Source organism: Phodopus roborovskii, unplaced genomic scaffold (assembly GCF_943737965.1).
Source record: "Phodopus roborovskii unplaced genomic scaffold, PHOROB, whole genome shotgun sequence".
Taxonomy (NCBI): Eukaryota; Metazoa; Chordata; class Mammalia; order Rodentia; family Cricetidae; genus Phodopus; species Phodopus roborovskii.
Window position 1 is genome coordinate 75,527,184 of NW_026126418.1, and position 131,742 is coordinate 75,658,925.

At 42.5% G+C, this 131,742-nt stretch overlaps 3 protein-coding genes and 2 pseudogenes across 12 annotated transcripts; 1 reads left to right on the forward strand and 4 right to left on the reverse strand.

Moving 5' to 3' along the window:
* Positions 1-11,251: 11,251 nt before the first annotated feature.
* Positions 11,252-85,198, reverse strand: Gapvd1 (GTPase activating protein and VPS9 domains 1). 7 transcript variants are annotated; one of them, XM_051185262.1, is made up of 27 exons: positions 85,049-85,198; positions 68,321-68,538; positions 65,108-65,951; positions 62,417-62,503; positions 60,483-60,617; positions 60,170-60,359; positions 57,680-57,760; positions 55,323-55,483; positions 52,014-52,080; positions 49,688-49,813; positions 46,612-46,785; positions 43,603-43,743; positions 37,460-37,594; positions 36,812-36,931; positions 35,518-35,595; positions 35,030-35,394; positions 31,969-32,056; positions 31,081-31,161; positions 26,613-26,735; positions 25,563-25,692; positions 23,165-23,274; positions 22,536-22,695; positions 21,183-21,370; positions 17,190-17,403; positions 15,210-15,282; positions 13,668-13,865; positions 11,252-13,450 (listed from the first exon to the last, which is right to left on the reverse strand). In XM_051185262.1, the coding sequence occupies exons 2-27, from the start codon at positions 68,503-68,505 to the stop codon at positions 13,310-13,312; spliced, it is 4,395 nt and encodes a 1,464-aa protein (XP_051041219.1). In that variant the 5' UTR covers positions 68,506-68,538; positions 85,049-85,198; the 3' UTR covers positions 11,252-13,309. The 7 variants fall into 7 exon arrangements, with proteins under 7 accessions (XP_051041219.1, XP_051041218.1, XP_051041224.1 ...); XM_051185261.1 differs by having other exon boundaries at positions 51,951-52,080; XM_051185267.1 differs by lacking the exon at positions 57,680-57,760.
* LOC127222807 (non-POU domain-containing octamer-binding protein-like) lies at positions 41,170-42,514 on the reverse strand (annotated as a pseudogene).
* A 14,001-nt stretch (positions 85,199-99,199) lies between the features above and the next one.
* Hspa5 (heat shock protein family A (Hsp70) member 5) lies at positions 99,200-103,450 on the forward strand. Its single transcript, XM_051185270.1, has 9 exons — positions 99,200-99,317; positions 99,402-99,615; positions 99,720-99,951; positions 100,324-100,461; positions 100,771-100,883; positions 100,977-101,367; positions 101,488-101,725; positions 102,000-102,167; positions 102,546-103,450. Exons 2-9 carry the CDS (start codon positions 99,494-99,496, stop codon positions 103,106-103,108), a joined length of 1,965 nt encoding a protein of 654 aa, XP_051041227.1. The 5' UTR covers positions 99,200-99,317; positions 99,402-99,493; the 3' UTR covers positions 103,109-103,450.
* Positions 103,451-105,723: 2,273 nt separating this feature from the next.
* Positions 105,724-105,823, reverse strand: LOC127222878 (uncharacterized; annotated as a pseudogene).
* Positions 105,824-106,548: 725 nt separating this feature from the next.
* Positions 106,549-125,493, reverse strand: Rabepk (Rab9 effector protein with kelch motifs). 4 transcript variants are annotated; one of them, XM_051185271.1, is made up of 8 exons: positions 125,214-125,493; positions 123,412-123,470; positions 120,370-120,527; positions 117,159-117,311; positions 112,291-112,452; positions 111,087-111,236; positions 107,309-107,458; positions 106,549-106,880 (listed from the first exon to the last, which is right to left on the reverse strand). In XM_051185271.1, exons 2-8 carry the CDS (start codon positions 123,462-123,464, stop codon positions 106,588-106,590), a joined length of 1,119 nt encoding a protein of 372 aa, XP_051041228.1. In that variant the 5' UTR covers positions 123,465-123,470; positions 125,214-125,493; the 3' UTR covers positions 106,549-106,587. The 4 variants fall into 4 exon arrangements, with proteins under 4 accessions (XP_051041228.1, XP_051041231.1, XP_051041230.1 ...); XM_051185274.1 differs by having other exon boundaries at positions 123,408-123,470; XM_051185273.1 differs by lacking the exon at positions 112,291-112,452.
* Positions 125,494-131,742: the final 6,249 nt, after the last annotated feature.

The window sequence follows — 131,742 nt, forward strand, 5'->3', positions numbered from 1 at the left end:
AATTTTTTAGTTTGGTTTTATTTTACTAATTTATTAATTTTTTGCAACAGGGTCTATGTGGTCCTGACTGGTCTTGAACTAGATCTATAGAACAGGATGGCCTTGAATTCACAGAGATCAACCTGCCTCTGCCTCCCAAGTGCTGAAATTAAAAGTGTGTGCACCACTCCCAGCTAAAAAAGAAAAATTTAAAAATACCAGCTAGGTATGGTGGCTCATACCTGTAATCCTACCACTAGGGAGGCTGAGGCAGGAAGATTGCCATGAATTTAGGCCAACCACTGAAAATAGACCAGGGGTGTAGGCATCATGTCTAAAGTAGTTTCCCATCCACACACACTCTCTCCAGTTAGGCCCAGGTGCCAGCACCTGAGATGCCTATTGATGAGCTCTGCCAGGTGTGATAGTCTTCATCTAATAATGTCTTTGTGGTGTGGTGGCATTTATTTGGGGGACTTTTTGTTGTGGTTCTGGGGTTTTGGTTGTTGTGGGATATTTGTTTGTTTGTTTTGTTTTGAGGCAGGGTCTCACTATGTAGCCCTAGCTGACCTAGAACTCACAATGTAGCCTGGGCCAGCCTCAAACAGAGATGCCTCTGCCTCCGCCTCTACCCCCTAAGTGCTGTGATTAAAGCCCTGTGCCACCATGCCTAGCCTTGTCCTGTGCTTTAATTAGATGGGTGTACTTTGGAAGATTTTAAGAGTTAACATGCCCTTTCATCCCCAGTGGAGACAGAGGGTGACATTGCTGACACACCTCCATTTGTGACTTGGCCTCCACAGCTGTGAGAGGACAGGACATTGCCATTAAGTCATCTATAACTTTGTCACAGCCCAGGCATAGCCCCAGGTCACCAGAGAAGAACCACATTGTCCTAGAGGCCTTTGAAACCTACACTGGGTGCCTCTTACCACCCCAAGCCCCTGCTCAGAGTGACGCCACCCTGCCCTGCAGAAGTGCTGTCAGCTCTAGCTTTCCAGTCTTGACACCAGAGGACAAGAGTCTCTCTACCCACTATTTCCCTAAGCCACACAAACCTGCTGTGACAGTTTTCCGGATGCTTTCAAACCATTGCAGGCTTAGAAAATGCTCTCAGGCTAAGTAGTCCCTGTGAGCTTGGGACCCAGGAGAGGCATGATGAGGGCTGGCGGCCTGGGTCTCCTACAGGCTAAGCTACCCCACTGTAGGAATGTCCTGGCCACAGGTTCCTTCAAAGTCTGTGGACCCTGAGCCTGACGGGGGTGGTGCCCTTGGTCACAGAATCACTTCAGTGGAACCCCCAACAGCTGGAGGGACCCCACATGTGGTAGACAACCGTGTGGGGTCCAGAGATGCACAGGGATCATGGCATAGGCCACCACGGAAGAGGCCTCTTCCTATTTCCTCTTTTCCTCTTTCCACTCTTGACCATATAAAGTCTCTAAGCCTGTCACAGCCTGGAAGGCAGGTTCAGGGGTTGCTCCTGAACCAGGAATGTTCTAGAAGGGCAACCAGGTCAGTGGGAAAACAGCAGAAAATCCAAAGGCTGGGCTCCCTTTGCCAGTGTGTGGCAGGCACGTGTGAACCAGTGTGCCCCTGGGTTTCACCCAAGGAAGCCCACTTTCACTATTGCACCCTTCGGGCCCAATCACCAGTGACCTGGAATCCAGTCTCTACCCCTCCAGTGGGAGGGGCTGCTCCAGCCAGCCCTGGCTTATGAACAACTTCCAGGTAGAGAGGAAGAATTAAATGGAAGGCGCAATAAGAGTGAAACAATTAGAATTTCTGCCTCATTATCATGGTAATCTTATCAGTGGGATAATGAGGTATTAATGGAGACTTAATGTGCATCTCATAACAGAATCCCTTGGAGAAAACACACAGGGAAATTGCTGTAAACCCACTTAATGATGGAGAAGTCCCCAAACACCATATTCCAAAGGATGAAAAATGCAGGGTGCAAATGAGAGAGAGCCAAGGTCAATCACACCGCGGGGACGGCCCTAACGGCAGATTTGGAGATATATGTAATAAAAATTGCATGTTGCTTTTAGACCTCACCCTCTGTTGTTTTCAAATGTGCATTCCTAGTAATGACACAGAAGCACAGACTGATCTGTATGTTTTAGAAGCCATGGGGGGGATAGCAACATGTCTAGAAACCCATCAGGCCCCCCACAGCGAGCCCTGGAAATGGGTGTTTTAGGGAGAGGCCTTTAAGGGGGGAGTCCCCTAGTTGGGGGTAGAGAGGGAAAGCAGATCCAGGGTCAAGGTCATTTGGGAAACACTCGCCACTTGGCTGGGAAGACAGGAGAGCAGGGCAGCAGAAGCTCAAGCTCTCCTGGTCAGACACCTAGTAAGAGGCCGGTTCTGCAGCAATATCCAGTCAGGATGAGCAGACCAAGCAGGGGGTGTGCCCCTGAAATCCCAGCCCCTCCCTGTGAGATAAACAGGGGGGTCAGGAATTCAAAGCTAGCCTTGGCTGTGTAGCAAATTCAGGGCCAGCCTAGGCAACATAGTGAATTCAAGGCCAACCTTGGCTACAGAGGAAGCCCCTTTCTCACAAAAGGAAAGGGGGGAGGGGGACCTTGAGTTCTGTAGTATCCTAGGTAGCTTTAACTGTGACCTTGACACCACCTATAGTCACCTGAGAAGGGAGTCTCAATTGCCTGCCAGCATGTCTGTGGGGGACTGTCTTAATTTCTGATTGACTAGGGGGCCAGCCCACTGTGGGCATCACCATCCCCTGGCAGGTGGGCCTGAGCTATGCAAAAAAGTTTGCTAAGCCAGCAAGCAATGTTCCTCCAAAACTTCTGCTTCAAGTTCCTACTTGAGTCCCTACACTGGTTTCTCTCCATGACCTGGAAGCTAAAACAAACTCTTTTCTACCCTAAGTTGCTTTGTCCAGAATATGTTATCATAGCAATAGAATGAAATTAGAATATAGGGATCTAGCTCACCTGATGGAGTGCTGGCCTAGAATGGAGATGCAACCCATTGCCAGGACCACATACCACAGGGGAGGTGGCAAATGCCTGTAATCCCAACACTTGGAAGGCAGAAGCAGGAGGATCATAAGTTCAAGGTCATCCTCTACTTCATAACAATTTCTAGGCTAGCTTGGGCTACGTGAGACTTGGTGGTGGTGTTATGATGATGACAACACCACCACCAGCAGCAAAGGGCTGGAGAGATGCCTCTGTGGGTAAGGGAGCTTGCTGCCGAAGGCCTAAGTTTCATCGCTGGGACACACATGGTGGAAGGAAAGAGCTGACTCAAGTTTTCCTCTGAACACAAAAGAATGTAATAATAATAACACGAAGAAGAGAGAGCCACAGAATCCAGAGCCCTCAGAATCACAGAAGACAAAGGACCTGTGCCCTGCTGTGGCCCTGACCTCACACTTCCTGTGTTGGCACTGAGGGTTCAGTCAAGGGCTACAGAGAAATAGAAAAGACCCATCTGTACACAAAACACGTTCTACTGATAACAGAAGTGTCATGCTCTGCTTTTCACCATAGCCCTATGCCTCCCTCTCTGTGGCTTATTTTAGGAGGCATTAGTTAAGGACATCAAGACCCACTGTTCTGACTTCCTGGAACTGGTCCTAAACAATGTCACCTCTAGAGAAATCCTCAGTCCTGGGCAAATGGGATGGTTGGTCACCCTGCCAGTGAGCAGGGCCTGGAGGTTCAGTGCTGAGTCTGGGACAGCCATTGTGCAAAAGGTCAGAGAATACCAAAGAAGTCACCACACAGCAAACGGGATAGCCGGAGGGCAGGCCTCCTTCCATTTGACCTCTCAGGGCCTAATCCACCCACATCACAGATGAGGAAACTGAGGTGTTGACTGCTGACAGGAGCCCACAGGTAGCTGAAGAAAGAAGATAAGACCCTGTTTGAGGACAGATATGACCCCTAGCAAAAGGGTCCTCCTGATGCCAAGGAAAGGCGGGAACGGAGCAGACAGCCAGCCGAGCCTTGCAGCTGTGTTCCGTTTAATCACAGACTGCAAATTGAATGAAGTGAAGACGGTGCTGCCTCTTTGAATTTCCCCCAGGCCCTGTTTAATGAATAAATAGGCATGATTTGTAATTAGCTTCTCCATTGTGCGAGGCTTCTGGAGCACCTGAAGTGAGTTAAGCACACCCCTGCAATCTCGTTGACAGTTAGCCGGTGTGGACCGCAGCCTTCCCTGCCTTGGTCCACAGTGCGTGTGACCAGGGTGATCAGCTGTGTCTCTGCAGTTGAGAAAAATTGGGATTGGGGGCTGGAAAGATGAAGACACAGTGTCCTAGTCAGTTGTGCTTCCCGTTGTGGAATCTGGACTCTTCGAGTCCTGTTTATTTTCCTCAGCCAACACACAAAGCAATACCCCATCTCCTCCCTCATCCACCCATTAGGCCCCCACTACTGAAGCTCAGGGAAAGGTTCTAGACATTCAGGCCACTTCACTGAGGGGTTCAGGCTGGGCCAGGGGGTCTTCACCCATTTAGGCCACCTCAGTTTTGAGCAAGCTGTCATCTGCTGGCTTGTTCTTGCCAAGCTTCTGGCATCACTATCCTATAATCAAGGCTGCTGGTCTGTCTTTGCCTAGTTTCTGTGCTAACCATGTGGCAAGGGCTACAATTTCAAACCCTAATGTTTTCCTGCTCAGGGCTGCTGGGAGGGATCCTGGGCAAAGGTAGCCAGTTTGATTGCTGCCACGTTTTCTAACCAAGAAGGTTCTATTCATCTTCATCATGGACTCAATCTGTGCAGAGAGAGGAGGCCACTGCCCTGTGGGGCTGCTCCACCCCGCCACCTGGAGCCTTCCTTATCTGGATTCCATCATCTTCCTTCTTTCCTCAGGGTCTCCAGGGGACCCCACTCCACAAGCAGGCCCTCTCCCCCAGGACCTGTGGGAAGTCCAGTGCCAGCTAGAGCTGCAGCATAGAGGAGGTGAAGGTCACCTGCTTGTTACCTTTTGCTGTGTCATTGACACTGCTGATGTATGTGGGCCATGAGCAGAGACACAGGTCTTCCCTCCAATGGGGACTACATCTGGTATGGCTTTTGGATTCCTGCTGGATGTCAAACCCTAACAATGTGACACTAGGAGTGTCTACTCCTGTGCCAAGGAACTCATACAGAAGGAGAGACAATGATGAGACCACGAAACCCTGACATGGGAACCTCCTCTACAATTGCTCTCGTGATCCTCCATAGTCCTCTGAGGCTGGTTTTGCAGAAGGCAGACAGGGTCACATCCCTAGAAACTAAATTACAGACTTGGGAATTCTTGAGATCCGAATTCAAATCCTGTTTCTGCCTCTTTCTTTCTTTTCTTTGGTTATTTTGTTGTTTTAAGACAGAAATCACTATGGAGACAATGCTGGCCTCAAACTCACAGATCCACCTGCCTCTGTCCCCAGAGTGCTAGAACTAAAAGGCATCTGCCACCATGCTTAGGGTCTCAAGGAGCCCAGGCCATTCAAGAACACGCTGGATAGCTGAGAATGACCATGAACTTCTTCTGAATCATCCTGCCTCTGATCCCCAAGTGCAGGGATTATGGATTTGTACCAGCACACTTGGGACTCTCCCCTCACCTTTTAAAAATAGTCATCAGAGCTGGGCATGGTGGTGCACATCTTTGATCCCAGCACTCAGGAAGCAGAAGCAGGTGGATCTCTATGTGTTGGAGGCCATTGTAGTCTACAGAGTGAGGCCTAGGACAGCCAGTACTACATAACGTGACCTTGTCTCTAATAACAACAAAGCCATCAGTGGGGCCGGAGAGATGGCCTAATAGATAGAGCAATGGCTGCTCTTCCAGAGGGCCTGGGTTTAATTCCCAGAACCCACATAGTGGCTCACAACCACCTACAACTATTTTCAGGGATCCAACACCCTCTTCTTGCCTCTGTGGGCAAATGCACAAACGATGCACAAACATGTACACATATACACACAAAATTTAAATCACAAATAATTTTAGATAGTCATCAGTAAGTAAATAGACAAATTATATTTACTTATAATATGAAGTAGTACACACCATATAAAATTGAGGTTAGAGTTGTAGTAGGATTAATTCATAGTGAAAGGATTTGCTTGAGGACCCATTAAACAGATTCTTCTCTGAAAATTATAACCCCTGGTGAGCTAAGGAATCTGCCGCTTGCTTTCTGTAGGGCTTTGAGAAGACACCTCACTTCTCTGAGCCACTGGGATGTCGTGATTTAATTGTCAACTCAACACAATGTACCATCATCAACTGGGGAGATCTGGAGAATGGATGGTGGAGTTTGGCTGGCAGGTGGAATTGCCTGTGTGTGTGGTGTTCTTAATTAGGTTAATTGCTTGGATATGGGTAGCAACATTTCCAGGGTCAAGACAGGATTTCTCTGTGTAGTCCTGGCTGTCCTGGAACTCACTCTGTAGACCAGGCTGGCCTTGAACTCACAGAGATCCGCCTGCCTCTGCCTCCTGAGAGCTGGGATTAAAGGCCACCAAGCCTTTCTCTTTCAAACGTGTTTTTTTTTTTGGGGGGGTCGTCAGGTTGTTTTATAGTAATGAAAGGGAAACCAGGACAACGGGGCCCACGGTGACACCCTGCTTTGGGAGGGACATATAGATAGATAGTACTGGGCACTATTCTTGCCATATGAAAAGGAGGAGGCAGCACCTCTGTGACTAAGGACACAATAGAGCCCCCTGTAGAGTGAGGCACTAAGGCTCCCGGTGTCAGGACAGCCCTGCAAGGTCTTCATGATGGGAGCCTTTGAGCAAAGGACTTGAGGCACTACTTTGACAATGAGTTGTCATTGATAAGTGTCATGTACTGGGAATGGTGACCGTCTCACACGACGCGTGTGTAACATGGGGACCTGCACACATTCTGTGGTCTGTCTAGAGCTGTCCTGGTCCAGGGCTCCTGCAAGGTGGTGAAACTAAGTTCCAGCCCAGATTCCACAGGGCCGCCTCACAGCCAGTGCTTTGTACCTGTCCTTGGCCACAAGATGTCACCCAAGGAGCGGAAAAGCGGGTACCTGGGAGGAAGCTGCCAGACCGGAATCAACCAGGGGACACGGCTCTCAGTAGATAGCCCACAACAGACGCCACCTAACCTGAACAGGGGGTGCTGTGACTGCGTTCTTCCCGGGCAGATGCGTCAGTGCCCTAGGCATGCCTGCAAACATGCTCGCGGAGGACACGGATGCCCCACGGGCGCTCGGCAGGTCCTGCGTGGGTTGCTCGTGGACACAGAAGGCGCAGAGAATTGCCTCAGCCCCATGACTTCCCACCTGCAGGCATACAACGTTTCTTCGCGTGGCAGTCAAGGGCTTTGCGACCCTGCAGGGGAGCAGAGGGAGGGTCGGTCAGCGCATGCGCAACCTGCAACCCTATCCCCCTACCCACACCCCCACCTCCATCCCAGAGCAGCTGTGGAAGATTCTTGGAGCTTGGATAAGGATGTGGCCCAGCGGTGCAGGCCCTCTGAACTTTACCGCATAGGTAAAAGTGCCAGGAAGCAAACGCACCTTCAATCCACCTGTAACCCAGCTACAGCCCACTTCTACACACCTGCAGACCAATCACAGCCCATCTGTACCCACCCACAGCCCAGAAAGCCCACCTGTGCACACCTGCAGCCCAGGACAGCCCATCTCTACACACCTGCAGACTGACTACAGCCCACCTGTACCCTCCTGCAGCCCAGCAACAGCCTACTGGTGCAATACACACCTTACTACAGCCCACCTTTACATACCTGCAACCCAGTTGGAGAAGATATGGACATGATCTTCTCACAAAGTGGGGACTACAGAACCATAGACCAGAGTTTGGGGAGGTGGCTGTGTGACAGGTCTTGCCTGAATACAGAAAGAAAAGACAGTTCCTGCTATCTCCTCCCATTAGCAAATATCTGGGATATTTCACCGTGACTGTGCAGGCAAACAGGAAGGAACACTTAGGAAGTCACCTCTGCCCTGAGGGACTAAGTGGGAGTGAGGCCTTATTGGAGAGGGAAGGAGTCATTGGGTCTTCCAAAAGGGTATTTGCAGGAGACAGAGCTAACATTGGCGGAAGGAACAATTCTGAGGGGGCTGGAGAGAAGCTGTAGGAAGATGGGCCTGTCTGGCAAAGAAAAAAAAAACAGCTTGGGGCAGCCACAGACTTGGCTATTACTTTTGTTACGATTGTCTTGTTGGTGTCTGTTTCGTGGGTGCATGGGGAAGTCAAGAGAGGGCATCAGGTGTCCACTGCTCTCCAGTGCCCTCCAGTGCTCCTTTAGAGGAAGGGTCTAGGGTCTCTCCCTGAATCTGGGGTTCTGGTTTTCTCACTAGACCAGAAGCCGCAGGTCCCAGTTACCCTCCCTCGAACCAGGACGCCTCTGCCTTCATCCCTCTCAGAGCTGAGGCTACAGAGGTGTAAGGACACTATAACTGTTACTGAGTGCTGGGACTTGAATGGATGGATACCCTTGGTAGCTTCCTCATAAAGCACTTAGAAATGTCCCAATTTGGTCTTTAATCCCAGCACTCTGGAGGTAGAGGCAGGAGTATCTCTGTGAGTTTGAGGTCAGCCTGGTCCACATAGCAAGTCCAGGCCAGTAAAGGATACATAGAGAGACCCTGTCTCAAAGACAAAAGAAAAGCAATTCCAGTCCACCCCCAAATATGACAATTTGGTCGTGTAGGTCACACCAGTTCCTTTGGCTGAGTTAGTCAGGAACCAATAGAAGACACACTGTCAACAAACCTAAGTCACAGAAATTTTGTCACAACTATGAATTAGGAGGGTAGAGGGAAACTAAAGTGAAAACTTATTTGGCCACTCGAGTGCGGCATAAATTACCAGGCATTAGTCAGCCTGTGGGCTTCCCAGACAACAGAAGTAAGATCGCTGCATTTTAAGTTTGTTGTTTACATGCCAAAAGCCATCTTGTAGCCAAGTGTATTTTTGTTTGTTTTTTGGATCTCCTTGGCCAGACATTGCCAGGTATGATCACATGATGATTATAAGCCTGTGGACTACCCTAAGCGGATTGGACGCGATGCCCAGAGCATTCAATCTTCCATGTTTATGTGGGAAGAGGCAGGCACACATAGAGAGCCAAGGGCTTCAGACTGGGTCCCATGTCCCAGGGTTACTTTAGCAGTGCAGGCTGAGTATCAGAAACTCCATGAACACTGAGTCAGAGGAGGTTGGGTGCACACAAACCAGAGTACAAGAGACACATGTACCTCCAACTTAGCAAGCAATGATGGTGTCTCCTAATTTTAGGCAACTCAGAGCTATGCATTAACTGACCACCATGAAGGAAAACTGAGCCAGCTTTCAGATGTCTCCTTCCTAATTGGAAACATGTCCAGAAAGCAGATTCCATCAGCCAGCAGCACTGCCTTACAGGTAGGCCAGCCTCTCAATTGCTTGCCTGATTGAGGTTAATAGAGGTGTTTCATAAACACAGCAGCTGAAGGGCAACAAAGCCAGTGACTACCTAGTATGGGATCAAGTGGAAAGTGTGCTCAACAGTAGCTGGGAAGCGCAGGAACTGCGGGGTCATTCTAGTTCTTTCTAGCACTACACGAACAAGGCTTTTGTTAGGGGAAGTATTTTATCTACCCAAGGCTGGCCTTGATTTTGCAATCTTCCATATGGACAAGTATCTATAGCTATTTTCTAAGTAAAACTGAGGGAGGCTATCAATCAGCAACATTCTGGAGGTGAAGGACATTTTCAGCAATGCACTGAACACAGAATACACAGCACAGTGGTGAAGGACACATCCCTGTTAATAGGGTTCACAGACTGATATCCTAGAGCAGTAATGGGCCTGGTAGGCAGGGTGACTGCAGGCTCAGGGATCCTGTCTCACACAGAGGAGATGCTCGCTGGAGGAAAGCTAGCACACAGCTCTGTGAATATAGGGATGCACAGAACACAGCAGGTGAGGCAAGCGTCATCTCTGCAGAAATGACTTGGCCCACAGCTCAAATGGGGAACCTTCTTACCCAAAATGCCCTCTGTTCATCTGGCTCTCAGCACAGCAGGCCGTACCTCCCTTTGTCCAAGTGTTCTTCCCAGAAAAAAGCTACTCCCAGCCACCTGTTCTTGGAACATTCACCAACAACAATCTGGCAAAGCTCTCAAGCATTTTTACTTTTTATTTACCTGAGATAGGCTCTCAGTCTCCATGGCTAGGCTCACAGCCATGAGCCACACCTCTCAGGCATTCAAATTTCCAACAGTCCACCACTGTGTGAAAGTGCATTAGCTTCAAGAAAATGGTTCCTGACCCCCACCCTCACATCACAGCAAATACAGAATCAACTAGCTGGATCTCACAGCACTGAGAAGAATGTAATTTCCTTTAGGAGACAGAGTGGAAGGAACAGGCTACCCTACTGACACCACGCTCCCAGGGTCACATTTCCATGACTTCCTTGATGTGCAACCCTCTGAGTCTGATGGGTATGTGTCGCCCCCCCCCCCCCCGCGCAACCAGTCACCAGGAGAGATGCCACACACCTGAGACTCCTAGTTGGCCTTACTTAGTGAAGATGTAACTACACCATTAGCAGTATGCAGATGGTAGCGGCTCAGCTTGAGGGTGAATGCAAGTTCTTAGGCAGGAACACAGCCCTCCTATCAGACTGGGGCAGGAACAAGAATCTACCAAGTCCAATTTTAATGACGAAGTTTAGGACACAACAGGAAGGGGATAACCAATGTCATCTCTACTGCCAATGCTCCAAAGGCCCAAGACCCCTTTGACGGTTGTCCACCTATACCAATGGCTCTTAGAAGCACTTTTTTTTTTTTTTGGAGACAGGGTTTCTCTGCGTAGCTTTGGAGCCTGTCCTGGAACTTGCTCTGTAGACCAGGCTGGCCTCGAACTCCCAAAGTTTGGCCTGGGATTAAAGGCATGCCCTACCAATGCCCGGCTCAGAAGCACATTTTTACAAATAAACACACACACACACACACACACACACACACACACACACACACCAAAAAAAAATTACTGTCCCCATATTTTACCTAACATGGGGAGGGGGGGGGAAGCAAAATGTTTCCTAGTTTTAATGAAGTCTAAAGCTGGAAAGACAGCTCAGCAGTTAAAAGCACTGGCTGCTTTTCCAAAGGCCCTGGGTTCAATTCCCAGAACCCACATGGCAGCTCACAACTGTCTGTAACTCCTTTTCCAGAGATCCTACATCTTTACACAGACATACACACAGGCAAAATGCACATAAAATAATAATACATTATCAGATCTTAAAGTTTTTTAAAGTTTATGTGAGAGATGGTCTGCAATCTATTTCTATTACATTAAAAAAACAGGACATTAAAGGAAAATACAAATGGATTCTTCTTTTTCTTTAATTCTGCAGAACTTTCATGAGGTGAGCCACTGGCTCCCCATTTAATATTCATTAATTTTGTAAATTCTACATAATAATTTTAGGTGCCTGAACATTTCCCAAGGTGACTTGTACACTGCACTCAGCCTTCATGTAGAACCACCTTCATTCCACAGAAAAGAGCCTTTGTGCAACATCCACATCTTCATATTTATTTCCACAGTGATAACATGGAATATATTTAGCTACCATTACAGAGAGAAAAATCTCTCATTGATTTACAAGTTAAGTCCCATTAACAATGAATTCCAACTATTCAAAATCTGTTGACTTAACATTTATTGATCGATGCTGAAGTAGATGTTAGACTCCCATCTGGTTGCAGAGCCATGTCAGCTTGGCTTGCAGTGTACTTAACAATGGGATGTAACGTCTGACACCAAGGCAAGGTTGACAACGACAGTCATGAAGTACATAGATTTCCTGACCCAACATTTGAAAGGATATTTTGTGGTAGTTGTGGTCTCTCCCTGAAAGGCAGAGACCACACCCACACTCCTGTGTAAATTCCTATTTGAGCTTTAAGGGGATGACAAGAGGTGGAGCATGAAGGGAACTAGCTTTTTTTTTTTTTTTTTTTTTTTTTTTTTGGCACAGTGTGGCCGAGTTCAGAGAGGGGGCAGATGGCCTCTTTATCCATCTGCTCGCAGCTGGTTGTCACAGGTCCCTTAGAAGACCCCTGCATTGCTGCCAGCAACAAAGGACTTGAAAGTATGGGATTGCAGCATTTGTCATAAAAGCTAAGCATGTTCAGGAAACATACAAGGTGGAGCCCGTCAGTGACGGCCTATGTACAAGACTTGTGCTTGAAGCTTTGGTGGGCCTTTTTGGCCAGCTCCTCAGGCACCAAAGCCCATTCCTGATTAAGTACTGGTATACAATGCAAACCAAACTACACAAACACTTTTTTTTCCAGAAGAGGGCAATAAAGGCACAGAAACCTGCCAAAATAGATTCCCCCCCCCTAAGAATAGTGCGGCTGATCAAAATAGTTTAACACTAGTAAAACCTGGATCAGTACAGCAGACAATAGAAATTAGTTTTAAAAAATGACATTCACTGAATCCCTGGTCTGTGCATTCAATGTGAACAGTCATCAGACAGATGACAATTAAGGGTCTGGAAGGAGCCCTGTCTGTGGCTTCTACTCAGGGTGAGGGTGCAGAGGACACCTGGCCACAGACTGCTCGTCCTATGTGATGCATGGTGGAGTCTGTCCCAAGGTGCAGGCTCAACATATGCCCATGTGACACGTGCCTACATGACTTCCCCATCAAACTCCACACGTGGAGAATAATAAACTGAATTATACACTAATAAATATTTATGGTTTTGCTTTTAAGCTCAGCTTAAATTTTGTCATGGAAACCATTTCACAAGAGGGAATGTCACAGCCTACTCTCAGCAACCGCCCTCGTTTGTTAGAGTCTGGAGATAGCCATATCACATCAAATATAAATATATATTATATTTACATGTCCTCCTTAGCGTCTCAACTCAGGAGAGTGTGTCTATAGGAAGGCTGTGGCACACTGCTCCCAAAACCCACTGTGCAGCTGTGACACAGGGTCTTACAGGACGCACTGTTCTTTCTAAAATGAAAGGGACAAACTGGGAATCCAAAAACAGAGATCTGGATGTTTCCTAAATGATTCTGTTCTGTATTTTAGTATTTTAAAACATATGGAAAAACATGGTCCCTTTTGCAGCACTACTCTCTACATGGACACAAGAAATAAAATATGCAACTCAGAACGGCTGAAAGGAAAAAGAACCAGCATGTTAGCTTGTTAATCTGCTTAGGAAGAGCCATGTGGAAACGTCTGGAAGCTGTACATATTAGACAATCTTCAGCAGTGTCATAGAGCTCTATTTCCTGGCTACAGTCTGATGCCTTGGTGGGCCTGGTCGTGGTCACTTTCTGTCATCGATGGTTTTAATAAACTCTACTGCTGCTGTGAACTGCATCCACCAGTAGGATTCCTCTCCAGACAGACAGCTGGCATAGAAGCTGCTAATGTACTGCACGGTGGACAACAGGCAGGGTGGGTTTGCCTAAAGGTGAAAAAGAAGCAAGAGCCCATTACTTGTGTGCTCCGCTCTGCCAGAGCCATCTTAGCACCTGTGCTCCCAATATCTTACAGAATGCCACACCAGGACCTGCATAATGGTCCCTAAATGGTTTTGGAAATAAGCACCTTCAAGACTTAAAGGAACCCAGGCACCTGCTTAAGAGGCCTCATAAAGTATCAGTCAATAGTAAGAAACGCACCTTTATCAACACAAACACCAACACAGGGACGAAGTCGTCTGCCCCAGGGACAGAGTCCTCATTGGCCAGGCTTAGTAGGTTCATGATGGTGGAGCACATTCTCAGGATGCACTGTACTTTGTCCCGGGGGGTTTTGTAAGCACTTATTGTCCTGATTTCTGACTGTGCAGATGGCCACGGGGCCTCACGAAGATAGACCTAAGCCAGATGGCAGACAACACAGAGATCACAAATCCAACAGCAGCCTGCATTGCAGCCACAGTGCCTGCCCCATCAAGCTGAGGACAAGGGACTGTTTTCTTCCCTCCCACCCAAGACATTGGGCACAGAGATGGCACACAGAGCCTGGAGCTCAGAACCCTCCCATGTTTCTTAAGAAACTGGGGTGAGACTTTCCATTTAGCTGATTCCAAAATCACAGACAAGCCAGCAGAAGGAGGCAATGTAAACATCACTATGGATCTTTGTTGCAGTGGTTCTAGGAAAAAAAAAAACATACTCAAAGCCCAGGATGGTGGCATATGCTTGTGATCCCAGCACTTGGGGGAATCAAGGCAGGAGGATCAGCCAGTCTCAGCAACACAGCAGGCTTGAAGCCAGATTGGACTACGTAAGAACCTGTTTCTATTTGGGAGGTAGAGGCAAGTGGATCACTGACAGTTCAAGGCCACCCTGATCTACATAGTAAGATCCTCTCTCAGAAAACAACAACAAAGAGAACCTGCTTCAGACAGATGGTGGTGGCACACACCTTTAATCCCAGCACTGGGGAGACAGAGGCAGGAGGATCTCTGTGAGTTAGAGACCAGCCTGCCTGGTCTACAAGAGCTAGTTGTAGGATAGGCTCCAAAGCCACAGAGAAACCCTGTCTCAAAAAACTTAAAAAAAAAAAAAAAAAAAAAAACTGCTTCAGATAGATAGATAGACAACAGACAGACAGACAGAAAGACAGACAAGAAACAACAAAAAACCCACACCAAAGAAAATGTTAAAACTTTATGGTACTCTGTTTATTATAAAGAACTTTTGTTGTTTTTGTTTTGTTTTCCTCGACAGGGTTTCTCTGTGTAACATCCTGGCTGTACTATAAATCACTCTGTGTGGCATTAAAGGCGTGAGCCACGACGACCACCAGCTTACTTATAAGTAAGTTTTAACAACAACCAGAAACCTTAAGCAGGAGAAAGAGCAGTATGATACTCCTGAGGCCAGGCCGACCCATGTATTTCTTCTGGGACAGTCTCTACCTGGCAGCTGTGTGAAGCCCATCGGAAGGTGTATGTGGGCGGCACACCAGCCAGCCCAGGGGTGGAGCAGGGACAGAAGCTATGCTGGCTGCAGGGTGGAGACAAACTCTCCTGTGGACTCTCCATCCCCAATCTTTCCACACTAGGGATGCTAAGCCCCTCAAGTACCCTCGGGCAGTGACAAATAAATGGAAGACCACTTGGAAATGTTGCCTTCTATTTTGGGGTACTTGGATGCCTTGCCAAAGTGGTGACTCTCCACCTACCACCCACACTACACACAAGCCCATATTACCTCTGGTATCTGCAGAGCTCTGTGGTTTGCAGTCACTACTTTAGATAATCTCTGGATATGTTCATGCAGAACCCTGAAAATCACCCAAAATTCATTTGTGAATGCACATTTCTGAAAATAAAATATACAAATAGCCATAATTGTATTTTATCAAAACATCTTAGGCTTACTTATAGATAGATTACATAATGGCTGAAATTCTCTTCGTCAGAGGTATACTTCATTTAAAACGGTCTTTTTCCTAGCTCAGTTTGTGCTACAAGGTAAGTCAGAGGCTAGCCTGAACTATGTAGAAAACAATGTCTCAAAAAACAAGAACAACAAAAAGGTCATATTACAGTTCAAGCAAGGCAGTGGAGGTGTGTAACACCAGCCAGAGGTTAAGGAGGGATCAGGGAGTCAAGGCCAGTACCAACTAGGACTATACAGGAAGTATCTCTATGTAAGAGTCACTCAGAAACAAATGTTAAAGGGCTGGAGAGATGACTACTCAGCAGTGAAGCTCTCCAGAGAACCCAGGTTCTCAGTGCCCAGGCTGGGCAGTTCACACTGCCTGGAACTCTAGCTGCCTCCAGTGCACCACCCCTCACACACACATGTACACACTTACACAGACATACACACAAAAATAAAAATAAGCATTTTTAAAAAGAGATGAAGAATTGCTGAGTAAGCTGGGGGATGCGGGAGTGGGGGGATGTGGGACTGTGAAGCCCAGGCAGAGAAAACGGACTTGAGCTTGGATACACTGTTCAGTGAAAGAAAGGGTAGTGAGAAAACAGAAGGAAGTGACAAGCAGGAGGGACCACAGGACAGAAAGCAAGGACCATAGCTGTCAGGTGGAGACAAGACTCTACTACCTGCTTGCCCTTCATTTTGATGACCATATTAGGATATTAAAAGTTAAGGGTCTGCCTCACCAGCAAGGACTAAAATCCAGCTTCATGGCTTCTGATCCATTCTAGACACATGTTTGCTGTTCCCACCGTAACACCCACAGTGGATGGTACACGTAGCTTCAAACCCACCTCCATCTCTCATACCTGATTCACAGATAGGTGCTGAAAGTAGGAATGGGCCCAGGGTGAGCAGGCATCCTGAGGCTAAGAGCACTTAGATGGGGAGGCTGGGGCAACCCTAATGTCCACTTCACAGCAAACTATAATCTCTCAAACACGCATCTGCACGGTTGGGTGTAGCTCAGTGGTAGAGCAAGCGTGAAACCCAGTGTGTGCACGTTTGCATACACACAAAAACTGTAAAAAGCAGAAACTACTAACAGTCTTCCTTGAGGTCCTACCACATGGACTCCAGAGGGTCCCTGGGCACCAAAGTTGTTGCTAGAAAACAGTGATGTCAGTATGCTTGGGGGCAGACACAGGATTGTGAAGTACTACTCAGGGAAACAAGAAAAACACAAAAGCTAAATAAATTCTCTACACTCTGGTACTCTTCTATCCCATCTTGACCCCAAAGGATTATTCTTTTTTTGGAGGGGGGGTGTCCCTGCCTGATTCTGCATTCTTTTTCACTTATTATAATACTGAGATCAAATTCAGGGCCTTTCAAAGCCTACCACAGACCACAGAGCTACATCCCTTTTTAAAATTTATTTATTTATTATGTATACAGTGTTCTGCATACATGTATGTGCAAACTAGAAAAGGACACCAGATTTCATTACAGATGGTTGAGAGCCACCATGTGGTTGCTGGGAATTGAGCTCAGGACCTTTGGAAGAGTTGGCAGTGCTCTTAACCACTGAGCAGCAAGAATCCACCCACAGAGAAGACACAGAAGGACATGTGAGGCAGGTCCACGGCCTCAGAAACCACACTAATTCATACTATTCTGTTCCTACTCAACAAACCCCTGCAAACTGGGTGTTCTCATCTACTTGGACAGCACAACCCTGAGGAGTGAATGGTAACTGACACAGCTCCCTTTACTAAAGGAGGAGTCCAGCACGGACACACTTACTGGTCACGGAGGATGTCCCCATCCTGGTTAGGGTAGAAAGCAAGCTTAAAGATGCGATTCATCACGCTCCGTTCGATGGCCAGCTGTGCATCCTGCAGCTGCTCCTCACTGGCATTCTGCCATATGACATCCTGGGCCATTGCACCATACAGGAACTGGAGGAAATCCTCCACTTGAGCAGTTTTATCATCAGCAGCAGTAAGTTTCTGAAAGTCTCCAAGGAAAAACAGTCATCTTTAAATTACAGTGGACCCCCAACATCCTCAGCTTTGTTCTGTCCTCATCCTTATCAAAAAGTGTTAAATGCAAAAATTAGAAATAAACATTTATAAGATTTATTTTTATCTCTTATTCTTTTTTTTACACTTACTTATTTATGGGGGGTTAGGGAGGAAGGGATGTGCACCTGGCATACATGTGGAGGTCAAAGGCCACTTGTAGGAGTTGGTTTTCTCCACCATATGAATTCCAGGAATCAAACTCAGGTCATTAGGCTTGGTGGCAAATGCCTTTAATCCATCCCTGAGCCATCTTCTCCACCCCATTCCTAAGTTTTAAAGCACATACTGTTCTGAATAGAGTGAGGAAATCTAGAAACTCCCCTTGTATCTAGCTGGACGTGAACTATCCCTTTGGTCAGAGTGGCCACACCTTGTACACAACCTGCTCATTAGTCACTTCATTTATAGCTCAATTATTCAGTATTCAGTCATATGCACAGTTTAAGGGTTCCACTGGGCACAACAGTAGCCTTAGAATGTTACTCTCACGGAAAAGAGAGCAACAACAACCTTTAGAAATCATCCTAATTAACTAATGATACAATACCCTAATCTAAAGTCAAAAGTGTGTGAATGAGACTTTAGAATTTGCAGACAAAAGGTAAAGCAGAAAAAGAAAAGAAATAAATATGTAAACATTTAAGGTTTGTTATAAAATATACACAGGTATGGTTTGGGTTTTTATTTGTGTGTTTGTTTTTGTTTTGTTGTTGAATATACAGTTTTAAAAAGTTGTATGGATATAATTTGGGCATGGTAACAGATGCCTATACTCTTATCATCTGGAAGGCTGTGGTAGGAGTGTTACAAGCTGGAGACTCTGTTACCAATAAGCAATGCTGGACATGGCCACACATGCCTTTAATGCTAACATTTGGGGGTTAGTGGGAAGAGGATCAATATAGTTCATGACTAGCCATGAGACTTTGAATCAAAAATAATAATGAAAAAGTAGAACTAAAATTTTAACATCTCTGATTTTCTTTTAAATGCATATGAGTGTTTTGCCTGCATGTATGCAGGGTATCATGTTCCCTAGAACTAGAGTTAAAGATATCTGTTGTGAGCTGCCATGTGGGCCAAGGAACCCAGTTCCTCTGGAAAAGCAGCAAGTGCTCTTAACTCCTGAGCCATCTCTGCAGCCCCTGTACAAGTCTTAATACACAGATACTCAATCTCAGAGACAAATAATGCAACTTAGAAACTTGATGTCAATGCTTGCTACTTTTATTTTTTGTTTATTTATTTATTTATTTATTTATTTATTTATTTATTTTTTGAAGCACTAGGGATTGAACCCAGGGCCTCACATATGCCAGGATATGGTTACCACTGAACTTACATCCTTACCTACTTTTGCTTGAGTCAGGGCATGTCAATAAGTTGCCCAGGCTAGCCTACTTGTCCTCCCTGGTCTTAATCTCACCTAGTATCCCAGGAAACCCTTGAATGTGTATCTTCCTGCTTCAGCCCCTTGCACAATTTACAGAACTATACCACCATGCCCAAAGTTTTTTTTTGTCTTTGACACAGTGTCTCACTTTATAGCCAAGACTGAGTCCTTCTCTCCAGCTTCCCAAGTGCTAGGTTACAGGTATGGCGCTTCAAAAGTTATTAAAAGCTGGGCATGATAGCACACAACCCAAATTCCAGGATAATGATTGCTGTGACTTCAAAGATAATCAGGCATACACAGTGAGACCTTGTCCAACCCCCTCCCCCCACCAAAAAAAAAAAAAAAAAAAAAAAAAAAAAAAACTAACAAAAGTGAAGCTGCTGTTTGACCTGTACATTAGTGCAAATTCCTGCTTTGTCAGTGGCCTGCACTTTTAGCACCTGGCTATGTTGAATTAGCACTCCATCCAGTGTGATAATGCCTCCTCCCTAGGCAGGAGGCACATCCTAGAGACAGTGTTGCTAAGATCTGCTGCCACCTACCCATTCTGAGCAGAGGTTGCCCAGGACATGGAGTTCATCTTTCAAACCTTCAGTTTTCACTCCAGTAGGTAAGCAGCAGATACGTGTGTGGCATTTCCTACCCAGCCTGACATAGATACTTTATTTGTACAGCAGAGCAGTACCGTGAAGCAGACCAGTAAAATCTGGCATCCACAGAGGATAATGACTGGTCCTCCCTCCAGAGTGTGCCTGAGAACCAGCCCCACCATTGGGAAGTCTATGAGTTCTTGATGAATCCCTGCAAGTGGCAGCCCTGAATCTTCATACCGAGCCCATCTGGACTATGCTGATGCTAACAGCTATTTCAGGTAGCCCATCTGTGGTACAGAGTTCCTTCATCACAGTTCTGGGAGTCATTTTGGTTTGTTTCCCTCCCTCCTTCCATCCCTCCCCGTTCCCTCTCTTTCTGTCTTGGTTTATTTATGATTGATTGATAAATCTTTTATTCTTTACTTAATAAAGATTTATTTTTTCTATGCATGAGTGTTTTGTTTACATGTATGTCTGTATGTCTGTACACAACATGCATGCTTGGTGTCCTCTGATGACAAAAGAGGGTGTCGGATCCCCTGGAACTGGAGCCAACCTGAAAACCCAAGTCAGATCCTGTGATGGCAGTTCTTGGGTGTCAACCTGATCACAACTGGGATTAAAACCCAAGTGACTAAACACACCTGGGAGGGAAAAATCATTTGAAGTAGGAAGATCACTTTTAATCTGGATCTTTTGAGGTGGGAAGATCCACCTTTAATCTGGCCACACCTTCTACTGGCAGCCCATATAAAGACATAGAAGAAAGAAGCTTTTGCTCTCTGCCTGCTTGCCCTATTCTTGCTGGCAAGTCTGTTCTTTCACTAGCATTAGAGCCTACTTCTTCAGGATTCAAGTGTATGCTGAGACAACCACCCTCATGGAATGAACAACTACTCGATTCCTGGACCTTCCATTTAAGGGTGGCCATTGTTGGACTAGCTGGACCATAGTCTGTAAGTCATTCTAATAAACCCCATAGAGAGATAGATAGATAGATAGATAGATAGATAGATAGATAGATAGATAGACAGACAGACAGACAGTTAGTTAGTTAGTTCTATCAGTTATGTTCCTGTAGAGAAACCTGACTAATCCAGATCCCATGGAGCCACACACAGGGGAGAGAAACAACTCCTGAAAGTTGCTTTATACTTCTATCACATGCTGTGGTATAAAAATATATCTTAAAAGAAGTTGGAAGTGGCTTAGCAGTTAAGAGCAACTTGCTACTCTTCCAGAGGATGGGAGTTTGGTTCCCAGCACCCACGTGCAACTTACAACTACCCGCAACTTGAGTACCAGGAGAGTGATCCCTCTTTTACACACACGCACGCAAGTGCACACACACACAATATGTATACATAAATACTAAAAATCTTCTAATTATTATTATTGTTATTTTTAGTGTGCATAGGTGTTTTACCTACACACGTCTGTGCACCAAGTATGTGCCTGGTCCCTGCACATGCTAGAAGAGAGCAAATCCCCTGGAACCAGAGTTATAGATGATTCTGAATTGCTGCTATGTGGGGACTGGGGATTGAACCCTGGTCCTCAGGAAAAGCAGCCAGTACCCATCTCACCAGTCCCCAAAATTAGGAAGGGAGGGAGGGAAGGAAGTGAATGGGTACTGAAGTAATGCATGTCCATAAACAGCAAATCAAAAGAATTCTCCTACTTCACATGGCTGAGGAGACATCTGTGTGAATGATTTAGTTACCTTGAATGAACTCCCTGATCTTCTTTTCTTTGCTCTCAAGCAGCAACCGCACACAGACGGTGGTAAAGTACCGATTGGCTACCTCTTTGTCTCGCAAAACTCTTTGCAACAGCCTTTCCAAGTGAGCCTGTGTGGTCTGCAGTCCTTGTCGACAGCGGGTGAGATAAGCAATATATGGGGCTCTTTTCCTAAAAGAAAAAAAGTGCTGCTGAACATCAGATGTGTACAGCATATACTTACATACTTTCTTCAGCAACTAAGAGTGCTAATTTTTTAAAACAAAGTACTTCATAGACTATGGCTATTGCAAGTTGGCACAAGAGACTATAGACAAGCATCTTGGGAACTACCCACACTGGCAGCTCAAGAGGAAAGCCCATATGAATGTTTCTGTGGCACACATCATCAGTACCTAACTCACTACATGTCTCTAAGGTCCTCTGCAGGCTCATTCCATTTGTTATGGAAGGAAGCACAGTCTCCATGGTTATAGGACCCCATACTTAACAGAAAATTGGCTGCTGGACAAAATACAAATTATATACACTAGATCATTAAATAACCACTATCACATTTGCTTATACTGTTAGTGTAGCAAGATCCCCTGATGCTAGGAGCTTCCATTCTGCCTAAGTAGGGCACTCACATTTCCCCCATACTAGCTAGGGCTTGGCAGCAAAACCAATTTCTAAGATTATCTCTGCTTCCCTGGACCTCTATAGTCTTTACACACACACACACACACACACACACACACACACACACACACACACACTCGAGTGTGCCACACAATGCATGTGGAGGTCACAGGACATGTTTTGGGAAGTCAGTTCTCTCCTTCCACCTTTTTATGAATTCTGGAGATCTAACTTAGGTTAAGCGTCTATGGCATGTGCCTATATCCAGTGACATCCTACAGCCCCATCTACCCTTCTTTTGGAGACAGGATCTCTCACTGAACCTGGAATCTCTAGCTCTGGCTAGTCAGCAAATCCCCAGGATCCATGTGCATGTGCTCTCCCCTCTCCAGATGGGTTACAGATATATTCATATCACCCGGCTTTTGCCTGGGTATTAGATCCTCATGGTTGTACTTTACTCACTGAGCTGTTTCCCCAATCTCTTCTTTACCTCCTTTTATGCAAAGCTGAAGTAAATTATACTTCTTTATTAACAAGATCTGTTGGTAACAACATTTCTAAATTATGTTGCTTAAAAAGCTCTATCCAAATAAACATTTCTTCAATAAAGAACAATTAAAAAAAAAAAAAAAAACAAGAAAAAGCCTCTCGCAAAACAAAGAAACAAACAACACTGAATACTGCCAGCTTGCAGCGAGATTGGGAACAGTACCTGTAGTCTTCAGCAATGGATGCCAGCAGCTTCCTACAAGTCCTATTGTCAAAGCGGCAAACACAACGCATTGTTTCTTGAAGTTGTGCCATTAAGTTCTTATCTTGTAAATTAATTGCTTCAGCTATTTGAACTTTTAAGAAGCATACAATTTCATTGTCTAAAAAAAAAAAAAAAGAGTTCTGCTAGGACATCCACACACATTCAGCATCTGTGATACTAATCCTGATGCACGAATAACTATTAGAGCCAAACAATACTGCCATTCTTGTTAAGAAAATAATCAGAAATCAAAGTACCGTGAGCTGGAGAGGCAGCTAGGGGTTATGAGCCTGTGTTGCTCTTTCAGGGGACCAGAGCTTAGATACCAGCATCCACCCTAGGCAGCTCACAACTGTCTGGATTCCAGATCCAGGGGCTCTGCCGCCCCCTTCTGGCCTCTGTGGGCACCCAAACACACATACATGGCAGACACAGAGATGCAAATATAATTTTTTAAAAAAGATGTCAAAGTACCCTTAAATGTCCTGGACCACACAGAATTTCTGTCAGCTGACAGGTGAGAGATGGCAGCTGCTATTGTTCAAGCTGTGTGTATGGGAGAGAGTAAAGAGTATGGAGTGACTTGCCTTCTGGGTCTGTGTGGTCGGGCAATCCATTCCTTGTTGAGTGGGTTAGTACTGGGAAGGCCACCGAGTCCGCAGAGCAAAGCGCAAGCCTCAGCTTCTTTTTAACATCTCTGAAGAGTAAGTGCAGGGCACATTAATTTACTTACACAGAAATGATGACATCCTTTTTTGTATGCCTGGAGCTAGGACACAGGACTCCCAGCTAAGTACATTGTCAGCCAGAAATGGTAATAGTTTACAAATATGTACACATAAATGTTAATATATTAGCTCAGAACACAAATGATTCAGTTTCAACTGAGTGACACCTCACTGACAAGCACAAGCCTCTAGTTTCGGAGTAAGAGGACTGGAAGCTCAGCTGGGTCAACATGTCAGTCAGAAACCCTGTTGTGATCTAGAGCAGACAGGGGAGTGTCACGGTACAGTCTCTTAGGAGCCAAACTGCATGCTTTCAACTAGTCTCTCCACAAATGGCAGCCCTGCTACATACAAGAACATACCTTAGGAAAAAACAAAAAACTAAAAACCACAGTTGCTATGTTCTACTGCTTGGAGGTTTTGTGCTGAGATTAGATTCTATAGCTTCCAACTGGTGACGCACCTATTGCCATTTATTAGCACAGTCTTTTCAGGTAGAGGCTGCCTTCCACAGCAACACAGCTTTTGCCACCTACATGATCATGTGTGCCTCTCCCTCATTAGGACCTATGAACCTTCCTGGTCCTGTGGGGTTGTTCAAAGATGGGAGTTTGATGCCCTGGAGAAAATTGATTGCTTCTTCCATGGGTCACCACATAACCAACTCATGACTTAGCCATGGGCCTTGCCTTAGCAGATTTGTCCCCAACCAAACCAATAACTTAGAAATCAGGTTAATCAAACATAATATTCACCCACTGTCCTGGTTTGCTTCTTATTGCTGTGATAAACACTATGACCAAAAGCAGCTTGGGATGAAAACAGTTTATTGGGCTCATATGCCCAGATCACAGTCCATCAGGGCAGGAACACAAACAGCAGTCATGGAGGAAAGCTGTTTACTGGCTTGCTCAGCCCTCCCCACCAAAGTATTTTTTAATATTTTAAATTATGTGTATGTGTGTGTATTTGTGCACATGAGTGCATTTTCCTATTGAGACCAGAAGTGTCAGATCCCCTGGAGCTGGAGTTGCAGGTAACTATGAACCACCTGAAGTGTGTGCAGGGAACTGAACTTGGATCTTCTGGAAGAGCACCACTGAGCGACCTCTCCAACTCTCAGCTTGCTTTCCTTCAGTCCAGAACCACCTGCCCAGGGATAGGACTGCCTAGAGTGGGTGGGCTGGCCCCTCTCACTCATCAATCATGAAAAAGCCTCAAAGACACTATCACTGGCCAACCCAATGGAGGCAATTCCTCATTTGGAGGCTCCTTCTTCCCAGGTGACTAGCTTGTATTAAGTTGACAAAACTAACCAGTTTGGCCAAGAATTTCATAAACTGTATTATGGTAAAGTCACCTGATTTAGGGAAGTCATAACTCAGTAAAACTGCCATTCTCTCCTTAATTTTACCAAAGAGATAAAAATATGAAGCTTCCAAATATTTATGGATAAAATAATGTTTACAGTTTAAGAGTAAATAAATCATTAAAAAATAATTTAAAATGGAGAGGAAACAATCACACACAAGCTAGGTGAGGGTGCTGTATGGAGTCTTCCTTGTCTGAGAAAGCAGCAGCTCCTTAACAAGCATGGGCAAATGCCAGGCTCCCAAAGCAACTTTCTCAAGCTCTGTGGAAGGAGACTGCAGGGAAAAGAGAGAAAGCCAAGAATGAGCCCCAATTATTAGTGGGGCAATGCTAAAATTATGCCCCATTACTGAGTCCCCCAGTGTGCTGACACAGGCCATTGGGTTTGCACAGATAATAGTGAGTTAGTTACTTGTGTAGCTCCTGGGACACAGATAGAAGTGTTGTGGACTATTATTTTAACTAGTCAAAGATGTGTTATGGCTGTTTATGCTGCATTTGTTTAACCATGTAAAGCTATGTTGCTTTGCCTGCTTAAGGGACCTGACTGGTTTAATAAAAGGCTGACCAGCCGATAGTTGGGCTGTGAGCCCTAGGGTCCCAATGCTAAGATTACAGATGCACATCAGCATGCTCAGCTTTTTCAGGTAGGCACTGGGGTTCAACTGAGGTCCTTACACTTGTGTAGCAAGCACTCATCATCCACTAGTTCTTTATACTTAACAACTGGTTGACTTGAAATGATTAAAATGGTGATAAAAGTCCAAAGCCTGAATAGGAAGCATTGGAAGAAGACAGGGAACGGGAATTATACTTTATTTTCAAAAATATTACAAAAAACAAAAACAAATTCAAACCCCAATCTTACAACTCCTGGAAGAAATACCTGTAAGAGAATGCAGAGTCCTGAGGGTGGGCTGCTTGGCTGGCAGAGTCTGGGAGATCGTCAGCTGAGATGTTCTGCAGCGCTTCATCACGGGGGGAATCATGAGCACTTTCACCATCACCCATGACCTCTAGGCAAAACCAGTCCCCAAGAAAAGGATAACCCAAGTTAATTAATGTAGGCATTTCTGGTACTAGCAAGTATTCAAAAATCCGTCTCAAAAACAGGAATAAAATATTCCTGAATATAATAAATACTGTATAAGAAACTGACAAAACGTTTGTAATTGGCAACTCTAAATATAGGGCTTATTAACCTGCATTGTACTGTTATTTAAAAGCTTTCCAAAAGAAAAAAAAAAAAAAAGATTAGACATGATGGCACATGCCTGTAATTTTAGTGCTTGGGAGGAAGGAGAATTCTGAGTTCAAGGGTAGCCTGACTTACGGAGTGAAACTCTGTATTACCACTCTACAACCCTGAAAAGAAAAAACAAAGAGGTAGAATTGCTCCCTGCCCTCACTTCCTCTTCAGCCTTAGGTATCCTCCTTGGGTAACTGTTTGCTGAAGATTATTCCTGAAAATGCTCTCCATATCTATGCAGGCATAGATAGATTTAGCAAACTATTGCTTATGGTTTTATATGATTTTATTTTCCCTCAATTTATCTTGAGGATTCCATAATTTTACAACAGCTAGTCAGTATTCCTCTATGAAGACAGAGAACCCTATAGAAAAGAAGTACCAAATAACAAGGATGCCTTAGCCTGCATCAACCACCACAGTTCTACTAAAGTCCATAACTACATCAAATCATACTTCTCTAGACATTAAACATGCACTAAGTGCCTCTGGGCTACCACCCCAGACTCATCAGAAAACCCAAAACCATCTGAACATCTGGAGTGGCCAGGTTTAGTGGGAAAGCATAGAGAGGGACATGCTGATCTGACTTGCTCCTCTAGATGGCCTATTTTAAAGGCTACTGCAGTTAGGATTGTCATTATCACCATGGTAAATTGTTACTGTTAGGTCTATCATGATTATCACCTGCACTGTCATCATTTGCCATTGCACCTTCACTGGGGCTGGTCCGTTTAATGGCATTGCGGTATTTGTCCAGGATATCTTCAGCAACCTGAGCCTGTGCACTGAGCCTAGGGCTGGGCTCGTCTGCAGGGGAAAAGAAAGAGAATTATTTCTCTGGGTTTATATCAACCCTACTGTTAGTATGACACCAGTAGCAGAATCCCAAAGGCAGATTAGAAGGTCAGACTAAAAAAGGGCACGTATCTCAGTGTTACGAGGCATCATGCAGCTGCCTACTGTATCCCGCCACTAGGTCTAAGAGCAGAAAAACAGGAAGAGTCACTCTACCTCAGGACTACTGTAACTCTGCATGGCTATGTGAAAGTTCGGTGCAGAAAGGATTCTAAAGAGCTTGCTCAAGTCACAGTAACTGTAAATTCATGTGAACATAACTTCTACCAATGGTTTCATTTTTTAGGATTGGGGAACAAACAGAAGAGAAAAAGCCTTGCTGTATAACCCAGGCTGACCTTTAACTCACTATGTAGCCCAAGGCCTAGCCTTAAGTTTGTGGTTCTCCTATCTAAGCCTGCTGAGTGCTGAAACTTGAGGCATGTACCACCACACTAGCCCTAACAATAAATTTTTATATTCAAACTTAATCAGATATCTCCACACTAAAGGAGAAAAATAATTATTCAAGTTTAGATCTAAATCCTTTTTTAAGTTTGATGGCTTTCTATGTTCTTTCTGTTTGAATCCCTCTTTCCATCACATCTGAAAGCTTCTATGACATTCCATATGTCCTGGACACAGCACTTCTGTGGAATCCCAGGGCTAGGATGGCCTGGGCTGCACAAATGGTAGCTTGTCTCACTGATGGGACCATCATCCTGACAACCAAATCAGGCATCAAAACTGCTGAGCTAGCATGCTGCTGTGGTACATGCATGTAACTCTGACACTTGGGAAGTAGAAGAGAACTGTGAACTCAAAGCCAGCCTAAGCTATAGTGAGACTGTCTCAAAACACCAAGCTAGGGACACAGCTCAGTGGTTGAGACTTGCTCAGCATTTACAAGGCCCTGAGTTTGATACCCAGCACCACACACACAAGTTACCTAACCTACAGTCTCAAATAGTAGTCATTAATCAACTAGTATGGATCTTCGATACAAAATAAAGTTCTATAGTGACACACACCTGAGACTGAGCTAGGCCAATAGGTAACCAAGCTGTCTACATTCTGGTAGAATTCCATTTGTGGGTCTTTTCTTTTGTTGTTGTTGGTGATGGTTTTTTGTTTGTTTGTTTGTTGGTTTTGTTTTTGTTTTTGTTTTTTTTTCTTTTTTAACCTCAAGATAGAGTTTCTCTGTAGCTTTGGAGCCTCTCCTGGAACTTGCTCATTAGACCAGGCTGGTCTCGAACTCAGAGTGAGTATGCACTGCCTCCTGAGTGCTGTGATTAAAGGTGTGTGCCACCACTGCCCAGACAGAATTCCATTTGTAAAAGTTTTGATAAATCACATTAAAATCACTATTCATGTATGTAGGTATGTGTTGCAAAAGTAGCTAATACGTATGGCATGTGTACCACATGGCAGTGAACTGTGCTAAGCACTCGTGTGGACAGTTGCAGAGACGTATTGTCATCACATGTCACAGAAGAGCAAGCATGCAGCCTGGAGACTGAGCAGCATGCTCATGGGGCCTTTAATCTCCACAAAACAAGTATCTACTGTTCCTGTTTCTATAAAACACCTCAAGCCATACAGATGATTCACAAGGTTGTGTTTTGTAGTTTTTCTTTGGGGAGGACAGGTCTCACTCTGTAGCCTACACTGACCTTGAACTTGTAGCAATTTTCATGCCTTAGCCTTGTGAGTGCTGGGATTATCATTGTGAGCATACCTGACTGCCAAAGTCATTTAATATTGTCTACTATAACAATGTGGTCACAACAAGAGATTCAGAATCTCTTGTGAAGTGAACTTTTTCAAAATATAAATGCAACCATTGCAGAACCCTTTTAAGGAGTAATATTTTTGGTGAATGCTCTACAAATACTCTTATTATTTAACATTTTGAGTGTTTTGCCTTATGTACGCACATGCACTAACTACATGCACACCTGGGGCCGGAAGGTTTCAAAGCCCTTGGAAATGCAGTTACAACTGGCTATGAGCCAGCATGTGGGTGATGGGAACTGAACCCATTCTCTACAAGGGCAGCCAGTGCTCCAAACTGCTAAGCATCTATCTCTCCAGCTCCACTGGCTATATTTTGAGAGCTCACAAGGACTGTGAGAAGGGACAGATATAAATTGGATAAACTCATTCAATTAAACTAATATGTTGCTTATTGCCTCTTCCTTTAATAAGCTGCTATGCAGGGCGGGGTACAGTTAGCAGGAGCCTGCCTGACTTGTAGCTATAAGCCTGGGTTCAGTCCCCAGCATTGTTATATAACATAACCACAACTATATGCACAAATGTATTTTCAGAGAAAAATAGTAGGAAACAACCTAAATACTTCAATAGGAAAAGAATAGTTACTACACTATAGTGTAATAGAATCAAATAATTTCACAGCCAGTAAAAATGATTTAAAAACCAACTGTACCCAGTAGAAACTGGGAAGTGTCTGGAACATGGTTAAAGACAAATACAAAGTCACACAGGTCTGATACAGTCACAGAAAGCCACCATGCACAAATACTGAGGAAGCCTGGGATAGACCGTATATCAGTTATAAGAGTGACAGGATTATGGCCAAGCTCATAAGGAACATCTCTTTATAACACTTCAAACTGATTTTACTGTAATTTCCAAGTGAACATTAGTTAGGATTGGGGAGAATTTCTCCAATAAGAAAGCTAAGCTTCTTCAATCAGACCCAAAGAAAACTATTTTATGAAAAGGAAGAAGCAAAAACCACTCAGCTTCTAATCTCATCAAGGAAAAAAATATTGCCCAAAGACCTAACAGCATACAATTTCTTCAAAGTCCTTAATTAAACAATATAATTCAGCTTGCATACATTGCAGTACTCCTTCCTCTCTATCCTATTCTTTTTTAAGGCTCAGACTCCTCTAGCTGGTCTGGAACTCACTATGTAGACCAAGCTGGCCAGCATACTCAGTGACGTTGGTATACTTCTAACAGCAGGAACTAGGACACAGGAAAATACAACTCTTCCATATGTGATTTCACCGAACACCCACAGTACCTAGTACAGCGTCTGGCAAGACTCAGATGACCAACAAATATTTGCTGACTGAACAGGATAGACTGGGCTGCTCTCAACAGGGGACTGCGGCCTGTCTACCTGTCTGTTGTTCATACCCTTTATTATAGGAAAGTTACTGAATCAAATAAAGCAGGGCTATATAAACTGAAATATGGGTACACATAATATGCACAACTACATATTAGAACACAGATCAAAATGGACGCTGAATGTATTGTGATGGTCACTTTTGAGACCATGTTCTTAAAGACATATTCCGCTTTTTTTTTGTTTTGTTTTGTTTTTCAAGACATGGTTTTTCTTTGTAGCCCTGATTATCCTGGAACTCACTCTGTAGACCAGGCTGGCCTCAATCTCACAGACCACCTGCCTCTGCCTTCCAAGTGCTGGAATTAAAGGTGTGCACCACCAATGGCCGGCTGACCTATTACATTTTTAAATTAACAAGCTTCATTATAATTTAGAAGGATAGATGTGAAAATAGCACACCTTAAAATTAAGATAAGAAAAAAAGTGAGAAGTAAACTGCCCTCTACATACTCTACAGCATCTAAGAACCAATGTATATCTATCAAATTCAATGTTGGTCATTTATTATAGCTCTCACACTTGTGAGGTACCAAAGAAGGTGCAGAATGCAGTGCAGGTGTCAGATAAGGAAGATCCCTAAAGCTCTGCCATGGGTTAGACAGCAATTATAATCATTCAAGCTGTAAAAAAAAAAAAAATTAGTGACATCTTTAACTTTTACTACAATGGTTGGTATTTGTAATACTGCTTGAACAAATACTTTAATTATGAAAAAATAAGACAATGAGATAAAACTGCATCTCATTGTGATCCTGAATAAATTAGATCAAACTATAGATGAAAATAAATGTAGCATCCTATAATCAGTGTTAGAGAAAACTATCCAGAGGTATGGCATGCAGAGCACTAGAGGCAGCGCACACGCTCCTACAGTGCTGAGGCATCGTTCCCTGGGTGGTGAGCTGTCAGGCAGGCCTTGTCGGAAATAGGTCATGGTAATGAGGATGGTGATGGTAGTGGTGGTCTGTAGGAAGAGCACACCAAGACCACTGTGGCCCCTAAGGAGAACCACAGAGCCATGAAGAACATACTCCCCACCGTACACACACACACACTCTTCTAAAAAGGCAACGTTCATGGCATCCAAGAAAAAGTGTTATGAAATATGTGCTCTGGGAATGAAGGAGCCAGGAAGCCCATGGGTCTACAAACCTGTGAGTGTTGAGAATCTGTCAGGCCCCAGATCATCTTTGTCTTTTTCTTGTTTTTCTTTCTTTCTAAATGGTATAGGAGCTGGAAATTAAATAAAGTCAGTAGTGTGACATACAACATACTGCACTCCTTGGAAGTTAACTGGTGTGCCAACATTTCTAAGTGCAAGGACGTTGAAAGTTTAAAAGCTAAGAAATCCTAAGCGTCAACTGATAATCATTCTTAAAATTGCATCAAAGCTTCCTTAAAAAGCTTTCAGAGTCTACTGTGGAGTCATTTGACATAGAAAGAATGATTTAATGAGGATCCACTGAGCATGAATCAAAATCATTGCCTCTAACCTTGCCAAAGAACACGTTCAGAGTTCCTGCCTCACTCACTCCTCCCCATTAAGTGGGCTTGAGCACAGGTAGAAGCAGATCTCAGCTCCTAAGCACACAGCCTGGGAAAAGGCTTATGGAAGAGTAATCCCTTCCAGGAAGAGAAATTTTGACCAACTCAATCAACACTAGGCTATTCACTAAAAATAAATGTACACAACTACTTTCCAAAATAGATACCAGCTACATCTGTAGGGCGTTGCACATTTTCAATGCACATTGACATGAAAAGCTTAGATTTGTTCCAGGAACATCAAAGTGTCTATTCAAGATAAAATTAACAGTAACAATAGCATGCTGAGAGTCCTCCATGTTTAACGACAGTGACTGGCATGATTTCCATTTAGGACATACCACTGTCATTTCCCACAAAGAATGGACATTTTAAAGCTCTGCCAGAGCACTTTTTCTCAATGAAAGCATTTCTACACTTCCACACAGCTACAAACAGGCCCAGGAACATCAGAGGTGTGGTGAGACTTGAGGCTCTAAAGTTTTATGAAATTACCTTTAGGCATAGCTGACACGAAGCGCTTCCTCCACCAAGGCCTGCTCCTGTCTGATCGTTCATCATCGCTGTCCTTGCGCTCTTCGGCCTGCAAAGAAAGTCTGATGGTTTACTGTGAGCTGAGCAGCAGGATAAGTTGCTATGAAAAGGATTCCAATAAATCTGGACACCTGTCCTATTTGCCTTAAAAATAAGACTGTTCTTTTTGGGGTGTTAGTGGGAGAGGAGAATAGTGCTAGGAATGGAGCACAGAGCACCCTGCCACTAAGAGACATTCCCAGCACAGAAAGCTACTAACACCTGCCAAACACCCTCTGAAATGTGAAAGGATACCCTTCAGGTGAGGCTGGTGTGTGTGAGGGTAGGCACTGTCTCCATACTGCTACAAAACCAAAGGCCTAACAGAATTCGGTATCACATGTAAAGGAAGTGTTACACTCCCTCCTAGGGAGAGATCAGTGGGAGAAACAAGTGTTTAGAAGGTATATGCTCTAGGTAAGCCCTTAGCACAACAGCAAGAAGCAATAGGAAACCCTACGTAAAGGCAGTGCAGTGAATTCTAATGGGGCAGAGATGGTGTGGTACAGCAATAGGAATGTGTTGTGTCAGAAGCCAGCATGAGAACAGATCTCTCAATCCTCTCAGCTGCCTAAGGCTTCTGTTATTAGGGATCTTTCTTTGTTAGTTATTATTTGGAGACAGAGTCTCAATTGTAGCCCAGGATGCCCTCTTCCTCACTAATTCTCCTCTCTCAATCTCCTAATTACTAGAATTGTAGGCATGAGCTACTGGTCCTTTCTCCCCCTTTTGCTGCATCTCACTCCCTGGCTGTCCTTGAACTCACAGAGATCCTCCTGTCTCTGCCTTTGAGTGCTGAAGGTATGCACCATGCCATGTCATAAGTCCTTTTTCTAGATGAGGGACATGAAGCTAAATGAGGTGGTTTTCCTCAAGGTGCACACAGCTTACATGTGGCACAGTTGCCTGTCAAACCTACACCAGCCCAGCCTCTGATCACGGGTTACAGTCATCATCAACTCTGTTGACATTGAAGGGCAAGGCCAGCAATTCTAGCCTATTTGACCTCAGAAAATTTCTTCACTTCCACTTTTTCATTTACAGAATAGGGACTAAAAATACTTTTTTTTTTTTTTTTTTTTAAAGATTCATTTATTTATTTACTATGTATACAACATTCTAACTCTATGTATGCCTGCAAGCCAGCAGAGGGCACCAGATCTCTTGGTTGTGAGCCACCTTGTGGTTGCTGGGAACTGAACTCAGGACCTCTTAAAGAGCAGCTAGTGATCTTAACCACTGAGCCATCTCTCCAGCCCCTAAAAATACATTCTTGGCTGTTGGAGCAGGCGCCTTTTCTCTGCCCACCAGTCCACTCTTACTCTGACTGCTTAACTGTCTTTTTCTACTTAGAAGGAAATATTTCTTCAGAGACTTCATGGGACTGGAGAAGATAAAATTAGTACTAAAAATACTTACCAATATGAAATTTCTCCAATCAGGGAGATCAGGGTCTATGTGGCAGGAAAGTTAGAAGTGAGGTCGAAATGTTTATCTATATGTTTATATACATGATGAGTAACAAAAGCAGGTTTCTCACCATTAAGGAGTTAAATTATGGGAGAGGTAGTGAAACAGAATAAACTGTTTTTTTCTAGACTCAAAATAAATCCTCAGTGTCCATTCATTGTTCTCTCTATGCCAAGCAAAGCAGAAATAAAGTGAATACAGAGGTAGCTGTACACATACCTACAGATACACAAATATTCCCTAGGCTATCCATTCAGAGGCTCTAAAAGTAACAACAGGCCACAGAATGAGCTCTGACCTACCTCCATTTCTAAGAACTAGTTTTGATCAAAAAGACCTAAATACCCTTAGAGAAAAGAAGCTATCTCCAGGATTAACAGAGAATGCAGCATAGGAACTCAGCAGTTAGGAGTATGGATTGCTTTTTTAGAGGGCCAAGTTCCATTCCTAAAACTCACATGTGCCTCAAAACCACTTGTAATTTCAGTAGTAAGGGACCTGATGCCCTTTTCTGGCATCTGCAGATACTGTGTGTACATGGTACAAAGGAAGACATTCGGGCAAACACTTATACACATAAAATAAACTCAAAAAATTAAAGGGAAAAAATTGATCAAGACAAAACTGAACAACCAACAGAGTGAAAGTGTAAAAAAGCGTGATGACAAGCAACATGCACACTGTTAAGTCCTGCTGCTACAATGCATGTATCAGGCATACTGATTCACTTGCATTCAGAAAGCAAAGGCATAAGAATTATCACAAGTTCAAGACCAGCCTGATCTACATAGTAAATGCCAGATCACCCTGGGCTACATAGTGAGATCCTGTCTCAAAAAACTAGAATAACAACAAACCAACAAAGCAAATGAAAAGGAAGTAATGCTGGTAACTGGGGAGGCAAGGTTGGGGTGAGCATTTCAGAATGATGATGAGTGGGATTACATGTAGGACAATGTGTTATCTGTTGGAAACTTAATACTAACTCAACAAAGGAGAAAAGAACCGGGTTGGAAACTTACTCTTAAATGAGGAAGAAGTATTTTTGTCTTCCCCACTTTGTGAGTCTCAAATTAAAAATTATATACCTCATTTAGCCATCTCAAAAGAATACTGTGAGTCACTCCTAGGTATCCCAGACAAAAAACTGCTGGGAGAAAGGATCTAACTGTTACAAAATGCAAGTTGTATTGTATCCATCCAATGGATTACTAGACTGACATATTTCTTTTTATGAGACTGGGTTTCTCTGTGTGGCCCTGTCTGTCCTAGAACTCACTCTGCAGACCAGGCTGGACTCAAACTCAGAGATCCACCTACTTCTGCCTGCCAGGTACTGGGATTAAAGGAATGCACCACCATGGCCCAGCATAACAGATCATTTTTAATCCATGACCACAGTGTCTCTTAATCTTGAGTTCACAGTCCATGTTCATTTCAGACATAGGAAACCATCAGATAGAACACTGACGTGGCCACAACACGAAAACTCTACATGGCTAGTGTCCCATACCTCTCCTCTTGAAGAGTCCTTACTCGGAGAAGAAGATGATGAGTGAGGTGCAGCCACCAAAGAAGTAGCACCGGTGGCTGCTGCTGGAGGGAGCTCATCATTCCCCGGACGGCGGTTCCAGCTGGGGTCGCTCATGGGCCTCCGCACAGAAGATACTATATCAGAGCTCCTACTGCGAACCAGTCTCTCAGGGTAAGAGTGCCTCTGTCTGAATGCCTCCATTTCAGCTGCAGTTAAGACGTGAGAACCGAAGGTAGGCAGCCTGGCCTCATTTCCTCCCACTGCACCTTCCAGGATTGGAGGATCTGGGGGTGGATGTGAGGGCCGGGCATAGTGAATCTTCGGCCTTACAACAGCAGAGGACCCTGTAACATAGCAAAGAAGCTTTGCAGACAAGGTGTAACTACTCAACACAGGTATCCACCAAAGTTTTACATGTCTCACTTCTGTCTATGACAAGAGTCCAAAGGTTCTTTCCACAAACTTACCATCATGTGAAGACAATGGATCGAACATGGCGAGCAGAGACTCTGACTGAGAGGGAGGAGAGGTCAGATGGTGGGCTCCTACAAGAAGAAGGCAAACCATGAGATCAAGCCAGATGAAGACAATGCTCCCACAAAGAAGAAGGTGCTGGTATTCTTCCACAGCTTTTCTTTTGATTAATTAGAACTTGAGAAGCATACCAGAAATAAGTAAAACAAGTAAGTATCAAATTCTGATTACCCACCGGATAGTAATGGCACATGCCTAGGATACAAAGGTAGTCAGATCTCTTAATTCAAGGCCACCCTAGTCTACAGAGTGTGTTCCAGGACAACCAGGGCTACACAGAGCAACACTGTCTCAAAAACAAACAAACAAACAAAAATATTCTGATTACCCCACATTTTAATTTGCATGTAAGGATTTTCTCTACATTTGAAGGGTACAAAATCCATGTTTAGTAACCTGATAGAGAAATGCAAATGCTATCATGATTAGTGTGAAGAATACAACCGTGAGACTGAAACCTTATTTTTCATAATGGCTCAGGATCTCAGAGACTCACCTTCCCCTACCTATAAAAATAGGTAATACTATCTAAAGAAGAGGTAATTAGAGAACTATAAACTTTGAAAGTATAATAGTTTTCAGCAAGTGACTTGATTTTAAAAAATTGTAACTTCTAAATATACTATTTTAAGCTATAAAACCCCTACTTCCAAAAAGATATCCCTAAGTACATCTGAACACAACAAGAAATATAAAAATACATAAATACACAGACTAAAACTTATTTCCTTATTACAAATTTAGAACTCAAGTACACATAGACAAGTTATGCCTGAGAGCTATACTAATTGATGAAATACCAACAGTGTATGAACTTCGCTGTATTGCTTTATTGATTTTTTGACATTATTTAGTGTATTTTGTGTTTATGTCTGTGTATGCATGCAGTGCCAACGGAGGCCAGAGAGGACGGTGGAACCACTTGAAACTGCAGCTAGAGAGAGTTGTTAGCTGCTATGTGGGTGCTAAGAGTCTAGCTCCTCTGGAAGAGCAATCAGTGCTCTTAACTTTTGAGTCGTCCCAGGCCCACTTTGGTTTTATTTTAAGACAGGTTCTCACTCTGTAGCCCTGACTGACCTGGAACTCATTATGTAGATGAGGCAAGTCTGAAACTCATAGAGATAAACCTGCATCTACCTCCCAAGTGCTGGTATCATAAGGTAAGTGTCACCAAGCAAGGCCGTGATATGTTCATTTTAAAAAGCCATTCTCTCTCCCACTACTTACCATGAGCTATGTCATCCATGTCTGGACTAGTTACAGAATCTTTACCCCCAAAATCAGAGCTGCATTCAGATCTCAGGTCTTCAATCTTATTGGGAATATCTTCTGATGTAGCACTTATACCTTTGAAAATATAGCAAAAATACGTAATAAACAAACTGTAAGAAGAACAGAGTAATTACACAAAATTAAATGAAGTTTAGATAAATTCTTAACCTTTATATATTCCAGTTTTATACATGTCAGTTGCTAAGTACTGTGAATTTATTACTGTTGTTCAAATATACTTGTCTTACTTTTACAACATAATCAGAATTACCTAGTTATACCTAATATTGTAGCAGAAGCTACCATCAATATAAAGAGTTGTTCCAAAAGACTGTAAAGGCCACACATTAAGTTCTCACAGATTATGGAGGCACATTATTAACTTTGATCCCTGGAGACTACTGAGCTGTTAAACATAACTTAGGGATGGAGATGCAGCTCAGTGATAGAGCATCTGACTAACATGCCCCAAGTGCTGGGTTTAAGAGCTAACACCATATCACAAAACAACAATAAAACCCATCATCTCTTTGGTAACACTTTTATGAACAGGGAGTAGGGAATGCCTTCAAATTCCTAGTCCTTAAAACAAGACAGACATACCGGACACAACACTGAGGCCTGGTGTGCTGGGGCGGGAACTGACCTCCCTGACATCCGTATCATCAGATGTGCTGCCCAGTCCAGAACAGCTCTCCAGCTCCTGGAGGCGCTCCTCTTGCTTTAAGTCTGGAGCCTCTGAATACAAGGCAGGAAGAGTCACCTATTAATTCAGCAGGCATGAAAATTCCAACTCTGTGACACAGACAAACAAGCTCTCAGGTTGTAAAGAGATTTCTAAGTCTAAGCTACTTAGCAAAACTGCAGGATTTAAAGAAGGCAAGGTTATAATTTCCCCTGAGATAAGCCAGTTCGTTCAGTACAGGCAACTACTATTTCTAGGCATATTTTTTAAAGTACTTCAAAACGGGCATGATAGCAAACACCACTGATCTTAGCACTCAGGAGGCAGAGACAAGTGGATCTCTGAGGACTTGCAGGAACAGTCTAGGTTATATGGAGATTTCCTGTCTCAAACCATGCCCAAAAAGAAAGAAAAAATAATAATTTCCTCACTTAATTTATCTAATGGCTTTTTGAGAACGGGGGTCTCACTATCTAGCACAAGCTGAAATTACAGGCATGTGCCACCAAATTAAGTATCCTTTAAGAGACCAGAGAGATGGCTCAGCAGTTAAGAGCACTGGCTGCTTTTAAAGAGGACCTCAGTTTAGTTTCCAGCACCAACAGGGCAACTCACAAACAGGATCTGATGCTCCACAGGGCATTGTACACACGCCATATATGCATACAAACACTCAAACATATAGAATAAAAATGAGTAAATGAGGGCTGGAGAAGAGTGTCTGCTGCTCTTCAGAGGATCAAGTTCAACTCCCTACACCCACATTAGACCATTCAGATTTGCCTATAACTCCAGAGTCCAGCTCCAGGAGACCGAATATCCTTTTCTCTCTCTCTCTCTCTCTCTCTCTCTCTCTCTCTCTCTCTCTCTCTCTCTCTCTCTCTCTCTTTTTTTGGTAATTTATTTATTTTTTATTTTACATGTCGATCCCAGTTCCCTCTCCCTCCCTTCCTCCTTTCCTCTTACCCTCTCAGACCCCTCACATGCACCCTGACCACCCTCCCCTCCCACCCCCCCACCCCAATTCCACATGTAGGGCAATGCCATCCAGGTGGGGTCATGTAGATCTGTCAAGTCATTTGAAGTAGGGACTAGGACTTCTCTCCTGTCTCTAGGTTAAGGCAGTTATCCCTCCATGGGGGATATGTCCACAACGTCCTTTTGTGTACCAGAAATACAGCCTGGTTCCACTGTCTGAGGTCGCTTAGACTGCTCAGTCCTTCTGGCTGAGACCTATATTCAGGGGGGCCTGAGTCAGTCCCATGCTGGATTCCCAGCTATCAGCCTGGGGGCCCATTGGCTCCTCCTTGTTCAGGTCAGCTGTCTCTATGTTTCTGCAGCCTGGTCTGGTCCTCTCTGTCTGCATCTGGATTCTAGTTCGACTCAGTGTTTAGGTATAGGTGTTTGCTCCTGTTTCCAACAGGTACTAGATGAGGGCTCCATGATAGTGGATAAGTTAGTTGTTGATCTCACTATCTGAGAAGGGCATTTATAATAGCCTTTCCATTGTTGCTCAAATTGTTAGTTGGCAGCAGTCTTGTAGATCTCTAGACCTTTCTTTAGGTTCAGTTTTCTCTTCAAACCAGTAATGGTTCCCTCTTTTATGTTCTCTCTGTCTCTGTCTCTCTTCTGTCTTCTATTCCTACCCTGACTCAATCTTCCTAGTTGCACATGCTTTCCTCTCCTCCCCTTCTCTTTCTCCTACTTCTCTCTCCATTCACAGTGTCATCGTCGTCGTCACCCCCCCCCCACTTCCCATGTGCTCTGGAGGTCTTGTCCCTTCCTCCTTCTGTGAGGGACTTTATATGAATATCTTAGAATATACCTTGTATCCTAAGGACACAGCAACAAGACCAACTGGCAGCCCACAGACTGGGAAAAGATTTTCACCAATCCTACATCTGACAAAGGGCTGATCTCCAAAATACACAAAGAACACAAAACACCAAATAACCCTATTAAAAAATGGGGTACAGAACTGAAGAAAGAATTCTCAATAGAGGAAATCAAAAAGGCTGAAAGACACTTAAGAAAGTGCTCAACATCTTTAGCTATCAGGGAAATGAAAATCAAAACAACTTGGAGATACCATCTTACTCCTGCCAGAATGGCTAAAATTAAAACACCAATGACAACTTATGCTGGAGAGGATGTGGAGAAAGGGGAACACTTCTCCACTGCTGGTGGGAGTGCAAACTCGTACAGCCATTTTGGAGATCAGTATGGCAATTCCTCAGGAAAATGGGAATTAGTTTACCACAGGACCTGGCAATCCCCCTCTTAGGCAAATGATCCACATCCATGCAACAAAGACATGTGCTCAACTATGTTCATAGCAGCACTATTTGTAATAGCAAAAACCTGGAGGCAACCTAGATAGCCCTCAACTGAAGAATGGATAAAAAAGATGTGGCACATCTACACAATGGAATGCTACTCTGCAGAAAAAAAATAATGGAATCTTGAAATTCGCAGGCAAGTGGATGGAACTTGAAGAAACCATCCTGAATGAGGTAATCCAATCACAAAAAGAGGAACATGATATGTACTCGCTCATACATGGATTTTAGACTAAGAGCTAAGATAACCAGCCTATAATTCACACCCAATATCCTTTTCTTTTTTTTTTTTTAAGGCTTCAATGTATTTTAATAAGGTGATACTGTATTACTGCTCCATTTCTCAGAAAAAATTCAAATTGAAGGTATCAGGAACAAATCAAACATAGTACAACAATAAAAAATGCACAATATAACTACCTAAGATAGGCAAGGCTAAGACCTACTGTCAGACCTTAAACACACAGCAACCCTGTTCCCAAGATTGTACTAGGCCCATCAAGAAAAGCTGTGGACAGCAGTATCATAGACACAAAAGGCCATTCATTCTTGAGTAGTCCTTACTCAAGAAAAAGATGGAGGCAAGTTAACCCAAGACTGTTTTTTTTTTTTTTTTTAAAGATATACTAAAATGAAAACCTCTAGAAAAACAGGCCTTCCTTGGGACATGAAAGGGTTATATATGATATATAATAGAATCTTATGTATGCTGTAACCTCTGTGGACATTTGCCTGAATTTTCACCTGGGAATGAATGGAGGAAATTGGGGCTAGGTCATAGTAGGATGTTTAAGTTTTTTGGTATATACAGCAGAGTCTCTGGAATTGAGGGGAATCAAGATGAAAAAGTACTCAAAACATGATGAAGGAAGGAAGGAAAGAAGGAAGGAAGGAAGAAAGGAAGGAAGGAAGGAAGGAAGGAAGGAAGGAAGGAAGGAAGGCAGGCAGGCAGGGAGGAAGGCAGGGAGGAAGGCAGGGAGGAAGGAAGGAAGGACTGACCAAGATTAGTGGAGCTCTGAGTTCATTTTGTTATGGTTCACCAGGCACTCAACAATCAACACACTTCAGGAATGCACCAGATAGATTTGATAAGCCAATATACCACAGACTTTATTTGTTAAATACCACCCCCTCCCTTGCCCTCTGCCCCCAAGCATACTCCCTAGGTAGTACAGGCAGGGAAAACCTATTAGGAAGAACCCTAACACTTTTCCAGGCAGAACTCTGGCTAGTCCAAAAAAAGGCCTTTCTTTTAAGGGTATTGGGCAAACTAGACAATGCAACTTTATTTAGTATTGGTGGCATTTATTTGAAGCAAATTCAGCTCTAGGAGCTAGAAGGTTGAATGCAGAAGGAGTTCCACCAATTGCTCCAATTCCTTCCATTGTAGCAGCTAGGCCAAAATGTTCAGTTGTTGGTGGTTCCATCTGGCATCATAGTGGCAGGTCCTGGAGGAGCTGGGGTACAAGTTGGCACAGGAACAGGGGGCATGGCACCTCTATTGTTTATGCCCATAGCACCTCCCATAGCCATTTGGCCCATTCATATCTCTTGTTCTCTCACATCAGAGAAGGTTCCCTTGAATCCTTCTTGCTGTCACTGCATCATTTTTTCTTCATGTCGCCTGTTTCTTTCTCACGGCCCTTATGCGTCTCTTCCTGCCTGAACTCTAGCTGCTTTCATTTCTGAACCTCTTGGTTATGCAGTTCCTCCATGCCTTATTAGCATAACCTGGTGCTCATGGCATTCTGCCTCCATCTCCATCTTCTCACGAGCCTCCTGCTGTTGCTTCTCCATCTCAATGAGTGCCTTCCAGCGCATAGTATACTCATACTCAAAGGACCCAGGCTGTGCAGATGTGGGTGGCTGTTCTTGTTCCTTGTGAAATTGTTGGGTTTTTATAATCGGCTTATCTAGAAGTCCCTCTTTATCATGTAACTGGTCCATAGGCTCCACAGTCACAGGCCGAGGAAATGTGGTTAGCAAGAAGAAGCCTTCACTCCATCTGTCCAGAGCTTTTCAAGCAGCTGGCTTCCCTGAGAACTCAACAATGCCTTTTCCTGAGGGCCTTCCTTGGTCGTCCACAATGACCACAGCCCTCTCCACCTGCCCAAACACAGAAAGGCTTCTTCCAGCAGTTTGCTGGACACATACTGAGGAAGGTTTCGAACTGTAATGGATGAACTATGACAGGCAAAGTGCACACGCAGCTGTTTTCCACAGAGTGGCATATTATCCAATTCCACTTTGGCAATTTCCGCCAGGGTTTGTGTTTCCAAGCGAATGAAGCCAAAGCCTTTATCCTTACAAATGAAAACTCCTCCTGCTTTCCCATATTTCTCAAAAAGCTTCTTCATTTCCTCCTCAGTAATGTCAGGGGGAAGATTGCCCACAAAGAGATGACTTTATTGGGTGAAGGTCTTCTGTCCTGGTTTCCTAAAGTTCTTCAGATTACAGTTAAACCATCATTCTGGCAGCTGGGCTGCTGGGCTGCTGGGCTGCTGTCCATTTGCAGGTATTTGGTGGGGGTGGTGGTGATGGTGGCGGCGGCGGCAACAGCCGCCGCCGATGATGATGATGCTTCCTTGGAGTGTGGTTCTACTTCTCCAAGTTAAAGTTTTTATTGCTCTGCATGTTTTAACCCTTGACTTAGATTTGAGCACAGCAAAGTGTCTGTGTCCCAGTCCTCGCTAACCTCGACTTCCTCTGCTCAGAGTCCCCAATATCCTTTTCTACAGCCTGTGGGCATGTGCATTTACATGTGCACATACCCATATACAGACAGACAACCATGTGAACATGTAATTTTAAAAACTGTCTTTATTTGAAAAAGATTACTAAATAAGCAAACAAGCATTTAGACATCCCTTAAAAGTGCATGCATGTGCTTCTCTTGTAGAAACCAGCTCTCTATTCTAAACATTGAACTCTGGTCATCAGGCTTGGATGCAAGCACCATTATTCATTAAGCTATCTCACTGGCCACCCAGGGATAAATGTAAGGATGTTGACTAGGAACTCAAATGTGTAGAGTCTAAATTGGGTTGTTACTCTCTTCCTGGAATGAACTGGAGGGAAGACATTGAATACATAAACACAAAATTCTGATATGTTTCAAACAATTCTTCAAATATAATTTAACAGACTCAGGAAGCACTTGCTTTGTTATTATTTATTTATTATTATTATTTTTGTCATTTTGTTTTTCAAGACAGAGTTTCTCTGTGTAGCCCTGGCTGAACAGAAACTCTATAGACCAAGCTGACCTTGAACTCACAAGCTGCCTGCTTCTGCCTCCCAAACTTGAGGATTAAAGGCATGCGCCACCATACTTGGTAGCACTTACTATGTGAATCAATGCTAACCAACAATAAACTTTTCCTCTTTTCCTTGATGAAAATGTTCTACTTAAAATTTAACAATATGATTTTCTGATATTTGTCTCACACACACACACACACACACACACACACACACACACACACACACACACACACTCTTGAGTCACCAGGTGCTGTGGTAAATGCCTGAAATTCTAGTACTTAAATACTGAAGCAGAAGTTTTTGAATTCAAAGTCAGCCTAGACCCAGACCCTGTCCCAAAAAAACAAGAAAAAAAAAAAAAAGTATATCATTTGGTAAAATACATCTAATATAGAAATTAAGACATCGTACACACTAAAATATGCAAAGGAAAAAGCAAACAGTAACAACATACTAACCTGAGTCACTTGGCAATACCTCTACGCTCCAAGCTTCACTTGTGGTCTCTGATATGGTAGAGCCAGTGCAAGGGTCAAGGAGAACCGACCCTGAGCCTGGGAGGCACAGCAAACTACCTAACACATTCTCTGCTGCTGCACCTGCACAACAGTAGGAGAAAATGTTATAAGGGGGAGAGCAGCACTGGTAAGCAAAATCTTTGCCAACAAAAGTGGCCAAGGAAGAAATTATTTAATTTAAACATGATACTAAAACCACAAAGTTCCCAGTTGAACACAACCTCCTTTTCTTTCATTCATTTTTAGAAGGATACTTACTTTATATGCATATGTGTACCTGAGTTAAATACACCACATGCATGTGCAAACTGGAGCAGATCAGAAGAGACATCAAATGCCTGGAACTGGAGTTACATAGAGCAGTGAGTCACCATGTGGGTGCTGGGAACTGACCCCGGGTCCTCTCCTCAGCAAGAACAGTAAATGTGGTGTTCTTAATTGTTGAGCCATCCCACCAGACCCACAACCTCCTTTTTATTAACTTCCTCACACATACCTGTGACCCTCCACAGGGAAAACATATCTTTAGATTCATGGCAATTTGTTTTCATCATGGTTTTTAAAGCAAATCTTATCTCTGTCCTTAATATCTGTTTTACCTTTATAAAATGTATAGTCTCACGATGACTACAAAAACTCCAGAGAATTTAGCCACAGAAAGTTATATTAGCCAAATATTTTTCTTCTGGCATATCAGCAATAAACTCAGAGCAATAAAATACATTTGCAAGATACTACCCAGTTCCTTCATAGCACTCAGTCAACTGCTTGTAGCCAAGAACAATACTACATTGGCATCTGGAACAAAGTAGTGCAAAACCAGTTGAGAAATCTCTATACACTACTAGAAAACAAAAGTAGAAGGAATGAAGCATTATAGTTATGTCTGTGTTTAATACACTCAAGATAAGGAGAGATAGCTCAGCAGTTAAAATGCTGGCTACTTTTCCAAGAGTTACATTCAGTTCCTAGCATCTACCTGGCAGCTCACAGTCTGTAACTCTCTTCTGGCCTCCGCAGCTATCGCACACATGTGGTGCAGATACACACAAGATGGGAATTCTAGGGGCTGGAGAGATGGCTCAAAGGTTAAGAGCACTGGCTGCTCTTCTAGAAATCCTGAGTTCAATTCCCAGGAACCACATGGTGGCTCACAACCACCCGTAATGAGATCTGGTGCCCTCTTCTGGCACACATGGAGGCAGATACTGTATACACAATAAATAAATAAACCTTTAAGAAAAAAAAAAGATGGGAATTCTATACTACACTGGATTCAATCTAATAAAAGAATAATTCTGGAGCTGGAGAGATGGATCAGTGGTTAAGAACACTGGTTACTTGTACATAGGACCCGGTTCAACTCTAGCATCCACAGGGCAGCTCACCACTGTCAGTTCCAGGGGACCTGATACCCTCACACAGACATGCATGCAAGCAAAACACCAATGTACAGAAAACAGAAATAAAATCATTTATATAAAAAAAGAGACATTTTATTTTGGGTCATGAGAAAGTTTTGGGAACAGTTAAAAAGTAAAAGCAAACTTTTACAGATATAGGCTCACAAATGTCTCTAACTCCAATTCCAGGGGATCCAATGCCCACTTTTGGCCTCTGCAGATATCAGGTACACATACATACATGCGGACACTCATAATATGAAATAGAAAAGAGAATGTCTGGAACTTGCCTAAGCATGTTTTGTTTTGTTTTTTTGTTTTTTTGTTTTTTTTTTTTTTGGGGGGGGGGACGCAGGGGAAGAACAGGAAAAGAAAACTGGCCATGTGTGTCTAATTGCTGAAACTCAAGGCCAGGTACAGTGAGTTCCTACCATTCTCTGTGTTTTTGTTTTGTTTTTGGTTGATTTTTCTATGATTTAAAAAAGAAAATGAAAGTAATAATTAAAAGGCTATATGAATCTTTCAAAAGTCACAAAACGGCTTTCTAAAAAGGGTAGGTTTTGAATCTAACGTAATAAACTGACATTTGAAAAAAGGAAAAACTGAGCCAGGCAGTAGTGGCCCATGGCTTTAGCCCTAGCACTCGGGAGGCAGAGGCAGGCGGATCTCTGTAAGTTTGAGGCCAGCTTGGTCTACAAAGCTACACAGAGAAACCCTGTCTCAAAAAAACAAACAAGAAAGGAAAAACAGGTTAGTTGCCCTTTGGGGCAGAATAATTCCTTCCAGAAATGAGTTAATTTCACTTTTTTCTATGGTTTTGTGGTGCTTGATGATGGTCCCTAGACCAACACACATGATAGGCCAGTATTCCACTGATAGCTACACCTCTAACTCTCCTTTTAGAGAACTTCAGTGTTCTATTAGTCCATATTTTATGACTATAGTCTGTCTATAAAAACCTTCATTTTAAGATAAGGTTTTTATCCTCAAAAAGACAATAGGTTAATCACAAACTAAGAACATATACTGTGCTCCAAAGATAATATTTGACACGTGGTCGTTCCTTCTTTTAAGACAGTTTCTCTGTGTAGCCCTGGTTGCTCTGGAACTCTCTGTAGATTGAGCCAGCCTCAAACTCAGACCCTCTGCCTCCCAAGAATTGGGATTAACCTTACTTTCTTTTGTAGTTTTTAAAAAGTGTGTATTAAAACTGTGTTTAAAAAAAAAAAACAACATGGCACACATGGAGGTCAGAGCACAAATTCTGGGAAACAGTTCTTTCCTTCCCTGTATAGATCCTAGGTCAGCACATAGACTTAGCAGCAAGGGCCTTTACCAGCTCAGCCACTTTACCAGCATGGCAGACATTAACACAGATGGTAGGTAATGCATGACTATTTAGGTTGGGAACTGAAATGCCTTGTTCCATACAGAGACCAGCTCCCCAGGCAGTGCTCAGAGCCCTAACCCTAACCCTTCCATGAAGAACAAATGGATATAACAACTAAACAGCTATTCATTCCTAGAAGCCTTAAACACCAGTTACCTGCAATTTCTTGCAAACGGTCTTCATCAACGTTAGGGTCAAAATCACTTCCCAGGACATCAGTGCTCCAGGTCTCACTCACTGTCTCGGATATGTCCCTATCATCTGTCAGTCCCATCATGTCACGGATCTCAAACTTCCTCAGCTTGTCATCAAGATTGTCTTGTGTTGTAGCTATCAAAAACAAATTTAAGTACTTTAAAAATTATACTTTTTGGTTGACCTGACAGAATTATATCTTTAAACTTCAAGTTATTTATTTTATCATTAATAAGCACACATTCCAGCCTGCTCCCCACTGATCAGTTCAACACAGTTAAGATTAGCAGAGATCCCCACCTAACCACTGCTGACAGGAGATAAAGGAGCCCAGTCTAAATTAAAGAAACTAACCCAGGTGGTAGCAGAGCAAAGGTAAATGTTTCAGAGTAGCTTACTGGATCCAATTAGTGTGTTAATAACTAAGTGGTAAGCCCATATGCAAACTATTTTACTTGGCAATAGCTCAAGTGTATCTTCTAGAGTTTTCATTCTTTCCTAGACAACTTTTCTACATGTTTTGTGTATGTGATGCACACACAGAAGCCAAGTGTGCTTGCTATTGCTTTCACCTTCCAATGAATTGAAAGCTCACCGTCCAGCTAAGCAAGCTCCAAGGACTGTGCTGTCTCTGTGGCCCACTGCTGAGGTTACAGGCACACATGGCTGTGCCTAGCTTTTACATGAGTGCTGGAGACTCAGACCAGATTATCAAGTCTTGCATAGTAAGCACTCTTACTCATAAGCCATCTGACCAGTCGATTCTCTTTCTGTAAAATTGATTTGGTTTTTGGTGATGTTTTTTGTTTTGTTTTAAAACAAAACCTCAAAATGGCATGAAATTATGTTCCTCCCACCTCACCCTTTCTCTCTCTCTCTTTTTTGTTTTGTTTTTTTGAGACAGGGTTTCTCTCTATTGCTTTGGAGCCTGTGCTCGAACTCGCTCTGTAGACCAGGCTGGCCTCAAACTCACAGAGATCCACCTGTCTCTACCTCCTGAGTGCTGGGATTAATGCATGTGCCACCAATGCCCGGCTTCCACCTCACCTTCTCTGAATGATGGGATAACAGGCGTAGGTCACCACATCTAGTTCAATTCACTTTCTTCCTTTTTGTTAAGGTAGGGTCTCTGTGTAGACCAAGCTAGCTTGAAGTCCTCTCCCTCCTGAGTGCTAGGGTTAAAGACATGCACCACCATATCCATATCTAAATTCACTCTCTTTTAAAATTTATTATTTTATGTATATGAATGTTTTGCCTGTACATATATGTATGTGCACCACAAACATGCCTGGTGTTTGCAGAGCCCACATAGGCTATCATGTGGGTGCAGGGAATGGAAGCAGGGCACTGTGCAAGAACAGTAAGTCCTCTTAGCAGTGTTATTTAACAGAGTTCTCTAAAATTGAGACATTCCGTCCTGAAGGAACGCTCTTTAAGCAGGATGTAAACAACTCAGAAGAGCTTCAGAAAATCCCTGAAACTGTCCAGAGTCACTAGGCCCCCTCCTGCCAGAGTAACAATAAAAGCTGGCGGTCCCTCTCAGACAAAGAATCAAGAAAAGACAAACTGCCAAGAAGAATGTGAGACCAGACCAGATGTCAGGAAGAAGCAGAAACCAGCTGAGCTGCCTGGAAGAGGTTTAGACCAACTGAGTCACTTAGATGGGATGCACTCCAACCTGTTGAGCTGTCTGAAGGCTGTGCAGTGTGCTCCTGGTTCCCAGCTTTTCTGAACTATCACTCATGCTTAGGTCTCTGAGTAATTTCTACTCCTGTAAGTAACCCTAATGAAAGTCATGGTTAACCAAGTTTGGACTTTGGTCATGGGCTCCCCATCTGGAGTGAGTAGACTTGTGTAGTGTTTACCCAGGAAATTTGTCATACAACAAATGGCTGAACCATCTCTCCAACCCTTGATTCACTCCCTAAGTTAGAATTTCACATGTGAAAACTGTCAACTCATACAATGGAATCACTCAGAAGGCCTGTAAAAGATGTGTTTTTTTTTTTTTTTTTTTTTTTTCTTTTTTGTTTTGATTTTCTCTGTGTTAACAGCCCTGGCTGTCCTGGAACTCGGTCTGTAGACCAGGCTGGTTTCGAACTCAGAGATCTGCCTGCCTCCTGAATGCTAGGATTAAAGGTGTGTACCACCACCTCCTGGTAAAATTTGATTTTTCATTCAACCTCAAAAATTGGCTAATTTTAGGTTTCTCTGTTATGTGCAATACATTTAATATCAATTGATACACTGAAAACAAATCAACTATGGCAATATTTCTATATAAACCATACACTCCAATGACAACACTGTTTTTCTTTTCAAAAATAAATATCTAGGATGGCTTGGAAAATTCCCTAAGTAATTCAACTAAAGTTGAAGAATCACTACCTCAAACTCAGTTGAGAATATGTGCCCTAACTAGAAGTTTTTGTTTATAAGATTTTATACACAGCTTTCATGTGTATGTAATCAAGAGGTCAGAGAGCTCCAGGGATCTGCCTGCCTCTGCCTCCTCACCTCTCCATCCTTCCATTCCTCCCACTCCATCCCCAAGCTAAGGTTATATGTAGATGCTGGGTATCCAAACTTGGGCCCTCATGTTTGTGTGGTGGGCTTCTCACTGAGCTTTCTTCCCAGCTTCCTTTGTTTCTCTGTGTGTGTATCTGTGTGACTGCCCGTGTGTGTACATGCACTGGTGTCATGGTGCACATGTGGAATGCAGAGGACGACTTACAGGAGTTGATTCTCTCCTACTAAATGGATTCCAAGGATCAAAGTCCATCACTGGGGTTGGGGGCTCTTAGCCATTTGTATACTGTTATTTCCTTAAACTAAATTCCTTGAGCCTTGAGTAGTTACCATTGTACACCATAAATATTAGAATTAAGGACAGTAAATATTACAGAATTTAAAGTAAATTATACTGCTGTAACTAAACCTAAATCATTCACTTCCCAACTAAGCACATTTTTAAAAACTGAAGGAGCTATGAATAAATACAACTTTAATGGTCATTAGTTAACCACTACTTTACCTTGTTCATGTTCTAGCAGCTGGAGTGCTTCAACTCCATTACTCCCAGAAGGTCCTGCCCCAAGCTCAGACACAGACTCTCCTTCCAGGTCGAGAGAGGACACCGAATTGGAGCGATTAGAAGGACCTAGAGAAACATTTGTCCTGTTAGCAATCTTTTTCAGACATTTACAAGTTTCCACGTCACATTTCATGCCACGGAAAGACCTAAATCCTGGTTATTGTTTTGTTCTGTTTTGAAACAAGGTCTCACTACATATCCCAGACTCATCTCACACACTCAAGTCTTCTGCCTCAGCCTTCTGAGCCCTGAGATTACAGATGTGTGCCATCATGCCTGACTTAACATGTTTATGATATATGATTTATTTCCTTAAAAATATAGATGCCTTTGAGCCAACAGCTCTGCTTTAGAAATTTATCTTTTAAAAAATTAATAAAAAAATAAGCTAAGGATACTTGTTATAGAACTACTGTAACATTTAAAAAGTGGAAGTAATTGACTTCTGCACAGGACGTGGAGGGAGCAGGTGACACCTGGACATGCAGAACAACATCAGCAAGTTTGTGGACCTGCATGCTCCACAAACAGCAACATCACTAGTGCCAAGGACCACTCATTCATCTAGATGAATGCAAACAAGGCTGACAAGGTCACAGGCAGGTTTAATGGCCAGTTTAAAACCTATGTCACCTGTAGGGCCATTCATAACATGGGCAAATCAAACAATTCTATTTTCTGATTGGCTAAGGCTAGTGGAATTGTCTCAAAGAACTCTTGACTAGGAGAAATCGAGGAATATTGGTAATAAATAAAAGTGGAAAAGTAAGTAAACAAAGTAAAAAGTAGAAGCATTCTCCCTTTCTACATACAAAAGAATGCTAAAATAAATTGATAAGCATTTTAGATACTAAAAATCCCTTTAAAAGCATGTTATTGCCAGGTGTGGTGACCATGTCTTTAATCCCTTGGGAGTACTTGGGAGACAGAAGTAGGAGCACCTCTGTAAGTTCAAGGCCAGACTGTTCTACATAGTGAATTCTGGGCCAGCCAAGGATACATAGTGACACCTTGTCTCAAAAAGAAAGATGAAAAAACAACATGAAAATAAAATCAAGATAGCTAATAAGAACACAATTTATTGTAATTTAAGAAAAGTAACATGTGAGAGAAAGACACGGGGAGGGCTTACTAGGGAAACGTATCATAAAAAGTAGAAAGGGGAGGGGGAGACCAGCCTCCAGGGACAGGAGCAGCAACTGAGCTGAAAGAGGGGTAGAGGTGGGGGACACAGAAAGATGGAGGGGAAAACGAGAGGAGGGGGAGGGACAGACAGGAGGAAGAGGAGGATGGGAGGTGGCAGGGCTCTGTTAGAAGGGAATATAGTGAATATGCACAGGTAGTGCTCTTAGTGGCCACAGCTGAGGTTGCATCCTGTCAAAACCCCAAGGACAGGCCAGTACAGATGCCTGAATACAAACACAAATTACAAAGGGAATGTTATTGGCACATAAAAGTAAAAAGGTTACAAAACATCATGAGCTTAATTTTGCTATAAATAATCCAATATCAACTGTTAATAGTGAAATTACAGGTGGGTTTATTTCTTTTCCACATTTTCTAGAGTGAACATAAGTTACTCATTTATAACTTCTCTTAAATGTTAGTAAACTGAACTATTTTTCACAAACAAAACACCCTAATATATGAAATGACAAACTCTTACTTCACAATCTGTCTTAGAGTTGCCTTTTTTATTTTTCTCCTACTCCTGAAGATTAAATCTAGGAATACCAGGCAAATGTTCTAGCAACTAAGCTATACTCCTGCCCTCAACTGCTTTTTTCATTCCATGGTGTCCTGATTCATAAAGGCATGTGTGAGTGTATATATAAAGGAACACAGAATAGTAAGAAGTATGCACAACATCCTGAGGTGCTAGAAGTAGTAAGTCCGCCCTCCCCATTTGCACATGCACTAACTATATCCTTCTAAAGGAGCTCTATAAGCTTTGACAGAGATCAAGGCTAAGAATCACGTTAACACTGAATGAAGGCACAGTCTCATTTTGTAGGACCAACAGCCTCTTGCAATCTAAATTTTACTCAGAAAACAATCTTCCAGCCATTTCAAGACTAATTAGAGAAATCAGCATTCTCCTCCTTAGTGAGAGGCATGGGTAGCTTAGGTATACTTTATAAGGCTCCTTTAAAGAACACAGAACAACTGGGATCACACACTCCTAAATGCAGTAGCCCTTCACCTTCAGATATGCCTTCCAGATTATCACTGCAGAGGGAAAAGCGCAAGGTTTTGTCAGGTTTACCGTGGAGTTTGTTTTCATCAACAGGGACATCTCCTTGTCCTCCATCTGAGAGCTGCATGTTTAGGACCTGAAAAAAAATAAACAATAGAAATAGAATAAAATTTCTGGCATATCACAACCGAAAGACTACTAACAATAAACCAAGAATGCATATTCACATTCCTATTTTTAATCTTTATTTTCACTTATTTTACTGTTTTATTTAGTTTTTACATTCCAATACCACTTCCCCTCCCCCTCCCATTTCCCATCTGCTCCTCAGAGAGCATTATTAATTATTTTCAACTAAAAGCCCATTTGTAAGGCCTATCAAGCTTTCACATGAACTCAGAACAAAGTCTTAAAGCTTGAAGTTTAAAGCTTAAAGTTTGAAGCCAACTCAAGCTATATCTTCTCATCCTTCTACCAGGGTCAGCAACTGACAGTCAAACAGGGAGTCAGTAGAGAAGCGCAGGCATCACAAGGCTTCAATGTTCTCTTCTGTCCACTTCAGCTTAGAGTTCACCAAGGAGCTGGCAGATTTTGTTGTGTTTCAGTGTCCCAGACTAGCCCTGAATCCGTGAGCCCCTGCCTCTATGACCTGAGCACTGGAATTACAGGTGTAAGCCACTACATCTGAATTTATGAGCTTTGACTTTCCAAGCTAACAATGAATTTTCTTGAAAATTAAGTCATCATTTATTGAATATAAGTTGTTGTTTCTAAGCCAGTAAGATCAACAGGTAGGAAAGACAATTGCTTCTAAGCTAGATGATCTGAGATCAATCCCCAAGAACCAAAATGTGTGAAGCATTTACATACAGCACACACACAGAGTCTGCAAGACGCTCCCTATAATCAGAGTTAAGATTTCTTCTTCACATTTGCCTTTAACTTTATAATCTTTCAACAAATTCTTAAAACTGATTTTTTTTTCTCTAACATTCATCCCCCCCTTTTTTTTTAATTTGATTTTTGAGACAGGGTCTCTCTCATTGCCCAGACTACCTTGGAAAACCTATGCAGAACAGGCTGACCCTAAGCATGCACTCTTCCTGCCTCTCCCTCCCAAGTACTCGAATTATAGGTGTGTGGCACTATGCCCAGACACTCTTTTATTTTTCATTGAAGATTTTTTTCCTGACTTCTTTTTATTTATTTATTTACTTATTTTTATTGCATATGCAGTGTTCTATCTGCATATTTGCCTACACACCAGAAGAAGGCACCAGATCTCATGACAGATGGTTGTGAGCCACCATGTAGTTGCTAGGAACTGAACTCAGGACCTCTGGAAGAACAGTCAGTGCTCTTAATCTCTGAGCCCTCTCTCCAGCCCCTTCATTGAAGTTTTTAAAAAATTAAATCATGTGTATATGTTGGAAGGAGAGTACGTGTGTGAGGGGAGGTGCCTGCAAAGTCTAGAAGAAGGCATCAGATCTCCTGGAGCTACAGTTATATACAGTTGTGACCCAATGTTTGTGCTTAGTCCTCTATAAGACTAGGATGTGCTCTACAAACTGACTTAGTGGAGCCCATTCCATATGGAGACACCTCGCCCAGCCCAGACACAGGGGTGTGGGGGTGGAGAGGTGTCTTGGTCCTGCCTCAATGAGATGATGGGACAGACTTAGTAGACTTCCTAGGGGAGTCCTTACCCTCTCTGAGGAGCAGATGGGAGGAGCTAGTGGGGGGAAGCAAGAGGTAAGGAGAGAGGGGAAACTGGAATTAGAATGTAAAATAATAAATTAATAAGAAAAAAAATAGGATGTGCTCTTAAACACTATGACACTGTAGTCCCTAATCTCATTTAATTTTTTTTTTTTAACTTTGAGCTAGAGATTGCTCAGCATTTAAGAGTACTTGTTGCTCTTCAGAGGACCTGAGTTTGAGTTCTAACACCTACATGACAGCTCACAACCACCTATAATTCCAGGGTCAGGGGATCTAATGGGCCTCCTGGTCACCAGGTATGCATGTGGTACATACATGTATGCAGGCAAAACACTCATACACATAAAATAATCTTTAAAAAATTTTTATTTTCCTAATCTTTTATTTATTACTTCAATTTTCCCCCTAATCACACAATAGGATGTATGTACTAAGAATTTTGAACTCTAAACAGAAATACTATTGCTCTACCACCAGATGAAAATGAACAAAACATTTCCTACAAATCACTAGAGAAGTCTTACCAAACTTCTATACCACAATGCCATGGCTTTCCTTCCTGTCTTCTATTGCTACTAGAACAACTCCTTTTGTTTTTGGCATGCTCCCCAACTTCAGTGTCATGATGGCTCTCCTCCATAACTGTCCACAGGAGCTTAGCACTTGTAAATGGAGATACAAACCAGTGGTAGAGTGGTTGCCAAGCATATAAAGTCCTGGGTTTAATCCCCAGCACCAATGATCAGGCATGTAAATCCTTAGCACTCAGGTAGACAGAAGGATCACAAGTTCAAAGTCAGATACTAGAGATACGTATATCGAATTTTAGTCTCAGAGAGGAAGGAAAGGGAAGGAGGAAGGGAAGGAGAGGTTTTTTTTTAAAAAAGGAAAGAGAGAGGGAAAGAAAGAAAAGAAGAATTGATATAATCTGAATGTTTGAAGTTTCCAAAGAGTCATTTGGTGATTTAGATGGGGTGACTGGTTTGCAAGGGCAAAACCTCATAGATGGGGTAGTGTTCTTTTAAAATCAACACATGCTCCTTTTTCCACAAGGCACAGGAAGAGGGGACTATAGCAGAGCCTAAGAAGAGGGCTGGAGAGGTGGCTTAGAGGTTAAGAGAACTGGCTGTCCTTCCAGAGGTCCTGAGTTCAATTCCCAGCAATCACATGGGGGCTCAAAACCATCTGTAATGAGATTTGATGCCCTCTTCTGGCATGCAGGCAGACATGCTGACAGGACACTGTATACATAATTTAAAAAAAAGGAAAGGCCCTAAGAAGACATCATACACACCTGGGTCTTGGACTTTTCAGCCTCCATAACAATAAAATAAACTTTTGTTATTTATAAACCACTAGTATTTTTTATATTATTTTATATATTTTCCATTATTTTATACATTATAAACCTCTATGCTGTGTGCAATGGCATATACCTAAACCCCAGCACTTGAGAGTTAGAGGCAGAAGACCAGAGCTCAAGCCAGCAATGGCTACATGAGACTCAGTATCAAAACACAAAATGAAACAAAGCGCTAGGCAGTGGTGCCACTGGCCTTTACTCCCAGTGCACTCAGAAGGCAGAGGCAAAAGAAGGTAAATCTCTGAGAAACCCGGTATTGAAAAACAAAACAAAAAGTAGTAATACATTCATACCTCATTTTCTGACATCATTCCTGGAGTAAGTTGGGGACCTGTCCCTAAGGAAATGACCAGAACCTCTTCTGGTTGGACCTCCTGAATGGTTTCTTGAGATGATCCTTCATGGTCCATATGTAGGTCCATTAACATATTACTTCGGCTTCTGCTTCGAGTTGCTAACAAATATTTAAGAGAAAAAGTCAAAATGAAGAAAATGGCACAAGAATACAAAAATGTATTTTTTCTTAATGTTGAACATTCATGCATGCATAAAAGATGATGGTGTAAACACAGTCAGGAAAAATAAAAAAAAAAAAAAAAAAACAAACACTAGGTCCTGCTAGTCACTCCCTGATGACTAACACAGATTCTCCTTCAAAACTGACCATTAAAGGGCTGGAGAGGTTACTGCTCTTACAGAGGACCTGGATCCAATTCCCAACAACCACATACTTTCTTACAATGGTCTGTAACTCCAGTCCCAAGGAATCTCACACCCTCTTCTGGCCCCCACAGTCACCAAGCATACACTTGGTGCACAAACATGCATGCAGGCAAAACACTCATACACATAATACAAAAAAAGTTTTAAACATCATCAGAAATAGTGTTCCATCTCCACTGAGCAGAAAGGCTACACCTGATCACAGCTGTGGTGCAGGAAATACATACTAGCCAATCAGGATTTCAGGTACAAAAAAGGAATATCGTGTTTCTCATGTTTTTAAGACACTTGAACTATTTTTCTTACAAAATGTTTAACTGTCAGCAGTCTCACATACTAATAAATGTTTAAGTGCTTAAAAATGCCAGGTGAAAACCTAGTACACAATTAAGTAACATGTTTGGTCTTATCTCTGTAAGATAAAGCTGTCCTAAGTAGCTCAGAGAAGCCTGGAACCCACCATCACCACTATTTCAGAAGGTAGAAATCTTCTGGATGCTGAGATGACTCCCAGAAAAGGAATTATACAATCACTGACAAACCCAGGGTCAGTTTCTGAAAGCACATTTCTTTCTTCTGAAATACATCAACCCTTTCCAGAGACACAGAGGATACTGCTTTATGTTAAAGTGAGAAGTGAGGTCCTTTTTGCTTTACTGAAATAGTCTATAGAAGATTCAGACTGACAGGTGTATCAGCAGTAAAAGCACTTTGCTGCCAAGCCTGATGACTCCCCAAAGTTGACCTCTGACCTCCACCTATATATGCTGGAGCACCTGTACACACAGACACACACACACACACACACAGAGAGAGAGAGAGAGAGAGAGAGAGAGAGACACGCGTGAACAACTCTGTGTAGCCCTGGCTGTCCTGGAACTCACTCTGTAGACAAGGAGACAATGCGGGCCTCAAACTCAGGAGGTCCACCTGACTCAATCTCCAAAAAATGTTTCCTTTTAATTCAATTCATTATTTTTTGGTTTTTTTTTTTTTTTTTTTTCCTACCAGTAATATCTTTTCCTCTTTCTTTTGTCCCTTTTCCATTTCTTTAGTGTGGGATATACCACAGCACTCCTGCAGAGGCAAAGGATAGCTTCTGGGAGTCAGTTCTCTTCTTCCACCATGTGAATCCCAGACATCAAACTCACATTGTCAGGTTTGGCATCAAGTTCTCTGATGCCATCTTCCCAGCCTTACAAGTAGTACTTACTTTTTCAACTATTTTGTTATATATTTAAATATCTATCTATCTATCTATCTATCTATCTATCTATCTATCCATCCATCCATCCATCCATCCACCCACCCACCCACCCACCCACCCACCCACCCACCCACCCACCCATCTATCTATCTATCTATCTATCTATGAATGATGCTAGTCAATGCACTCAGGGCCTGTCCATGCTAGACAAGCACTCGACCACTGAGCTATCCTATCCCAGGCTTCACCCTTTTAAGAAATTTTGAACAATGAAACATTCAGTTTTTGTGACAAAGTGACCTAGTCTTTTGTGAGAAGTTTAACCTTTCTCTCACAGAGCAATCAGTACCCTGTACAAAGTGGAAACGCTCTGATGGTACAGTACAGTGAAGACAGACAGAGGCAGGGACAGAGACAATCCTCATTTCACAAAGCTACAGATACACTCATCATCACTTACATTCTGAAGTCACCTCACCCCAACTACCAAAACCTAAGACAGACCCACCACACCTTTCTACCCTCCCCCACATCTTCTACTTAACTGTGAACACAGCATTAACCTCAAGCAAACTTGAAAATTGTAACTCATAAAAATGCCAAGTGATCAAATTTCATGTAGCAACTTATAAAAAGCAAAAGCAGCATGCACACAGAGCACACCTGTGATTATTTCTAAAGTATAATTATGGAAGAAAAGGAGAATGGCCTATTACCCACCAAACGGGGTTACTAGAGGGATATGAGCAGTAAGATTGGTGGCTGAGGAATCCCAGGCAGTGATGGCTGCTAACTGTTGTCCTGGGTTGCAAAAACATTAAATAGAGAGACAATCAACCCTCTGAACATTGGAAACATTGTTTAAAACATGAAATTAAATGCAACAAGTTCACATAACCATACAAAAATGCTGGGCAAACATTCAAAATCTTCTCCCCATTAAACCTATCTCTAATAACATTTTCAAGAACCAGAAAAGGAAAAAAACTAATGTACAACAGTGAATATTGGGGGTGTCCTCTACCAAAAATGTTTTTTTTTTTTTTTCAGGTCATTAAAGTATAAATAATGAAATTGCTAAACATAAAAAATATTTTTTTAATCAAAAGAAAATCAGGGGGTTTTTTGTTTTTTGATATGGGGGGTTACTGTGCAGCTCCAGCTTCCTCTGCCTCCTGAATGCTGGGAGCAAAGGTGTGTGTGTGTGTGCCACCATGCCTGGGTCAGAAATTTATTTTTTGTTTTTTCGAGACAGTTTCTCTGTGTAGCCCTGGCTGTCTTGGAACTTGCTCTGTAGACCAGGCTGACTTCTAATTGAGAGGTCTGCCTGCCTCTGCTTCCTGATTGCTGGTATTACAGGCATGCACTATCACTAACTGGATAGAAATTTATTTTTAAAAGTCTATTCTGTTATCAGTGAGCTGGGTATTCATTTAGCTACATAGGAATGAACTCTATCTTCTTAAATGGATCTCATTCTCAGCTTAAGTTCCTTTATTCCAAATAAGATGTTTGTCTGTCTGTATGAGATATGTTCCCAACCTTGCAGCCAACCATTGCTGGCCTGGAACTTCTCTTGTGAACTAGACTAGCCTTAGGCATGAAGTGATCCTCTGAGGTCTTGGTATTTCAGGTATGAACCACCAACATGACTAAGTAAGACTTATTTTATTTTTCAGGCAGGGTCTCACTATGCAGCACTGGCTGCCCTAGAAGTACTGAGATCAACGGTGTGCACCACTACCACCACATTATTTCTATGTATATGAGTATGAATATATGTAAGCCGTGAGCATAACTGGTGCCCATGGAGGTCAGAAAGTAGCACAAGAACCCATGGAACTATAGTTATGGATGATCCACCACATGGATGCTAGGAATCAAACCCAGGTCCTTTGGAAGAACAAGTGCTCTTAACTACTGAGCCATCTCGCCCTTTTTCCCATTTTTCATCATAAATCTGATATTTTGAGATAGTTAAGAAGTCCAAAGACTTAATAATACCACAGTCCTGTTGATATAAATCCATATTATGTCAGATGAGAAAACATTGATTTTAGAAACTATGTTCATTTAAAAAAAAAAAAATCAGTTAACAGAAGTTAAAATCCACTTCTTTAAAATGTGTAAAGTTGCACACCTTTAATCCCAGCACTTAGGAGGCAGAGACAGGAGGATCTCTGTGAGTCTGAGGCCAGCTTGGTCTACAGAGGAAGTTCCAGGACAGGATTCAAAGCTACAGAGAAACCCTGTCTCAAAAAAAACAAAAACAAAAACAAAAAAAAAAAAAAAAAAAAAAAAAAAAAAAAAAGAACAAAGCCCAAAAAGATATGTGTACGGTTGCGCTTAGTACTTGCCTGGCATGTACAACCCTAGGTCTAATCTTAGACATCCCTGACCCCCAAAAGGAAGACACACAAAGCTTACATAAATTGAATATGTCTGCTGTGCAGCTCATCAGGATGGAGACGCTGGAATACTCTTGCTCCCTATGCTTAATGTTCTCCTTTGCTTCTTTGGTCTACGTCCCACCCATTCCTCAGGAGAGAGAGTAAGTCCCACTCCTCCTACACTTGGCTAATTTATGATCCTGTGACCCACGTGCTTCTCTCCATGGACACTTAGTAGGGAGAGCGCTGGTCTTTCGTTCTCCCTGAATGCCTATGAGTGACTAACCTGACACTATCAGGGCATATGTTTATTTATGGCATCTGATAGAGTGTTCCAAGTGCAACACAGTGGCCATACCATGCCTGGATATTTGTGTGGACTAAATGGAACATCTATAAAAGGCTTACTTAGTGTCCACTACAGGCTACGTGCTTGTAGACAGATAACACAGACTAAGTGAGTAAAGCCTACTTAAATATATATGCGCACACACACACACACACACACACACACACACACACACACACACACACATATATATATATATATATATTCATTCATTCGTTTATTTATTTAAAGCAGGATTTAATAGAACCTGAGCTAGCCAAGGTGTACCCAAAGGTGTCCTTAAGCTTCTTCTAATGCCTCAGACTCCACCTCCTATGCTTGTATTAAGGTGCCATCACACTCAGTCTAATCAATGCTGGAGGCTGAGCCCAGGGCATCATGTAAACTAGGTAAATACCTATTAACCACACCCCTCACTTTAAAGAAATAGTAAATTTAAAGAAAAGCTCTAATATGAAAAGTTCTCATTACCTATAGGCAATCGATTCTTTTTATTGGCTGGAGTGGTTGCTGGAGACATTTGAGGAGTACTGTATGGAGTCATGTCTAGACTGCTACTCTTCCCTGGCTTAGCCTGGGGCAGGTTTGCCAACAAATTGTCAAGAGCCATTCTATCTTCTTTCAGTTGATCTCCAGACATCACACTCTTCATAAAATTCACCTGGTAAAAGGAAACATTACAAAAATAATACATACTTCTTACAGGATGTATTCATCTATGACCTGCCAATGCATGACTAAAAGAATTTCAAAAAACTGAACAGTTAAAGAATGATGCCATTACCAGAGTAATAAGCTGACTGTAACTTATATAAACCACAGTTCTGCTCAAGCCTTCCAGGAGATTAACGGAGGACAGTGGAGGAGTCTCCACTGCACGGCCCCCAATTACAACATCAAGGAAAGCAGCGACACAGCTCTGTTAAAACAGAAGAGATCAATGTGAAAATCTCGTCTAACCAAGGTGGACAAGCATGAAAAAATTTAACTTCAGGAAAACATTTTAAAAACTGCAATTATTTGTGTAGTGATGCAGAATTAGCCCAAGAAAAACAAAGTATATGTGATCCCCAACCTACAATTCTGAAAAGATAGGCAGGCAGGGGTGTGGAGTGGGAGACCTATGAAGAGTTTGCTGATACACACAGACCCCTAGAAGACTGACTCACTGAGACCTTTTTGGAGAGGAAATGAAGGTGAGAGATGAGAATATGGGGAAATGGCACAGAACAAGTTTTTATTTTCCTTTAAATGTTTTCATGTATTTATTTGTGTGTGGAGAGATGTGAGTATCTTCATGATGCATGCATGGAGATCAGAAGACAACCTGAGGGACTCAGTTCTCTCCTCCTGTAGGATCAAGTTCAGGCCACCAGGCTTGGTGTCAAATGCTTTACACACTAAGCCAGTTTGCTGGCCCTATTTTTTCTTGTTTTTTGTTTTTTGGTTTTTTTTTTTTTGGGGGGGGGGTGGTTGGAGGAAGTGGTATTTTGTTTTGTTTTTCCAGGCAGGGTTTCTTTGTGTAGCCCTGGAACTCACTCTATACTCGTCTTGAACTAGAGATCTGACTGCTCTCTCTCCTTCCTGAGTTCTGGGATTACAGGTGTCCACCACCATGTGGCTGTCTATTGGACATTTTGTTGTTATCCTTGCTCCTTTTTGAGGAAAAAAATCCTAGTCTATGGCTTTGGTTGGCCTGGTACTCACCATAGTGTCCAGGCTGTCCTCAAACCAGAATAATTTTCCTGCCTTCACCCCTCAGACACTAGGATTGCAGTATGTACTTCTATACTCAGCACACATAGTATTTGAGTTTTTATGTTTTTTATTCATTTGTTTTTAAGATTTATTTTAATTTTTATTTATGCACATGTGTAGTAAGCATATATTAGCATTTGTGCTGGTGACTGCAAATGTACGATGAGGATGCAGGGTCCCCTGGGAGCTGGGAGGTAGTTGTGAGTGACACAAGGTAGGTGCTAAGAAGCAAGCACCCTTAAACTTCTGAGCCATCTCTCCAGCTCCAACAGTTGAGTTTTAAATCAAGTTGAATGATAATCTACTCAAAATCTAATGAAATACTTATTTTACTCAATTAACAATGCCACAAATGAAGAAGTCTTAAAAGTACTTAGTTACTGATGATTGTTAAATTAGTAACAAATTAGTTAAAAAAAACAAAACTTTTAAAAATAATATAATTGGTCTTGATTCTTATTACAATGACACCACTTCAATAATTATAAAAAAGTTTATTCATTAGAGAAATCTTCCTAAATTTAACTGCTGCTGACTCAATATTAACTAATTCAAAAACAAATTAATGACTGAATTATTTAACTTTCATATTACATAAAGACAAGACTTAGAGGATATTTAAGTTCACTAATACTTTGCCAGAATTTTTATAAATTGAATTTTTATACTGTTTATTCTCAACACAGGACCTTCCTAAATAGCCCTGGATGGCCTGGAACTTCTGTGTGGACCAGGCTGGTGTGAGAATCACAATAATCAGCTGCCCCTGCTTCCTGAGTGCAGGGATTAAAGCTGTGCACTAAGTGAGGGTGTTTGTTCGTGATATGAGGGCTTACACTGCTATCTAAGCTAACTTATGGCAATCCTCCTGAATCAACTGAGATTACAGGTGTGGCTAGCACATCTGGACACCTAACAGTCTACAAACAGTACTGCACATAACACAACATTCATTCCTACTTTGTCAAATTTTCCAAGGCTATTTTTGGTCCGGGGATCTCCTTCTTCAGTGCCAGTCATTGCTAACTGTTGCAAAAGGCGGCCAACCTGTGAACAAAAACAGTAATAAGCATATACAGACTGAACACACCAATACTGGTCTATGAAGCCACTCCATTCTAGTCTAAGTATCTAGTTTCATAATAATACTTACATTCATCTGATCAGGCAAACCAGTAAAATGTGTATCTTATCTATGTCAGCTTTTACTATTTTCATATTAAGTAAAATGTGTATCTTATCTATTAAGAGGTAAGTCAGGCACTGTGTGCACGCCTTTAGTCCTAGCACTCGGGAGGCAGAAGTAGGTGGATCTCTGAGAGTTTGAGGACAGTCAGGGATATTATTCAGAGAAACCCTGTCTCAAAAAAAAAAAAAAAAAGGTAGAGGAAGTAGAAAAATTTGCTGTAATTTTTGTTAGCACATGACAGGAACATTAGGAAATTCAAAGTACAGTATATTGATTTCTGATATTGATGATATACACCTTTAGTCCCAGCACTTGGGAGGCAGGGGCAGGTAGATTTCTGAGTTCAAGGCCAGCCTGGTCTACAGAGCACATTCCAGGACAGCCAGGACTGTTACACACAGAGAAACCCCCATTAGTTAGTTAGTGTGTGTGTGTGTGTGTGTGTGTGTGTGTGTGTGTGTGTGTGTGTGTGTGCGCGCGCATGCGCGCACTCCCGCATGCATTACTGGGGATGGGGGCATGCACGCATGCAGCAGTGCATGTGGAGGGTAGTAGACAACTTTTGGGATTGGCTGTCCTTCTACCCTAAGTTCCAAAGATGGAATTCAAGTTGTTAAGTTTACACATCATTTTCTACCCCCAAAATACCTTGTGGGTCTAATAAATTTTTTTAAATAATTTGCAAAGGCTAACCCATACAATAAGTGACTTCAAGGCTAATATAAAGTGCCTTTCCCCTTTACAGGTTCACAAAGAACTTAAGGTAAAACATTCTCTTTATATGTTTCTATTTGTTTTTGAGACAGAGTCTATGTAGCCCTAGCTGACCTGGAACTCTCTTTGTAGACTCACAGGGATGTACCTGCCTCTGCCTCTTAAGTGACGGGATTAAAGATGTGTGCCACCATGAAAGCAAGTATCATTTTTTTTTTTTTTTTTAATGTGTGTGTGTTTGAGTATAAACCACATGTGTGCCTGCCCCTGGAAGCCAGAGAAGGTGTTGGGTTCCCTGAACTGGTGTTACAGGAGGTGGTAGGCTGCCTGATGTGGGCACTGGGAACTGAACTCAGCTCTTCTAGAAGAAGAAGAAACACTTTTACCCAGAGAGCCTCTATCCAACACCAACCAATGATTTTTTTTTTTAAAGGCTTATTGAGCCAAGCATGTTACCGCACACCTTTAATCCCAGCACTTAGGAGGCAGAGATAGATGGATCTCTGAGAGTTTGAGGCCAGCCTTGCCAACAGAGTTCTAGAACAGCCAGGGCTACACTCAAAGAAACCCTGTTTCATATCCCACCACCACCAAAAAACAAAAACAAAAACAAAACAAAAAAAAAAAAAAAAAAAAAAAACCACTGAGCAGGGTGGTTGGTGAGCTGGCTCTGCAGTTAAGCAATATCAGCCCCTGTTGGCAGGTGAATGGCTGTCTATAATTCAAGTTCCAGGGGATCCAATGTTCTCTTCTGCAGACATTGTGCAGATATACATGCAGGTAAAATCCCCTCTATACACACAAAATAAATAAATAATAAGATTCGGTAAAATACCCATACACACAAAATAAATTAAATAATAGTTAAAGTACTAAGGCTTTATGTAAAACATTCCACACAAAATAAGTTAATAAATAAGACTTCAGTTGTAACTTAGCAGTACAACATATACTTAGCACATGTGAGGCTAGTTCCTCTATGGCATGCATGTGGAGGTCAGAGGGCAACTTCAGTAGCTGGTTCTCTTCTACTAGCATGGGTTTATCAGGTTCCTCTGCAAGGACTTTTACAGGATGAGCCATCTCCTTAGCCCAAATCTCAGATTTTTAGGAGGGTAACTTACTACATATGTGTAACATCTTCATAGAGTGATGTCTAACTGTCAAAACACATGAGCATTTCTGCAGAAAGGCCTAAATGCTCACTAGCACTCCAAGAACACTAACTGTAAGTAGCCTCCTATTCAGCTCCATTTCTGAATTACAAAGGACATTTTCAGTTTCCAATCAGTCTGGACTCTGAAATTCGAGGAAAGCGATGATGGGCTTGCTCTAGAAAACCCAGCTAACTCTATGTCCAAGAGTTCAAGGATTTCACTGAAAACCAATGCAGTGTTTTGTCACTATAATACCTCAAAATCCTAATATAATTGCTTTTGTTTTTTTCATGAGAAGCAAATACTTGAGACAATGAGACGCTAGATGATAGCTGGGTATTGGTTTAATCTCAGCACTCAGTCTACAGAGTGAGTCAGAGTGAGTCCCAGGATAGCCAGGGCTACAGAGAAACCCTGTCTCAAAAAAAAAAAAAAAAAAAAAAAAAAAAAAAAGAAAAAGGAAAAGAAAAAGAAAGAAAAAAATGATAAGAATATATGAACCATGTCATCATTTTGCTTCTGCTCCACTACATAAAGACCAGCTGATTATTAACTAAATTAATAATAGCATTAATAATAGCAAAAGCACACCTGCATCAGGTTAAATCTTGCCACCTCATTGATAGGAGCATCAGATATTATTCCATACTGCTCTGGATTGACAACTGCAGGACAAATGAAGCAAGCCAACAGAAGATCGGTACACATGGCTCTGACCTCCCCAACCTCCAGTCTGTCTACACAAGAGAGAGTTTTGTACATCTGTGACACAATCCACCTCAGACTATGTGGAAAACAGTATGTATTCTGTTTGAGATAGCCAATAAATTTGTTCACCAAAGCCACTAGTTTGGCCTCATTGGAATCTACCATTTCTTGAACTTTTTGCCTGAATCTTTCTGAGCCTTTCTCTCCAAAGAGTTTTTCCTGCTGAGCTGGGGAGAACCTCTCAGTTAGCTTGTTTGGGTCTGTTTCCAGATGGTCCTCATCTTCTACAAGGAGCTGCATGATGGGCTCATGTAAAGTAGCTGTCAGAAACAGTTTGGCAGAAAACAGTCCTTCAGAGAACAGTTTAAATAAGATGCTGAAGGCACAAGTTCCTCTTCTCAAAAGCCGCCTGGGGTTGTCACTTTCTTTCAGTTCGAATTCAATCAAGTATCGTAAAACCTGAAGGAGGTAGCTTTCATCTTCTTGCATAATACAGTTGCCATACAAGGAGGTAAAGACTGTGTAGATGGCGCTTTGTGTGCTCTCCTGATTGAGTTTTTCTCCAGCAACCAAAGAGGAGGCAATAAGTCGAGGATTTTCTCTTAACCGACTCAAGAATTCTCCATAAGCTGTTTCCTGAAATCCCAGTTGCTTATAACCATCAACAAACTGTGTATCTTCCAAAATTTTGGCATGCTGGCAACACTCAGCAGGGGAAGCTTCAGCACTGGAAAACATTAGCACACAGACAAAATAAGATTAATAACAATAACACAGGCACTATACTGGAATGAATAAATTTGAGTTCATTATTATGTCAACAATGTGGGCAAAACAACTCATACACCCCCATCAAAATCCCAGTACAATTTTTCAAAAAACCCAAGATAGCCAAAAACAGTCCTGTACAAGAAAGGATCATCTGGGAGCATCACCATCCCTGACTTCAAGCTCTACTATAGGGCTAATGTAATGAAAACAGCTTGGTACTGTCATAAAAATAGGCAGGTAGACCAATGGGATTGAATCGAAGACCCCAATATCAACCCACACACCCATGAACACCTAATTTTTGACAAAGAAGCAAAAAAATATAAAATGGAAAAAAGAAAATATGTCAACATGTAGAAGAATGCAAATAGATTCATATCTATCACCATGCACAAAACTCAAGTCCAAATGGATCAAAGACCTCAATATAAATCCATTCCACATTGAAACTCATAGAAGAGAAAGTGGGAAATACACTCTAATGCATAGGTACCGGAGACACTTCCTAAATAGAACACCAGTAGCACAGATTCTGAGAGCAACAATTAATAAGTGGAACCTCCTAAAATTGAGAAGCTTCTGTAAGGCAAAGGACACAGTCAACAAGATAAAACGGCAGCTCACAGAGTGGGGAAAGAACTTCACCAATCCTACATCTGACAGAGGGCTGATCTCCAAAGTATACAAAGAACTCAAGAAACTAGAAATCAAACTACCAAATAATCCCCCATTTAAAAATGGGGTACAGATCCAAATAAAGAATTCTCAATATCTCAAATGGCAGAAAGACAAAGAAATATTCAACACCCTTAGTCATCAGGGAAATGCAAATCAAAACCACTTACACCGATCAGAATGGCTAAGATCAAAAACACCAATGACAGCTTATGCTGGAGAGGATGTGCAAAAAGCGGAACACTCCTCCATTGCTGGTGGGAGTACAAATTTGTACAGCCACTGTGGAAATCAGAATGGCGGTTTCTCAGAAAATTAAGGACCCTGCAATACTACTGTTGGGCATATACCCAAAGGAGGCACATTCATACCACAAGGACATTTGCTTATCCATGTTCATAGCAACATTATTTGTAATAGCCAATTCTTGGAAACAACCTTAATGTCCATCAATAGAAGAATGGATAAAGAAAATGTGATATATTTACACAATGGAGACTACTCTGGTAAGAAACAATGACATAATAAAATTTGCAGGCAAATGGACAGAACTAGAAAAAAACCATCCTAAGTGAGGTAACCCAAAACCAGAAAGATAACAGATGCAAAAATCTACAACTAACCAATGGGCCAAATGAAGTAAGGGAGGAGCCAATAATATAAACAAAGGAAAGGAGTCAAGACCATGATGGGAGCCGGTCATTGGTGGCGTATGTCTTTAGTCCCAACACTTGGGAGGGAGAGGCAAGCAGATCTCTGAGTTCGAGGCCAGACTGATCTACAGAGCTACTTCCAGGACAGGCTCCAAAGCAATATAGAGAAACCCTGTCTCAAAACAACAAACAAAACAAAACAAAAAAGACCATGATGGGGAAACCCACAGAATCAGCTGACCCGAGCTAGTGAGAGATCACTGACTCAGGTCTGACAAATGGGAAATCTGCATAAGACTGAACTAGACTCCCTTAATATAGGTGACAATGGTACAGCTGGGACAATATGTGAGGCCACTGGCAGTGGGTCCAAGGTCTAACTCTAATGCACAAACTGACTTAGTGGAGCCCATTCTATATGGAGAGATAGCTTGCCCAGTCTAGACACAGAGGTGTGGAGGGTGGAGAGGTGCCTTGGTCCCGCCTCAACTAGATGATGGGACAGACTTAGTAGACTTCCTAGGGGAGGCCTTACCCTCTCTGTGGAGCAGATGGGGGGGAGGGGATGGAGGGAGCAGGAGGACAGAAGGGAGGTGGCACCAGGATTAGAATGTAAAAAATAAATTAATAAAAAAAAGAAAAAACTCATTCACATAATGTTTAACATAAAAACTTTTTTCTTTAATAAGACATATAATTCCAAACCATAGAAATGTATATAAATACTATCACAAAATTTACTCTAAAACAATAAAATGTTATATATGCAAAGAGACACAAAACTAGTATGGTATAAAATATTAATCCTTAACTTAGAATTTTCTGTATCACTGTTTAAGCTAATTAATAAACAAAATAAACTCCACATATTTTATAAGCAAAGACTTACCTAATATTGATTTAAAACTATACACTTAAGAAAGAGATTTATTTAGCTAGTTAGTAGTATAGACTTTAAGTGTTCACAAAATACATAACCTAAAATTTTTTACTTTACCTGGTTATAATAAGCCGATCCAAATTAATTCTCTGTTGCTTTGCAATCCATGCTGTTCGATACAGCTTTTCAGCTGTCTTCAACACATCTGCATTTAGCCTCTGAATGAGCTGTTTCTCAGAGCTCACGTACAAACGCTCCTGTTTGAGGTGGTGGGCCAGGGTGTGGATATCTAGCTTCACCATCTTTGAATTTGGAAAAGGTACAAAGGCTGATCACTAATTAAAAAAAAAAAAAAAAAAAAAGACAAAATTCAAAAGTTTATGTCACATAAGTTATTTTCTAAAGTCAAAAGGAACAGAATATATTAAATATGGGAGCTAGAGAAATGACTCAGTGGTTAAAAGCACTGGCTGCTCTCTAGAGAACCAGGATTCAATTACCAGCATCCACATGACAGCTCATAACTGTCTGTAACTCAAGTTCCAGGAGATCTTACAGCTTCATACAAACATACATGCAAACAAAACACCAATTTGTCTTTAAATAAGACTTTAAACATAATCCCAGCATTTGAGAGGTTGAGAAAAGAGCACCATTTCAGAAAACCAATAGATTGTGATCGTAATGTGAAGGAGAACAGCCAGGGATGATCCTAGGCTAATGGACAGACACAGGCTTAAAGCATTTAAGAGGTTATCTCTGAATAAAGGCCTTATTAGGAGCTTTAAAAAAAAAAAAAAATCTGTATTTACCAAATTTTCTATACTGTGCCTTAAGAAACAAAATTTTAAAATATTATATTTTATTATTGCGTTTACATATGGGGGGCATGTCACAGCACATGTGTGGAAGTCATAGGACAAATTGTGGGTGTGTAATTTTCTCTTTCCAGTGGGTCTCAGGGATTGAACTCAAGTCCTCAGGGTTGGTAGCAGGTACCTGTATCACCTGGACCATGTTTTTTAAAAATGTGCGTGAACCTGTACACTTACATACACATAAGCCAGACAAGGGCATTGGGTATTCTTCATAACTCTCTGCCTATTTCCCAGGCTACAGTTACAGGGATGAGCCATCATGCCCAGTTTATGTGGTACTAGGGTCAGAACTCATGGTGTGTGCATGCTAGGCAAGTACTTTATCAACTGAGCTATATCCTCAGCCCTTTTGCCGGTTGTTTGAGACTAGCCTCAAATTCACCATGTAGCTGAGAATGAACTGGACCTGATTCTCCTGTCTTAGTATCCCAAGACCTGAAATTATACATATGTACCCGAAAACCCAGCAGATTATTTCTGAATTAACAGAATCCAATACAACCTAAAGGGTACCATCCTTGACTATTTTCACCTATTGATTCTGTCTTTGAAATAATCTGATTACTTTTTGTACTTCTACTGGGAATCTACTATTGCCTCACCTGAAAGAAAGCCTATGACTAGCTGATTTCCTTGCTCCCTATTTTGAATTCCCAAGTCTGTTCTTCTTGTAACATTGAGTGTACCTTTAGGTCACATCATTTGAGTCCTTGACTAAAAACCATCCCAAGACTTTATTTTATACTTAAAATGGAATCTAAAGTTCTACATTAATGCGTGGAAAATAAGATTCTAGGTCACAATATTGGCTAATGGATGTTTATTCAGGGAGAAATCACTTACACCAGAAACAGATGACCTCCACAGGTTCCTGTTCCAAGGATGCCTCCGGATACTCTCTGTCTCCGACCAGGAAATAAGAGAGCAAGCTGGGGCCCAGGACCCTAGACCTAATCCCCAAACCCCAATGGGCATAGTCAGTGCAACAGATGCAGATAGCTCACTACACTATGTGGTCTTCCCTAGCTAAATCTTTGACCCTCCAAGACCCTACCAAGCATTTACTACAGATACCTACTGACTTATTAGCCATCTTTATTGAGTGACTTAACCCTTAACAATGTATGCCAGGACTTGTCTGTTCTGTTCACTGATCTAATCGAGCCTGGCTGAGTGCACAGTAGTAACTGAATAAGTATTTACCAAAGATATGAATGAAATCAAACAATTCTTATTTCAAAGGTATGAATAAAAATCAAACAATTCTTACGTATCTAGTAATTAAACAAACATACAAATAACATTCATATTTTAAATCATTATTAGTTAAGGTATATCTCTGAACTGCCAGACCACAGATTTTTTTATAATAACAATAGAAATACCCATATTTTAGATAACAAAACAAGCCAGGTAGTGGCAGTGCACACCTTTAATCCCAGCAGAGTCTTGTCTACAGAATGAGCTCCAGGACAGCCAGAGTTACACAAAGAAACCCTGTCTCAAAAACAAACAAAAATCTAAAATTTTAAGAACAATTATTGTAAACTAAGGAATACAGCTCAGTGTTAGAGAACTATCTAGCCTGCTTGAGGCACTGGCTTCAATTCCTAGCAATAAAAATAAAAAAGGACAATTAAGGAAATGAGTGAGGCTTTGTTTGTTTGTTTGTTTGTTTGTTTTGGGTTTTTCTGTTTAACAGCTCTGGCTGTCCTGGAACTCACCAAAATCTGCTGAGTGCCAAGATTAAAGGCAAAACGAGAATTGTTGAAGTTGATAAAGTTGTTCTGCTCTTCTAAGACAACACAGCACAAGTTAACAGTAGTGATAAGCTAAGAAACAGCTGACATAAAATTTAGACACAACAGGCATGATGTGGCTTTATTCCTGGTATTCTGAAGGCAGAAGTAGGCAGATCTCTGTAAATTCCAAGTCAGCCAGGGCCATACAGTGAGACTCTTTCCAAAAATAAAAATAATAAAATTTAAAAATAATTCAATATAAATGGAAAATATTTTACCATATGAAGACAAGAAAGTATAGACATTAGAAAATGTGTTTTCTGAAAAGTACTAACAATTTAAACTAGCAATAAAATATTAATATCAAACTTTTTTTGGTTGTTTGTTTTTTATATTTCAAGAGAGGGTTTCTCTGCATAGCCTTGGCTTTCCTAGAACTCCATCTGTAGACCAGGTAGGCCTCAATCTCTTAGCTATCTGCCTTTGTCTCTCAAGTACTGAGATTAAAGATATGTGCCACTATCTCCCAGCTTTGCTGTTGTTATTTAGGCTTTTTTATTGGGGGGGGGGCAGGAGGGATAGGGTTTCTCTGTGTAACAGCCCTGGCTGTCCTGGAACTCACTCTGTAGACAAGGCTGGCCTTGAACTCACAAAGATATGCCTATTTCTGCCTCTCAAGTGTTGGGATTAAAGATAATCATGACCACGGCCAAGCTGTTATTTATGCTTTTTATGACTCTTTGAACCCTCACAAGCTGGTGACAGGTGTGCTCTCATAGACCTTTGACAGCTGGGGAAAGTGTTGAACCCCATGCTATATGATTCAGGTCTGTCTGACACCAAAGAATCACTGCTCTCAACCATCTAATCTAAACATTTTGTCAGTCATGTCTACTCTAGTCATGGTAAGGACTTATTCTGTTGCTGTTTTTTTCTTTTTAATCTGCTGGTTTTACAGAATATTATTTGACTTCTAGCAGCATCTACTTAAATTCACACTGAAATACACATACACTGGGAAGGCTCTAGAGAAAATAATGTTGGTGGAAATTTAATTGTTTCATCACTATGGACAGCAACAATATTTTCTCCAAAATTTAAAAACAGAACTACCTCATGGCCCAGCAGCCCCACTACTGGTTATCTAACCAAAGGAAACAGAATCAGTATGTGAAAAACAGCTGCACTTCCATGTTTATTGCAGCATTTCATAACAGCCACTATCTGGGACCAACCCAACCTAAGGGTCCCATCAATAGATAAGTGAGCAAAAATTATACATACAGAAAATTAGGGAGTTGGTTCTCTCATGTGGGTTCCAGGTATCCAATTCAAGTCATCAGGCCTGGCAGCAGGCAGCTTTACCCTCTGAGCCATCTTTTTAGTCCTAAAGACATAGTTTTAGAGACTTTTTTTTTTTTTTCTTTGAGACAGAGTTTCTCTGTGTAGCTTTAGACTGTCCTGGAACTCACTCTATAGAACAGGCTGGCTTCGAATTCACAAGACCCACCTGCTTCTGCCTCCAAAGTGCACGCCACCACCGCCCAGCGTTAGAGACCTTTAATAAGAGATCATTTAATAATCTTAGGTCACAAGCAAACTTGCTAAGAAGCATTTTACTTTAAGCAGAACTATAAGCTTTCCTTTCTATAATAAACTGATCAGAATGTTATATAAAAAAAAAATCTGACCATGGCTTACCCTGTAAAACAAAATTTTAAGAACTGTTATTGGCCCCTTACCAGCAGGAAGTAGTTTGGAAAGAACGATGCCCAAATTCCTAAATATTGTCTATAAATGTTTGTTTTCATTTAAATGGACTTGGTTATATAAAGTAAATTAAAAAAAAAAAAAACTGTTATTGGGACCAAAGAGTATTGTAAGCATGCACGTGTGTGTCTGTGTATATGTGTGTGTGTGTGTGTGTGTGTGTGTGTGTGTGTGTGTGTGTATTATTTGGCATATATAGAATACATAAGTGGAATATTTTTTATTTGGCCATAAAACGGGGGAGGGGGGAGGAATCCTTACACTTGCAACATGGATGGAACTAAAGATCATTATGTTAAATGAATAAGCCAGGCCCAGAAAGACCAAGTACTGTGTGAGCTCACTCACATGCAGACTCAGAAAGGCTCACCTCACAGAATGGCAGCTTCCAGAGTCCCAGGGACAGGAGGAATTAGGAAATATTACAGTTAGGAGAAAAAATATGAGATTTATTTTATAAGCATAGTAACTACAGTTAATGACAATACATTAAATATATTAACTGTATTCCTTCTCCCCCTCATACAACCACTTTGAGATAGGGTTTCCTATCTCAGACCAGGCTGCCTCAATGCAATCTCAGTATTTAGGTGAAAATAACCACCACACTCACTGACCCAACACCATCACAGTATATTAAAAATGTTCACATTTGTTAATTGGTCTGTATTTTTAGAGCATATTAGCAAACTCCTTAACTCAAAATTCAAAGCCAGTCTTACCTCAGCCCACCTATCCAAGCCTATTTTATTTTATTATTCTTTTTACTTGCTAGTGCATGTACAAGTGTGTGTTCAAATTGACTTTCTCATTTCTATTACCCTGTGTCTTCGTATCTTCTTATCTATATAGTTTAATTTCTATAGCCTGGCTCAATGAACCTTTGCAATCATATGCATTGCCTAATGATAATTTCAACTCTGGTCTAAAGAACTAATTATATCACTTACTTGGAAACACTGACTGTAGAGTTTGCTTTTGCTATATTATCATCTACCTCCTGTCTTTTCAATAAAAAACTAGTCCTTCAAAATCTGAGAGCATCGGATAGGCCCATATACCCCCAGTTCCAGATACCATAGAAAACACAAAATACTTTCAATATCTTTGCTACTATTTGCATTATCACAGATCACTCTGAAAAAAGAGATCAAGTGGCCAGGTGGTGGTGGCACACACCTTTAAATCCCAGTACTAGGGAGGCAGAGGCAGGCAAATCTTTGAGAGTTCTAAGCAGCCTGGTCTACAGAGCAAGTTCCAGATCAGCTAGGGCTACAAAGAGAACCCCTGTCTCAAAAAGCAAAACAAAACAAAACAAAAAAACAAACAAACAAAAAGAAAAAATAAGGAGAAAAAGAAAGAAAAGAACTCAGATGACATCAAAGAACTAGCACCACCTAGGCATGGTATTGTATATCTACAAGTCTAGCACTGGAGTCACAAGTAGGATCACAGCAAGTTCTAGGCCAGCCTGAACTACTGTGAGTTTCAGGCCAGTCAGAGCAACAAAAAGACCCAGTCTCAAATAATAGTAATATAATATTTAACAATATTATAATAGGGTTTAGCCAGGATAAACCATCACAAATATATATATTTTTCCTAAAATTTGCATGCATTTTCTGTATTAGCTAATTTCATTTTTTATTTATTTATTTTTGCTAATTTCATTTTCAAAAGGGTCAAAAACTAAACTCTGACACTTAAACTCAATACCACTTGTCACTTTTCCAACAAAAATATATACATACATATATATACATTACTTACGTATATATGTAATATACTACCCATTCATATTAAATCAGATTTTGAGGATTAAGTTTCTCAATCATAGTTTAAAACATCATTTAGGCCAGCTAGGAATGATAGGCTGTTTTAGCATCATTCCACAATGGTATGTGGTAGTGACAGCCCAACTATGGCTTGCAAATCAAAGTTAGCCAGCTATCTGCCTTTATTCATAAAGGTTTTTGTGATACAAAGTATTATACTATGTTTTTATCTTAGTTTTCTGTAATAAAAAAATAAAGTATAGACATTTCATTATACAAATGTCCAGAGATCTTACATTTTGCACTAATTTCATTTGTGGTGTGTGGTAAATATATTTCCTAGGTAGAACTGTTTAAGAAAAACTAGGTTTTTGTTTTTTGATTTTTGTTTTTGTTTGTTTGTTTTTTATGCAGCTAGGTTAAATTTATGGCCTCCCACATGACAAGCAAACACACTACCACTGAGCAATACATTCAGCCCTGAAAAGCCAGCTTTTTCATTGTTTGGTTTTTTTGGGGTTTTGAGTCAGGATTTCATTGTTTAACAGCCTTGGCTGCCCTGGAACTAGCTCTGTAGACTAGGCACAGAGATCAGCCTGCCTCTGCTTCCCAAGTGCTGGGAAAAGCCAGCTTTTTTGTTAACTTTCACCCAATAGCAAACTTTTATCTTAAGCTACCAGAAGTATTGGTTGAGCCAGCAATTCCAGCATTCAGGTGGCACAAGCCAGCAATTCCAGCATTCAGGAGACTGAAACAGATGAATCCTGAGTTTGAAACCAGCCTGGACTATAAAACCTTATTTGAAATAACCAGATCTTGGCTAGGAATGCACCTTAGTAGTAGAATGCTTGTTTGGGTTCAGTCCCCAGCAATGAACACATATAAAAAGGCTGGAAATGTAGCTCAGCATTTAAAAGCATTTGTTACTCTTGTAGAGGATCCTGGTTTGAGTCCTAGCACCCAAAAGGTAGTATACAGCCATGTAACTCCAATCCCAAGGAATCCAACTCCCTCTTCTGACCTCCACAGGCATGCACACATGGTGCTCATACACACGCAGCACACATTTAAAAAAAAAAAAAAAAAAAAAAAAAAAAGGCAGCAGCCAATGGCTTATACCTGTAATCCTTCCTAGCACTTGGGAGTTGCTACAAGTTCAAGGGCAGCCTGGGCCACACAGTGAGTTAGACCAGATTGGTCAACAATATGACAATATATCTACTTGGTGAGTGACAGAAACATGAAGTAGAATAGTTGAAGTTGGACAGTTTGAACTATTTGTGGTAAGTACATAGGTGCTTAGGAAATACAAATACATTTCACACTTACATTCTGCATCAACTGGGTGCCTAAATACTCCAATATAATAAATATATGAAATACTAAGACTTCAGAGTTGGAGATGGCTCAGAGCTTAAAAGCACTGGCGGCTCTTCCAAAGATCCTGAGTTTAATTTCCAGCAACCGCATGATGGCTTACAACCATCCATAATGAGACCTGTGCCCTCTTCTGGTGTGCAGGTATGCATGCAGGCACAATACTGTACACATAATAGATAAATAAATAAATATTTTAAAAAAATATTGTGATTTGTTTCAGTTTTGGCACTGTAAGCTGAACTTAATGAAATGCATGTTAGTATGTGCTCTACCAACATTTCAATCCAGAAGGTAAGTACTCTTTCTCCTGAATTTGTTATTCATTTATTTACTTGAGTGGGTGAGTGTCAGGGAACACATGTAGAAATCAGAAGTCAGAAAATAGCCTGTGGGATTTTGTGTTCTCCCTATACCATGTGAGTCCTGGGATGGTACTCAAGCTCTCAGTATTGGTAGCAAGCACCTTTACCCACAGAACCATCTATAAGAATTCTTTTATTTTTATTGGAGGGAGTGGACAGAGTCTTTAAAGTCACTATGTAAATCAGACTGGACTGGAACTCACTATGTAGACATCAAGAAATCCACTGCCTTTGTCTCCCAAGTCCTGAAGTTAAAAGTGTACACCACCACACCTGATGAGTAAATATTCTTAATTACAACATAGCTGAGGAAAGTGAAAATAACTTAATTTCCCAAGATCACATTAGTTAACATATAAAGTTAAGAAATGTAAAGAATCCAGTTCTATCCAGTGTTTTAATTCGGTTTGGTTTCCCACTGTAATACATACACAATCAAAGCTAATCTCCCTCTCTCTCTCTCTCTCTCTCTCTCTCTCTCTCTCTGTGTGTGTGTGTGTGTGTGTGTGTGTGTGTGTAACTACTAAAGTCATTCACTGTCTCCCAACTATGAGTGCTCTAATTTATGGTCAAGGTTACCACTTACAGTTGCCCTACTCAGTAGAATTGGTACTTGTTGGGAAAAGGAAGATGGAAGAGGCTAAGGGAGAGCGAAGGGATAAGTGTGACCATAACATAGTAAAGCATGTATGAAATTATCAAAGAATGAGCTAATTAAATGTAAGTAAATTACTGCCTCAGTCTTGAACAAGGTCTCATGTAAATCAGAGTGCAGATATTGCTCAGTTTTCTTGGAAAGCTTACAAGTGTCTAGCAAGGTAAGTTTTAGTTGAACTTCAGGACTAAATAGTCTCAACTCCTTCAAATTCTAAGGAGGAAGTGATAAGAGAGATGAATCAGCAGTTAAGAGCACTGACTGCTCTTCCAAAGGACACACGTGCTGTTCACAATTGTCTGTGACTCCAGTTCCAGGGAGCCTGACACCCTCACACAAACATACATGCAGATAAAAAACACCAATGCATATAAAACACAATAAATAAATTTTTAAATTAGAAAAAATACTAGGAATTAACCCAGAATATTACCAAAAAGCCAGGCATAGTGGTGCATGCTTTTAATCCCAGGCTAATGCTTGCTGTTCTCTTGGAAGGACACTCAGATAAAGTGGCTCACAACTGCCTGGGTACCAGCCCAAGAGGATCTGTTACCCTCTACCAACCTCCTCAAGCTTGCATGTGTGTTCGTGTACATTTAAAAAGTAAATAAGGAGCTGGAGAAATGTTCAGTGGTTAAGAGCACTAGCTGCTCATCCAAAGGACCCAGGTTCTGTTCCCAGCATCCAAATGGAAGCTCACAACTGTCTGTACCTCCAGACCCAGAAAATGTGACACCTTCTCCTGGCCTTCTTGGACAGTACACACATTTTACAGACATATATGTAAGCAAATTACCCATGCACATAAAATAAGAACAAATCTTTAAAAAGAGAAGAAAAACAATAGCCTACAAGGTACAATTTATCACATTTACCACATTTTTCATTCATTTCTTTGTTATTGCTTTAAGGAGTCTCAAGTAGCCTAGGATGGCTTCAAATTCACTATGCAGTCAAGGATTGACCTTGAACTTCTGTCTCTGCCTCTTGAGTATCAGAATTACAAGTGTGCACTACAACATTTGAACATTTTATAAAGTGTTAGAATTAAACACTGGGCTTTGTAGATCTTACACAAGCACTCTAACTACTGAGGCTCAGCTCCAAGCTATAATGTTGATATTATAATAAGTAATCACAAGTATTCATTATAAACTTCATTCAGCATTACTACCACTGACTGTGTTCCTATCAAAAAAGAAGCCTCCTGGCCTTTAAAAAAAAAAAAAAAAAAAAAAAAAAAATCAGTTATCACTGGATGATGGAGGAACAAGTCTCTAATCCCAACCCTGGGGAGGCAGAGACAGGCTGATCTCTGTGAGTTCAGGGCCAGCCTGCTCTATAGAGTAAACTTCAGAACAGCCAAGGGCTGTTACACAGAGAAGGCCTATCTCAGGAAAAAACAAAAAACAAAACAAAAATCAGTTATTATGGAGGTGTGGTGGGGGTGACATAGCATGCTTGACATAGAAGGAATGTGGAGATCAGAGGGCAACTTTTTTCAGTAAGTTCTTTTCTTCCACTTTCACACTGATTCCAGGAACTGAACTCAAGTCCACAGGCTTTCACAACAAGCACTTATTCCTACCAAGTCATCCAGTCAGCCTTGAAATAGCTTTGCAAAAGAAACCAACCATTAAAATGCCCTCATTTAAAAAAAAAAAAAAAAAGTAGCCCTCATTGGGCAAGCAAGAGCACTTGCTGCTTTTGCAGAAGACCTCGGATAAGTTCCCACACAGTGGCTCAAAACTGCCTGTAACTCCAGTTCCAGGGAATCAGATGCACCTCCTCTGATCTCCTAGGGCACTGGGCACTTAGGTGGTGCATAAACACACACACACACAGGCCAATGACCCATACATATAAAATAAAAATAAACCTTTAAAAACAAATTAAAATGCCTTATAGAATGGGAATTCACAACTTCCAATTTATATAACGCCTAAGAAATAGAGCTCACTAAGATAGCTCTTACTATCATTGCTCATTATTATATGTTTTTAAATAATGAACAAAAACTCAGGGGTTGACCTTCTCCTTCCAAAAAATAAATAAAAATGAAAAAGCCTGGCAGTGGTGGCCCACACCTTTAATCCCAGCACTCAGGAGGCAGAGGCTGAGGCAGGTAGATCTCTGAGTGTGAGGCCAGCCCAGTCTACAAAGGGAGTTCTAGGACAGTCAGGGCTGTTACACAGAGAAACCCTGTCTTGAAAAAAAAGCAAAAAACAAAAACAAAAAAATAATAAATAAAAGTGCATCAGATCCACCAGATCTCCTGGAATTGGTTTACAAACAGCTGTGAGCTGCCATATGGGAACTGAATCAGGACCTCTGCAAAAGCAGTAGCTATGAGCTAGCCTACAAACTTCTTACAATGGAAATGTAGCAGGGCCCTGGATTTGAACTGAATGACCACAAAGGAAAAAGAAAAAGAGAAAAAAGCAAGTAGATAGTCCAAATAATTGCTTGGGAGGGTACTATTTAGCTCTGATCCTGAAGTAAATGAAAAGGGCAACTAGCCCTTGGCCCCTTTTTAATAGTTTCAATTTTCTGATTTACTTAATCCTTCAAGAGTCATAAAAAATAATTAATAAAATATACATAAGTAAAAGAAGGAAGAGGAGAAGAAGAACAGGCCATGTTTGACAACATGTTTTCTACTAGTCTCTCTGTGTACCAGCTTTATACAGAAGCTTTATAGTTACAAGAATGTGAGCACAACCTTGTCTAAAAAAAATAAAAAGCTGTATAAACACACACACAGGCTTAAGCAGAACTGCTGTCTAGATTTGACTTGCATACATCACACACACACACACTCATATACAGTGTTTTGTTTATGTTGCTGTTTGGATGGGGTTTTTCGTATCTGTATTTGAAACAGGGTCTCAGGTAGCCTTCAAGCTCACTCACTCAGTAGAAAAGGCTGGCCATGAACACTTGGTCCCCTTGCCTCCAGTGCTGCATGGCTCAAATTACAAGTATATACCACAAACCAGACATAGTGGCACACACCTTTAGCCCCAGCATTTGAGAGGCAGAGATAGGGGGATCTCTGAGTTTGAGGCCAGCCTAATGTACAGATCCATTTCCAGTACATCCAAGGCTACACAGAGAAACCATGTCTGGAAAAACAAACAAAACCCCACAAGTGTACACTACCACACCTGGCTGTAAATTATGTAATATGCATTTCTCTCACATTCTTACCAGATTCAGATTCATCTTCACACTCAAAAAGGCACAAAATGGAGCTGACCTTTAGTCCCAGCACTCGGGAGGCAGAGGCCAGCCTGGTCTATAGAGTGAATTCCAGGACACCCAGGGCTACAAAGAGAAACCCTGTCTCGAAATACCAAAAAATAAAAATCATACTTTACTCTTATGATTCCTAGAACATGTAACCAATTCTCCCCAATATCTTCACTCTTGAGAGAATGTTAAAAAAGGAAAGGATATCTCGGCACCTGCCTATATAATCCCAATACTTGGCAGGAACTCAAATGTGAGACAACTGGGGCTACATTATGAGACTATGTTCAAAGAAAGAATAAAGTAAATGTCCCACTGCCAAGATGTACCTTAGGGAAACTTAAACTTTTCTGCAAATAGAAGGGGTAATTTTTATAATAAACTGAAGTTCATCGTATCTAAAAAGTAGTAAAATTCATAGTTAGCAGCACCAACAAAAAGAATATATCCTCACAATCTCCAAAATACTATTACCAACAGTAAAGTTGCAGGTATGGTATCATCACTGGAAAGCAGCTCAGCATCCTCAGTGGAGCCAGCTGGTACACACAAGAGATGGCAGGTGGGAAAAGAGGCACCAAGAGATCAGGGCTACCCTCCTTCACTCTAGGATGTAAACCAGGCATGGTGGCACCAGCACTTAAGATGATCAGGAATTCAAAGCCAGTCCTGGCTACGTAGTGATTTCTAGGCCAGCCTGTGCTACATGAGATCATTTTCCAAACAAACAAACAAGGCATATACACACACAATAAATGTAATTAATTTTTTTTTGTTTCTAGACCCAGGTTCTCTGTGCAGCTCTGGCTGGAACTTATTCTAGAGTAGGCTGGCCTGGAACTTAAAGATCTGACTGCCTCTACTCCTGAGTGCTGGGATTAAAGACATGTACAACCACACCTCTCTTTAAAATTGCAAATAAATTAATAACCAGGCCATTTATTGCCACTGAATGAGACCATTTTATAAATAAGAAAATAAATAAACATGTAAAACCTGGAATATGACACCAGACCTGGTGGAACAGAACTGTAATCCCAACTATTTGAAAGGATGAGTCAGGGGGATCTCATCTTCAAAGACAGCCTGAACAAATTAGTATACCTCTATCTCAAAATAAAACATAAAAAGAGGGTTAAAGGATATAAAGTACTGAGGAGGCAGAGGCAGAGGGATCTCTGAATTCAAGTCCAGAGATCAAATTCCAGGACAGCCAGGGATACAAAAAAAACTTGTGTCTCAAAAAAAAAAAAAAAAAAAAATCTTCACGGAAGAAGTTGCACTGATGGGAGATGTCATTCTGTAAATATGTTTCTCTTATTGGTTAATGAATAAAGCACTGTTGGCCAATAGGAAAGCAAGATAGGCAGGACTAGGAGACAAGAAGGATTCCGAAAGTAGTAGGGAGGAGTCAGCATGCAGAGACTGGAGAGAGCAGAATGCCGGCCCCTCTCTCCGGTAAGATGAGACCACATGGAAATACTTAGATTTATAGAAATGGGTTAATCGTTAAGACAGAGCTAGCCGATAAGAAACTAGTACCTGGCCAACAGAATTATATCTAATACAGAGTCTCTGTGTATTAATTGGGGCTGGTGTGGCAGTGGGACCAAACCGGCAGGGAAAAACACATAGTCGTAATAGTTGCACCATTTATCTATTTCAATTTGCATTTCTCTAATTCAATAATAACAATATACCTTCTATACCTTCTAGAACTACTTTTTTTTTTTTTTTTTTTTTTTTTTTTTTTTTTTGACAAAACAGATTTATATCCCTCAGGATGGAAAGTGAGAATAATTAAGAAAAAACAACAGGGTTGATGAGCCTGAGAAAGTTCCAGGAAAGCCTGGACCACATAGCAAGACCCTGCCTTCAAAAACAAGCAAAAGAAACCTCATCAGGTCAAGAAAGAGTTTGACCTACCGACCTCGTTCCTCTCATTTCATGATCATGGGAAAGTGAATCTAGCCAAATCCTCTATGACATAGAAAGAGTTTGACCTACCGACCTCGTTCCTCTCATTTCATGATCATGGGAAAGTGAATCTAGCCAAATCCTCTATGGCATCACATGCCCACATAAAAACAAATGCCCACCAAAGAATTGTACAGTGCTTGAGAAATAAATTTCCTAGATGACCCAGGCATGGTGACATATGCTTACAATTCCAACTCAGGTTTAAGAAGGATAAGAAGTTCAAGGTCAGTCTGGTCAGTGAGTTCTAGGCCAGCCAGGGCTATATAGTGAGACCTTATCTTGTTTTGTTTTTCAAGATAGAGTTTCTCTGTAGCTTGGAGGCTGTCCTGAAACTTGCTCAGTAGACCAGGGTGGCCTCGAACTCACAGAGATCCACCTGTCTCTGCTTCTGGAGTGCTGGGATTAAAGGCATGACACCATTTATCTATTTGTTTGTTTGTTTGTTTATATATTTATTTATTTTTCAGGACAGCCCTGGCTGCCCTGAACTTAATCTGTAGGCCAGGCTGGCCTTCAACTCACAGAGATATGTGTCTCTACTGCCTGAGTGCTGGGATCAAAGAAAGATATTCATCAAAAGACAATGTTTTTAAAAAATGACTTACCAACTTCCTGACTCTATAATCTATGGGTTTGTTTTTATTTTTTATTTTTTGTTCTATATGAAAAAAGTAACAACCAAAGACATATTATAGTTGAACCTGCTATTTTCACTTAAGAGAAAAAATAAGGATCTCTTCCTAGTAAAGCTCACACCACATTCATGATTTTGAGAAAAAACATAAAAAGGGTGTTGGCCACATAGGAGTAGATCCATTGTCTAGCATGTGCAAAGCCCTAGGTTCCATCCACAGCAATGCAAAAACAACAAATAAGTAAAGAACATTTATTTTAAGAGGAGGAGGAAGGCTAGGGAGATGGCTCAGTTGGTAGAGGGCTCCCCACACATGCCTGAGGATTTGAGTTTAGATTTGCAGCACCTATACAAAAAGCCAACATAGTGGCCAGTGCCTGTAATTACTACACTAGGAAGCTATTAGGTGGTGGCACATGCCTTTAATCCCAGCACTTGGGGAAGCAGAGGCAAGTGGATCTCTGAGTTCAAGGGCAGCCTGGCCTATAGAGTGAGTTCCAAGATAGCCAGGACTACACAGAGAAACCCTGTCTCAAAAATCCAAAACGTAAAAAATAAGATGAGAGACAGAAGACATTCAACAGGAAACTTTGGCTTCCAAAAACACATGAACATGTATATACTCACACAACATGCACAAGATGGAAAGAGAAAAAGAAAATCAGCAAATACTTAAATTTCCTTTCACAGGCTTGAAGCTTCTACCACTTAAAAGTATGGGAATGCCTCAGCACAAAATCAAAAGGCCAAATGCTCACTTCCCTTTCTTCAGAACAGTATTTTGCTGACTCCCCAATATACTAAGATGAAATATCTACAGTCTGGTCTATCTTTCAAAACCACTGCTCTGCTATGATTCATATGTTAAAAAGAAAAGCCAGGAGTGGTGGCATACACCTATATCCCCAGCACCTGCAAGGCAGAGGTAGAAGAACTACAGCAAGTTTGAGGCCAGCCTGGTATGCATACCCAGTTTTAGGTCAACAGGGCAATTAGGTCCTTGATTATAACATTATTTTGTATGTATATATGGTCTCACTTTGTCTGCTTTCGCCCACCTCTACTCCTCTGCTTTCTTACCATCTCCAAAGTTTATTTTTTCTTTTTTTGTTTGTTTGTTTTTGTTTTGTTTTGTTTTTAATAGCTCTGGCTGTCCTGGAACTTGCTTTGTATACCATGCTAGCCTCCACAGAGATCAGTCTACGTCTGCCTCTCAAGTGCTGGAATTAAAGGCATCTGCCACCACTGCCCAGCTATTTCTGAAATTCTTAATCATTTCGTGCCATGGATCTACCTCTTGGATAGTCTGGTGAATCTTAAAGTCGCTTTTAAACGAAAAGTTCATGAGTATAAAGGAAACCTAGTATACGGACATATTATGAAGTGAAAAACTGACATGTACAACTAAACTATAGCATATTACATAAGATGTAACAGAAACTCACAAACTCAAAGAAATTCATCGATAAACAGACATGATATTTTAAGATAGCTCCAACTGTAAAGATGACATAAAAATATATAATTTCTATTGGAGGCAAACTCACAGGACTTTCTAGTAGTATTGTGGTTTGTTGCCTGCTTTCATAACTGCAGGCAACTGTCGGTTTCAAATACTGATTTGCAAATAAAGGGCCAGTTACATTCTACCTACATTCAATCCAATAAGGAACGGCAGACTAGAAACTCTAGTCCCAAACACTCACCCCTATTGCTCAAACTCAAAAATGTCGCTTTATTAAGCTTGATTTTACTAAACCTTAACGTTAAAACCAGAGCCCTCCTTGTACCTTCCTCTCATCTGACATCTCGCCTTATCTCACTTTATGTAGAATTAATGCATTGAATTCCGTTCGTTTCTGCGGTCTGCCCAACCAGTACCCGCGTCAATTTTGCCCCTCAATAAAAGGCGACACTGAAAGAAGAGAGGTGGAAAGAACCGACACTCTCAGACCACCACTAGCAAGTGTACAGACGCCAAGTCCGGCGCGCGTTTGCCAGTGCACGGCGTCCACAACCCCAAGCGTCCGGCGCGCCACTGGCGGCGCTGCGAAGCCATTCGGTCCGCTCCTGGCTCCGCGGCTCGGCTGCCCACCTGCGCCGGACGCCCACGGAGGCGACCCGTGCCACTGCGCCCCTTCCCGCCGCGTCGCGCTGCCGTCCCATCCCCCACGAGCCCTGTGTCCCCGCCGTCTCAGGCGGCCGCCCGGGCCCACACGCCACCACCTCTCCCGCGGGGCCCGGCCGCGAGGCTTCCCGCCCGAGCGTCGCCCGGCGCGAGGCAGGCCCGGGGCCCGGGTTCGGGGCGGGGCGGGGCGGCCGTCAGGCGCGGGCCGCGGCGCTAGGCCGGACGGCGGGGCTGCCGAGCCGGGAGCGGCGCACGCGGCGCCGGCCGGCCGGGGACGCGCACTCACCGATGAGGTCATGCGGAGGACGGCGCCCAGGTCCCCGCCGGACGGCCACTCGGCCTCGGAGCCGTCGCCCTCGCCGCGAACTGCCACCGCCGCCCAGCGCCGCCACAGATCGCCAGTCGGTTCCCTGCCTCCTGCGGCGGCGCTGCCCCCTCGCCAGTGCGCGTGCGCGGCGCCGCGGGGCCCCCTGGGATCGGTGGTCCGGCCCGCGGCCGCCCTTCCGCTCCCGGTAGAGCCGCTTGCCGAGACCTGTCTGCCCAGGCACGCTGTCACCTCTCTGTGTACCTGGTGCTGGAGATGTGTGGAAAGAAATGACACTCCTCACTTACCCGGAACATCATCCAATAATCTCCCTCCCTCCCTCCCTCCTCCCTCTCTCTCTCTCTCTCTCTCTCTCTCTCTCTCTCTCTGTCTTCACACTCACTCATGCCTCATGCATATACGCACACTCCCTTTCAGTTAAAAGCTATGTCAATTGGGCGGTATCTTCATTTTTAGTATTAAATCTAATTTCCCACTTGTTGTTTGGTCGATTTTTATTGTAAACCATAGAGTTATATTAAATAGGTTTAAAAATGACACGTGACGAGCCGTAAGCAGAAGCGAACAGTCAGAGAAACCTTAGAATTAGAACATATCTTAAAAGTCATAGGTGCAGCTCCCACGTATGCAGGGATGCCAAGCCGCAAGTTCAGCCGCATGGCCTCCCTGTGTCACTTCTGTTCCGTAGGTTCCCATATCAGGCAGCTCACAACCTCCAAAAAGTGCAGCGTGCTCCTCTGTTGGACAGCTCTAAAGGTTAGAAAGACCTGCTCCTGCAGAGCTGAAGTCGCTTCCCTTTTCTTTCCTCTTTGCTAGTAGTTAGGCTTCCGGTAGCAAGGATTGGTTCCCACTATGAAGGCCCTTCAAAACATTGAAGGCAATGAATATATCCTCCAACACTAGGAGTCTCAGGCCAAAGAGGGAAAAAAAGAGAATGAAAACTCATTTTCCCAACTATTTCAAATGTAAATCATATCCCAGATTGCTTTCCATCACTCTTCAGTACACCTTAAAACTCACAGAATTTAACTGGCACCGGGTGTTGGGAGTACATTCCTTTAATCCCAGCAGGTGGATCTCTGTGAGTTCGAGGCCAGCCTGATCTATAGAGCGAGTTCTAGGACAGGCTCCAAAGCTACAGAGGAACCCCGTCTCAGGGAAGAAAAAAAAATTTAACTAGCACGGTAGATCACACTTGTAATCTTAGCATTTGAGAGGCTGAAGCGGAAAATTACCAAGAGTTCAAACCAGCCTGAGCTACACGGCATGTCCAGTCGTATGTCCTTCACTATCCCATGAGACCCTGATACAAAAAAAAAAATTTTTTTTTTGACAGAATTTGCTTTCTATTTGCTACCGCATTACAATAGCATCATGAGTAGCTACCTGGTCAGATGTTATTGGTACCATGTTGCCATTCAACAGAGTCAAGAGGTGAGTTCAATTAAAGATTATCAGTCGAGTATGTTACATTGTACAAAGCACCAAGAAGATGAAAAAGCAAGTGGGTACAATTCACAATCTAAAGTGGAGAAGAACTCCCGTAGATTAAGAATGTAACAATAAACTAAACTACAAAGTGCTGTGAAGAATTACAAAGTATTAAGAGATTCCAGAGGAAAAAACCTCCTTGAATTAACAAATCAGGACTCAGTCTGATTACAACTTTAATCCCAGCTCTCGGTGAGTTCCAGGATAGTCAGGGTTAAATAGAGAGACCCAGCCTCAAAACAAAACAAGAAAGAAGATAGAAGGAGGAGGCTAAGGAAAAGAGAGAGAAGGAAGAGGTGGTGGTGATGGTGGCTAGATTTCAGGATGGAAGATGGAATTTGTAGATTGCATAAGGAAGACCCCAACTTGTCAGTTCTTTATGTTCAAAAGTGTCAGAGCACAGAGGTAAAAGAAGCTTTCAGATAAAGGCATTAGCCACCAAATCTGACCACCAGAATTTGATCCCAAGAACCCTACATGGCTGAAGGAAAAAACGACACCTACAGTGTCTTCCGACCTCCACTGTGGCCAGGACTTGTCCCCCACATGAATAAATAAATAAATAAATGGCATGAAAGTGCAAGTATGTGATAAATAAATATGTAAATACAGAAATAAAAGGAAGGGAGTATTGGGCGGTATGCAAACAACTTTAATCCCAGCACTTGGGAGGCAGAGGCAGGCAGATCTCTGTGAGTTCTAGGCCAGCCTGGTCTACAGAGCTAGTTCCAGTACAGCCAGGACCACTACACAGAGAAATACTGTCTCAATAAATAAATAAATAAATAAATAAATAAATAAATAAATAAAAGGGAAAGGTGCTAAAGGATCTTAAGAGTATTGAAGGAAGTAGATTGTGCATTGTAAGTGAAAAGAGAACAGGAATGTTCAGTTCCTGTTCTGTCAGCTACACATGGAGAGCCTGAACTAGATGGACAGCTTTTCATCTTTCCACTCAGCATTCCTAAAGAATGTAACACTACAACAATGATTCTTACAAGCTATGGAGTAGCTACTACACTCCACACATTTTACATCTGGGAGAGAAAAATATGGTCAAAATTAATAAATTTGAGGGAAATTATCAGAATTTAGTAAATAGTGCTCTGTAAGGCAGATAACCTGTACTTTCTAGAATATGTCATATTGGTCACTTTTTTTCTTCTGTTGTTTGGGTATGGCAGTTTATACCCATAATCCCAGCATTTGGGACTTGGAGAATGGAGGATGTGAAGCTAGCATGGGATATTTGAGGCTGTTTCAAGAATAAATAAGCAAATGACAATGGATTCTATTCAAGGACATTTTCTTCCTGATATACAATTCAGCCAACCATGATATACAGGGATATAAAATTATTTATCCATGGTAACAAATTCTCACTGAATCTTTCTGGGCATGGTGGTACAAATGTGTAATATCAGTGCTCAGGAGGCTGAGGCAGGAGGATCATGAGTTTGACACCAACCTAGACTGTAGGGCAAGACCTTGTCTCAATTGACCTCAACTGTGATGATTCATATTGGATCTTCATTAGTGTTCAGATATTACTACTCCCAATTCCATGCTGTCAATAAAAATACTGTGCCTCATAATCACACAACAGCAACAAACAGAAATTAAACTTTTGAAATCATTGCATTTTTCCCGTGTACTCCTAGCCAGTCTTAGAGAAGACAAAACAAAACAAACAGAAACTGGGTGACCTGTCAAACTTCATTATTAATTAGATATGTTGAACTAAAAAAAATTAATAAGGTAGTGATACATGTGTTTAGTCCCAACACTCCAGAGGCAGAGGCAGATGGATCTTTGTGAGTTTGAGGCCAGCCTGGTCTACAGAGAGTGAGTTCCAGGACATCCAAAGTTACACAGAGAAACCTTGTTTCAAAAAACAAAACATAGCAAAAAAGTTGACTAAAGACATAAGAATTTCTTTTAAAGGTGATTTTGGGCTGGACATGTTATCTCATGCCTTTAATTCCAACATTCTGGAGGCAAAAGCAGGAACACTGTAAATTCAAAGTGAGCTTGGTCTACATAATGGGTTGCTCCAAGCCAGCTAGGGATGAATACATAGTGAGATTTTGTTCTCAAAAAACAAAAACAAAACAAAACAAAAAACTGAAGCAGAAAGGCCTGATGGCATACTCCTTTAATCTTAGCAGCACTCAGGGTGCCAGAGGCAGGCAGGGCTCTGTGAGTCCAAGGCCAGACTGGTCTACAGAGTGAGTTCCAGAATATCCGGAGTTATAAAAATAGAGCTTGTCTCAAAAGGGCCAAAAGAAGTTGTTTTTAGTTATTATTGTGTTTGTTGTGTATATGTATATGGGTCACATATGGAGGCCAGAGGACAACATGGAGGAATTTGGTACATAGTAGGACCTGTGGTTAGAACTGGAGTCATCAGACTTGTCAGCAAATACTTTTGCTTTCTGAGTCATCTCTCTGACACTGCCACCACCCAATGAAGGTCTTTTTATTGTTGATTTACTTATTTATTTGCAGTGCTTGGGGATGGTATCCAGAGAACTCAACCTGAGCCTTACATGGGCTCTGTTGCTGAAGGCCTCACACCAGCCAGACTTCATTAAAATCAATACTTAGTCCCTAAAGTCAGAGAACTTCATACCATTAACCATTGTTAACCTGGAACTCAATTTACTACCTAGAAAGAAATATGCATTTGTTTTTTTAAAGATTTATTTTTATTATTTTTTATTATGTGTGTGCATGTACATCTGTGCACATTAGTGCAGGTGATCAAGGAGGCCAGGGGTATTGATTGTATCCCCTAGAACTGAAGTAATAGCCTGGTGGAGCCAACTCCTGTGGATGCTGGAAACCAAAGTTGGATGCTATAGAAGAGCAATATTCTCTCTTAACTACTGAGCCATCTCTCCAGCCCCGCGTATTTAGCTTTTTCTTTTCTTTTTTCATTTATGCAATTGGTGTGTGTGTGTGTGTGTGTGTGTGTGTGTGTGTGTGTGTGTAGGGCAGGATTAGGAGGGTGACTGTGTGTGTGAGTGTGTGTGTTTTTCTGTATTTGTTTATGCATGTGTATGTGTGCATTTGCGCATGTGCAAGTGTGTCTGTGTGTACATGTGTCTCTGTGTGAGTGAGTATGTCTGTGTGTATGAGTGTGTGTGTCTTTATGTGTATTTGTGTGTGTGTGTGTGTGTGTGTTTGCAGGTCAGGAGACAACTTGGTGAGTCAGTCCTTTCCTTCCATCATGTGGGCTCTGGAGATCAAACTCAGGCCATGAGGCTTGGAGTCAAGAACCTTTACCTTCTGAAATACCTTATTAGTCTTGCTTTTAGTAATCAGTGACTAGAGCTTGTATATCAAAGACCATGTAGTTCCTACTGCAAACCATACCAGAAAGAAGAACAAGGCCCTATCTAGAAAGAAAGATACAAAGAAACAAGAGATTTATCTGAGACATGAGTCTAGCTGTTTCAACCATAAAACAGAGATGGCAACAACTCTATTCCATCTGATAGTTATTAAGATATAAGCTAGGCAGTGGTGGCACATGCCTTTAATCCCAGCACTTTGAAGGCAGAGGCAGGCAATCTTTGTGAGTTCAAGGCCAACCTGGTCTACAGAGTGAGTTCCAGGACAGCTAGGGTTTATTGTAGAAGGTTTACAACAGCCAAGATATGGACCTGGACTAAATGCCCACCAATAGATGAGTAAATAAAGAAAATGCAGGCCATGCATGGTGGCACGAGCCTTTAATCCCAACACTTGGAAAGCAGAGGTGGGTAGAGCTCTTTGAGTTCATGACCAAGCTGGTCTACATAGTAAGTTCCAAGACAGCCAGAGCCATATAGTGAGAACTTGTATCAAAAAATAAACGAAAGAAGTAAGGGAAGGAGGGAGGGAAGGAAACAAGGAAGGCAAGAAGGCAGGAAGGGAGGAAGGAAAGAAGAAAGGAAGGGATAGCCAGCAAGATGTCTCACTGGATAAAGGCAATAATTGCTGGCAAATGTGACGGCCTAAGTTTGATTTCTGGAACCCCATGATGGAAGGCCAGAACTGACTCCCAGAAATTGTCCTCTGAGCCCCACTTGCATATGCACACACAGGCACACATAAAATAAATAAATAAACAAATAAATAAATGTTAAGAAAGTACATAGAGATAGTTAAAACAAACATTATGCCAATGTGAATTTTCAGAGTTTAACATTGGAAGAAGCTGGGTGGGGACATTAGGCTCTATAATTTTTCCAATCTTATAAGTCTGTAAAGATTTCAAAGTTTAAAGGTTTTAGAAAAAGATTATCAATAAGGAAGCCTAAGGATGTAGCTTAGTTGGGATAGAGCTTGTCTAGCACACAGAACCCCTGAATTTCATCACTAGCAGAGTAGAAAACTGGGGGTGGCACACCTGCAAACCCAGCATTTGGAAGGTAGAGGCAAGATGACCAGAGGTTCAAAGTAATCCTCAACTACACAGTTCGTTCAAGACCACCTGAGCTACATGAGCCCCTATCTCAAAAGGTAAGGGAATAAAATTACATGCCAAAGTTTCTGAAAACACATATAACAAAAATGACTATGTTTACAATCTAAATGTTTAAGGTTGGAAATGTAGCTGAGAGGTAAAGTGTTTACCTGGTATATGCAAAGTCCTGAGTTCAATCCCTAACAATGAAAAACAGACAGAAAGATTATACATATACATACATATATGTCTGGATGTAGTACCCACAGTACATGTCTGTAATTCAAGCAGTTGGGAGGTTGAGGCAAGAGGCCAGCATGGATTGCATAGTGGGACACTCTTTTGAAAAAGAAAAATGGTTTGTGTAGGGGGAGGGACTGGTAAGATGGCTCAGTGGGTAAAGGTGACTGCTGCTGGGCCTGACAACCTGAGTTTGATCCCTGGAATATTCATGTGGAAAGTAGGAACTGATCCCTCTAACTTCTGTATGAACACTATAGTATATGCATGCCCACATGCTATATACATACACCCTCTTATCACCACCACCTATATAGAAATATAATTCAAAACCAAATGTGTGTGTGTGTGTGTGTGTGTGTGTGTGTGTGTGTGTGTGTGTGTGTATTGGAGACAATGTCTTACTGTGTAAGCTTACTGTGTGGCTTAAAACTCACTATGTAGATCAGGCTGACCTCAAACTTATAGAGACTCAACTGCTTCTGCCTCCCCACACCTGGCTCTCAATAGTGATGAGGAAAACCATAGATGCCAGTTTGCATGCCCCAAATTATGAAGGAAAACATTTGTGTCAGAGGCAGGCAGATCTCTGAGTTTGAAGCCAGCCTGGTCTAGAAAGTGAGTTGCAGGACAGGTAGGACTTTTACACAGAGAAAACATATCTCAAAAAACAAAACAAAGCCTGGCAGTGGTGGCTTTTAACCCCAGGGCTTGGAAGGCAGAGAGGCAGAAGCAGAGATATCTCTGTGAATTCAAGGCTAGCCTGGTCTACAGAGCAAGTTCCAGGATAACCAGAGCTGTTACACAGAGAAACCCTGTCTAGAAAAGCAAAAACAAACAAAAACAAGTTGAAAGTTTAGACCCAGAATGAGGCTTGCTCATATTTCTTGGAGAGAGTCTCAAATGAAAAGACAAGGGTACAAGACTTTGAAAAAGGGCTTAGTCTTGGATTCTTCCTTATCTAATGTTGGGGATTTCAGTTTTCCTGTCCTACTAGGATGAAGTGAGTTAATGTGCATGAAAACATTCTGAGATATGGAGGGTAGTGACAATGTTCCTCGCATATTTTAAAATATTCAAAGACTTATTTAATGTGTCATGAGTTCTTTGCCTGCATACTATATGTATGTGCCTGATGCTCACAGAGGTTAGAAGGGGACATTGAATCCCCTGGAACAGGAGTTAGGATGGCTATTAGCCACCATTTGGGTTCTAGGAACTGAACCTCTGTCCTCTGCAGGAACAGAGTGATCTTAACCACTGAACCTTGTTCCAGTCTAGAGAAGACTTTTTTATTAATCCAAATTTTCCAGTAAAGCACAGCAAGAGACTTGGTTTATTTGTTTATTTGTGTGTATATTTCTGTGTATGTTGATTATATGTGTTTTTGTATGTGTGTGTTTTCTGTGTGTGCTTGTGTATGTGTGTTTCTGTGTGGTATGTATTTTTGTATGTGTTTCTGTGTCTATGTGTATGTTGATTATATGTGTTTGTGGTGTGTGTGTGTGTGTGTGTGTGTGTGTGTTTAGGCCTTTGGGGTCAGTTATCAAGAGTTGGTTCTCTCCTACCACCTTGTGGAATTCAAGGATCAAACTAGGTCATCATGTATCAGGGCCCCAGCCTAGCATGACTGACTCCTTGGTGGGAGTACCATTCAGGCAGTAAAACTCAGCATGTGGTCGGCACCACTTGCCAACACTAAAACAAAGGCCTAACTCATCAAAGTCCATAGTTCTGGGAAAGTCTCTAATGTATTAACCTTGCTTTTTGGCCTGTAGTTCTGCTTCTGGTTAACTTTTCTTGTTAACTGAAGTATGTCAGCCCAGGACATGGTTTTTGTGCTAAAGTCAGGGCATGTTTGCTTGTTTGTTTGTTTGTTTTTTGATAAAAGGTCACCCTGAGAAAGGCTTGATCTAATAAAGGCTTTCTATTGGCTTAAACCCTTGTCTGAGCAGATTTGTCAGGTGAATATACCCAGAACAATCCAGTTTATAGGTAAATACTGAGATGTTCTATTGGCCCAGTCAGTTTTCAAGATTCCTTTCAGTTAAAGTCAGTCTCCGGGCATTGGTGGTGCATGCCTTTAATTCCAGCCTGGTTCTCTGCTCTTAACTCCTGAGTTATCTCTCCAGCTCCATCTAATCCTTTCTTCCTTCCTTCCTTCCTTCCTTCCTTCCTTCCTTCCATCCTTCCTTCCTTCCTTCCTTCCTTCCTTTTCCTCGAGACATGGTTTCTCTGTGTAGCTTTGGAGCCTGTCCTGGAACTCACTTTGTAGACCAGGTTAGCCTAGAATTCACAGAGATCCGCCTGCCTCTGCTTTCCTAGTGCTGGGATTAAAGGCATGTGCCCCCCTCCCCCACCTGGCTGTAATCCACTTTGAATATACAAACCAGGCATGGTAGTTATTGATGTATAGAGATTGCAGCAATCTCAGAAATCTGAGGCAGAAAACCTGCTACAAGTTTAGGTCAGTATAGGTTACACAGTGAGTTCCAGGATAGCCTGAACTAAAGAATGACACCTTACCTCCTGTCTTAAAAAGAAAGAAAGAAAAAGAAAAAAGGAAGGAAGGAAGGGAGGCAGGGAGGCAGGAAGGAAGAGTGATCCAGCTAGCCAGTGAGATAGCTCAGCATGTAAAGGTGCTTATCTTAAAGCCTGACCACCTGAGTTCTATCCTTGGCATACACATAGTAGAAAGAAAGAACTGATTCCCACAAGTTGTCCTTTGCCACATTGACCACACTGTGCATGTGCAGCAAAATCACACACACACACACACTTAGGCCCATGCTCATGCGCACAGATGACTGGGCTTGGGACATTGCTCCATGGATAAGGCACTTGCTGTGCAAACCTGAGGACCCACCCCAAAACAAACATCAAAAGCAAGACAGTAGCATGCTTCCATAATTCTAGTCTTCCAACCAGAGAGAGGCAGAGAAAGAATTCCCCAAAGTTCACAGGCCAGCCAGCCAGATGTACCAGCAGCAAACAGCTCTCAATCCATATTTTGATTTCCTTATCAAAATATTTATAAACTATGCAGCTGTTTTCTGTCCTCTGAACCTTAAGTTTAAGATAATAGCCTAACTTGCAGAAAAGCCAAACTTACCAGGGTTGGTGAGCTGGCCAGTGGTTAGGAGCATGTGCTACTCTAGAAGAACAATCAGGTCCCACTCTAAGCACCACATGTCAGTTAACAGTGGTCCAATTTCAGTCCCAGATGTTCTGATGCCCTCTTCTGGCTTCTAGGGGTGCTTGTGGCACACAGACATACATGCAGGCGAAACACCTTGTGCATAAGATAAAAATAAACTTTAAAAAAATCAAACTTTTTCCACTTCCTAAACAGGAGGTGGAGGCAGGAAGATGAGACATGTAAGGTCATCCTACACCAGCCAGGACCACAGAATGAGAGACTCTGTCTCAGAAATAGATTGGAAAGAAGGCTCAGTGGTTATGCGTATACTCTATTCTTCCAGAGAGACTGAGTTCTAGTCCTTTGTTGGGTGGCTCACAGCTGCCTCTATTCCAGCTCCAGGGGACCTAACACCCTCTTCTGGCCTTCAGTGGCACCTGTACTCGTGTGCACAGACACATACACAGAACTTAAAATTAATAAAAATAAACCAAACAACAACAACATAAAATCACATTTCCATCATTCAACAGCTCAGGTCCACAACTTTTCAGGTGTGTGACTTCTTGTGAAAACTTCTGTATCTCTTGGGCCTTCAATTCCTAAGTTCTAAAGCACGGTGGGAAAAAAATGTTTCTATAAGAGTGCAAAGAAAGCTGATCATGGTGACACAGGTCTTCAATCCCAGCACTCAGGAGAGAGACAGAGGCAGGGGAATTCTGTGTGTTTGAAGCAAATCTGGTGTACAAAGGTAGCTCCAGATCAACTAGGGCTACATAGACCCTGTGTCAACAAAAAACAGCAAAGAAACAGAGTACTCTGATCACAGTGACTACTACTTCCTATGATGCCTTTAACATCCAGCAAATAAATTTTGTCTGTGTACTTACCAACTTAATACCACAAGGATTGTGCCTTAGAATATGCCATAATAAGTAAAATACTTGGATTTTATTTATTTTGAAACTTTTGAAACTGGATCTCATTATGTAGCCTGTCTGGCCTTGAACTCACAGAAATCTACTTTACCCACCTATTCCTCTTGACTCTTAGGATTAAAGGCCTGTACCACTACACCTGGCTTCAAACATATATATACATATATATATATATACATATATGTATAAATGTACGTATGTGTGTGTTTATTGTACATATACATTATATATGTGTGTTTTAAAAATAATTTATGTGTATGGGTATTTTGCTTACATGTATGTCTGTGTATAACATGAATGCCTGGTACCTGCAGAAGACAAAAGGCTTTGGATCCCCAGGAACTGGCATTACAGATGGTTGTGAGGTACTATGTGAGTGCTAGGGACTGGACCTGGGTCCTCTGAAAGAGCAGCCAGTACTCTTAACCACCAAGCATCTTTGCAGATATATTTGGCTTGGATTTTAAAGGAGACTAGAGCTGGACTTTACTCTCAGCACTGGGGAGGTAGAGGCAGGGGGTCCTTGTGAGTTTAAGGCCAGCTAAGTCTATATAGCAAGTTCCAGGCTAGCCAGGAATATTTTTGCTTAGCTAGCAACATTCAGTTTCAAAAAAGAAAAGAAGAGCCAGGTAGTGGTGGTGTATGCTGTTAATCCTAACACTCTTGAGACAGAGGCAGCCAGATCTCTGAGAGTTTGAAGCCTGCCTGGTTTACAAACCCTGTCTGGTTACAACAACCCCTACCCAAGCAAAAAGAAGAAAGTAAAGGATGCTATAGCCACTGACATACTTAAATCTCTAGCATAGTGGTTCGCAAATGTGAGTCACAACTCCTGACCCTATCATAGGTATCACCTAAGGAAAACACAGATATTTACATCATGACTCCTAACAGTAGCAAAATTACTATTATAAAGTAGCAATGAGGGCCGGAGGAGAGATGATGGCTCAGAGGTTAAGAGAGGTCCTGAGTTCAATTCCCAGTAACCACATGGTGGCTCACAACCATCTGTAATGAGATCTAATGCCCTCTTCTGGCCTGAGGGCATTCATGTAGACAGAACACTGTATACATGAGAAATAAATAAAAATTAAAAAAAATAAAGTAGCAATGAAAGGAACTGTATTAAAGAGTCATAATTAGGAAGGATGAGAACCACTGTTTTAGAAGCTGGCCAGACAGTCAAACTTGGTAATTTCAAATACCAGCACTTGGGAGGTTGTCAGGAGGATAAGAACTTCAAGGCTAGCCTAGACTACATAGAGTACTGGAAGCAAGCCTGGTGCCTAGCATACATGAGCCTATCTCAACCTAACCAAACCAAACCAAACCCAAAATTAAGTTAGGAAGAGTGTTTCTGTGTGTGTGTGTGAGTGAGTGAGAGAGAGAGAGAGACATACCCAGAGCGACAGAGACAGGACTGGGGATTGAGGCTAGAGCTTTGAGGATGCTAGGCAAGTACTCAAACACAGAGCTGCACCCCCAGCTTCCTCTTTTGAGCAGGGTTTTCACTAAGTTTCCTAGGCTGGCCTTGAATTCACTGTGTAGCCCAGGCACACATGAACTTGTAATCCTCCTGCTTCAGCCTCTTCAGTAGCTGGGGTTACAGGCCTACCACTCAGTCTGGCTTGGTAATCATTTTTCTAAATGTTAGAAAAATTGGTTGCAAGTAATCAAAAGAGAGGCTGGAATTGAGTTTTGTATTTTAGTGGAAATAGACTGTGATACAAGATGTGCTTGAAATGACATGAGGCTGTGATGTGGTTAAATAGTGATTCCTTTTTTCTTTCTTTCTTTTGAGATAGGGTCTCAATATGCAGCCCTGGCTGTCCTAGAACTATTTAGGTCAGGCTAGCCTTGAACTCAAGAGGTCCCCCTGCTTCTGCCTCCCTGGTGCTGAGATTAAAGTCATGAGCCACCATGTCTAGCTGTAGTCTCCTTTAAAATTTAAGCCAAAAGTATCTGCAAAGATGGTCAATAGTTAAGAGCACTGGCTGTTCTTTCAGAGGACCTGAGATTAAAGATGTGTAGCAGTAAACTGGGCTTAGTGACTTCTATTTTGATACTAGACTGATGCAACTCCAAGGAAGATCAATGTTATGACAGTATTACAAGGCTAACTGCTGAAAGACCTGTATGATGCAATGTCCATAGAAAGGATGGTGTCGACTGAGTCACCAACATAACCCTTGAGGAACAAGAAAGGAGAGAGAAATTCCTGAACACTGACTCACAGGCTCACATTTTAGTGAACTGTGTGTAATGTTTCAGTAGTATTTGGACAGTCTACTTATGAAGTTCGGGATACATTTAATGGGAATACTGGAATCATTTCCTGCCCATGACAACATCCTAAGTGTCTTATATAAGTATGTACATAAGCACATTGAGAGGCAGAGACAGTAGATCTGAGAGCTCCATTCCAGAGATGGGTATCAGTCAGTTGCATAGCATGATTAGAGTCTTGGGTTCAAGTCCCAACTGGGCATGGTAATGTATGCCTATTAATCCTAGAACTTGGAAGGTCTTGGTAGAAGGTTCAGGAGTTCAAAGTTATCTGCTACATAGTATTGAGGCTAGCCTGGCTTACATGAGTCTCCATCTAAAAAAAAAAAAAAAAAAAAAAAAAAAAAAAAAAAAAAAAAAAAAAAAAAAAAAAAAAAAACAAAGTCAATAGCATAAGTTATGGATCAACCAGGTTACCAGTTCCAATGACTATTCTATTTAGCCACTTTCCCCCTCAATGTTCTCTTCTGGAAAATGGGAAAGATCCACCAAGAATTAAGTGAAGGACTAAATAACACACGCAAAGCACTTAGAACAGTGTTTTAAGCAGCTTGGGCCCTGTTTCAAAACTAAAGAAAACGTAGTACATAATTAATATGTTTGCAACATACTATTATTATAAATAGTATAGCATCAGAGAGTAATTTTTTTTCTTTGTCTACTAAATGCCTTTATCATATCAGACCTATTTCAAGAGTCAAGTTAGGATGGTGTCGAGAAGTGATGAGGAAGTACTTGTAAAGGATAACTGAGTCACAAATGAAAATGACAAGGATAGGGAACATTAAGGGGCGACAAGCTAGAGGAAAAAAATGACACATCCCAGGATGGAAAGTGCTCGCTTGACTATTCATAGAACAGAAAAGCCACAGTATGGGGGGAGGGGTTGCAAATGGCCAGGCCAATCCTGGGACTTAACCGCCAGAAAAGGAAAATTGGTAAGGCCTGCATAGATAAATGCAGCTGGCCCAGGGGAATACAGTTGGCTCAGAAGAACCACGATTCGCAGTGAGGCAGAACACAAGACTAGGACCCAGCTGGGGACGTGCAGGTCGGGTGAGTAACATAGGGCCGGGGCGCTCGGACACCCGTGAACGTGTGGAGTCTGGGAAGGGCAGAGATGTGTTCCCAGGCGACCACAGCATCTATGCTGAGGCTGAGCAGCTCGGGACGCGAGGGAACCTGGGAGGAGAAAAGGCAGCATACTGCTTCGGATTGAGAGACACAGGTGGGAGGACCCAAGTCTCACCGCCCAGAGGGAACTGACACGCAGACCCTGCTTTAGTCCCCGGGGGCCCGGTGAAGGGAGGACCCGGACGGTTACCGGCGGAAACGGTCTCGGGGTGAGAGGTCACCCGCGGGACAGACAGCTGCTGGACCAATAGGACAAGCGCACAGGGCGGATGCTGCCCCTCATTGGCGGTCGTTGAGAGCGACCAGTAGCCAATGAGTCAGCCCGGAAGGCGTGGCAGTGACGTAAGTTGCGGAGGAGGCCGCTTCGAATCGGCAGCAGCCAGCTTGGTGGCATGGACCAATTAGCGTCCTCCAACGAGACGCGCCTTCGCCAATCGGAGGCCTCCACGACGGGGCTGGGGGGAGGGTATATAAGCCAAGTCGGCGACGGCGCGCTCCACACTGGCCAAGACAACAGTGACAGCGACTCGGTTTCTGCGGGCGGGAGAGGTAAGCGCCGCGGCCTGTCTTTTCCAGGCCTCCTCGGGCCTGTCTCGTGGCTCCTCCTGACTCGGGGACTTCTGTCGCCCACAGATCGGAACGTCGTCGCGCTCCGGGACTACAGCCTGTTGCTGGACTTGAGACTCTTGAAGGACCGCTGAGCACTGGCCCACAGCGCCGGCAAGATGAAGTTCACTGTGGTGGCGGCGGCGCTGCTGCTGCTCTGCGCGGTGCGGGCGGAGGAGGAGGACAAGAAAGAGGATGTGGGCACGGTGGTCGGTATCGACTTGGGGACCACCTATTCCTGGTAAGTGGCATTTGTCTGAGGTGGGGCGAGAGTGGGGCGTGGCCTCCTGGGCTGGCGTGAGAAAGTGAGGTGCTGATTCCTTTTCTGTGGGGTTTTTCCGTCAGCGTCGGTGTGTTCAAGAACGGCCGCGTGGAGATCATAGCCAACGATCAGGGCAACCGCATCACGCCATCGTATGTGGCCTTCACTCCTGAAGGCGAGCGTCTGATTGGCGATGCTGCTAAGAATCAGCTCACCTCCAATCCGGAGAACACGGTCTTCGACGCCAAGCGCCTCATCGGACGCACTTGGAATGACCCTTCAGTACAGCAGGACATCAAGTTCTTGCCTTTCAAGGTCTGATCCGTTTTTTTTTTTTTTTTTTTCCCCACCTTTTGTTTAAGGGTCAGCTAGGGTGGTGGGAATATTTAGGGCTAAAAAAAAAAAAAAAAAGGATGCGGTTGGGTTTTATGTAACGGTTTTAGATGTAGTCGTTTTTAGTATTATAGAACCTGACACGGTTACCATGCCTAAAAGTTGAGAGATAGACTAAAACTGTCGATCTGCCCATAATACAGATGTGTTTGGTTTTAGTCAAGATCTCCCTAAGGGACCAAAATAAATTCAAGTTATGGGAAAAAAGAAATGGATTATTTTTCCTTTAAAGTTTGTAGTGCCATTGTTTCAACTTCGGGAAAATTACCTTAAATTATTCCTTATCATACATAGGTGGTTGAAAAGAAAACTAAACCATACATTCAAGTTGATATTGGAGGTGGGCAAACCAAGACTTTTGCCCCAGAAGAAATTTCTGCCATGGTTCTCACTAAAATGAAAGAAACTGCTGAAGCATATTTGGGAAAGAAGGTAAATACATGTGAGACATGATGTTAAGTGTTTTAAGATTTTGGTTGCTCCTCCTGTTGGCTTATGCTGGAAACTTTCCTGGTTTAAAATCTTTTATCTAACTTCTGTCAGTCTTAATGATTTAGTGTTTTGTGGAAGGTCAAGCTAAATACTCAGTTTTTATGAGTTATCATTTAATCCTGTGGTTATAAAAGTTTATGACTTATACCCTTATCAATATGCTGACTTAGAAACTGATGTGCTTTGACTGTAGTTGATAAGATGGGGAAGTAACAAAATATACTTCAGTTATCTCTGGTGTCCTCCTAGGTTACACATGCAGTTGTTACTGTGCCTGCTTACTTCAATGATGCCCAACGGCAAGCAACCAAAGATGCTGGCACCATCGCTGGACTGAATGTCATGCGGATCATCAATGAGCCGTAAGTGTGGGACTCAAGAGGTCCAGGGGATCTGTAGGTAGGGGAAATGCGAACCTGACTTAAACTTTTTTCCCTCCTCTTTCATTTTTACAGTACAGCAGCTGCTATTGCATATGGCCTGGATAAGAGAGAGGGAGAGAAGAACATCCTTGTGTTTGACCTGGGTGGTGGAACATTCGATGTGTCTCTTCTGACCATTGACAATGGTGTCTTTGAAGTGGTGGCCACTAATGGAGATACTCATCTCGGTGGGGAAGACTTTGATCAGCGGGTTATGGAACACTTCATCAAGCTGTACAAAAAGAAAACTGGGAAAGATGTTAGAAAAGACAACAGAGCTGTACAGAAGCTGCGACGTGAGGTGGAGAAGGCTAAGCGAGCCCTGTCTTCTCAGCATCAAGCAAGGATTGAAATTGAGTCCTTCTTTGAAGGAGAAGACTTCTCTGAGACCCTGACTCGGGCCAAATTTGAAGAGCTGAACATGGTATGCTCTTTGGAACTGATGAGATCCCCTTAAGAGTGTATAATTTAGGGTACCTGATGCAGGGTAACTAAACAATGTCTAGGTACAGTGGGCACCACAGTAATAATGCCTTTTTTGTAGGACCTTTTCCGTTCTACCATGAAGCCAGTCCAGAAAGTGTTGGAAGACTCTGATCTGAAGAAATCAGACATTGATGAAATTGTTCTTGTTGGTGGCTCTACTCGGATTCCCAAGATTCAGCAGCTGGTGAAAGAGTTTTTCAATGGCAAGGAGCCATCCCGTGGCATAAACCCAGATGAGGCTGTAGCATATGGTGCTGCTGTCCAAGCTGGTGTCCTCTCTGGTGATCAAGATACAGGTGGGTCACTGTATCAATCACATGTTGGAGTAACTTGATGGGAAGGCTATAGTCAGCTGTTGGCTTCAGAAAGAAAGGTTAGGAGCAACAGATCACATAGCTAATGAAGGTAAAGTGATGATGGCAAGACTTGGGTCAGGCTTATTTAAAATCACTAGCAGCTGTTAATTCATTAGCCCTGTAGTATTTATGGTTAGAACCTGGGTAAGTGACAGTGGGACATTGCTTGGTGTAGTACTATTAGGACTCTAATTGGATTAATTTTCTTCTGCAGGTGATCTGGTACTGCTTGATGTATGTCCCCTTACACTTGGTATTGAAACTGTGGGAGGTGTCATGACCAAACTGATTCCAAGGAACACTGTGGTACCCACCAAGAAGTCTCAGATCTTTTCCACAGCATCTGATAATCAGCCAACTGTAACAATCAAGGTCTATGAAGGTAATTATTTATATTCACAAATATTCTGTGGTTTGAAATTCAGAGTGTGACTTTGGATCTAATAATACATTATTAAAATGCCAAGAGAAAGAAGTATCTTCTGTAATTCAAATGAAGAGGCTGCTTAGTTTCAGTACAGCATTCTTGTCCACTGGCTTTTGAAATACAAATTAAGGGTCTTTTATAGTGTTTTTTGAAGAAATGAAATATGGTTAAGAGTAGTAACACACAGTGAGTTGCTGCTCTTGGACCAATACTGAGTGACTTTTACCCCAATAAAGGGTCCTTGCCACCCATTCCCCACATTCTAACAGGCTGAAGTGTAAGAATACCTGTACACTGATGCTTGTCAACAAGTTTTTTCTCTTATTGCTCTAGGTGAACGACCCCTAACAAAAGACAACCATCTTCTGGGTACATTTGATCTGACTGGAATTCCTCCTGCTCCTCGTGGGGTACCCCAGATTGAAGTCACCTTTGAGATAGATGTTAATGGTATCCTTCGAGTGACAGCTGAAGACAAAGGTACAGGGAACAAAAACAAAATCACAATTACCAATGATCAAAATCGCCTGACACCTGAAGAAATTGAAAGGATGGTTAATGATGCGGAGAAGTTTGCTGAGGAAGACAAAAAGCTCAAAGAGCGTATTGACACCAGGAACGAATTGGAAAGCTATGCTTACTCTCTCAAGAACCAGATTGGAGATAAAGAAAAGCTGGGCGGTAAACTTTCCTCTGAAGATAAAGAAACCATGGAAAAGGCTGTAGAGGAAAAGATTGAATGGCTTGAAAGCCACCAGGATGCAGACATTGAAGACTTTAAAGCTAAAAAGAAGGAACTAGAAGAAATTGTTCAGCCTATTATTAGCAAACTCTATGGAAGTGCAGGCCCTCCCCCAACTGGTGAAGAGGATACATCAGAAAAAGATGAGTTGTAGGTGCACTGATCTGCTAGGGCTGTAATATTGTAAATATTGGACTCAGGAACTTTGGTTAGGAGAAAATTGAGAACTTAAGTCTCGAATGTAATTGGAATCTTCACCTCAGAGTGGAGTTGAAAATGCTATAGCCCAAGTGGCTGTTTACTGCTTTTCATTAGCAGTTGCTCTCATGTCTTGGGGTCGGGGAAAGGAGGAATTGGCTATTTTAAAAATTGGGGAAAAGCTGGGTCAGGGTGTGTGTTCACCTTGGAAATGTTCTATTTAACGATTGGGTCATGCACATCTGGTGTAGGAACTTTTTTTCTACCATAAGTGACACCAATAAATGTTTGTTATTTACACTGGTCTAATTTTTGTGAAAAGCTTGTAATATCTTTTATTTTAGATAACTAAAATTTAAGGCTGGATTCTCAGGTGTGTCTGTATGTTGTTTAGGGGAGGAGGAGAGCTTCTGATGTTGCTGGGTTGTTTGACTTCCTGGGAGTTTGTCTAGCTTTACAGCAAGGAAAAGGATGCTTGCTGCTTCTTCCCTAGGCAAGACTCATTTCATAGTGTCCAAGTCCAGTTCTCTTGACCATGATTGAAATCTTACTTCCCATTGTAAAATTGCTTCCTGGGGTTTTTTGCTTGTTGTTTCTTTGGTTTTAGTTTTTGGTTTTTCAAGACAGGGTTTTCTCTGTGGCTTTGGAGGCTGTTGTCCTGGAACTTGCTCTGTAGACCAGGCTGGCCTCGAACTCACTGAGATCCATCTACCTCTGCCTCCTGAGTGCTGGGATCAAAGGCATGTGCCACCAACACCAGGCTGGTTTTAGTATTTCAAGACAAGGTCTCTGTGTAGGCCTGGCTGTCTTAGAACTCACTTTAGACCAGACTGGCCTTGAATTTAGATCCATGTGTTTCTACTCCCTGGTGCTGGGATTAAAAGTGCACCACCACTGCCCCTTCTGATTTCCACTAACAAGTAATGCTGTGGGGCTGCAGATTGTCTTGTGAATTGATGATGTGCCAGGCTTGTAATTCTAGTTGTGGTAGGAGAATGACAAATCCAAGTCCCACCTTGGGAACTGAGGCTGTTAGAAAAGATGCAAAAATGGCTATGTACTTAGTGGTAGGGCACTGCTTAGCAAGTTGAAGTCTTGGGTTTAATCGTCTGCTGGAGAAAAAGAAAAAATTGAGTGATCTGGTGGCTTCCACATTTTATTTTTCTTTGTGGTGTAAGATCAGACCCAGGGCCTTGAATGTGCCAAACACTATCACTGGGTGGGACTTAGTTTGTAATTTATATTTTAAGATGTATAGTTTGAAAGTTCAGTGGTACACACCTCTGAAGGAAGCACTCAGGAGGATCTACATAATGAGCTCCAGGCCAACCACAGCTATGTAGAGACCCTGTCACAGAAAAAGATAGCAGCCTCAAGTCCTATATGATACCCAGCACTGCATACTGGGTATAGTGGCTCAGGATGGAGGCAGGATTAATGAAATACCAGCTACAATTATATATGTAGTTTATTAGGGCTTATGAACCAAAAATGACCAAAGGCTAATTTGGTCAGAAACCCCAGTTCCAAAAGGTTTTACTGGTATTGAGTTATATATGGTAACCCTGAAATTACAAACTTGTTAGTCAAAGGACTAGTTAAGATTGGCTTCTTCAGGAAAGGGATGAGCTAGGTAAAATATGGCCAATGAGGATTTTGTCCAGTGCTGACATGAAATTCAGTACTGTCCAAAGATAGGTGTTTTGTAACTGAACAACCAGCTGTAAGATTAATTTATTACATGTTACTCTTGAGCTTCATATTTATGCATTATGTTTATTTTGAACCTAGCATGGCGGCTCATACCAGTAATTCCTACACTCAGGGAGCTGGCTGAGGCAAGAGTATTTCGGCAAATGTGCAGCCCTACTCCATCTGCTCCAGTACTGTCCATCTCACCCTAATGAGATGGGCAGGGGCACGACAGCACTCTGGGATGCTGAGGCAGAGAGATAATAATTTTGAGGCTAGCCTAGGCTGTTAGATTTTTTTTTTTTTTTTTTTTTGCCTCAAAAACACCAACAGACAAGTGTTTAGGCAGGTCTGGAATGTAACTAAGTCTTCAGGCCAAAGCCCAGTCAAATATTAAATAAAGTTGACCTTATTACCTACATAGGCTCTCTGCATGTGGGCTTGTGTAGCCTGGTCTGTTTGTGGGACTCCTAGCAGTGGGACAAGGATCTATTCCTGGTACATGAGCTGGCTTTTTGGAGTCCATTTCCTATGGTGGGATGCCTTGATCAACCTCGATGCTGAGAGAGGGGCTTGGTCCTGCCAGGCTTCGTTGACTCCCCATTGGAGCCTTACCCTTTGGGAGGAATGGATATGGGACGTGGTGGGGGGAAGAGGAATTGTGGTATGTAAAATGAATAAAAAACTTAAATAAAAAAGTTGACCTTTATTAGCTTCATGCTGGGCCAAGGGGTGAACAGGAATGACAAGGTGTCTTCATCCTTGTCCTCCATTGCTGGCACTCCTTTTTTAAAAAAATAAATCAGGGTCCCACTGTGTAGACCAGACTGGGATTAAAGGCACACAGCACCATTCTCCAATTTTTTTTTTTCTTTCTTGTTTTAGATGGGTAATGTGTCCAAGTCTAAACAAGGTTTAAGGGAGGCACACATCATGCAATGGCATGAACACCCAATTATGCTTATGAACCAAAAAGGATCTCACACCCAGCTTTCATCAGTACTTTTTTTTTTTTTTTTTTTCTTCAAATTCAGATCATTTGTATGTTTTGCCTGCAGAGTGTCAGGCATAGGATCCCCTGGAACTGGATTAGTGAGAGTTGTCAGCTATAAGGTGGTCCTGGGAACTGAACCTGGGTTCTCTGTAAGAACAGTGCTAACTGCCAAAGTATCTCTCCAGACCCCTTGTCTACTTTTTCTTTGAGGACTAGCTAATACATACTAAAAAGAGATTCCAATTGATAAATGTCTACTCCAATACCTAGTTTTGTTATCTACATACTTTATTGCTGGTAAAACTTTATACTGGAATTGTTTGCACTCAGCTATCCAGTTACCAAAGTTGGTTAAGTGAAAGATTATATATATTTATCCCTTGACCCAGCATGAACAAGGTCAATTTTCACATTTGATTGGGTCGCACTCCAGATCTGCCTAAACATTTGCCTATTGGTGTTTTTAAGGCAAAAAAATAGATATATGTATTTGTTTTTCAAGACATAGTTTCTCTATGTAACAGCTCTGGTTTGTCCAGGAACTCAATTTGTAGACCAGCCTGTCCTCGAACTCAGAGATCTACCTATCTCTGCCTCCTGATTAGAGGTATGCACCACACAAGACAGATATATTACTCTTTGCACAGCACTCTTGGTTAAGGAAACATACTGTGCCAAGACTTTGGCAGTGTGACTCACAGAGGCCTCACTTTTGTAAAAAATAACAAATAATAAAAATGTGGGTTTTATTAGTCAACTACAGTCACAATGCAATCATCATAAATCTCCCCTTCGGTATTCATCCCACCGAACACAAAACAGAGCAACGTGGTAGTCTGGCTTTCCTCAGGTGACCCACCACTCTGAGATACTTGTTTGTCAACATCATCCCCTTTTTCGGCTTCACAGTTTAGAATGACAGAATCTGAGTCTTCATTCTCAGAGGTGGACATCACTGGCCATGGGATGACACACATGGAGTGGTCCAGTCGTCCAGGGGGTAGGAAAGTATCAAACTGAAGTGAGGTCCAATGCTGCTTTTCTAAGTAGGGGGGACAAAGACAGATGTTTCCAGAAACAGTCAATGATTTCTGCATTAGTTACTCTATAAGGAGGAAATAAAGGGAAAAACAGGCTGGGTTGTGCAGTGTATATCTCTAATTCCAGTGCTCAGGAAGCACAGGCAGGATTGCTGCCATTTTTAGACTAGCTGGGCTACACAGAGAGATCATGTTTTTCTGTGGTTTGTTTCTTAAAGGTTTTTGTTTGTTTTTTTGAGATAAGGTTTCTCTGTGTAGTCCTGGCTGTCCTGGAACTCTCTCTGTAGACCAGGCTGGCCTCAAACTCACAGAGATCCTCCTGCTTCCCAAGTGCTGGGATTAAAGGCATGCACCACCACAGCTTGACAAGATTCTGTCATTTTTTCAAACACTGTATTTGTTTAAAGAGCAGGAGTGACAACCTGCTCACCTGTGTGATACTTGTACATCGTGTTCAGTGCTCCAGTGGGAGTCATTCCTCCAAACACATACACATGTTTTCCCACAGCCACGGCAGCGTGGGCAGCACAGCCTGCTGGAACAGCCCCTGTGGGACTAAGCTTTTGCCATTTCATGTTACCTGTCACAAGAGAGAGAGAGTTTTACATGAGCTAAAAAAATATAATTTCAAAATTATCCACTGCAGTATGCAAAATGACTACTTAGGGTCACCCACAGGGAGGTGCTGGTTTGTTTGTTTGCTTTGTTTTTTTGAGACAGGGTCTCACTATGTAGCCCTGGTCTAGAATGCCCTATGTAAACCAGGCTGGCCTTGAACTCTCCTGCCTCTCTCTACCTCCTGAACACTGAGATTAAAAGGCATTCAACACCATGCCTGGGTCACAAGGTTCTCTAAGAAGTAACAGAGAATGGTTAAGTGTGTAGAACTGTTTTTAAGGGTGGGCAGCTTGAATTATTTCCTGATTTGGAACAAGGAATCTACAGTTTTAAAAAGCACCTCATGAGATTCTGCTCTTTGGAGTATGCTGAGAAACTTGAAACCTTTAATAGTGATGAAATCTTTAACTGTTCACTGTCCAGATAGGCAAGGTTGTGTGTTTGTGTACACACATATGCAGGCATACATGCCCATATATACATGCATGTTTTGAATACATTTTTAAAGATTGATTTTTATTTTATGTTTATGTATGTTTTGCCTGAATGTCTGTGCACATGAGTGAATGGTACCCCATGGTACACATGGAGGCCAGAGGAGTGTTGCATGCCTTGGACTGAAATTACACTGGCTCCGAGCTGCTGTGTGGGTGCTAGGAATCAAACTCAGGACCTCTGGAAGATGCCAAGCTTTCTCTCAGGCACCCAACAACTTTGCAAATGCTGGCTACAATTTGCAAACTCTTGTTCAGCCCTGAGTTGCTATCACTTCTATCTACATCTTTTCTTCTTATAGATGAGCGCACAGACTGAGAGAAGGACGGAGACCGACAATAGTAGCTTGTAAGTGGCATAGTCAGTCATACTGAGGCTGCAAGGCTGTGTCTTCTATGCTGCATCTTGCTGACTCAGCACTCATGTCTGCATATAATCCAACGAGCACTCAAATAATATACATACATACCACTGGGTTTTACATTTGACGACTATTTGGGAGGTAAGAAAACGACAGCTAGGAAGCACTTCCCCAGCACAGGAAATGGGAAGTCTTAGAAAATTATCAGGTCAAGGGCTGGAGAGATGAATCAGGGATTTAGAACACTGGCTGGTCTTCCAGAGGTCCTAAGTTCAATTCCCAGCAACCACATGGTGGCTCACAACCATCTGTTCTGAGATCTGGTGCCCTCTTCTGGCCTGCAGGAATACATGCAGACAGAACTCTGTATACTCAATAAATAAGTAAATCTAAAAAAAAAAAAAAAAAAAAAAAAAAAAAAAAAAGGAAGAAGAAGAGAAGGACAAAGAAAATCATCAGACCAAGCACAACGGTGCACACTTTTAACCTCAGCACTCAGAGGCAGGGCCAATCTCTGTGAGTTTGAGGCCAGCTTGGCGTACAAAGTGAGTTACAGGACAACCTTGTCTCAAAAACAGCAACAAGAACAAATCCTGTGCTATTTGAAACTGCATGGGAGCAAATGTCTCTAGTCCCTGAACTCAGCAGACCAAAGAGGTGGGCTGCATAGCTAGACTCTGTTTCAGAGACAGAGAGAGAATCCCAAGTGTGGCAAATGGAGGAATTCCAGCTAGTGAGCCTGCTTTGTAAGGATTCAACTCCTTTGCATGGGAGTTTTTGTGCTTCTGTCCATCCTCTCTTTGTTCTGTAGCCTAGAACAAGGCAGACCTTGTTCATTTATTCTTCCATTCACTCAAGAGCAGACAAGTGCATACCCACTATCCTGCTGACTGTACTAAGTGCTTGCAACACACAAAGTAAAGAGGAAGTCCCCATCCCACAGAGCTCACAGCCAGAGACTCAGGAGAGAGTCTAGCCTTCAGAGGAGGAGGCAATCTTCAGGTTCTCTCTAGCTTTCCTTTTTCCAGGACTTTTGACCATGCAGCCCAGCAAACATGCAGTTCTGGTCATCCACCTCCATTATCTGAACCAGAAATGGAGCAAGAGTCAAATATTAAAGAGCTCTAAACTACAGGAAAGTGTGATGGAGCACACAGGGTGCTGGAAAGAGGTCAACAGTGCTTCACAAACAGTAAGTGTTTGGGAATGATTGCATGTTTTTAGATATAGTTGGGTACGGGGTTGTATGCCTTTAATCCCAGCTCTTGGGAGACTGAGGCTCAGATCTCTAGGAGTTCAAGGCCAGCTTGATCTATAGGGAGCTCTAAGCCAGTCAAGGATACATACACCCAGTATGACCCTGTCTCAGAAAAAAAAAAAAAAAAAAAAAAAAAGCAAACAAGAAAAATTTATAAAAAGATGTACTTAGGGGCTAGAGAGATAGCTCAGCTCATCTAGAAGTTCTAGGTTTAATTCACAATACCCACAAACATTTGTAACTCCAGTTCTAGGGAATCCAATGGCCTCTTAAGACCTCTTTGGTACTACATACATGTGGTACATAGACATACATGTAGGAAAACAACCACACACATAAAATATTTTATTTTGTTGTTGTTGTTTTCTGGTTTTTCAAGACAGGGCTTCTGTGTGTAGCCCTGGCTGTCCTGGAACTTGCTCTGTAGACCAGGTTTGATGGGGATGTCTTTCTGTGTGTATGTTTCTCTTATTGGTTGATGAATAAACCACTGATTGGTCAGTAGCCAGGCAGGAAGCATAGGTGAGGCTGCCAGACCAGGAGAAGGCTGGGGAGAGGAGGTGGAGAGAGGCTGGAAAAAGGGTGCCATGTAGAGACCAGGAAGATAGGACACGCCAGGTGTTCTCTGGTAAGATAAGGCCACGTAGAAATACATAGATTAGTAGTTATGGGTTAATAATTAAGAGAGACCTAGCCAATAAGTAACCCTAGCCATCGGCCAACAGTTTATAAATTACTATTAAGTCTTTGTGTATTTATTTGGGGTAAAGCGGCTGTGGGACAGAAACCTTCATCTTCACATCTTGGCCTTGGACTCACAGAGATCTGCCTGCCTCTGCCTCAAGTGCTGGAATTAAAGGCACATGCCACCACTGCCTGGCTAGAAATTTCTTATTTTTAACTGTGTACATATGTATGCGTATCTATGTGTGGGTATATGCTGGGGTCAGCTAGACCAGAAGCTGTGGATCCCCTGGGGCTGTTTAGAGCTGCCAGTGGGTGCTGGGAAAAGAACTTGGGTACTCTGCAAGAACAGCAAATATTTTTAACTGCTGAGCCATCTCGCTAGTCTTCCTCCTCCTCTTCTTCAGGTCTGTCTGTCTGCCTATCCATCTACCTGTCTAATTCACACTTATTTAGTGTGTACAGTGTTTTGACTGCTGGTAGGTCTGTACACCACCTGAACACAGCACCTGTGGAGGACAGAAAGGGCAACAGACTCTGGAGCTGCTGTTACCACTGGGTGGGTATTGGGAACCCTATCCAGGTCCTCTGGAAAGTATAGCCAATATGCTTCATGGCTGAGCTATCTCTCCAGGCTTATATTCCTGATTATTCAGGCCATACTTTGTGGAACCTAGGAAAGACTCTAACAGCCACACAAGTTACCAACACATAAAAGCAAAGATGAATTCTTCCAAGAACATTTTAAAGAATTTTGAATTCATAAGCTCCCCGGCCCTCTAGCATACTTACTTATATCAATGCAATGGAGATCATCAAAGAACCTGTCCCCTGACAAGCCTCCATGGATGAAGAGTTTCGTCCCAGCTGCCACCATCACATGGCCATGCCGAGCAGACGGAGGATTTCCATGTGTCTCTGGCTGAGACCACATCAAAGTGTCTACAAAAGTAAATGCGTTAACACTAAATAGCATGCCTCTTCAGCACCTCCCAGAACAAAGATGCTCCAAGAAGGAAGTGAACTTGGAATCCTCTCTCTGACTAATAAGCCAAGTAGATCTCAATCCTACTACCTAACCTCTGCTTGAACACATCCAGGGCTGGAGACTGCAAAGCCAATAATCCAGCATGCTGGCCCTACAGTCTGAGTAGTAGGCAGCCATTTCTTGCTTTGCATTGAAAAAAAAATATATCCCTTAAACATTAACCCAGAAGTGTCCCTAGGTTAAAATACAGGTGTGTACTTCTTCTGTGAAAATCCACCAGAGTTATTGGTTTTTATTCTTTTTTTCTCTCTCTTTCGTTGTTATCTGTTTTTGAGAGGTGCAAGAAATCAAGTGTAGGGTATTTGCACATACTGAGTATATGTTTTATCACTGAGTTACATCCTGGCCAGAGTAACCATTTTTTGTCATTGTTTTTTTTTTTTTTTTTTTTTTTTGAGATAGGATCTCACTATATAGCTGAGACTGGCCTGGGACCACATAGACCAGGCTAACCTTGAATTCACAAGAGACCTGCCTACTTCTGCCTCATAGTGCTGGGATTAAGGATGTGGACCAATCCACACAGCTTGATTTATTTTTTGAAACAGATTTCATGTATCCTCAGGTATGCCTGATCTCTCACCTGCTGTGGTTACAGACACGTAGCTGTTAATGTGCTTGTTTTGTGTGGTGCTAGGAACAAAATGCGGGTGGGGTTTGGTACAGCTAGGCAAATACTCTACACAAGTGTTCTGCTTGCATGTATGTCTGAACGCCAGAAGAGGACACCAGATCTCATCATAGATGGTTGTCAGCCACCATGTGGGTGCTGGGAATTGAACTCAGGATCTCTAGAGGAGCAAGCAGTGAGTGCTCTTAACCTCTGAGCCATCTCTCCAGCCCTCAAACCCTTTATCAAGAGCCTGTTTCCTGTATGTGAGGTAACAAAGGTTGAGGTGGGCCTGGCCAGGTAAGCAACCTCAAGACCCCAACATCCCCAGTCCATACTTGCGTCAAATACATGCAACTTCACATCCTGCACAGGCTGGGCACCTCTCTCTCCTCCTCCAAAGACATATAGCTGGTTTCCAATAGCTGCTGAGGATGTGTGGAATGTTCTTGGGGATGGTGGAAGGCTGCTCACTTCTGGTGTGGTCCAAGTCTTGGTTACTAGTCCAGATAGAAAATAAGCAAGACCTAGGCTAAGAGGCTTCTGGCTTTACGCTTAGTTGTATGAGGTGCTAGGGATCTGTACCAGGGCCTGCTGGGCTTGCATTTTACCATGATACACATCTACAGACCCTGACTGTGACTCTTGGTAGGGCTTTGCAGGGTCACCTTTGTACTCTAGTCTCTAAGGAGCACAGCAGGGCACAGCATGGCACAACTTTAGGCAGAGAGCTCATAATCTCCAATGCCAAGGAAGAATACAGTGATGTCAGAGGTTGTGAGACAGACAGAATTCCCCAGAGCTGAGAGACCATAAGTTCAATGAGGAGTGAGGTCAGTATCATGCCTGCTGACAGCTCTGCCCTGCCTTTAGGAGCCCAGTGTCTACTAAAATACATTCCCACTAAACATCTGAGCTCAAATGTGCCAAGTTTCCCAGAAAATGTGGCCCATTAAAAAAAGTAGACAGACTAGAGAGATGGCTTAGCAGTTAAGGGTACAGGCTGTTCTTCCAGAGGTCCTAAGTTCAATTCCCAGCAACCACAAGGTGGCTCACAATCATCTATAATGGATCTGATGCCATCTTCTGGCCTGCAGGCATACATAACATGAATAACCCTACTAAACAATAAATGATAAATGTCAGTTTTTCCATTCTCAAATGGGAACTGAAGCCAAGCTACACCGTTACTTGCTTAAGGTGATATAGCTAGCAAATGGCTATTGTGCTTTAGATACGTTTTTTTAAATATTTATTTTATTTTCATGTGTATGACTGTTTTGCCTGAATCTATAAATGTTCACCATGCCTGGTGCTCAAGGAGGCCAGAAGAGGGCATCAGATCCCTTGGACTGGAGTTACAGACTGTGAAATCAAACCTGGGTTCCCTGTCAGAACAGCCAATGCTCTTAACCACTGAGTTACCTCTCCAGCTGTGGTTTGAACAGTTTTCCTTCATTTTTTTTAAGGAATTATTTATTTATTTTACATATGAATGTTCAATGTGCATGTATGCCTTTATGCCAGAAGAAGGCATCAGATACCACTATAGATGGTTGTGAGTCACCATGTGGCTGCTGGGAAATGAACTCAGGACCTCCAGAAGAGCAGCCAGTGCTTTTAACCACCGAGTCATCTCTCCAGCCCCAGTGTAAACAGTTTAAATAATACCATGGTCTGTACCTTTTCTACTATTCTGTTTAAAAAAAAAAAAATGTCACCACGGGGCGGGGGTTGGGGGGCATATACAGAGTTTCTCTCCTTTCAAAATAAAATGTGAATGATATGGGAACAGATGCACTAATTCAGCACCTTCTTATGCAGGACAGTGGCCCCAAGCCATTGTGGGATATTTGTACACTGTGTGAAGATATATTATGGCGATTGGTTTAATAAAGACCTGAACAGCCAAGAACTGGCGAGAGATATAGGCAGGACTTCTGGGCAGAGAGAAAGGAAGCAGGAGATGATCAAGGTGTGAGGAGACACCGGGAGACACGGCGAGGAAACAGGAGGTGCAAGATGAAAGAGAGGTAACACCAACACATGATAGGACGTAGATTACTGTAAATGGGTTAATCTAAGTTATAAGTGTTAGTTAGGAACAAGTCTAAGCTGCAAGCCGAGCTTTTATAATTAATAAGAAGTTTCCGTGTCATTATTTGGGAGCTGGCTGGTAACACAAACAAAGACTCATTACACTGAGCTCTTGGTTCCTCCCATGGTGCTCACTCACCCGAGAGATGTCAGACGCTGTGAAGTCTCTGGAGAGTGGAGCAGAGGTCTGAAGCCTGATCTGTCAGACTCCTACACTAGTGCACTACAACTGAGCATTATTTCTTGTTAGAAAAATTCTCTGCCTTTTGCAAAAGATCTGCAGTCAATATACAGAATACTACATGAGGCATACACTATACATGTAGTAGCCAAACAAGAATGTGCAGATGGAATGGGCCTCAGCCTACATTAGAGCAAAATGATCCCTCTCTAGAGCTGCAGCTCTGGGGGGGGGGGGCAGGACTCAAATCACAGGAATACTGAAACCTGGGTATGGTGGCTCAAGCTTGCAAATGCCACACTTGGAAGAATGAGGCATGAAGTCTGAGAGCCTGTACTCTCCAGCAAGACTCTATCAGCAAAAACAAAACAAATAAAAAAATATAAGCAGACTTTTCTGTCCTGCCATGCCAGCCAGTTCCCAAATAACCACACACAGACTTATTAATAATCATAAATGCTTGTCCAACAGAATAGACTCGTTTTTAACAAGCTTTTATACGTTAAAGAAACCCATTTCTATTAATCTATGTGCTGCCCTGAGTCTTGTTTACCTCATCTACGTACTTTCCATGTTGCTTTTTCTGAGTCTGGCTGGGGATCCCTGAGACGATTCCTTCTTTTTCTTCCCAGCATTTTCTTAGTCTGGTTCTTCCTGCTAACCTTGTCCTGCTTAGCTACAGGCCAGTCAGCTTCTTTATTAAACCAACAATGGCATATATTCACAGAGTGTAAAGGAATATTCCACATACACAAGAATCAATTTCTCTGACAGAATGTTCTCAGAGTTCCACTGTTTTGTTTTTGTTGTTGTTTTGAATCTTGAGAGGGTTTGACTATATAGCCCTGGCTGGCCCGGAATTGCCATGTAGGCCTGGTTGATCTCAAACTCATAAGATCTGCTTACTCCTGCCTTCAGAATGCTGGGATTATAGGTGTGTACCACTGTGGGTTTTTTTGTTGTTTTTAAATAAATGCCATCACCCAGAGTCAAAAAGACAGGGTCCCAAGCTAAGGCAGCAATCCTGAGCTGTAGAACACGAACACACACACACACACACACACACACACTATCTTTTTAAAGGAAGACTTCCAGAACTGATTTCTGCTTTTTAATTCTTTCTAGATCAATACAGCAACTAACAGAGAGTAAATATTAGCTACTAATTTAAATCTTGAACAAGTTCACAAGGGAGAAACTATTAATATCCCAACATGACAGGAAAGAAAACTGAGACAGAGGTTTTGCTCAAGGTCATGGTGAATAATAGCATTATGGATAGTGTACAGCAAAGTACAGACTTTGACCTGAATATTGGGAACCATCCAAGAGCTTCATATATGCACTCCACCACTGCCTACACTCTGGCCTGATCTGAACTGTCAGCCATCAGACTCTAGCCCAGAATGGCCTTGAACTTGTGGTCCTTCTACCTCAGCCTCCCAAGTAGTTGGGATATCAGGCCTGTACCACCAGACCCAACTTAACCACCATATTCTGTGACGGTGTTCCAGAAAAAACAGCTTCAGCATAGACCAGGAGGCTGGTGGAATGTCTACTTTATATCCAATTGTGTTCTGGACCCTAGGAACAATGAACAAATCCTTATCCTCAAAGCATTGACATTTCAGTCATGGTGGTGGGTTATGCATTCAATCCTGCAACTTTTGGGAGGCAGAGGCAGGTGGATCTCTAAACTTGAGCCCAGCTTGGTCTACATAAAGGGTTCCAGGGAAGTCAGTGCTACAGAGCAAGACCCTGTCTCCAAAAATAGGAAGGAAGGAAGGAAAGAGAGAGAGAGAGAGAGAGAGAGAGAGAGAGAGAAAAGAAAAGAGGGAGGGAAGGATGGGAGGGAGAAAGGAAGGAGGGAGGGAAGAAAAGAATGGAAGGAAGGAGGGGGAGGGAGGGGAGGAAAGAAGGAGGGATGGAAGGAATGAGGGAGGGAAGGAGAGAAGGAAAGGAGGCTGGAGAGATGACTCAGCAGTTAGGAACACTGAGCTCTTCCTAAGGTTTGATTCCAGCACCTACATGGTAGCTCACAATTTTGAGTAACTCCAGTTCTGGGGAGCTGATACCTTCTTCTGGCCTCCTTGGGTACTGAATGTATATGGTGCACAGACATACATGCAGCCAAAACACTCATACACATAAAACTAAAAAATAAAGTATTTTAGCTAGGTGGTGGTGGTACATGTCTTTAATCCCAGCACTTAGGAGGCAAAGGCAGGCGGATCTCTAAGTTCAAGGCCAATCTGGTCTACAGAGTGAGTTCCAGGGCAGCCAGGGCTACACAGAGAAACCCTGTTTTAAAAAACAAGACTATACATACATACATACATACATACATACATACATACATACATACATACATAATTACAAAAGGTATTTAAGGCCAGGTAGTGGTGGTGTATGCCCTTAATTCCAGTACTTGGAAGGCAGAGGCAGGCAGATCTCTGTGAGTTTGAGGCCAGCCTGATCTACAGAGTTCCAGGAAAGTCTCCAAAGCTACACAGAGAAATTCTGACTCAAGAAACCAACCAAACGGACATCTAAGAAGACACTTTTCAAACACTACAAAGGAATTTCAATATTTGACCCAAAAGAAAATGCCGTCCTGTCAGGCACCTTCCATGGCACATTCCTATAATTCTATCACTTGAGAGCATGTCCTGAGTCTGGGCTAGCAGGGTATGCTTGGTCCCTAGGCCCCACCTGGTGAAAGGAGGTAACTGGTTTCCACATGGCACTACTGATCTCTTTTACACACACAAACACACACATTTGAAAATGTTAAAAAAAAATCTATAAATCCCTATTTTCTATGAGATCAGCAAAGTAAAATAGGTTGATTAGGGCAATTCAAATGTACTGTAAAATAATTGCAGCCATATGTGTATAATAAAAAGAAAATAACCTCTGTCTACTCACCAGGATCTAAGACTTGTAGACAATTTCGGTTTCCTGACTGGTCCGCACCCCCAAACACCCAGATGTTGTGAGGAGTGCAGGAGGGAACGAAGCTGGCATGCTCATACCGAGGCAAGAGACCTTCCATGGTAGCTGTGTCCCACTGTTGTGTTCCTAGAAAACATTTTCCCAACGTCAACTGGTATTCTGGATGACACACTTGGGAAGGGGAGTAAAAACAAGGGTAAAATCATAAGGACCAATCATCAAGTCTCTAAAGGGAACACGATCACTTGGAAATGTTCTCTAGCCCACACATGCAGGCTGCCTGCCTGGTCCATGAACCCTCTTTGATGGACACTGTCTCCATTCTTCCTCCCACAGAGTCCAGGTCACTATGCATAGCATTAACTTTCTAGTTGTAACTGACGGGGCCTCTTGGATCCAGTTTCCACTCTCTCAGCATCTTGGGCTATTTTTTGTCCTTAGATTCTGAAAACCACTCCTGATATCTATATAAATTCAATTTCCCCTCCCACATAAGGGGCCCTAAGTCATCTCTGGGCAAACAGAGCATGATGCCTAAACCAATTAATTCTTTTAGATAGCAAATCATGAAGCTAGGACCTTACAAGTATCATGTTGTTAGCTAATCATGACTGCACACAAAGTGGGTTAGTAACCTTTATGGAATAGGATACTGTGGTATAGCAAATGGCCTTGCTAAGGTCACCATGGTACTATAACTTGCAATGAGTTTGTAACTGAAACTGGTATGGTGGTCCAGAACCCCAGTGCTTGGAAAGTGGAGGCAAGGGTTGTAAGTTTGAGGCCAGTCTGGGCTACACAGAGAATTCTAGGCTAGAGTGGACTGTATAGGAAGAAGCTCTCACAGACAGACAGTCATTATATAACCAAGGCAGAGTGTAAGCCCTTTGAGGGCTGAAGGAGATTCAAGGTATCTTTGCCAAGTGCTGGGAGTAGAGATTCAAGTTCCTGGACAGTGTAAGTAGAGACTGTGGCAACTCCATGGGTGGGAGCCTTGTGGACAGCTGACACTTCCAGGTCTAAATAACTGTTGCCATGTAGTCATGCAGGATCATAGATGTCAGACCTCCTAAAACTACTATGAGAAGCCCAACCATGGTAATTTAAACTCTTCTAATTATATTCTATTTCTTATGTGTACGTGCATGCACATTCATCTGTGCCACAGCACCTGCATGGAGGTCAGAGAACAACTTTTGAGAGTTAAGTTTCTTCCTTACATCAAGTGGCTTTCAGGGAACAAACTCAGATGAGGCTGGGCAGCAGGTACCTCTACCTATTAATCCATCTCTTTGGCCCCATTTCTGTTATTTCAATCTTGAATCATTCACAAATCAAGTGCACATATAAAAACTGACATAGTTGGGGCTGGAGAGTGGGCTCAGTTGTTAAGGGCTCTTGCTGATCTTGCAGAGGACCCAAGCTCAATTCCCAGCATCTATGCAATGTTTCTGGCTTCTGTGGGCATTGGTACTCACACGCATATATCCCCACGCACACTCCCCCTCCACACACACATATTAAAAGTAGGAGAATAATGAAAGAGTAATTACTGCAGCATGCCCAGTTTCAGTTCCTAGCACCATGGTAGCTCACAACTCTCTGTAGCTCCAGTTCTAACTTCTTCTGTGGTGCACATACATACAGGTAGGTAATTTCTTAAAATAATTCCTTAATCCAATCATCTCTATTTGAAAAAATAAATAAACAATAAATAAAACAGCTGGGTGGTGGTGGCGCACACCTTTGATCCCAGCACTCTGTGGAGACAGAGGCAGGCAGATCTCTGTGAGTTCAAAGTTAGCCTGGTCTACAGAGGTAATTCCAAGACACTCAAGGCTATACAAGGAAACCCTGTCTTGAAAAACTAAACTAATGAAATAATAATTAATAGTAATAATAAAACAAATCTTTACAAATTTGACAAAGTTGTTCTTTAATCTCTATGTGTGTGCGCTAGGCACATGTTTAAAATAATAAATATAATAAAAATATTAAAACTTAGACTAAGTGTGGTAACATATACCTTTAATCCCAGGTCCTAACACTTTGGAGGCAGAGGTAGGTACATCTCTGTGAGTTCAAAACCAGCCTGGTCTACATAGCTAGGATAGCCAGGGCTACACAGAGAAACCCTGCCTAAAAAAAAAAAAAAAAAAAAACACCACCCCACCCCACCCCAGACACCCCAGAAATGTTACATGACCACAGTCAAACATGAATGTGGGTCATCAGTTCAACTGCCTTTTGTATAGCAGTATAGCACATAGTAATTTGTTCACAGCTTCATTCATTCATTTATCCATCAGAATACAAAGTGCTTGCTCTGGCCACATGCTGTGGCAGTGGCTAGGGATACAATGATGAGAAAAACAGCCTCACTGTGTTTCTGAAGACCTTAAACTCTTGTGAGAAGTACACATAATCATATGTGCTCAGATATGGGAAGGGGGAAACAGGAGAGCATGCATGAAAACTGAAAACCAGAGTTTGAGCAACAGCTTCACACAGACCAGTGAAGGCAAGAGAATCACACGTTCAAGGTCACCCTCCTACACAGTGAGTTCATGCTAGCCTGAGCTACATGAGATTTCTTCAAAACAAAATAACACTCCCCCAAACCAGAGTGCATCACTTTCTGGGTTGGTATGGAATATGCACTGTGTAGCAAGCCACCAAGGGGGCAAGGAAACTTGAATGAAAAGGATTCACTAGCTGCAAAGGGACAATGACTGAGGAAGGCAGAGTCAGGGTTTGATGATTAATTAGAATGTGGACTGGAGACAGAAGGAGAAATGGGTCATTGATGCCTCCTGGAACAGTTGATAACCAATTTCTAGATTGTCAGGGCTCAATACAGACTCTTCCCCAACAGTGATGTACTGAACAGGTAGGTATGTGCTAGAGGTCAGTTGAGAGAGACCTTAGGGGTCAGAAAAGATATTCCTCTCTCTAAGAGGAAAACCCTGTTGTCTGATGTGAGTTGGCATTATTACTACCATTATTATTATTGTTTTGAGTCGGGTCTATGTTTTTCTGGTCTGGCACTTGTATATAGACCAAGCTGGCTTTGAACTCCCAGGAATTGTCTTGCCTCTGTCTCTCTGGTTCTGGTTTGAAAATGTGTACTACCATTCCCAGCAGAGCCAGTATTTTTAGGAACACTCTGCAATGTTGATCTTACCCAAATCCATGATGTGTACATCTGAGAAGCTTTGGTTTGGATTTGCTCCCCCTACAATGAAGACCTTCCCTTTCTTGGCATCACCAACTGGGGGTAAATATGAGCAGCTGTGGCCGACTCGAGGGCAGGGTTTGTCTCCAGGGCGAGTCAAAGTGTACCTGCAAAAGGGAAAATACACTCAGAAAGCCTATGTGAGAGAGAATATTCTTCCATTCCTCACAAAATAGTCACCAGGATAAAATGTCTGGTAGACATTTAAATTTTAATTACTAATGTTGTATGTGAGCATGCGCATGATGTGTGTGTAAGTGCCACAGTGCAGGTGTTGAGGTCAGACAAAAACTCCACAGAAATGGTTTTCTCCTACCTTTATGGGGTTCCCAAGATTGAAGCTAAGTCACCAGGTTTACTGGGAAAACGCCCTCACCTGCTGAGCCACCTCACTGGCTCCACACTGGTATCTCAGTTGTATCCAGAAAAGTGTCATTTCCTGACCAACTACTGTACCTTCCCTTCACTCGGCTGCCTCTGGCTTTTCAATTTTGAATTTTTGCAGGTCTTTGACTCCTATGGGGCTCTGTGGTAGACAGGGAGACTGTGACAAGTGAGATGTCCACTGGCCAGAATGGTATTACTGTGGCCTGTGGATTCAGACAGACCTGGTTTAAGTATTGCTTCAGTGCTTTCCAGATGTGTGGCATTTGGCGGGGGAGGGGCACTTAACCTCTCTGGATCTTAGTTTTCTGTTATAAAACAAGGGATTGTTACCAGGCAGTGGTGGCACACGCCTTTAATCCCAGCACTCTAGAGTCAGAGGCAGGTAGATCTCTGAGTTCCAGGTCAGTTTGGTCTTCAGAGTGAGTTCCAGGACAGCCAGGGCTGTTACAAAGAGAAACTGTCTCCAAAAAGCAAACAAAGAAAAAACAAAACCCCAAGGACTGTGATAGTTTTTAACCTCCAAAGGAGGCTGTGAAGACTCAGAGTTTGCAAGGATGCAGGAAGAGACTCAGTAAACAATAGCTACAGCATTATCATACCCATAGGGACACCAAGGATGCCAAGGCCATGGCTAACAGTCAGTGATGTCTCCCTGTGAAGAAAATTCTCAAGAACTCATGGATTAAGCCCATAAGAATTATATAAAATCTATTAAGAGCCTTTTCAGGCTTGGAAACCTCAACCAAATGGAACTTGAACCTAGGATTCACAAGCTGAAATATAGGGTCAGGCATTCCCCACTACATTTATTTTGATTTTTAACAGAAAATGAAAAATGCATTTCAAGCTTGCTGGTTGGAAACAAACCAACTAAATTTTAGTTTAAGACAGGGTCTCAGGCAGTCTAAGATGGCCATGGGACTCCAGACAGTCCAGGATGACCTTAAATTCCAGATGCTCCTGCCCCCACCTCCCAAATCTGGGACACAGTGAATAACAACAGTTCCCAGCTAGTCTCTGGGCCCTGTCTTATTCGAGCTCTCTGACCCCTCCCACTTCCTGCACCCTCCCTCTGGGTGTGTACTCACCTTCAGGCAGCAGTTCCCTTTTCTCTGGCATCTCTCCACCAGCCCCTTGGAATTCTCAGCACCCTAGCTTCCCTTTCCTTCACTCTGTGTTTGCTTTTCAGATTCATTTTATCTGCCCTGGTGGTTTCTATGAACACCCAGCTCTGTCATTATCAGTGATTTCGGGATCTTTCCTCCTTGTTCAGATCTGTTCTGACATTTGGATTTGTGTATTCCTTCACCTGAAGGATTGCTAACAATGTCCCATACACACTGCTCACAAAGCAGCATTTATGGATGCCCACTAACCATCAGTACTATTACTGCAGTTTGAGTTTAACAACTGAGGAAAAGGGGTGTAAAAAAGTTAAGAGTTTGAGCATTGTATTCAAGAATAGATAAATATCTAGAAAGAAGCATTCCTTGCCTTCATAGTCCTTAAGGACCAGCGGGTAAAAGGGCTGTTTGAAAGCTTCATGAGTATCCCTTTCATTGTTTTCACAGTCAAAGAAAAGTTTTAACATAAAAAAAAATTATTTCTATCTTTTTTTTTCTAGATAGTATCTTACTCCATTTCCCAGTCTAGCCTTGAACTCCAAGTGACCCTACTACCTGAATACTAGACAGCCTGTCTCAGAACAAAGCAAGGCCAATCTTGGTGGCCATGCCTGTAATCCTTGCACTTGGGATGCTGAGAAAGGAGAGTTGCTGAAAGTTAGGAGCTGACCTGAGTTACATGAGACTCTGCCTCAACAGCAAACAAAACAGCAAAATAAGTAAAGATATTTGAGGTTGGACACAGGCAGAAATAGATTGATAATGCAGGCTTTTGTTTATCTTGTTGTTCAGAGCTGGGAATCAAACTAGGGATATTATACATGTAGGTAGAGCTCTACAACCAAGCTACATTCCCAGTTCTCTAGAAGACTTTACCCTAGAGCACACCTCCAACACATGTGTGATGGCTCTGAAGCAAGGCAGGTCGTGTGGAAGTAGGCATGGAGGCTCACCTAGAGCCCTGTGAGAACACTGCACCTCTCTGCAACCTTCTGAGAGCCCCTCAGTGCAGGCCAAACTCCATCATCTGCTCTGTCTCTAACTTCACTACAGAGGGACTATTTGCCTTTGGACTTCTGGAGCCTACACAGCAGCCATCGATGTTAGCCAGTGTGAGTTCTCGAATGAAGGGTTTAACAGACAGACAGCCAATGAACACTAAAGCCAGTATAACTCAAATTCAATTACTTGAAACCTTAAGAATGAGTCACACAGCTCAGGGGAAGAGCTAAGAGTTGGAGCTGAGGATGTCAGATGGCCAGGTTTTATTCCTCTTGGCAAACATATTTTAATAAAATTAACAGCTGCTCTGTGATAATTATTACTCCCATCTTTCCTCTGAAGACCTTCCCAGACAGTTTGAGTCTTATTACCACAGTTTCATTGCTACTGCTTTGCGGTGATGTTCAAATATGTTAGTAAACTACATGTATATGAAACAAAAACTTGAGTTCTTGTGTCTGAACCATTCCTTACAGACCATGTAGCTTTCCTGGGCTTCTCTCCAGGGTCCAAGACTGGCAGTTCCTTCATGACACCCTATGCAGAAGAGAGGAAGGCAGTGTTCAGGGTTCTTTCTACAACACAACAAATCTAGTTGTGCCCCTCATAAACCTTTCTTACACCATTGTGGAGGAGCTCAGTGGTCAAGCACTTGCCTAGAATGAACAAGGCCCCAGGCTGGATCCCCAAAACTGGGAAGGAACAATAAATCCATCGTATCTTTGAGGTCCAATGTTCTAATTTCTGGTAAATGTGAATGAAAATTACCACATGTATGGGATAATCTTTTTTGTTTTGAAATAAGCAAGATCTTTAGTAGCCAAGGCTGACTTTAACTCTGGACAATCCTCCTGTGAAAGTCTCCTCGGTACTGGAACTGTAGTCACTATAGTATATATCCAGCATTTTTCTTTTCTCCCCCCACCAGCCCAGTGACAGGGTTCAGCTCCAGGGCCTTATGCATCCTACGTGTCTAACTTGAGCTACAATCCCCAGCCCTTCATACAATACAACTACTCAAGGTTTTCAGCTGCTTTCCATCTGTCCTTGAGACCCATGAGGGAGGGGCATATATCAAAATGTGAGAGGTATTTATTAAAGACAAAACAGGCACGGAAAGGGCAATAAGGCAGGGAATAAAAATCAGAACAATGTACAACACATACATACAAAATGCCATAATGAAACACATTGGGTTTTTTAATTATTATTATTATTTTAATGTATGTTGGCATTTTCCTGTGTATGTCTGTATGAGGGTGTTGGGTCCTCTAGAACAGGAGCTACAGACAGTTGTGAGCTGCCATGTGGATGCTGGGAATTTAGCCTGGGCCCTCTGGAACAGTAGCCATCTCTCCAGCTCTCCGACACTCATTGTTTTGCAGGCTAATTTAAAAATTGGATTAAGAAAGCTGGTGGTGGCAGCAGCAGTGGCCACGGCACACACCTTTAATCTCAGTACCTGGGAGGCAGAAGCAGGTGGATCTCTGTGAGTTCCAGGTTAGCCTGGTCTATTGATGGAGTTCCAGGACAGCCTGCAAAGCTATAGAGAAACCCTGTCTGGAAAAACAAACAAAACAAAACAAACAAACAAAAAACCAGAGAGAGGGGTGGGGTAAAGAGAAAGACAGAGAGAAAATAAAGCCCATTTCAATGATTCCTTAAAGAAACTTTCTCTTTCCAGTCTCTCAAATTACTGCTCCTGTCTCAGGGATTAGCAACACACACACACACCCTCAGGGAGACTTAATTAAAAGGATTTGGCTTGGATTTCCTATATGATAGTATCTATTTAGCCATCATTATTACAGGAATCATTCTAAATGTAATTTCCTTTTTTTTTTTTTTTTTTCAAATTTACTTATTTAGAGACAAGGTCTTATGTAGTCTATGTTGGCCTTGAATCATTATGTAGCCAAAAATGACCTTGAACTTCATTCAGATCCTCTTGCCTCCAATTCCCAAACACTGATTACAAAGCAATACCACCATGCCTGGTTTTATGCTGTTCTAGGGATCAGATCCAGGGTTGTGTTCTGGATAGGCAGGCACTCTGCCCCTTGAACTACACCCTCAGACCCTTGAATGTAATTATCTATTTAAAAGTCTGTAGTCAGTCAGGCACGGTAGTGCCCTACCTGGCACTTCGGAGGCTTTAGGCTATAGACTGATAGAGAGGACAGCCTGGGCTACATTGTCTCAAAATAATAGTAAAAGTAACTAAGATTAGATTCTAAAATCTTAGCATGTCCGGCCTTCAGTTTCATTCTGATAACTTACCAATGGGCCCGCAGAGAGTAGAAGTAGGGACAAATGAACGGAGAAAAGGAATTAAAGAAGAGATGCACCGGTGAGGGCCACCTGCGGCCTAGGCTACTGACCACAAGGTCAGAGCTGAGAGGTGCCGGCTTCGCATGAGCGGGGACTCTCCTAGCTACCTCCTTACATCCTCTCTCCCGGCCACATCTCCGCGTGAAAGAAGTCAGGGTCAGGGAGAAATGGCTGCCTGCTTCCCGCTAATGTGGCTGACCAGAGAGCAGGGACACCGTCCCCTCCACCCAGCTCAAACTCACTTTGTTAAGGAAAGGGATCCACTCTCCTCCAGGTGACCCCGCCCAGAGACCTCCAGCCCAGCACCAATTACCTGCCGCAGCTTTGGCTTGTCCAGGACGTAGCTCCACCCTCAGGGTGGGGCTTAGGAGCCCGCCCCCCCAGGCCCCGGAAGCGTGTCCAAGGCAACCGCTCTGCGCCTCCCTGGTCTCCTGCAGTAGGCGGCCACTCCAAACTTTGCATACTGGTTGGCACACCTTTCGATGGCACCAATTCCTTATTCAGCTCTTAAAGGACGAATGGGGTTTGTTACAGCAGTCGTTACAGCATTAGAGACGTCTGAAGGGGAGGTATGGCCTGGGACTCATTATGTAAGCTAGGCCCACCTTGAATTCTGCTGCTGCCTCCTGAATGAGGTTATGTGCGTGTTCCATTATGCCAGGCTTTGCCTGTGCAGGTTTGAGGCCGTTTCAAACTGTGGCGCTTAAAGCGGTTCATTTCCTTAATTGTTCTAGACCACAGATCTTTGGCCTTCTGGAGCTCACAGGCTGAACCAAGTGATTAAGCACAAAGGACAACTAGGTCCTATTGTAATGGGTGAGGAATAAAAAGTTCACTGAGGCCAGGCGGTGGTGGTGCACACCTTTGATCCCAGCACTCGGGAGGCAGAGACAGGATGATTTCTGTAAGTTTGAGACCAGCCTGGTTTACAAAGCGAGTTCCAAGAGATCCTCCAAAGCGACAGAGAAATTGTCTTGAAAAAAAAAAAAAATAACAGCAACAACAATAACAACAAAAAAAGTTCACTGATCTGTATGATCTTGGAGAAAGTTATTAATACTTTGGGTATTTTCCCTCTGCATCAGAGAAGTCCTAAGATTTCTATAGGGTTTGTGGTCAGTTATCTATCGAGGCCCAGAGCTAGTCCTCTGTAAAGGCCAAGCTTATTTCTATTTATAAATGAACTAACCTCTGTCAGCATCGTCACCTACATAATCTCTGATCTATGTCCTAGTTATAAGTGCTCCATGTTGTTCCTAAAACAAAGGTGACTCACCTGTGCCTATGTGTGATCAGAGTACCACACTCTTATGCTCACTATCATCAGAACTCAAAACAGCCTAGAAAGAGCAGAGCTACTGTGATGATGGAGTTCCTGTCCCAGCCTGATCCTGCAGCCATTTAGTTCTAAAAAAAAAAAAAAAATACACAGAAGCTTATATTAATAATAAACTGTTTGGCCAATGGCTGGAGCTTCTATTGGCTAGCTCTCTCTTAATTGTTAACCCATTTCTGTTATAGTATGTATTGCCATGAAGCTGTGTCTTACCCCTAATGCTCTGGCATGTTACTCCTTCAGTGGCTACATTGCATCTCCCCTGGTCTCACTGCCTTCCTCTTCCCAACCTTCTAGTCCGGTAACTCCACCTATACTTCCTGCCTGACTAGTGGACAATCAGCATTTATTCACCAACTAATAAGAGAAATATATATTCACAGCATTCAGAAGGACATCCCCCATCACTACTGTACTTACTGGGAGAGAGCAGGCAAACTTGGCTTTAGACACAAGCTCAAGCACCTAACAGGGAACTCTGACATCTGCCAAGTTTGTTCTCCTCTCTGAACTCCAGTTTACATATAGAATGAGGATAGCAACACCAGCAGACAGCTGTTAAGAGAACCTACTAATGCTATTGAAAGGGTTTTCATTTTGAGACAAGGTCTCACCTCACAAGCGCTAAGATTTACAGGTAAGGGCCACAATGCCAGAGATCCAACTTAATTAACTCTTTTAGCTATTGGAAATCGAACCAAAATTCATGGACAAAGTAGAAATTGGGGGCTACAGCTCTCTTCATTTCCTTGTCATATGTTTCTAACACCTGGACTCTTCATGACTTCCTGTAGCGAATAGAAAGTTCCCCAGAGACTGCTGAAGAAGAGTTTAGAGGTATACACTCTGCTTTCCTTCTGGAAACTGGACCAAGGCCAGGTTGGCTCTGGCCATGTGCTCAGCATGTATTTAGATAGCAATTACTGTCGGAGCTCCGGAATGCTTTGATGGGGCCTGTGACTTTTGACTAGGATTACCTCAAGATGCCATGCTAGAGGGGTATATTAACAAGGAAAACTGGAATATCAGACAGTTTACATTGTAGGAACTAATCCTTTAAAAATAGAAACCACATTTCTGAATTCTTTGAGGAATGTTTGAGTTCTGCTTTTAAAATGGTAGCCATGGGGCTAAAGAGACAGCTCAAACAAAACCAACCAACCAAAACAAAAGAAAATCCAAGTAAGTTTAATTATTTTGCATCTCTACTTAAAATCCTACAATAGTCCACTGCATCAATGAAAAATAAACGTGTTTCCTTTTTTCCTCTGCTCTCCAGCCACTATGGGAGGGCCCTTCCTCAGAGGCTCTTGATATGCTTAGGAATGCTTCATTAGCAATCTTCTGGAGAACTTCCTATCTTTATAGGTTTGTTTATTTATTTAGAACAGGGTCTCCTGGTTGACTGGCAACTTGCTACTTAGACTGAGCTATCCTAGAACTCACAGTTATCCACTTGGCTTTCCAGTACTGGGGTCAAATGTGTGGTTCACTGTCACTGGCTAATTGGTTAATACTTAATACTGTGTCAACCTATCCTCCTTACAGTGCTGGGATGTTTTCATTAGCAACTACCACTTTCTAACATGCTATAAGTAAATTATTGTATTTATTGTTTCTCTTTAGCAGAAGTAAATTACAAAATTTACTTGTTGTTGAAACAGTTTTTTTTTTTTTTTTACATTCTTAATTTTAAAAATTATTTTACTTTGTCTTCAAGTGTGCTTGTGCATTATATCCATATAGTGCCCGTAGAAGCCAGGAGAGGGCGTCTGATTCCCTGGAACTGGGTTTACAGGATTTGTGAGCAGCCATGTAGGTACTGGTAATAAAACTTGGATTCTGTCTGGAAGAGCAGCTAGTGCTCTTAATCACTGAGCAATCTTTCCAGCTGCAAGGATAGAGATTTTCGTCTACTGTGGTCACTAACCACCTGCAAGTGTTTTTATTTAGTTGCTGCTCAATATACAGTTGTCAAATAAACATGTTAAAGCTGTATTAGGTGTCAAGAACTGTTCTTAACACTGGGATACGACAAAAATCAAAGAAAGTAAAAACAACAACAAAAACAAAAACCGTTCCTGCCGTCTTCTGGGACTCACACGTATAATCAAGTCAGTAGCCTGTTTTTCAGTCTAGGCTCCACCTTTTTTGTTTCCTTTGGTATTTGGGGCAAGTAACACGTGCAAGTTTTGTTCACCTATCAGTTTTACAAGAAGAGCAATAACAACGCGCCAGTATTTGTATAGAATTTAGCATAAGAAATGCTTTAGTATTTGTTTCTTTTCTTCCAAGCCAGAGAGCTGGGGGTGTTAAATCTGTTCCACACATCTAGGCCGGGTCTTCACTAGCCCTGGAGAGTCGGCAACAGTTACCCTAACTTTAAGTGAAGATGCTGACAGTGTGCTTTACAGGGTAGGAATGAGAGCCAGGGAATACCTACTTGCAGTGTAGTCTTCCCGCACAAAAGCCTCATTTGGTTTACCTTAGGTGAAGAGTAGGAAAAGAAGAGCAGTCTATAAAAACTACAAATCCCAGCACGCTCCGCGGCAGACAGCTACGGGTCCCAGCAGGTTTCGTTATCAGGATCCCAGAAGTTCGGCCTGAGAGGGCGCCGGGCGTGCGGAGGCGCGGAAGTCAGGATTTGACGTCGCTTCGCAGACGCCACTCACGGGTCGGACGTGACGTAAGGAGGGTTCCGGCTTCTGCCTCGCCGCTGCCTCCGGTACTACGTCTGCTGTCTCTGCCGCCGTCGCCGCTGCCGCGGCTTGTTCTTCCTAAAATGGCGCCGTTAGATCTGGACAAGTATGTGGAGATAGCGCGGCAGTGCAAGTACCTTCCCGAGAACGACCTGAAGGTGAGCCGGGCCGGAGGCCGTCCTGTTTGCGAGGCAAGCCCTTTCCGGCTGTGGGGCGCCCGCCAGCCCGCCCTTGTCCCTCGGCCGGACCCCGACCGGGCACCTGGCCCTGGCGCGGCGGAGGGCGCTCCGCGTTAGGGAGGCGACCCAGTCAGACGCCGAGAACCACGGGGCCCGAGTTCACCGAATGCTGGCGCGGCTCCCTGAGGGGACCCCGGGGATGTGCAGCTCCCTGGGTCCCTCAGGACTCCGAGCCCTAGCAGCCTTGCTTAGACTCTCACTTTAACACGTTCGGTCCTCGGAGACGGACCCCGCCGAGCTCCAGCGAGCTGTGCTCGCGCGATGGGGTCCGCCCAGCAGAGGTGTTAGGAGCTGACTTGCTCCAGGGACGCGGATGGCCGCAGAGTGTTTAAGTCCCTGGGAGTGGGAAGCCGGTGGGCGGGATCGGTCCTCTAAATTGCTTCTTAGGAGCATTACTTTGCTTCTGATAATTCGGATGTGGATCCCATTTCTCAGCACGTTGTTGAGTTATTTTAGTGAATAAGCGGTCCCTTATCAATAGTGCAAATGCTTTTATGACCTCTGGGCTGTTCCACCATAACCCAAAGTGGCATCGTCTTTGTTTCTCAAGGTCTTACCCAGTTCAAATAAAGAACGTTGAAGGAATGAATGTAAAGGAAGCAAGTCGTTGGTAAACCAGTTTTCAAACGAATTTTGCTTCTGCTAAAGCTAGTGCTTAGGTCCCCATTGGTGTTCACACGATGGTTGCTAGTGTCTTTCCCCTCATCTCCAGACCAGGTTTCTCTGTGTACCTTTGGTTGCCCTGGAACTTGATCAGTAGACTAGGCTAGCCTTGAACTCAGAGATGGTGCTTCTGCCTTTGAGTGCTGGGATTAAAGGTGTGCACTGCCGCCGCCACCACCACCTGAACTAGTGTTTATGTGTTTATTTTAGAAGTTAACTATTATTTAGTGCATAAACTCTTGGTCATTTGAATTCTTTTTACATTGCTCTTATAATTTTTAAGCTATGCACTTAAAACTTCTTTTTAGGCTTTGTTTTTTTTTTTTTTTTTTTTTTTTTTTTTTTTTCCCGAGACAGGATTTCTCTGTGTAGCCCTGGCTATCTTGGAACTAGCTCTGTAGACCAGGCTGGCTGCTTTTCCAGAGGACCTGGAAGTTTGTAACCTTCTGTAACTCCAGTTCCAAGGGATGTGATGCCCTCCTCTTCTGGTGTCTGCAGGACCCAGGCACGCACTTGTTTGATATTCATAGACCAGGCAAAACAGTCATATACATGAACTAAATCTTTGTTTTTAAGACAGGGTCTCTTTGTAGCCTTGGTTGTCCTGGAACTTGCTTTGTAGACCAAGTTGCCTCGAACTCATAGGTATTCACTGAGTGCTGGGATTACAGCCATGGACCACCATTGCTCGGCAAATATATAAATAAATCTTAAAGAGCCTGGCGATGGTGGCACAAGCCTTTGATCCCAGCACTCAGGAACTAGAGGCAGGTGGATCTCTGAGTCCAAGACCAGTCTCGTCTACAAAATGAGTTCCAGGACAGCCAGGGCTGTTACACAGAGAAGCCCTGTTTTGAAAACAAAGTTCATGGTGGCCTCCAACCCAGTATGTAACATCAGATGACCTTGAACTCCTGATTTTCTTGCATTCCCTCTCCAAATGCTGCAACTGAAACTACCATGCCTGGTTGCTGTGTGCTTTATCTTTAAAACAAATAAATAAAAATTTAAAAACTTTATTTTTATTTTATGTGCATTGGTATTTTGCCTGTATGTATGCCTGTGTGAGGATGTTGGCTCCCCTGGAACAGGAGTTATGGAAAGTTTCGAGCTGCTTCGTGATTGCTGGGAATTGAACCTGAGTCCTCTGGAAGAGCAGCCAGTGCTCTTAACCACTGGAGCCATTTCTCCAGCCCGTAAGATTATTTTTAATGTGTGTGTGTGGGGGGGCGAGGAGGGGATATGCTATGCACATGGTGCCTTTGGAAGCCAGAGGTACCAGGTCACCCTGGAGCTGGAATTACCGGCAGTTGTGATTCACCAGATGTGGGTGATATAAACTGAACTTGGGTCCTCTGCAAGAGCAGCATGTGCCTTTAACCATGGATTGATTCACTTCTCCATCCTATACAGAAAATTTAGAAATTTTTTTCTTACTGGTTAGTCAGAAAATTGGTGGGGGGGGGCCTAGTAAGAATATTTTTTTAAAATTTTTCTGTTCTGGAAATAGTTATTATCAGATTAATTTTCTTGTGTTGTCA

Bases quoted from the DNA above. Each gene is read 5' to 3' on its own strand.
- Hspa5 (XM_051185270.1), top strand. From the start codon at position 99,494: ATGAAGTTCACTGTGGTGGCGGCGGCGCTGCTGCTGCTCTGCGCGGTG. The intron at 99,616-99,719 runs GTAAGTGGCATT...TTTTTCCGTCAG, and splicing joins TTGGGGACCACCTATTCCTG to CGTCGGTGTGTTCAAGAACG. The intron at 101,368-101,487 runs GTATGCTCTTTG...CCTTTTTTGTAG, and splicing joins AATTTGAAGAGCTGAACATG to GACCTTTTCCGTTCTACCAT.
- Gapvd1 (XM_051185261.1), bottom strand. From the start codon at position 68,505: ATGGTGAAGCTAGATATCCACACCCTGGCCCACCACCTCAAACAGGAG. The intron at 60,618-62,416 runs GTAGGAATGAAT...CTGTTTTAACAG, and splicing joins GCCTTGGAAAATTTGACAAA to AGCTGTGTCGCTGCTTTCCT. The intron at 57,761-60,169 runs GTAATGAGAACT...TTTGCAACCCAG, and splicing joins AAAGAATCGATTGCCTATAG to GACAACAGTTAGCAGCCATC.
- Rabepk (XM_051185271.1), bottom strand. From the start codon at position 123,464: ATGAAGGAACTGCCAGTCTTGGACCCTGGAGAGAAGCCCAGGAAAGCT. The intron at 117,312-120,369 runs GTAAGATCAACA...AATGTTTTCTAG, and splicing joins TGTACACATCATGGATTTGG to GAACACAACAGTGGGACACA. The intron at 106,881-107,308 runs GTGAGCAGGTTG...CCCCCTACTTAG, and splicing joins GATGTACAAGTATCACACAG to AAAAGCAGCATTGGACCTCA.